The following is a 144,179-nucleotide window of genomic DNA, read 5'->3' as shown; positions in this document are numbered from 1 at the left end:
CACATTGCCTTCGTGAAGTCCCATCAGTGAGAGTAGTTCTTTAGTTTTTGCAATGCATTGTACAGAGACTTGCTGTGGCCTCAAATTCCAAGCATAAACTAGATGGAGATAGAGTAACTTGTCAAGTATACGTAGTTCAGTGTGCAAAGTACACACATGTACTTGCTTCAATGGAATTGATAGACTTAGGTCCCACTTAGGATCCTTTTTGTGACAATTAGGGGCTACACTTTGGTTGTAAGAAAGGATGTCATTTTCCCATCATAGGCTTCCCTTTTGCATCTTTTGAGAGTGGGTGCAATACAAGCATGTCCATTTTGCATCTACACTTGTACCACAACCATACAAGCACTTGAGGGTCTTCAAATCATGAGCTAGATGCCATTCAACTTGAAACGTTCCATGCCCATCCACTATCAATGTTTTCCTCGCCTCTTGTCTTTGAATAATTGATGGGATGCCGGTTCTCTCCAAAACCCACTTCAATATCTCGTGGCACTCCTTTGAGGTCTCAAATGTTACAAATGCTCACCCTCTCTAGCTTGTTCTCTTTTACCAAATGAGCTTCATACATTTTTATAACAAATACTAGCTTGCCATTTGTACAATGAAAGAGAAATACAATAAGGATATAGAAATGAGAAAAAGTAAAGCTGAATGCGAAGAGGAAATTTCTCTTATCTTCTTCTCTCACCCCATAGAATTTGGCCATGGCTCTCTGCAAATTCTCTACATCCATGTAAACATTATTGAAAGCATTCATCTCAAACGTTTGGATGCCATATTTCTTTTTACTCTTCCAAGTCATTGTGCCACTTACACAATGGTATCCTCCAAGCTTTTCTCTAGCACATTGGTTTGTTTCTTGATGTGCAAGCCTTACAAACCAGGGTGTTGGCAATGGCATTGTAGATATCTTATACTTTTCCTCCATAGCAGACTTGAAAATTTTAAAAATAGAGTTGTAAGCTTCATGACTTACACCAGTAGCATCACAAGCTCCAAGCACCTCCTTTTCTTGCATGAGGCCCTTGAAGTCCTTCATCACCTCTCTAGCAAACTGTTCATGCAGCCCTTTTTGTCTAGGGTCCTTCAACACTTCAATGAAATCACTTGGCTTTATTAAACTTCTTAGAACATATGAAGGATCACTATCATCCATTTCCATTGTTCCCATCACATCCTCCATGAAATTCCTAAAGTAGTACAAATGAGTCTGTGGAAACAATGCAACACCACGAATATTTTCAAGTAAGAAATTCATTGAAACATTGGGAAACTAACCTTGCAGCCCGTACTCTCCTCTTTTGCGCATCACTATTGGCCGACAATGCATCCATTATTGCAATTGTCTTTTCCTCTCCTTTAGTCCCAAAGGTGTTCCCTTCAACTTTTGTACTCGTTCTATCAACTTCTCTCATTCCTTCTCCACAACACATTGAACTTATACCTTTCCAAATCTTGTTTGCTTTCAATGAGCTTATGGATTGATTATTCCAATTCTTGTCGCTCCAAGTCCAGTGCATGGGCTTTGTCTCATTGAGTTCCTTGTTTTGGAATTGGAGATCTTGCATACTACTACGCATTGCCACAATAGTAATATTTCCCAAATGTGCTAGTTCTTCTACTTGGGCTCTCTGCACCTTGCTTGCTTGCATAGCCAATATCTGAGAATGGTTCAATCGATTGCAATAACTGAGCAATCCAATATGTCTATTGCCAACACATCGAACAACATCATGCATTGTATGAAAAGGAGGACTCTTTTGGGTGGCAGGGTCTAAAGGATACAAGGTTCCATCCTTCCAAAGGTCAAGATGCTTCTTCCCTTACAATCAAAGACTATGGAGCACACTTTGAAGAAATCTACTAAATTCCAAATGGTATGTGCTTGCATATTCAGCCTCCTCAAATGGTGCCATGAGTACTCAAGGAGACGTATCAGTGCTGTAGGCTGAAATGTAGGGGAGAGTAGGTAGAGGAAAAGCTGGCAAAAAGGGAGCAATGAGAAGGATGGATTAGCAAGGAAGAGGGAGGAGAAGAAGCAGATCATGGCAAGAGGAAGAGGTTGAGGAGAGTAGGGCGACTGGTGTAGAAGGGAGGGAAGGAGGGAGGAGGAGGGCAGAGTTGCTACAGGAGGGAGGAGGAGAGGAGAGGGAGTAGGGCAATTAGAGAAGGAGGGGAGAGGAATGAGGGAGGAGGAGGAGCCAGAAGGAGCAGGAGGAGGGGAGAGAGAGGAGGGAGGAGGAGGAGCAAGAAGGAGGAGGGGAGAGGAGGAGGGAGGGAGAGGGAAGGGGAGGGAGGGAGATTCAAAATTTGAAAAAGTGGGCCCCTTCCCTTATTGATGGGGGAGAGGTAGGCACCTAGGTTGGGCTGGTTAGGCCTCCTTGGGACCCTCCAACCCCCTTGCATTAGCCCACTAAGCATTCCTTAATTCATTCCTTAGGAGGCCCTTTTTGAGACCTCAATTCTCCCCTAATGCAAGTTCCTTTCCAAGAACATTATCTATGATTATGGATGTATGATAGGCGAGTGCATTTGGATAAATAGATTTTGCAGAAGTCTTCTAGATTGCTGCCCATAGGGTCATCAAAGCATACCCTTGTGTTGAGTTTGGGCCAAGGTTTTTGAAGCAAAGACCTTCCGTCAATCACATAGCTATTTAATTGTAAAGCTCTCAACACAAAGATGCAACCTTTCTTTTGATTTGTCACAGATTATATCGGCCTGAACAAAATTCTCTACTATATTCCAAGAACATATGAAGCAAAACCTCTCTTAGCATATAAAGACAAGGTGTAGTTCAAAGTCTTTAGGAAGAACTTTGATTTGTAGATCAAGCATGTATTCTTGAGGAACTAGGCCAATTACAAGCTCAATTTGAATCTCTACATGATGCATACTGCTGTTAGGAGTGGTAGCGTGGCTAGAGATAGCTTGATTAGAAGGGACACACTTTTTGGGTGAGATTTTTGAGGAAAGCTTTTTGGCATTAATGTGAGATTTTTAATTTCTCATAGATTTTCTACCATCGAGATGAGCTTTTTTTGCTAAAGCATAGATTTGACAATAATATTAGTTTCTTTAATTTATTTTTTAAATTCCAATATTCTAATATACAATTCTTCTACCTTTTAAGAGTTCAAAAGCACACCATTTCAATCAAAACTTCCATGAATGTTAAATGGTCTTTACTAGAAAAATTCTTCAAACGTATTATAAAAAGTACTTGAAAACGGTACTTAGGAAGATTGGCAAATTACAAAATATTTCGACATCCCAATGGAAAACTTTTTTTTCTAGAGAAGACCAACATTGCCACAAATATAATAGATTGGATCCATCTCCAAGTTAGTGGGATATTACATTGATAGCCGCATTCAAGAGTTTTTTGAAGCTTAGAAAATCTCTTACTCATAAACCATAGCATATATGAACCTTCAAAATAATATTTGTAGTTGACTAAGAGCTGATATAGGGGTCTTGTAATTATGGCATACCTCAATATGAACCTGCTTTAGTATCTAACATGGCCCATGAAGACTTGGACTCCCTTGGCATTTAGTGGGGGGGAAAGCTCTATGATAATCTTTATTTTGTCCATGTCATTTGCAATCCCATGTCGAGAGACTATGTGTCCTAAGACTACTCCATGTGTGGCCAGGAATTGGCATTTTAGAGGATTCAAAGAGATTCCATACTCCCTACATTTTTTTAGCACTTCTTCAAGGCATTTCTAGTGATCCTTTTTTCCTGAGTGTACGCACAAGTCATCGAGAAAGACTTGTAGGAACTTATTGAGAAATTCCTTGAAGGCGGTGTACATTACCCTTTGAAAAGTAGATGGGGCATTGCATAAGCCGAATGGCATGACTCTGTATGCAAAAATGCCCCATTCTATCGCAAACGCTATCTTTGCCTGATCTTGCAGTGCAATTTATACTTGGTTGTACCCATTGAACCCATCCAAGAAGCTATATACTTCAGATCCTACTACCCTTTCTAAAATTGTTTCAATCAATGGTAGGGGATAATGATCTCTGATTGTTGCTGCATTGATGTTCTTGAGATTCACACATATTCTGAGCTTCTTATTTTTCTTAGGAACAATCACAATTTGTGACACCCAATTGGTATGCTTGATCTCATAACTGAAATCAGCATCCAGTAATTTTTCTAGTTCTTCATAGACATGGGTGCCATAGTTGGGATTTGTCTTGTAAGGTCTGCATACCTTTGGTTTGGATCCTTCCCTTATTGGCATGGTATGTACTGCAACTTTTGGGGAAATCCCTTTCATTTCTTTGTAGGACCAAGCCATGCAATCTCTATATTCCATGAGCAATGCTTTCAATTCTTTTTCTTCTTCTAGAGTGAGCTGTTTGCCCAATGTTCTTTTTCTTCTTCTAGAGTGAGTTGTTCGTCGATGTATATAGGCTTTTCTTCTTCTCCATCCAAGGTAAGATTCAATTTCCTTGTCTTGGCTAGTCCTTCATAAACTGGGGTATCCTCAATATTGAACCTCCAAACCCCCCCCTCCTCCACCCCCCTTTTCCCCCCACCCTCATCCCCCCCCCACCCCCTTTCCCCCCACCTCCAACCCCCCCCCACCCCCCCTCTCTCCTCCACCTGCCCCCCTCTCCTCCACCCCCCCTCCACCTCCTCCCTCCCCCCCTCCCCCTCTCTCCTCCAACCCCCCTCCACCTCCACCCCCTCCCCCCCAACCCACCCACCCCCCTCAACCCCTTCCCCCTCTCTCCTCCAACTCCCTTCCACCTCCGCCTCCTTTCCCTTTCCCCCTAGCCCCCCTCCCTCCACCCCTCCCGCCCCCCAAACCCCCCCCTCCTCCCTCTACCCCCCCTCTCCTAACTAAAGTCTCTAAGGGAGGCAGTCAATAGGCGGTGCTTCATTTGGACAGACAAATGCGAACAAGCATTCGAAAACCTCAAGTGGAGATTGATCTCAACCCCTATGACATAGAATTTCATGTACATATTGGCGGTTCCAATTATGCAGTAGGGGTAGTGTGTTATGTTAACCTGGCAAGCACAACAAAGACTACCTTGTATACTTTGCAAGCAGACATCTAAATGATGCGGAGGTGAATTACACCATAATAGAAAAATAAGCCTTGTCAATGATCTACAACATGAAGAAATTTTGACACTATCGATTGGCTACTGACTTTATCTTCTACACAGATCATCAAGCCTTATTATATCTTATGATCGCCCATGCACCACAAGCCGGATGGCTTCTATTGCTACAAGAATTCAATTTCAAAATCATGGTGAGAAAAGGAGCCCAACATTTCATTGCCGATCACATGTCATGATTGAGGACAGCCAGAGGGAATAGAAGACATGACCTACTAGATGTCGCATTATTTCAACTAGATGCTATGCTTGATTGGGGTGCAGACATCATTGGGTACTTAATGGCAGGAAGACCACCTCCTGAAATGAAAGTAGTGGATGCTAGGAAACTAATTCTAAAAGCTCCACCCTATCAACTCATTGCAGGACAACTATACAAGATGGGAAAGGACCTAGTTTAAGGAGATGTGTGATGCCACATGAGATCATGCCAATCCTCAGTGAAGCCCATGAAGGCATTGCAAGAGGGCATTTCCAAGGGGAAGCAACAACAAGAAAAGTCCTTCTCGTAGGATATTAGTAGCCAACACTTTGGTCAGATGCCTATGAATATGTCAAAAGTTGTGATGTATGCCAACAAACTACTAAATCACAACACAAAGACTTCAATCCTCTAATAACAGTCATTGCACAAAAACCCTTTGAAAAATGGGAGATTGATTTTTTGGGTCCCATCCATCTAGAGGCAAAGGGAACACAGGCATGCTACATCATTATGGCCACTGATTACTTTACAAATGGGCTAAAGCTAAAGCAATCAGAAAGGCAGATGCCAGAAGAACAGCAAGGTTCTTATACGAGAATGTGATTACCCGATTTGGATGTCCCATTGAAATTGTCAGGTAGAGATACACATTTTGTCAATGAGGTCATCCAAGAACTCTTGTCTGGCTTTATGGTGATCCATAGAAAGAGCACACCTTACTACCCCCAAGGGAATGGATAAGCCGAATCCACCAACAAAATATTATGCATTGTCCTCACCAAGGTAGTAGAACCAAAGCATTTTGATTGGGTAGAGAAACTAAATGCAGCCTTATGGGCATATCGAACTACACTCAAGATCTGTATAGGAAATACAACTTTCAATTGGTGTACGGCCTTGAAGTTGTGGTTCCACTAGAATTTATAATACCCAATCTACGCATAGTAGTAGAAGAATGTATGGGAGATCATGCATGGTTGAAAGAAAGGCTCTACCAATTAGAGAAGCATACAGATACCAGATTAGTTGCCTACCATGCCATGACAATAACGAAAAAACAAAGAAGAAAGGCATGGTTTGATAGAAACCTCAAAGACAAAGACATCAAGGAAGGTGACCTGGTTTTGCTATACAATACTAAAGTCCATAAGGGTAAGCTCAAATTTCTAGGTCAAGGTGTTGAGAGATCACGCTCAACATCATGTGATCATACGTGCATAGCACCATTATGTGATCATATGTGCATAGCACTAACACTTTTTAGATTCTCTAACCCTAACCCTAAATGGGTTTGTATATATTCTACATTTTCAACTAAATCTAGTGTACAGTTAGTCATTTGTGGTGTGCCCTCTCTCCTCATCTCCACTCTTCTCCTCTCCCCTCTTCATATTTTGTGATGGTATCAGAGCATGGTTTTGCCTTTCGCTGAGGTGCCATCCTTGTGAGAGAGATTGAGTGATTGTGAGTTCTCTTGAGTGTTCTTTGTGAGAGTTCACTTCCGGTTGGAGACTCCCATCTATTGAGAGAAATTCTGTTTATTGAAGAATTTATGTTCAGTTCATTGTGAGCTTGAGTGATCTCTTCTGTTGAGAGAACTTCATCCATTGCATGTCTGAGAATTCCGTTCATTCTTATTGTGAGAGAGAAATGTTCTTCTTTTGAGAGAGAAATGTTCTTCTTTCTAAGTGAGAGAGGATTTTCATTAAGAGTTTCTTGAGAGACTTTGAATTCTGTTAGGAGAGAAAGTGAGAGTATTCACTAGTCTGAGAGAGAGAGAGAGACGATCCATTAGAGAGGTCTCAATGAATTAGAGAGTGAGACCCTCATCTAAGCTTCTGTCTACCTCTACGCAGCCTCTACAACAGCAACAGCCTTCTACCACGACCTAAGGCGAGCCTTCACCAATGAGCTGCCTCTCCAAATGCCTCTACAAGATTAGCTTACGAGCAATGGTAGCTTAGGCTTCATGGGCTAACGAGCAGCCTAACGAAGGCTTCACGGGATTGCTACCTACGCAAAAGGTCTCGCTATTGCTCAGCAACCATCCTTCCAGACATTGACTCATGCTCAGCACACACTTAGCATCGACTCACGCACGGCTGCAGCCTTCGAGCGACTAAGTCTCCAGACTAATTGCTCTCTATTTTTTGTCGGTTTTCTCTTGTGGTGATCGAAGCTGTGCCCAACGATCACCTCGGCAAGAAGGTCCACATCAAATGCAATGAGGATGACACCATCGGTGACCTCAAGAAACTCTGTAGCCCCAAAACACCATAGCTCTCGTCGCCAGCCTTCTGCCTTGTGATCAGCGATGGGCGACCTCTCGGCATCACACCAACACCTCCAGCCCATTATCTACACCTTCAGTGGCTTCTCTCTCGTATCTCCAAATCTCGACCAGCCAACAGAAAGGAGAAGTTCCATAACTCTCCTGTGGGTGACTATAGCCGGCCGTCCCTATGGAAACGTAATGCCTAGCACTCCAATAGCACTAGCCAGATCTCGCAACATTGCCTTCCACACCGACTCTTAAGAGAGTCCCGTGAGCAGCCCTTCAGCACACTGGAGCGTAGAAGGGCAACTCTCCTCTCAACACTGGAGAGTAGAAGAGCCCGTTGGCCTCAGAGCTGAGTGAAGAGCGTAAGTAGATGGGCCACACATGAAGCTTCACAGCACAGCTGACCACAGCAGCTCCAACGAACGTCAACAATGGAAGCTTCAATAGACTCCCATGGGATGACAGAATCTAATATATTTTGTCGGAATTTTATAAATTTTGACATGTGGCAACTTGGCCACGCTTAGTCAAGTTCGAATAGGGTCTGCTCAAGAGATTGACACATGGCACCTTATCGTGCCACATCAGCATCTGGCACCCTGCATGCCACATCATCACTTGGCCATGTCATGTGCCACGGTGATAGTTAGCTACATTATCTCAATGCTGCCATGTCAGCACACTGACCCAATTGCCACCCACATAGTGCCATGTCAGTAATGCTAGGTCAGCAGTCCACATCATCAATGCCATGTCACCATGCCACATCACCAACATGTCCAGTCAGCACTACCACATCAGCATCCTAGTCAACAGTGACACATCATCAGCCACATGGCACTCTGACCCCCTGCTTGGCACACTTGGCATTTTGCATGTGATCACTCCTGCCACCTTAGCACAGGGCACCACAGGCAGAGTCCCTGCTAGGCACAATCATTGTATATGACCCCCACTGACTGCCACATCATCATTGAGCACATCTGCACTCCTTTTGCCCCTCCACCTAAATCAAGTCGTTAACCAGCCAGCGGCTTGATATCGACAATGCATACATGAAGATGTGCATAATAGCAGCCAATTCCTTTTGCCCCTCCACCTAAATCAAGTCATTAACCAGCCAGCGGCTTGATATCGACAATGCATACATGAAGATGTGCATAATAGCAGCCAATTATTCTCATCAGGCGCATGATGCACAAGCCACCTTGCAACATATCGAAGAAGGGGACAGTCTCAGAAATCAGTCGTGATTTTGTTGGCCTTGCCATACGTAAACCATCTAGGATACCTACTGCTGGCTCTTTCCCACAGCTTTCATAGTAGGAAGAGCAGGGTATTCTCAGTATTATGCAGGGTTCCGAGGCTTTTTTTCACCTACAGATATATTAGGGTTGTCGTTTGTAGTATATGTGTAGCTTAGGACCTCGAGTCATATTTCATGAGAGACGTAGGCTTAAGTGTGATAAGCAAACATAGTGCATGCATGTGTAAAAAGAACGTGTATCATCATACAGGGTTTAGAAGGAGGTTCCAAGGTTTAGAAGAAGTTCGAGGGTTAGAAGGAGGATCCAAGATTCATGGTAGAGTACATGATGGAGAACTTGTCTCCCTCGTGGATTATGGAGGTTAAGGGTTGAAGAACTAAGGGTTTAGGGGGTGCAGAGGAGTGGGAGAGGCATGGGGGGAAACAAGAGATAGGAGGGGGGAGGAGGAGGAGAAGGGAGGAGGAGCATGGGGGGAAAGAAGAGATAGGAGGGGGGAGGAGGAGGAGGAGGAGAAGGGAGGAGGAGGGAGAGGAGGAGGAGGGAGGAGGAGAGGGAGAGGATGGTTGCGAGGTTGGAGGAGAGGGGAGGAGGAGTTGCAAGGTTAGGACATGCTTTTGGATGTGGAGTGCAAGGAAGCATGGACACTTAAGACAATTGCTTCGAATACCAAAGTAGAACTCAAAACAATGCCCCAAAGAGTGTGGGCTTCATTCCATTATGGGGTATTTATACAAGTTGGAGAGCATCTCTCTTTGCATGTAGGAATTGTAAGACATTCTCTCTCTGCATGTAGAACTTGCATATAGAAGTTGCATGTAGAAGTTGCAAGTTACATGTAGGAGTTGCATGTTGCATGTAGGAGATACATGTAGAGCTCACATGTAGGAGTTGCATGTAGAACTCGCATGTAGAACTTGCATGTAGGAGTTGCATGTAGGACTTGCATGTAAAACATGCATGTAGGAGTTGCATGTAGAACATGCATGTAGGAGTTGCATGTAGAACTCGCATGTAGGAATTTCATGTAGGAGTTGCATGAAGAACTCGCATGTAGGAGTTGCATGTAGAACTCGCGTGTTGCATGTAGGAATCGTATGTAGAACTTGTATGTAGAACATGCAAGTTGGATTTCTAAGAGGGATTATTCCTAGCCTTATGCAAGTACAAGCGGAGCTTTGCCGCTACTCTACACACATTCTATACTACCTAAGTCCATCTTGGCACAGAGACAACATACTCCCGAATCCATTTGATTACCCGTCCATGGGTTATGGCATATTTTGATTTTGGAGTTGGGATGCCATGTGCATAACCCAGTGGTTGTTGAGCTTGTGGCATGCGAGTCATTCCTACTATAATGCTTTTGTACATGCTTTTGTACCATACAATTTATGGTATGTAGTCAGGAAGCTTATCTCCTCTTGAGGAGGGGTAGACGGTTGTGAATTTCAGAGGGGATCTCATTGCTAAGGCTGTGGACTTTGCCATCGAATCTTCTTGGGAAGAGATTTGGCAGGGGTCTCGTTGTTAAGGCTGGCATTTCCTTCTATCTTGCATACATGTTGGATGCGATTGCATCTGTATGATTGAGCTTATAGTATAGATAAGTTTATATGCAAGTATGATACTTTTACATTTAGGAGACATCTGTGATGTTTGGTGGGGGTCTCTCGTTATTGAGGCTGCAGACTCTTTTGCCAATTCATCTTGAGTTTTTGCATAGCTTCTTGTCTTGCTTGTGAATTCATTGCATGCTTTGAGAGTATGGAATGAAAGTGTGTGATACTATTATTGATGCAATCTATTATGTGCCTATGCAAAATCATGTGAGTGCACATGGTGTGTTGATTAGGTAGGGACTAACTATATGCTTATTTGTGGTATTTATTAGGGAAACTAAGACTCAATAATCCCTAATACAAAATTGATTAGGTCTTCCTAAATGTGCAAAAACGTGCATATGCTAGTGAGTGTGCATGTAACAATCTAGTGCAAACTATATGTGCAAAAAACGTGCATATGCTAGTGAGTGCGCATGTAACAATCTAATCCTAACTAAGGAAGACTTGGGTTTCCCCGATCTTCGTTTTTGTCAGGGATGGCTTGCGTGATGATGTAGTAGCGCTTCAGTCGGCTCCCATTTGTGGTTGTGTTGAATTGGACTCTATCTAATGTTTCTAGTAGCACAAGTTGAACTTCAGATTCTTTTAGTGGTCTTGGCATTGCTATGGGGATATTGCCACTTGTGTAATTCTTGAAGTACTCCGGCACTTCTTTAAGATCAGCCTTTGATGGTGTTGAACTAGCCTGACATGTGCCACGTGTACGGGGTGGCATAGTATTATAACCAATTTGTTTAGCTCTTGGAGACCTTTTTTTTTTTTTTGATGAATTCTCTTAATCGATCTTCATACGCACATGTGGCTTATACTTTCTAAACTTCTTACACTGGGAACTATGGGGTAACTTTTCCACTAGTAAGGTGTTCCCATGTAAGGGTTTATTTGTTGTGCACACTCCTTCAAGTCCCTCAGGGGACCATTCAAGACGTGGTGGTTCTGATTTTGAGGGAGCTGGCTTTGCAAGATACAATTCGATGATCCTTGTTTGGACTCGTTCGAATTCATTGAAGTGTGTAGCCTTGGCTTTTCTGCGATTTCCTCCTCTAGCTTTCTTGCGGGATCTTTTGCTCTATTATTCAACTTTGGAGGTTTAATTTTTGGAAGCTCAGCTGCCATTAGGGCATGTAGAATGGCTAAGTCATTGTCATAGACTTGATCTTCAATTTCAACATTCTTAGCCTCAGTTTCAAGGTCATCATTGGTATGGGTACCTTCTTCAGGTTCATTATCCCACTCAAAATCAGCCATAAATAATGGCACCTCTAGATCGATTGGTTCTTCATGTGTGAGTGGAGAATCTACCTGTAGCACCTTAGCATCTATCTGTGAGAAGATGGGGTCTAATGAATGGCATTGTCGATGGTTGCCAATATTTGTATCCAATTATTAACATTGCTTTGTGAATTGCCCGCTATGGCATGCTATTGCAGGGGAAATGGTTTGCTTGAGATTGTCATTGAAGATGTGTCATCCAACGCTCTAGACACAATTGCTTTTATAGCTCATGTCCCCACATTCACCCTGAGTGCAGTGTTGCAATTCTGGATTGTCACTCTATCAGTTCTCCAGTCATGGGGACTGATGCTTCCCATAACCAAGGACGTCCCAGTAAGATTTGATAGAATTTTTTTGGGAGATCCAAGATTGTGAATTGAAGGGAAAAGCGAACTCCTGTGACCTTTGTGGACACGCCATTCACTATTCCCAAGGGTTTGGCCCGTGAATCATTGGCAAGGCGTATGTTGCTCGTATGTTGAAATTAGCCTTTTGCATTGGTGGAAGACCCCATTCATCACAGAGCTCTTTTGATAGGACATTTATACCTACTCCACCATCCACAATGGCTTGGACTTCATTATATGCCTTGTGGATCAAAGGCACAGTAATGTTGCATATGTCATCTCTCTCACCCATCTACACAGGGATATATTTGATGTCCTTCATAGGTATGAGGTCTTCAAAGTCTCGTCTCGGGCTCCCAAGTAGGTGCCTAGGACATCTATGCTCTTATCAATTACGGGAAATAACTCCTCTCTATCTAACTAATGAAGTACGGGAGATGCAATCGTGGAAGACTAACCTAGTAGAATCCATGGTAGTTCGGTAGCTAGGAGAACTATGGGTATGAAAGTGAAATTTTAAAGCTAAAGTAACTTTATAACCTATATATACCCAAAAGTTCTAAATATAAATAATAAAATGAATTATAATTTTTTTGGGCAAAATTTGACATTGACACGACACAAAACCATTCAAAACATCAAAATTAATTGCACCACTATGAATTGAAAAATGTCAAAATCCACAGTTCCACCCCACATTGTTTACAATCTTCAATATTGCAAGAGGGATAAAAGTGGCACTATGCATGCGCTTCTTTGCACGCTTTCCTACCTTTTTACCATTTAAGGTAAAGTGAAAGGACTTAGACATGCCATCTGCCATGACCAATAGGTGTTCCCGCACATCCTTGAGAGTCCACTATGACATGACTGTCACATTCTTGACATCTCCTAAATGAGAATCAATGCATAAACTTATCCCTATATTATCATCATCGTTAGAGTCAAGGGGGAGCCAATTGCCACCTGTTTTCTTACAGCACCTATATTCGAAAGCAAAATATAACATTTGGCAGGAGATGTGGTACTTGACAACCACATTGTCCTTACATACATGGCATTGAAACAGATCACCCTTTTGTTCACCTGACCTACTTCCCCAATTCACCCCAAGCAATTCCTCAAGGGCATTCTCATGTAGGCACTTGCATGACCACATGTTTTTTGTTTTGTGCATCTGAATATTTTGAAAATAAGAAGCAAAAATGCGCAGAGGCATAAACCAAGACAACCTTTCCCATTTAGAGCCAAATGTAAACTTCATGGCCATGCCCACATCCTTTGCAATCTTTTCCTTGTATGATTGCACTATTCTTGCATCCACCATGCTGCAATCCATGTCTTCAAGTTGTGGTGTTGCAATGCATTGAAGATGGTCATAGCTTGATGCATCCTTGGAGTAATGTACTTGGCATTGTACCAATAGATATTTCTCTATTTCAAAGTAGAGGACTTCTCTCTAGCATGCATTTGTCTTCCTAAATCCTCATGAATGACAATAAACTTACCTAAGAAGCACTCGACTGGTTCCCACTCCTCAAATTATGAAGGAAATACATCTGCTATGCACAAGTGCTATTTCAAAATACAATTTCAAACTAACTCATTACACTGGTGCTATTTCAAAATAAAATTTCAAACTGACTCATTACACGTAGAAATCTTATACAAAATGCAACTTACAATGCGATGGTATTGTCGATTGATTGCTTGACATAGGAAGGCACATGTCCTTCCCCATGTAGATGTGTTGCACCTTTGCAAGGCATCCTTTCTTCCCAAGCTTGAACTTCATGATGTGGTCCTTCCATTCATGCAAAAGATCACCTCTTTTGCTCTTGGGAAGCTTATGTGGACCCTACAAAGAGAGTGGGATAGAAGGAAGGCATCTCACTTGCAGCTTTCTTACATACACAATGGGGGAATATACACAAAGGTGGAGGCTGAAAATAGTTTTCCTCTTCTTAGTTGTGAAAGCCAAAAGAACTCTCTCTTAGTACAAAAGAATAGGTGAACCCTATATGTGGGTCTCAAACCAAACTCATCTTTAAACCTAGGTGGCATACTAGCTGAGCCACTAACCAGAGTACATAAAGATAGCTGTCATCTAGCTATTATTTATGGGCGGTGTACCAACCGCATCTGCAGCTAACAAGTTAGTAACATAAATGCACAACGGTCACCCTGGCATATCACGAGTGGAGCTCGATATCTCAACACTCCCCCTCGAGCTCAATCCCAATTCCTGCACACCAAGTAGGTCTCTGAACTTGCATAGCTTCTCTGTACCCAATGCCTTCATGAATATGTCAGCTACCTAATCCTCTGTGCTGACATAAACTAGATCAATAAAACCTACTAGAACCTTCTCTCACACATAGTGATAATGCACCTCAATGTGCTTTGTTCTAGCATGATAAACTGGGTTATTTGCCAAGTGTATATTGCTTATATTATCACAATAAATGACAATTGGCCCGATGCATATCATAAAGTAGCTTATGCAACTAAGCTGCCTCACATGCAACCATTGCTGCACCCCTATACTCAGCCTCTATGCTCGACAAGGCAACTGTAGGCTATTTCTTGCTGCTCCGAGTGACTGCAACACTCCCAAAAGAGAACACATATCCACTAGTAGATAGTCTATTAGAAATACTACCAGCCCAATCAGCATTAGTGTATCCATGCAATTGTATCTGAACCCCAGTCTCATAAAATAGTCCATATTGCAATGTGGACTTCACATAACTCAGTATGCATCTAGCCGCATCCAAATGCGGTTTCCTTGGAGCCTGCATAAACTGACTTACCAACCCAATAGCATAGCTCAAATCTGGCCCGATAATAGTCATATAAATCAAACTTCCTACTATGCGTCTGTACATAGTAGGGTCTTCTAGAAGCTCACCTGCATTTCTGCTCAACTTCACATTTTGCTCCAAAGGAACTAAAATAGGCTTACAGCCTGTCATCCCATATTTGGACAGCATGTCCAATCCATACTGCCTCTGCAAGAGCCATATCCCACTTGTGGATCTAATCACCTCAATGCCCAAGAAGTAATGCAGCTCTCCCAAATCCTTCATCTCAAACTTCTACTTCAATAGCATTTTCACATGAAGGATATCTTCATCACTATCACCTGTGATGATCAAATCATCAACATCAATGACAAGCAGCATAATAGCTTTCTCTGTTTTTCTCACATAAAGTGAGAAATCTACCTTAGAAATCTGAAAGCCAATAGTGACAAGATACTATCCTATCTTGTCAGACCATGCTCTAGGTACTTGCTTCAAACCATATAAGGCTTTCTTCAACTTGCAAACAAACTCAGGATGAACAACATGAAATAACCTAGTGGCTGCTCCATATAGACCTCTTCTTGCAAATCACCATGCAAGAAAGCATTCTTTACATTCATCTGATGTAAAGACCATCCCTTTGATGCAGCCATAGCAATGACTACTCTTACGGCTACCATCCTTACAACTAGACTGAATGTTTCTTCATAATCAATGCCATATGTCTGTGCATACCCCTTGACAACTAATCTTGCCTTGTATCTGTTCACAAAACCATCTGCATTGTGCTTCACCTTATAAACCCACTTGCAGCCAATTGCATTCTTGTCTTTAGGCAAAGGCACCAATTCCTATGTAGCATTTACTTCCAAGGCATCCATTTCTTCATCCATGGCTTTCTCCAATTTTTCTTTTCCCATGGCTTGCTCAAAAGAAGTGGGTTCTGGTTCATGTATCATTTTGACCATATAGGCATAGTGAATGGCTATAAATCCATCATATTTCAGCCTATGCACAGCATACCTAGGTCTGGTAGACTTGTGCAAAATAGTCTCGCTACCAAGTGCTCTCAAAACATCCCTTGTCTTTCTTACTCCATGTGTAACAATAGAAGGAATACCCAACTCATCATCAAGGCTCTGTTCTGAGCCACTGGATTCACCATCCACATAAGAGTGACTTGCATTCACATCAACCATGGGCTGATCTACTTTCTCTTTTCCCTTTCGTTATACTTGCATACCCCTATCTGTGTTGCTTTGAGGAGATCCTCCTCATCTCAATCTGCCTATCCATGGTGAAGTATGCGAACCACTGCTAGAGGACACTACAGGTCCACTAATATTTTGTGATTGCTGCTGTGAATTCTGTGCAGCATTACCATTTTGTGCATCTACATCATCAATCACATTTACTAGTTTATACTAGCTGCTCATTTCATCAAAAACAACATCTCTACTTACTGTAAACTTATGAGTAGAAGGGTTATAGCATCTATACCCTTTCTGCTGCAGACAATAACCAATAAAGATGCACTTCTCAGCTTTTGGATCCAACTTTCTCAACTCATCTGGCACATGAACATAGGCAATGCAACCAAAGACTTTCAAATGAGAAATATCTGGTTTCCTACCAGTATACATTTCCTCTGGCATCATGCCATGTATTGCTATAGTGGGAGTCCTGTTCATTATGTAGACTACTGTAGCAACTACTTCAGGCCAATAATAATATGGCAAGTCTTTTTCATTAAGCATGGCACGAGATACATCTCCAATATGCCTATTTTTCCTTTCTGCAAGTCCATTTTGCTGTGGGGTACGACTGCATGACTATTGTTGCTTTATGCCATGCTCCTGCAGAAACCTTGTAAACTCATTTGAGAGGTACTCTCCCCCTCCATCTGACCTTAGGCATTTTATTTGCAAGTCTGTTTCTTTTTCAACCATAGCTTTAAAAGCTTTTAAATGACCAAACACTTCACTTTTCTTTTTCATAAAATACACCCAAACTTTTTTGCTATAGTCATTAATAAAAGTGACAAAATAATGACAACCTCCAATAGATGCAACTTTAGTAGTTCACACATCAAAGTGGATTAATTCCAATGGCCTGTTACTCTCTTGAACATGTCTAGGAAATGGTTTCCTTGCCTGTTGTCCAAATTGACAAGCTTCACATACCTTATGCATTTCTGAATCTTGAACTTAGGCAATCCTGCAATAATATTTCGAGCCTGCATTAATTTCAGTCACTGTACATTAACATGACTAATGTGTTTATGCCAGATATCAATATCTACAACTACACCGGTCCCATGTGCAAACATTGCTACACTTAATTCAGGCATGTCCGCATCCAATGCAAACATCCTGTCCTTCTTTTTCCCTTTTGCTATCAAGCGACCTTTATTTTTCATATCCTCAACAAACCATCCATTGAAAATCCTCAACAAACCATCCATGAGGATTAAATTTGACCTACAATTCCTGCTCAACTAACTGACCAATAGAAACCAGGTTCTTGGTGATATTTAGGACATGAAATGCATCAGACAGGTATTTATTTTTTCCATCCTACATGGACAATGGAATTTTACCGATCTACACAATAGGATGCGCAGTATCATCACTAATCTCCACAAATGCTGGTCTTTCCATTTTTCTTGCATCCTGCATCCATTCTTCATGACCTGTCATAAGCTCTTTCCATTATTTCTCTTTCTATCAAGAGGTTTATCATTCCTGACATTCGGTCATGCACATAGTCACAAGAAACGTTTCGTCCGTTTCGTCATTTCGTCAATTTGATAAGTTTCATTTCGTTTTGTTTCAACTTTTTAGACGAAACGGATAGGTTTCAAATTGATACTTAATATATACCCTTACAAGGGCGAATAAGATATGTTATAATTAAGTTAGGTGAACAAAGAGAAATACAAGTCAAGATACTAAAAGGATGCATGCTCTTTCAATGTCAATGAGACACTAAGAACTTGGTATTTTGATAGTGGTGCTTCCAAGCACATCACTTGAAAGAAGAGTCTTTTTGCATTTCTGCATGCACTACCTGCTAAAAAGAAGGTGAGATGTACAGACAATTCTTCTTATTCGGTGTGTGGAGAGGGTAACATCATACTCACCTCCACATATGGCACAGATTTCAAAATTACTGATGTTCTTTATGTGCCAAGTATAAAGAAGAATTTACTTTCAGTATCCTCTCTCAATCGAGGAGGATTTCACGTCATATTTGATGATGCTAAGTGTGCAGTCCCAGACAAAGAGAATGATTATGCTTGGATGTTGTCTGGCACTTTGTATTGGGGTCTTTTTCAGCTTGACATTTATGAGAAAAGATCCGATCTTGCACTTTCAGTGAGCACCCCCACTTCTGCCATGCAGAATGCAGAGTTATGGCATGCCAGATATGGGCACATGAGCTATGGCATCTTGATGACACTTCATAAGCATGCTATAGTTGATGCATTGCCTCCTTTGGAGTTACCTCCTCCTCATGCCTGTGAGGGATGCATCCTTGGTAAGATGCATAGATTTCTCTTTAAAAAGGATGGTGTAGTCAGAGCTACTCGCAAATTACAGCTCATACATAGTGATGTCTGTGGTCCCATGAGAACACCTACTTTTGGTAGTTATCTCTATTATGTTACATTCATAGATGACCACCAATTATACTTGGGTCTATGACCTGAAGGAAAAATCAGATGTATTTATGCATTTCAAACACTTTGTGGCCATGGTTAAAAATGAGACAGGGCTCAAGGTGTAGACACTTCGCACTGACAAAGTGGGGCAATATATGTCTCATGAGTTTGAGGCATTTTGGAAGGAGAAAGGCATCACATATCAGCTTACAGTAGTGAGGCTTACACCTCAGCAAAATGGCAAAGTTGAGCGAAAAAATCACACTCTCATGGAGATGGATAGATGCATGCTCAATAATAAGAAGTTGCCTCATCGATTTTGGCTCTAAGGACTCATGTGTGCCAATTATGTTTTGAATCGGACTCCCACAAAGGCTTTGAAGACAATCACTCCCTATGAGGCCGGGCATGGGAAAAAGCCTTCAGTGGATCACTTTAGAGTTTTTGGTTGTGTTACATATGCCCACGTGCTTGTGGTAAATTGTCAGATAAGGCACTTAAGTGTATCTTTGTTGGGTATAGTGCACAAAGCAAAGGCTATCGTCTCTATAATCCTACCACTCGCAAGATTTTTATGAGTAGAGATGTTATTTCTTCAGAGAATTCAGCACACACATGCTGAATTTACTATTCCAACTTCTTCAGATGATGTTTCTGAGGGGATGCTTCTTATAGCTTTTGAAAATCAGAATTTACAGCAACATCCTCCTGGTCCACATGCCCCGATTCAACCACATCAACCACATCTGATTTTGTTCCTCCATAGGGTGATGAAGTTGTCATGCAAGAGATTCAAGAGATACATGTAGCCGAAATAGTTTCGAATTGGTTGCTAGAGACTCTCAAGGAGAGTAGACTTGAGGCACCTTTGCCTAGCAGGACTCGTAGTGCAATAAGGCACACAGGGGAGGGCTCTTTCTGTTGAGATAGCTTATGTAGGTACTCTTCTTGATGAAGAAGAACCTGACGCTTTTGAAGAAGCCAAGGATAATGTGCATTAGATGAATGCCATGCACAATGAATCGCAATCCATTGAGAAAAATCAGACTTGGAATGTTGTAGATTTGCCTCGAGGGAAACATGCCATTGGTACCAAATGGGTTTTTAAAGTGAAAAGTAAGCCAGATGGGTCCATTGAAAGGTACAAGGCACGGTTGGTTGCCAAAGGCTATGCTTAGAAAAAGGGCATAGATTATGAGGAGACTTTTGCTCCTACATCCCGGAACTAGTGCTCCCTAACTAGTACTGGGAATAGGCCCTAATATAACTAAGAAGCTGCTTACGATCAGCTCATCTCCACCAGCCATCCAAGTTGAACATTCGAACAAGCATGCAACCTGTGGTCCTATGATTGCAAAACTTGGACTGCTTCAAGAGTTAAATTGAAAACCTAAACATAAAAGGAAAGAGAGTTTGGCATGGCATCCGGTCCAGGTGCTCAAGCTTAATGATGCTGCACAAGGAGCACATGTCTATGTGCCATAGTAGAAATTTCTGGCTGTTGATTGAGGTGAGCACGCTCTGTTCTTGCGGGCTAGGGGCCTGCCGAGGTGATCAAGAGAGGTGAGTTGTTGCCCCTTTTTCATAAGCAGAGAGGGTTGAGCAGTAACAACACATCGAAATTGAGGGAGGGTAATATTCCCCTGATATGTCCTTTACGGCTGATTTGTAAAGGCTGTTCTGAGTGCACTTGTAGCATACTATATAAGAATAACGCAACTCAGTTTTTTGGGGGCACTGTCCAAGTCCATTTTATTTGAAATTAAGCAGTGATTAAAGAAAACACATAAGCTGTGTTTGTGCATTGCATTTGAAAGGATAGGCATGATATTGGGTACAATCTGGACCTGCTCTGAAGGGAACTTTCTGGGCTTTTCTTAGGTTTCTCTCTTTTTTATGTTTGTTTATGGTGCTAGTTTTCTTTACATTACTTTCATAGTTACAAGGCAGGCCTCTTGAATGATGGATATCATTCACCTTGTTCTCTTTTGGAGCCAAACGATTACTAAGGTCTACCCATTGGGTGCAAACGATTACTAAGGTCTTCCCATTGGGTGGAGGCCAAGAGTTTAAAGTTGCTTGTTGAACTCCTTACTGTAGAGGATATGGAGCTGCAGATGCAGTAGCTATGGAGCTGCGGATACAGTGGTTACGCGGAAGAAGGAACGGTCGTATTCGTGAGGATTAGCGTGCTGGAACGACTTGGCGCAAGCGCTGAAGATCACGAAGTTGAGGAAGGTGAGCCCTGCCAAAAGCCAGAAGAAGTAGTCGAGGTGGCCTTCGTTGAGGTCTCGAGGAATCCAGCCAGGGCTACGGCCAGACCTTGTGGTGATACTCGTGACCACGATGACCAGAACAGAGCTCAGATAGTTTCCCAAAGCTATGGCGGTACCGTAGAACGAGCTTCCGAGCGTGCGCAGAGACTCCGGAGCCTCTACGTAGAAGAATTCCAGCTGCCCAATCGCTCCCAGAAACTGCGCACAACCCAATAGCAGGTACTGTGGAATCTGCCAAAAAATGCTCATCTCCACACCCCCCTCTGTCGCCAGACGTAGCCTCGTCGTCTCTACCCCTGCTGCCACCGTCATGGACGCAACGCTTAGCAGATAGCCTCCCCCCATGCGCTGCAGCGGTGTGAGGCCTCTCGAGAAGCCAGTCAATCTCTTCAGAATCGGCACGAACAGCCAATCATAGATAGGAGGACCTAACACCACCGCAAGAAGGTTGAATATATTCATCGTCGCCGATCGCATGTGGAAGCTCCCGGCAACCCTCGTGTTCATTACGAACCCTTGCTCGATGAAGAATGTCCCTCCCTGCGAGTAAATCGTGTAGAAGAAGATATTGCATGCCCAGACGGGAAGTAGCCTCAGCACTTGCTTCACCTCTTCCACCTCTGTCACGGTGCACAGCTCCCATGGATTCCTGGGTTTTTGCTGCCAGATCGCAGTCTCTGTTACGGTGGCTGCCTTGTCCAAGAACCTGCGCCACGCCACTAGCCTATTTCAGTCGCTTGCAACAGCGCTGAAGTGACTTACCATTTAGAACATCTTTGAGAGCAAATCCAAAAATTATAGCACACGAACATTCCAAGGGTTCAAGAGCGATACTGCTCGCAATCTGGAGCTATGCCGGCAATCTCCCAGCTTCCTGACGTTATGTCCAAACCAATACTGTGTGCCAATGTTGGCATGAAGTAACGGAAGAAGGGAGTAATTTACCTCCAGCTTAGGCTGTGTGCTAATTTTCCGCGTGTAGGTCCAGCAGGATCATCGTCATCGGTACTCTCGTAGAGCAAGTCACTCTCGAGGGGCGCTTGAACCCTCCATTTCCTCGTGGCTGAGACCAGTACCTGTAAAGCTCGGTGATATGGATTGCCAGCGCTGGATTTGAGCTGTCTATACAGGGGCAAACCAAGGATGAATAATAGAAACGTTGCCCCCGCTATGACCGTGCATAACACAAATCCAAACACCCATCCCTTGCTAGTCATTATATACACAAGGAGTGTGTCAGCCAAAGCTAATCCCACGTTGTCGAAAACAAGATACCAGGTGAAGAAGTTGGATTTGTCGGCAACTTTATCAAATTGGTCTGCCCCGAGTGACTGCAGAGCGGGCTGGAATGCCCCAGCTCCCAGAGCAACGAGGTAAAGCGAAATGTAAAAGAAAACAAGAGATCCTGAAGATCGGCTGTCATGGGACACGATGAAGATTGTTGAGAATGTAGCAAGAATCATGCCCTGGTAGTGACAAGGATACGGTTAGATTCATGGTGTTGCAAAGGGAATCCAATAGGAGCCATTGCCTAGAATATGCAAGTATTGGTTACCCACCATCACATACAGCGAAAGAAACAACGCGCAGGTCCTGAGGCGCCCTATAGAACGGGCCTCAGCGACGAACGCTCCGAAAATAGCAAAGAGGAACAAAGTTCCCAACCAATAATTCGTATTGTTTGCCGCTGATGAGTTGCTTTCATCGAGCACGTCTCTGAAGAACAGAACGAGGTTGAAAAAGATGCCGAAATAAGCAACGTATGCTAAACAGATGGTGCCTGAAAGGTCCCAAAAACAAGCCAAGGCATGCGCAGGTTAGAGCTGAAACGAGCGGAAAGGAGATCATGGACAGAAACAAGCAGGTGGAAGGGAATGGTTACCGAGAATGAAAGGCAACGTTCTACTGCCGCCGAGATTGGCTCCAAGAGGAGCTGGTTTTCCGAGCCAGGTGAGGGTCTCAGCGGAGGAGCTGGTGGGCAAGATATTGTCGAGGTGATCTTCACCCTGAGGAAGGTGGAGGAGGGGACTATCAATGGAATCAGCTGCATGATCGCCCATCGGGCAGGGGCAAGATCACGGAAAAATGCAGAGGATGGGACCAAATTGCTCAAACGAGAGAGATGAGGTATGAGTTTTTTTTACTTAGTAGCAACAATGCCAAGGAGCCGAATAGACTCATCCGAAGCACGGGAATCGAACACACACACCACAACACGAACCAGAGCCTCAACCACCAAGACCCACGCGGGTTTTACAAAACTTGATAGGGAAACACATACATCACGTGTATTAAAAGGTGACGGCTGACATTGTACTGTCATCACAGCGTTTACGCAACACAGCGTGGCAAAATGTACACAGTACGTTTACGTTCCATGAACTTTTTGGTTGCTGCCGCCTGGTCCTTCGACTCCTTCCCCATCCCATGCCTATTTTGCATCTATGATGCTTCTTAAATGACCGCCTCCCCGATTTTTCCCCGCCTTTAAAGTTTAGAGCCTCTTCACGGGATAACCGTGGTTTGAAATTGGGAGAGAATAGCAGCTTTTTTTGCAACGATGATGCAAAACGAGCGGTCGAGAAAACTTGCAATAATAAATGCTAGGGGGAGTTCTCTTGCTACCATGTCAAATTTTCAAGCTACAAAGTCTAAACGTTTGACTGTAAACAAAGGAAAACTGCTTGGAACTTACCTAGTATGGGTGAACCCACAAAAATTTGCAACGTAATTTTCTCTCCAAACCTCTAAATTGAAACTAGTCTTCACGCAGGAACAAGCTCTTAGAATCTGATGGGAGTGCTTCTCTCTCACTACGGGTGCATTTGTCTCATGTTTCTCTCTCGAATGGGATGAATTGTCCATTGTGATAGGTGTGTGTACACGTGTGTTAACCCCTGGTTAACAGGGGACTTGGGACACATCACCATACCTTTGGTTGCGCTAGCTTAGATCGAGACCATGCAAGTGAAATTCGACTAAGAATGAATTTAGAAGGCAGCATAGCTTAACAATCTTAGTCCAAGTCTAAAGTCACTAGGTATATAGGGATTGAATACAAGTTGCAACGGGCTCTTCCCCATATTTACATTATGTGTGCTACTCGTATTCTTAAGTGTTATTCACACGTCCTCATACATTTTGCCCAGACAGCACAAACCCCTACTATTAGTACATTATTGTTGACATATGTTTCTACTCTTGAGCAAGTACAAAGCCTAGCAAAACAAACTTAGGATTGCAACGGAGAGCATCTTCCTACTTAGCCGAGCACTTACCTATACCGGCTTGGGCATATGATTATAGTCAACCTTGGGTGAAACGAAAAGACCATCAACATTTGGCGATCCTATTGGGGATAGACATGTTGGAAGGTTGAGTGGAAAACTAAGTAGATTGAGTATAGGAGTCTGTAGAACTGTGTGCATAGATTCTCAAACATTAGTACCTACTAACCCGAGTAGAGCTACAGCAATTACTCAGTTCAGCAATTGATGTTGTAGTCCAAGGATTTTAGAGTCTCGCAAACATGTTTGACGACTAGTGTCTAGATTGGGGATTGTTCTCAAGTGGCCCTTCATGTATCATCCAAGTACAAAACAATGTATGAAACATGCTTGGGGAGGCAAGAATGATATGTGGCTAGGAGAGAAGGCTAAGGTAGGAGAGGTTGGCAGAGTTTGGATGACCATGAGATTGTAATGAATTTCGAGCTAGTAAGGGATAAGCGTGAGGACCAAAAGGGGGTAATAAAGAGAACCTACAACGTAGAGTGAGAGAGAGAAGAAAACCTGGCCATGTGCGCAGAGAGACGGCTTTTGGCTATCAAACCAATATCAAGAGTGAACTGGATCCATTTCTACATTCAAGATGACTTAAGGCCTTCAACAGAGGAGCAACTTCTAGATTTCGGTAGGAATATTCAGAGTAGTCATCTACAAAAAGTCTAGATTTTGAGGAAGCCAACAAATATGCTGATGGACCAAGCTGATGGACCAAGCTGCAAGCATGGACCCCCACATAGAAGATACGAATCTGGCATAGAGGCAGGACATGTCTCAAGCCAAAGAGCAAAGAAGATATATCCATGAGTCAAAGGCAGAGCAGGAAACAGTCATTGTCTTGGCCAAGCTTTGGACCAAGAATCAAGTCATGGACACGGTCGAGATAGTAGAAGCTCACAATGCAATAAATATCAAGTAAGAGTGGTGAGAGTGGTGTAAATTGCACTACCTAAATAGAGTTCATGGAACAAACATTAACCCTATCCCTGACTCTCAGGGATCCATGTATATATTTCCTAGTTTCTTTGGAATACTACTTAGTATACATTTAGCTATCTCTTGTGCACTCCTCTCTCTTCCGTTTTATCATGGTATCAGAGCCTATGGTACTCATAATCCCTTGCACCTTGTCAAGACAATAAGCCCTCCTTTGAACATTCTCCACCTTCATCATCTTAGTGTCCGAGAGATCTTGAGAGAGCAGTTGAGAGCTCTTCTTGTTGGAGAAAATTTTCTTTTAGCGAGAGTCCATTTTAGTGTTAGACTTATGAAAGCATGCATGTGTGTGTGTGTGTGTGTGTATGTGTGTGTGTGTGTGTGTGTGTGTGTGTGTGTGTGTGAGAGAGAGAGAGAGAGAGAGAGAGAGAGAGGGATCCTTTGTCTGCTATTGAAAGTGAGAGGTATCTTTATTGTTGTTCTTCATGAGAGAGTGAGAAAGAGACGTACTTGGAAAATTATGGTTTTCAGTTGTACAGTATGTCCAAGCTAGCCTTCAATGGCTCATCCTGATGCTTCGTCGTATCTCAGGAGTAATTGTGGATCCCCGTGTAGGTCATCCTCATAGCACTCAAATTAACGTGAGGCGAGGTGAAACAGCGGTTCCAGAGAGGTGCTCCTTGTGGGCGTATTGTATAATCTCAACCTAGGTGCCGTGAGCTAGATCTTAATGAGGCAACCACTACACCCCTTGGAGGAAAAAGAGTTGTTGATAAAGGCCTTCAAAGTCCATTGCCATGGTCAAATATCCTCACAATGATCCATTATCGTCCTTTCTTGCCACTGTTTCTCCCAAGTGTAGGTTCTGAGGGTGTTGGTCACCTACAGTCGTGTCGTTGCTTGTTGTAGCATAAGTGCTCACAACTATAGCCTAGGTCCTCGGGTCATATTCCGGTGAGAGATGTAGGCTAAAGCGTGGAAATAAAATCTCATGCATGCATGGGTGAGAAAGAGGGCTTGATCATAACGATTGATGGAGCCTCTCGCCTCCACAGGAACTCAAGGATTTAGGATTTTAGGGTTCGAAAAGGGGAGAGGGTTGAGAGAGCTATCTAGGAGTTCTAGGGTTTAGAGGGGGTTGTAGGGTTTAGGAGGAGTCCAAGGCTAAGGAGTGGAGAGCTAGTCTCCTTCATGAATTCGAGGGGTAAGGGTTGAGGAGGAGGGACAAGGAAGGAGGAGGAAGAGGGAGGAGAGTGAAGGAGGAGAGAGGAGGGAGGAGGAGGAGAAGGAGGAGGAGGAGGAGGAGGAGGGAGGAGGAGGGAGGAGGAAGGAGGAGGAGGGGGGTGGAGGAAGGAGGAGATGGAGGAGGAGGGAGTAGGAGGAGGGAGTACAAGGGGAGGGAGTGCAAGGGAAAGGGCATGCTAGAACACGATAGTGTAAGAGAGTATGGACGCAATGGAGATCAATCACATGAACACAATTGTGAGCTTAAACACTAAACCCCAAAGAGTGGGACCTTCATTCCATTGAGAGATATTTATACATGTTCGTCTCTACACAATCCGTGAGTACCTCCGAGGTGGGATCTCTTTTGTAGGAGACCTTTTGGACAAGAGTCCCTCCACTTCTGGGGGGGACCTTTTGGGTCTCTACACAAAGTGGGGGGACCTCAAAAAATGTAGGCCTTTAGTCTTTCTCTCTCTATATTTAGTATTTCTCTCTCTAGATCATGATTTTGCAAGTATGATTGGATCTTTTCTAGAGAGGATTTTGGCTATCCTCATCCTTTAAGATTCATCATACCATCTTTCAAGCTCAAGATATTATAAGAGAAGCTTTGCGACTACTCTCTACACACACTCTCTACACACACAATGCTCTCATTGTTGTTGTCCTAGACTGCACTTATGACCCTTGTTGCCACAGGGTTAATAACTCCCCTAGACCGATTTGCATTAGTGGAGAAATGGGGTCTTAAAAGGGCCTCCAATTAGTGTTTTCTCATTTCAAGGGATTAGAGAGTGATTTGAGGTGTACCAATGAGAGTGCTAAAAGGTGTGGGGCAATGGTATGTTGAGGTGGAGGGTGGGCAAGCCTACATAGAGCCCCTATTGGTTGCTCCCTTTACACTAGGGACCACCCAAACCATCCCCCCCCTCTTAACCCATGTGTGACCCTCCTACCAGGTGCACCTCCCCCACATGAGTCCAAAACTACCTTCTATGGGATGGTAGGGCCCTTCTGGCGAATTCTCCTTCTCCCCTCCCTCTTTCTAGGGCCTCTACCCCCCACTATTTTGGTCCAACTTGCCAAATCACTCCATTTGAACCAAATCCCATGCATTTTTCCTCTTTTTCCTCTTTCTTTGCTCCCTTTCCTCTTTCTTTGCTCCCTCCTGCTGGCCTGCTTTTGCAGCAGCTCCTCTCTCTCTCTCTCTCTCTCTCTCTCTCTCTCTCTCCCCTCTCCCTCTCCTGTGCCTCTGTTGGAGCTACTTCGTCCCTCTCCTTCTCCGTCTCTTGTGCCTTTGTTGCTGCTACTCTGTCCCTCTCCTTCTCCCTCTTTTGTGCCTCTATTGGAGCTGCATTGTCCCTCTCCTTCTCCCTCTCGTGTGCCTCTATTGTTGCTGCTTTGTCCCTCTCCTTCTCCCTCTTTTGTGCCTCTATTGGAGCTGCATTGCCCTATGTAGGAGTCCCATTCTTGCTGTTGCAACCTCTGCAAGCATGGTGAGGAGAAAGGCTATAAGACCACGCAATGTTGTGATCTGTTGTGTCTTCCACAACACCAGAAATGCATTGGATGAGTGGATATCTTGCACCTAAGCTTAAACAACTGAATAGTGATGAAAGGATCAGCCAAAGGTCCACATAAGCTTTCCAAGAGCAAGAGAGGTGACATCTTGCATAAGTGGAAGGGGCGCATCTTGAAGTTCAAGTTTGGGAAGAAAGGATGGCTTGCAAAAGTGTAACATGTTTACATGGGAAAAGATATGTGGTTTCCTCCATCATTCAATCAATCTAGGATACTATCACACTGTGAGCCTTTCTATCTATGTACCTTTTTCACCTATAAGTGTAATGAGTCTATTTGGAAATTTTGTGTTTGGTTTTTAAGAGCTCATATTCATGGTGGCAGATGTTTTTCTTTCAGACTTCGAGGAGTGGGAACTAGTTGAATCATTCATAGGCAAGTTCACTACGATTCATGAGGATTTAGGTAAGCAAATGCATGCTGGGGAGAAGTTGGCCTCCTTGCAAATGAAGAATGTGTATTGGTATAATGCAACATACATCACTCCAATGACATCATCAAGCTATGGCCGTCTACAAACCATTGCACCACCACAAGTTCAAGATATGGATTGCAGCAATGTGGACTTGAGGACATTGCAATCATACAAGGACAAGATTGCAAAGGATGTGGGCATGGCCATGAAGTTTACAATTGGATCCAAATGGGCAAGGTTATCTTGGTTTATGCCTCTGGACATTTTTGCTTCTTTATTTCAGAATATACATATGCGAAGAACAAAAACTATGTGGTCCTGCAAGCGTGTAGATGAAAATGCTCTTGAAGGTTTACTTGGGATGAATTGGGAAACCAGGTCAGGCAACCAAAAGGGTGATGTGTTTCAATGTCACGCATGTAAAGACAATGTGGTTATTAGATACCATTTGTCATGCCAAATGTTGTATTTAGCTTTTCAGTACAGGCGCTAGAAGAAAACAAATGGCCAGTGGCTTCCCCTAGACTCTAATGATGAAGACAATACATGTGAAAGTTTGCCTATTGATGTTGAAGAGGGAGATGACAAAAATGTGAATGTCACATCGCAATGGACTCTAAGGGATGTGCAAGAACACCTATTGGTCATGGAGGACAGCATGTCAGAGTCCTTCTACTTTACCTTCAGTGGTGGTAAGATCAGCCGCCACATGGAGAAGTGCATGCATAGTGTCAATTTCACTCCTCCAACTTTAAAGATTGCTAACAATGTGTTTGACTAGTGCAGTATTTAATTTTTTGTCTGTCAAATCCTAGTTATTGCTTCAAAAGATGATGGACAATTAAATTAAAATGTTATTTCTTTTAATGTTTTCTCCTTTCAGTTCATGGTAAATGTTTTTCAAAAATTTTGGGGATTTTATGATTAATTTTATTTTTTTGGGTTTTATATATATTACGGTGTGAGAGCCCTTTTTACATCACATTCTCACTTTCACATTTAGAGAACCATAGAAACTCCCATCCTCAAAAGTTACTCCCTCCATCAGCTGCTATTTGCCATGGGTTCAGCTAGAACTACGTTCCATGACTTCATCTCACGAACTGCATTTGTAGATCGTGAGAAAGAGCTATTTTTAGTGTTTGATAGGACTTTAGATGTTCTCAGCAAATATATGCGAGCCAAGGATGACTTCTCAAATCTCATCCTTCACATGCAAGATAATTCCTCAAATTTTGTTTATACACTTGACCACTCTTCAAAGAGATGGGTTCCCATAGATTACATAAAGTATCTATTTGTAGAGGAACCCAAGTTTGTAAAGTGCTTGGCCTGCTTTTGTGACAACCTTATAGAGGAAGGGTTTAGGACAATCGAACTTCAAGACATCCTAGACACGGGGATCATAGGAAATACAGGCACCAAATTCCTTTCATGGGAGATGGCATTTATCTTCCTTCCCCAAGAAGGAAATTTAGAGGAAGAAGCCTCATCATCTAGCACCCCCTCTAGTAGAACTGCTGATCTGGTCGTCCCTAGACTAGACTCGAACATGTACATGGAAGAGAGTCTTGACGATGCAACAGAGGAAATGGAAGCAACTCAAGCATTGAGCCTACTTCAAGAGCCTCCAGTAGAGCAAGAATTTGCATTGGAGACCGCTGACCTAGAATCAGAATTATGGTGCTTGTCCCCCCTCATCATCGATGGAGAAGAGTACAAATTCCTCCATGACATAGAGGTTCTTTTTGGACTACGAGAGGATGAGGCACTCGAAGTCCTATTGGGGTTCGATGTTGACACAAGTGTCAAAGATCTCGGTACTAGTGGACTCTATGACCATAGAGCAACTGCTCTCCAAAGACCTACTAATCGCGCATGGCTCTACATCTCATGGCTTCGACAAAGAGGAGTAGAAGAAGGATCACCACCTCTTGATATAAGGCTCTGGCCATAGCACCGCCACCCTACTTGTCTAGAATCATCACAATCACTGAATCTGCACCACCTACCACCACATGCACAAGGTAGCCAATCATCTATGTCCTCAAGCATGGACCAATAGAAAAATGTCAATGAGCTACAGTAACCAAATCACCAGAGCCACATGTCCATGCATTCTCCTATGAGGGCATACCAAACATACCCTCCTTCGACCAAAATAGGGAGAAATAAACTAGAGTCTTATCAGCACCTAAAATAGGATCAACAATGATCATCTAATATAACTACATTGGAGCAGTTCTTCAACGTACCAAAAAACTCTTTTAGAAAGCCCCCAGTCTTGATCTAGAAGATCAAATTCGACAAGTCCTGCAACTTCATTTTGAGTAGAAGATTTCTCAACAATAGTATTCACCTTTCCCTATCATGCCATCTCATCTTTCTATTTTTTAATGCAAAATCTCTCAATATGCCCCCGCTTCCCACAGTAGAAACAAGTACGTGAATCTGATTTCGCATTACTAGACAACCTTTTCTTCTCTTTGGCCATATGTGCAACATCACCAGGAAAGAGACCCTCCTCTTGCTTATCTTCCACTAGCAATAATCCAAGTTACTATGTCTTCATTATCATCCATATGTAAGTCGTAAAGCTGTTGCTTCAGATTGGCCTTCGAATGACAAATTTTCACACCAAACAATGCTTCTAGGATTGTCCAATTCGCTGTAGCACCTTTTGTCACGTCCAAGTGGTGAAAATAGTCTTCACTCAGAGATCTTCCCATCATGCCTAAAGCTTTATCATTCTCCTTCTTCCATACACACTTCTTGGTTTCACCAGATGTCGGTTCTTTCTCAACACCAGAAACAATGCCCCAGAGACCTTTTTGCATGAACCACAGCTTTGTTCGACAGTTGCCAGCTTACAAAATTTCACCCAATTCACGATGGATGCATGCCTCAACCTTGGTCTTCTTCAAATCGTTTCTTTGTGGTAGAACACTGAGATACTCTTGAAAGCAAGCTTCGGCCAACACATCCAAACCCGATCATCTTCTTTGATTGCACCTACGTCTAGGTCTTCTCAATTGCTTTGGAAACACTAGGAAGAGACCTCGAGGAAATCCTTTTGACATGCATAACTGCAAACTTCAACAATAGATTCCTCACAAACTTTCAGAGATTAACCAATAAACACACAATCTATGCTCTCAAAAATCTCATAACGGAATTCTAAAAACTCTCTCAATCCCTCAGATCACCCACTCTAATACCACTGATAGAATAATTGATGATTGCATATGAAGTGGGCACAAATTGACTCGACTCCTTTTATTATTCTTTGACAAGTATGCCTCAACCATATGAGGTTTGTTGGTAGTTTTACAACTATCTATAAACACAAAAGAAGACACAATTGAATCCTACGACCGTCTGCGCAAGCTTACAAGCTTTGTTACAAACTTAGAAAATAGACATGCTACTATTGGACTCTACGACCACAGAGCAGCAACTCTCCAAAGACCTACTAATCATGCATGGCTCTATAGCTCATGGCTTCGATACAAAGGGGTAGAAGAAGGATCGCCACCTCTTAATATACAGACTGGCCACAACACTGCCACCCTGCTCATCTAGAATCATCACTTGATCACTAAATCTGCACCATGTACCACCATATACACAAGGTAGCCAATCATCTATGCCCTCAAGCATGGACCAATAGAAAACTATCAACCAGCTATAGTAATCGAATCACCAATAGCCACATGTCTTCATGCATTCTCCTATGAGGGCATACCCAATAGCACTTAAATGAAAGATTACTACTTAAAGATGATCAACTCCATGCCACATTAGACACAAACAATGAGTTGCAGAATAGCCTTAAAGAAGGTAAACATTAAATTCAAGCACTAGAGAAGGAATGCATGGCATCAAGAGAGATACTTGTGAACACTAAAGCAGAATTGGATGCTTAAGAGCAAGAGATACTCCAACTCTGCATGCTTAATGATTAATTTCCAGGGCATCCAAAAGCACCTCAACAATTCAATAGTCTAAAGCTTGCATACACCTCCACACTAGGTAAGTATAAAGACAAGTGCATGGAGTGGCAAAATCAAAAGGAAATAATTTCCAAGTTGGAAATTCAACTACTAGGTCAAGCCGATGATGATGCGGATGTGAAGAGAGTGGGAGAGAAGTAAGGAGTCTCACTTGCGGCATTCTCACATACACAATGGAGGAATACACACAAAGATGGAGGCTGAAAATAGTTTTCCTCTTCTTAGTTGTGAAAGCCAAAAGGACTCTCTAAGTATAAAAGGAATAGGTGAACCCACTCCCAATATCTCGGCGCACAGGCATATGATGCAATTTCTACGATAACTTTTCACCGACCTGTAGAACAGTGGTCGCACAGCAAAAACATGGCACTTTTCTAAGTGCCTGCGAAATTCTTCTGCCACTAAAATGGGTAGCATATGTTTCCCTCTCGCCGCACCGCGAAGGGTGTCCCAATCTGAGACAGTGCACTCTTGCACTTTTTGGCTGTGCTACCTGCAGAGATTTGCTCCCAAACTCTAAAAAGGAAAGCAACACTGATCCTCTTAAGAAGACACCATGAACTTGGTTTTCTTTCTTGAGCTCCTTACCATGAACTTGGCTCTGATACCATGTGAAGAGTGTGGGAGAGAAGTAAGGAGTCTATTTGTGGCTTTCTCACATACACAATGGGGGAATACACACAAAGGTGGAGGCTGAAAACAATTTTCCTCTTCTTAGTTGTGAAAGACAAAAGAACTCTCTAAGTACAAAAGGAATAGGTGAACCCTATATGTGGGTCTCAAACCAAACTTAGCTAACTAAGGTGGCATACTAACTGAGCCACTAACTAGAGTACATAAAGGTAGTTGTCATCCAACTATTATTCATGGGCGGTGTACCAACCGCATCTGCAGCTACTAATAAGTCGGTGACATAAATGCACAATGGTCACCCAAGCATATCACGAGTGGAGCTCGATATCTCAACAGTGGAGGGGTCAGCACAAGATCTTTTGCTACAGGGAATCACTACATTATACCAAGAGCTTGTTGCAGTCTTCCAGCAAGAGGATCACCTTGAAGGAAGAATACTCATACTGTGGAAACACTTGCAAATCAAAATGTTACATGCAGTATCTGGCCTTGATTGGACCAGACCAGTAAGCACAAGGCTCTTCGAGATCTATGCCAACACATGGATGAAGACAAGAAGAATGTGTTTTGTCTCTCAGTGCATGCAAATCTCATACGGTTAAAGGCTGATGCAATACTACTATATGAATGCTTGATGGGAAGCCCCCCTCTTCGAGTAGTAACCGGCCTCCTACCCTTACTGCAATAATCACCAGCAACTTCCATGGGATATAACTCCCAAAAAAGTCCAACATTAAAGCTATCAATGCCTACAAGAAGAGACAAAGATCTGCCAGAGGAATATGTGGTCTACCTTCAATCTAATCTCCCCTATCTTGCCACTCTCAGCCCCATTAATAGAAACTCTAAAATCAAATGAGAACACTCATCAGAGCCTTGGACAAACATGCATCAATTATGCAAGGCAGTTATGAAGAAACACTCAAGGAAAGTGCAAAATACAGTGAAGCCTTAGCAGTAATACTAGAGGTTTCCCTCACCATAGCTGGATGACAGCTATCATGACCATTTGCCCAACCTCAGCTTTTATCCAAATCAACAGATAGATGCTCAAACAACAAGTTGCCTCTTTCAAAGACCCATAGCTCTTCAAGGGCTTTATGTGTTTTTGTTTGAAGAAATTGTTGACAGTGGCTTCTTAAAAACTAAGCAAGAAATCTATGGTGTTCGTAGATTACAAGGAAAAGATCGACAACAAGCTCGCTCCATCTATCACCACTGCCATCTTTACCATACTCATTAGGTGAAGACAACCGCAGCACAACATTTTCTGCAGACTCAACCATAACTTGATGACGGGTAAGCAAATCACTCCAGGGGAGTTGTTAACCCTATGGCAACAGGCCAAAAGTGCAATCTAGGACAACAACTATGAGAGCATTGTGTGTAGAGTAGCGGCAAAGCTCTGCTTGTAATATCTCGAGCTTGAAATATGGTATGATGAATCTTAAAGGATGAGGATAGCCAAAATCCTCTCTAGAAAATATCCAATCTTACTTGCAAACTCAGGATTTAGAGAGAGAATGACTAAAAGCCTACAAGTTTTAAGGTCCCCCCACTTTGTGAAGAGACTAAAAGGTCCCCCCACTTTGTGTAGAGACCCAAAAGGTCCCCCCCAAAAGTGGAGGGACTCCTATCCAAAAGGTCTCCTACAAAAGAGGCCCCAGCACAGAGGTACCTATGGATTGTGTAGAGACCAACATGTATAAATATCTCTCAATGGAATGAATCTCCCACTCTTTGGGGTTCATTGTTCAAGCTCGCTATTGTGTTCATGAGATTGATCTCCATGGCATCCATGCTCTCTTACACTATCGTGTTCTAGCGTGCCCTTAACCTTTGCACTCTCTGCCCTTGTACTCCCTCCTCCTCCTCCTTCCTCCTCCTCCCTCCCTCCTCCTTCTGCTCCCTCCTCCTCCTCCTCCTCCTCCTTCTCCCTCCTCCTCCTCCTCCTCCTCCTCCTACTCCCTCCTCCCCCTCCTCCCCCTCCTCCTCCTCCCTCCTCCTCCTCCTCCTCCTCCTCCTCCTCCCTCCTCCTCCTCCTCCTCCCTCCCTCCTCCTCCACTCTCCTCCCTCTTCCTCGTCCTTCCTTGTCCCTCCTCCTCAAACCTTACCCCTTGAATCTGCGAAGGAGACTAGCTCTCCCCTCCTCAACCTTGGACTCCTCCTAAACCCTGCAACCCCCTTTGAACCCTAGAACTCCTAGTTAGCTCTCTCAACCCTGTCCCCCTTTCTGAACCTGAAATCCCCTTCTAAACCCTTGAATTCTCATAGAGGCAAGAGCCTCCATCAATCGTTATGATTGAGCCCTCTTTCTCACCCATGCACGCATGAGATCTGATTTCCACAATTTAGCTTACACCTCTCATCAAACACAACCCGAGCACCTATGCTACACTTGTGAACACCTACACTAAAATGAGCAACGACATGATTGTAGGTGACCAACACCTTTGGAACTTGCACATGGGAGAAACAAAGACAATAATTTCCTTGTGCAACCAAGCAAAATGCAATTGGCGATATGGCCTTATAGGGGTCCCCTTTAGGGGCAAGGGCCATATCGACATGCCATTTCTATCCAGTGGCATCCTGGATATTGTATAATGCATGTCGATATGGCCCGTGCTCCTAGAGGGGACCCCTCAAGGGCCATAATGTTAATTGCATTTTTTGAAAGTTTAATTGCATTTTTCTAGATGTCTCTCAATGCAGCCACAATGATGGGTCGTAGGAGCTATTTTAGCACTATTTTGGTCATAAAATAAGGAAATTGTAGTCTTGCTTCACTGGTATTTTATTCATTGTTGTAGTAAATATAAATGAGGCAAAAGTACAATTCAACGAGTGAAAATTGAGCAAAAGAGATTACAGATAATAATGACACTAGTGTGATTCTCCCATTACCATGTCAAAAGCATCCAATAACAGGTTATATAAAAAATAACAACTTTTACCGAGCAAAAATTGAACAAAGGATCTTACAGATAATAATGACACTAGTGTGATTCTCCCATTACCATGTCAAAAGCATGACTTGGTAACTAGAAGAATGGCACTAGTGCCATTCTCACATCAGGGAATTGACACTACTATCATTTCTTTTACAAAGCCATAAACATTCTTGAAATAAAAAATGCATACAAAACAAAGTTTATTACTCACATCCCAACTTTGTCGATCTGTATGCCCTTTGACAAGGCCTTGGGCTGGTTTCTTTGGTCATTCGAATGCAATCCACTGTGCTCTTAGGTGTTGTAAGATATCGATATATAATTGATTTTTCAAAACGGTCTGTGCCTCCATGTTGGCCATTGATGATATCTTACAACTTGCTTCAACTGGTGCATTGACAACAATTCTCGCCTTCCTCCGTGTATAGAAACCTTTTCCTTGATTGAAGGCTTCTCCACGTGCTTTAGTTATAAACATCCTTGTAGCATAAATCGAATGCTGCCCTGCAAGAATCCAATAATTATACTCCTTTAACTTTTCCACCTTTATCTCTTCCTTGCACATCGGAGTATTTGTGCCTGTGTGGTAAGGCATAAGATATGCACATGTTGCAGGAGGTCGTGCATTCATTGCAAAACTCTTGACCAAGTCACGGACATAGCTGAGGGTCAATGTCCTGTACACATATTAGCTTGGTGCTCCAAAGCAATTCATCACTAGGATCAACACCTCAAACTCCAAACCAAATGGGAAGTACTCTACGTACTCCATCAAGCCTGCCATACTTGTGTCCTTCCTTTCCAATTTCTTTTGTAGTGCCTTAAAGTCAACATCTGGCTAGATTTTCTTATATAGGATGATAGTTGCTTCAGATGACTTCTCACCATGTCCTGTTATATATGTCTCACCACTCCCCGTTGCATCACCTCCACTTCCAGTTCCATCAGTGACTATTCCCGTACCTCCCTATTTTCCTCCTAAAGTTGTCTCTTTATCTTTAGCTTCTTCATCCAGTTTATCCCCAATGCTTGTTTTTCCATCTGACCTTATTTCCTTCTCACCTGTTGTTTCCTCCTCATCAGTCTCTCTAGCCTTCTCTTTCAATGTGTTCTGAGACACTTGAGAGCTTGATCCCTCAACATCACTTTTCTTGGTTCTTTTCAAAACTTTTCTACTCTTTTTTATATCTTGCTTTATCCCTTTTGTTACCAAATCAAAGCTTTCTAATACCTGTTGGTTGGTATAATTTTTTGGCTCATTAGTCCAACCCCTAGATATCATCGTGTCCTCCCCAGTAGCATTCATCCTCACATGATCAAAACAAGCAAGATCCAATTGATACACATTGCCACCCAATGTATGAATTTTGAGACAAGGAACGTTGTCTTTCTCGGTATCCTCCATCTCTTTAACTTGTCCAACATCTTCAAAAGTTGTTCCTTGGATGTTCACAAAACAATGCACTTTATGGAGTTTTTGGAGTTCGTTATTGTATATATCCAAAAACCATCCTCTTCCAATACTAACTCCATCATAAACTCACACCTCTCGAACCTTTCTCTTTCCCTTGCTAGCCATTCTTGCAATGTTCTGTTAACAAAAGAATTAAGGACACAATGAAATGTATAATAGAAAATCATAAGTGTAGTAGGAAATATTATAACCACAATGCAACTTCTATTAACAAAATAACCAAGGCGAAGCAACTTATATGTGCATTATGAAAAACTACACCCACATAGAAGAAAATATACACAATATCAAAGTTAAGATGGTTATAATAAAGAATGGTATTCGTGCCATTTTCTAACATAATACGATGTTATGAAGAGTGTCACAAATGCCATTGAACACATGGATTGTGAGTTTGTTCAAGATGGCACAAGTGCCATCCTCCGTAAGAGTTTGAGGATAATGCCATTGGTGCCATCCTCCATGATGTTAAGGAGAATGGCAAAAGCTCGATTCATCACATGGGAGTCACATGGATTGCAGAGAATTAGAGAATAGCACTAGTGCCATTCTCCTTATGTGAAGGTTATCACATGGAGTTTTCTCACTTGACCTTCTAGAGAAGGGCACTGATGCTAATAAGAATGCACATGTGAGTTTAGGCTTCTCAATGCCATTTTCTAGGGCCTAACTGGCACCACTACCATTCTCCACTTGTACAAATGTTTACCCTACTATTCTAGGATGGGTATTCTAGGAGAGTGGTGTCCAATTCCAATCCACATGTGAGTTTGATGATCTCAATGTGATTATGTAGTTGCCAGCATGAGATTGGCATCACTGCCATTCTCCACTAGTGGTAGTCTAAACATTCCACTAATTTTATTGGCTATAGTAGGATAATGGCAAAAGTGCCAATGCACATGTGAGTTTAGAATTCCTTGTGCATGTTTTCAGGTCATGGTATGAGATTGGCACCACTGCCATTCTCCACAGAGTTTGACACAAATCCATGTGATCTCTACATAGCGGAGAAGGTGATCACTACATAGAAGAATGCACATGTGAGTTTAGGCTTCTCAATGCCATTTCTTAGGGCCTAATAAGAGATTGGCACCACTGCCATTTTCCACTTGTACAAATGTTTACCCTACTATTCTAGGAGGGGTATTCCAGTAATCATAGGAGAGTGGTGTCTGATTCCATTTCACATGTGAGTTTGATGATCTCAGTGTCATTATGTAGTTGCCAGCATGAGATTGGCATCACTGCCATTCTCAACTAGTGGTAGTCTAGGCAAACTAAACCTATAGATTGACATTCCACTAATTTTATTGGCTGCAGTAGGATAATGGCAAAAGTGCCAATGCACATGTGAGTTTAGGATTCCTTGTGCATGTTTTCAGGTCATGGTATGAGATTGGCACCACTGCCATTCTCCATTGCTGGCATTCTCCATAGAGATTGACACAATTCCATATGATCTCTACACAGTGGAGACTGTGATCACTACATAGAAGAATGCACATGTGAGTTTAGGGTTCTCAATGTGATTTCTCAGGGCCTAATAAGAGATTGGCACCACTGCCATTCTCCACTTTACAAATGTTTACCCTACTATTGTAGGAGGGGTATTCCAGTGATCATAGGAGAGTGGTGTCCGATTTCATTCCACATGAGAGTTTGATGATCTTAGTGTCATTATGTAGTTGCCAACATGAGATTGGCATCACTGCCATTCTTCGCTAGTGGTAATCTAGTCAAACTAAACCTATAGATTGACATTCCACTAATTTTATTGGATGCAGTAGGATAATGGCAAAAGTGCCAATGCACATGTGAGTTTAGGATTCCTTGTGCACGCTTTCAGGTCATGCTATGAGATTGGCACCACTACCATTCTCCACTGGTGGCATTCTCCATAGAGATTAACACAATTCCATATGATCTCTACATAGCGGAGACAATGATCACTACATAGAAGAATGCACATGTGAGTTTAGGTTTCTCAATGCCATTTCTTAGGGCCTAATAAGAGATTGGAACCATTGCCATTCTCCACTTGTACAAATGTTTACCCTACTATTCTAGGAGGGGTATTCTAGGAGAGTGGTGTCTGATCCCAATCCACATGTGAGTTTGATGATCTCAGTGTGATTATGTAGTTGCCAGCATGAGATTTGCATCACTGCCAATCTCCACTAGTGGTAGTCTAGACAAAGTAAATCTATAGATTGACATTCCACTAATTTTATTGGTTGCAGTAGGATAATGGCAAAACTGCCAATGCGCATGTGAGTTTAGAATTCCTTGTGCATGTTTTTAGGTCATGGTATGAGATTGGCACCACTCACATTCTCCACAGAGATTGACACAAATCCATATGAACTCTACACAGCGGAGACTTAGGCTTCTCAAAGCCATTTTCTAGGTCCTAATAAGAGATTGGCACCATTGCCATTCTCCAGTTGTACAAATGTTTACCCTACTATTCTAGGAGGGGTATTCTAGTGATCATAGGAGAGTGGTGTCCGATTCCAATCGACATGTGAGTTTGATGATCTCAGTGTCATTATGTAGGTGTCAGCATGAGTTTGGCATCACTGCCATTCTCCACTAGTGGTAATCTAGACAAACTAAACCTATAGATTGACATTCCACTAATTTTATTGGCTGCAGTAGGATGATGGCAAAAGTGCCAATGCACATGTGAGTTTACCTCACTATTCTTGGAGGGGTATTCTAGGAGAGTGGTGTCCAATTCCAATCCACATGTGAGTTTTATGATCTCAGTGTGATTATGTAGTTGCCAGCATGACATTGGCATCACTGCCATTCTCCACTAGTGGTAGTCTAGACATTCCACTAATTTTATTAGCTACAATAGGATAATGGCAAAAGTGCCAATGCACATGTGAGTTTAGGATTCCTTGTGCATGTTTTCAGGTCATGGTATGAGATTGGCACCACTGCCATTCTCCATTGGTGGCATTCTCCATAGAGATTGACACAAATCCATATGATCTCTGCACATGTGAGTTTAGGCCTCTCAATGCCATTTCTTGGGGCCTAATAGGAAATTGGCATCATTACCATTCTCCACTTGTACAAATGTTTACCCTACTATTCTAGGAGGGGTATTCCATTGATCATAGGAGAATGGTGTCCAATTCCAATCCACATGTGAGTTTCATGATCTTAGTATCATTATGCAGTTGCCAGCATGAGATTGGCATCACTGCCATTCTCCAGTAGTGGTAGTCTAGACAAACTAAACCTATAGATTGACATTCCAATAACTTTATTGGCTGCAATAGGATAATGGCAAAAGTGCCAATGTAGATGTGAGTTTAGGATTCCTTGTGCATGCTTTCAGGTCATGGTATGAGATTGGCACCACTACCATTCTCCACACAAATTGACACAATTCCATATGATCTCTACACAGCGGAGACTTTGATCACTACATAGAAGAATGCACATGTGAGTTTAGGCTTCTCAATGCCATTTCTTAGGGCCTAATAAGAGATTGGCACCACTGCCATTCTCCACTTGTACAAATGTTTAACCTACTATTCTAAGAGGGGTATTCCAGTGATCATAGGAGAGTGGTGTCCGATTCCATTCCACATGTGAGTTTGATGATCTCAGTGTCATTGTGTAGTTGCTAGCATGAGATTGGCATCACTGCCATTCTCCACTAGTGGTAGTCTAGACAAACTAAACCTATAGATTGACATGCCACTAATTTTATTTGTTGTAGTAGGATAATGGCAAAAGTGCCAATGCGCATGTGAGTTTAGGATTCCTTGTGCATGTTTTCAGGTCATGGTATGAGATTGGCACCACTGCCATTCTCCACAGAAATTGACACAATTCCATATGATCTCTACACAATGGAGACTGTGATCACTACATAGAATAATGCACATGTGAGTTTAGGCTTCTCATTGCCATTTCTTAGGGCCTAATAAGAGATTGGCACCACTTCCATTCTCCACTTGTACAAATGTTTACCCTACTATTCTAGGAGGGGTATTCGAGTGATCATAGGAGAGTGGTGTCCGATTCCATTCCACATGTAAGTTTGATGATCTCAGTGTCATTATGTAGTTGCCAGCATGAGATTGGCATCACTGCCATTCTCCACTAGTGGTAATCTAGACAAACTAAACCTATAGATTGACATTCCACTAATTTTATTGGCTGTAGTAGGATAATGGCAAAAGTGCCAATGCACATGTAAGCTTAGGATTCCTTGTGCATGTTTTCAGGTCATGGTATGAGATTGGCACCACTGCCATTCTCCACTGGTGGCATTCTCCATAGAGATTGACACAATTCCATATGATCTCTACACATCGAAGACTGTGATCACTACATAGAAGAATGCACATGTGAGTTTAGGCTTCTCAAAGCCATTTTCTAGGTCCTAATAAGAGATTGGCACCACTGCCATTCTCCACTTATACAAATGTTTACCCTACGTTTCTAGGAGGGGTATTCCAATGATCATAGGAGAGTGGTGTCCGATTCCAATCCATATGTGAGTTTGATGATCTCTGTGTCATTGTGTAGGTGCCAACATGAGTTTGGCATCACTGCCATTCTCCACTAGTGGTAATCTAGACAAACTAAACCTGTAAATTGACATTCCACTATTTTTATTGGCTGCAGTAGGATAATGGCAAAAGTGCCAATGCACATGTGAGTTTGATGATCTCAGTGTCATTATGTAGGTGCCAGTATGAGTTTGGCATCAATGCCATTCCCCATTAGTGGTAGTCTAGACAAACTAAACCTCTATATTGACATTCCACTAATTTTATTGGCTGCAGTAGGATCATGGCAAAAGTGCCAATGCACATGTGAGTTTAGGATTCCTTGTGAATGTTTTTAGGTCATGGTATGAGATTGGCACCACTGACATTCTCCACTGGTGGCATTCTCCATAGAGATGGACACAATTCCATATGATCTCTACACAGCGGATACAATGATCACTATATAGAAGAATGCACATGTGAGTTTAGGCTTCTTAATTCCATTTCTTAGGGCCTAATAAGAGATTGGCACCACTGCCATTCTCCACTTGTACAAATGTTTACCCTACTATTCTAGGAGAAGTATTCCAGTGATCATAGGAGAGTGGTGTCCGATTCCATTCCACATGTGAGTTTGATGATCTTAATGACATTATGTAGTTGCCAGCATGAGTTTGGCATCACTGCCATTCTTTGATAGTGGTAATCTAGACAAGCTAACCCTGTAGATTGACATTCCACTAATTTTATTGGCTGTAGTAGGATAATGGAAAAAGTGCCAATGCACATGTGAGTTTAGGATTCCTTGTGCATGTTTTCAGGTCATGGTATGAGATTGGCACCACTACCGTTCTCCACTGGTGGCATTCTCCACAGAGATTAACACAATTCCATATGATCTCTACCCAGCGGATACTATGATCACTACATAGAAGAATGCACATGTGAGTTTAGGCTTCTTAATGCCATTTTCTAGGGGCTAATAAGAGATTGGCACCACTGCCATTGTCCACTTGTACAACTGTTTACCCTATTATTCTGGGAGAGGTATTCCAGTGATCATAGGAGAGTGGTGTTTGATTCCAATCCACATGTGAGTTTGTTGATCTTACTGTGATTATGTAGGTGCCAGCATGAGTTTGCCATCACTGCCATTCTCCACTAGTGGTAATCCAGACAAACTAAACCTGTAGATTGACATTCCACTAATTTTATTGAGTGCAGTAGGATAATGGAAAAAGTTCCAATGCACATGTGAGTTTAGGATTCCTTGTGCATGTTTTCAGGTCATGGTATGAGATTGGCACCACTACCATTCTCCACTGGTGGGATTCTCCACAGAGATTGACACAATTCCATATGATCTCTACATAGCGGAGACAGTGATCACTACATAGAAGAATGCACATGTGAGTTTAGGCTTCTCAATGCCATTTCTTAGGGCCTAATAAGAGATTGGCACCACTGCCATTCTCCACTTATACAAATGTTTACCCTACTATTCTAGGAGGGGTATTCTAGTAATCATGGGAGAATGGTGTCTGATTCCAATCCAAATGTGAGTTTGATGATCTCAGTGTCATTATCTAGTTGGCAACATGAGATTGGCATCACTGCCATTCTCCACTAGTGGTAGTCTAGACAAACTAAACATATAGATTGACACTCTAGGGCCTAGTAATAAGAGATTTTCCTAATATGATTTTGATGATCTCAGTGTCATTATATAGTTGCCAGCATGAGATTGGCATCACTACCATTCTCCACTAGTGGTAGTGCCAATGCACATGTGAGTTAAGAATTCCTTGTGCATGTTTTCAGGTCATGGTATGAGATTGGCACCACTGCCATTCTCCACTAGTGGCATTCGCCATAGAGATCGACACAATTCCATATGATCTCTACACAGCAGAGAAAATGATCACTACATAGAAGAATGCACATGTGAGTTTAGGCTTCTCCATTAGTGGTAATCTAGACAAACTAAACCTATAGATGGACATTCCACTAATTTTATTGGCTGCACATGTGAGTTTAGGCTTCAAAGTGCCATTTTCTAGGGCCTAATAAGAGATTGGCACCACTGCCATTCTCGACTTGTACAAATGTCCAATCCACATGTGAGTTTGATGATCTTAGTGTCATTATGTAGGTGCCTGCATGAGATTGGCATCACTGCCATTCTCCACTAGTGGTAATCTAGACAAACTAAACCTATAGCTTTACATTCCACTAATTTTATTGGATGTAGTAGGATAATGGCAAAAGTGCCAATGCACATGTGAGTTTAGGATTCCTTGTGCATGTTTTCAGGCCAAGACTCCTTGTGCCATTTTTTAGGTCTTGGTATGAGATTGGCACCACTGCCATTCTCCACTGGTGGCATTTTCCATAGAGATTGACACAATTCCATATGATCTCTACACAGCAGAGATAGTGATCACTACATAGAAGAATGCACATGTGAGTTTAGGCTTCTCAATGCCATTTTCTAGGGCCTAATAAGAGATTGGCACCACTACCATTCTCCACTTGTACAAATTTCAGCCTACTATTCTAGGAGAGGTATTCTAGTGATCATAGGAGAGTGGTGTCTGATTCCAATCCACGTGAGTTTGATGATCTCAGTGTCATTATGTAGGTGCCAGCATGAGTTTGGCTATATTTTGCCATATGTATTGATCAAGATATCACTGAGAGAATGGAATTTCAAAGATGAATTTCGAGATATCACTGAGAGAGTCTTATAGGAAATCCAAGGCCACAACCTACATAAGCTCACATGGACATTAACACAATGTTGAAGAATGGCATACTCAAAGTTGCACTTCTTCACATGATCTATCCTATACATTGATCAGATGGGACTAGAAGAATGATGTTTTAGAGAATGGCACCACTGCCATTCTCCACCGGTGGAACATAGAAGAATGCACATTTTAGTTTAGGCTTCTTAGTGCCATTTTCTAGGGCCCAATAAGGGATTGGCACCACTGCCATTCTCCACTCGTAGAAATGTTTGCTCTAATATTCTAGGAGGGGTATTCCAGTCATCAGAGGAGAATGGTGTCAAATTCCAATCCATATGTATTGATCAAGATATCTTGCAAGTCCACCAATGTGCAGTGTCAACATAACAATAGGGTAGTGGCATTCCAGTGGTCATATTGGCACTAGGAGAATGGCATAGGTGCTAATCAACATGTAAGTTTAGGGTTTATAGTACTACTTTCCAGATTCTAGTTTGAGATTGGCACCACTGCCATTCTCCACTAGTGGCCATCTCCACATACTCACATGTAGATTGGCACTTGTGCCATATGGCCACTACATAGGAGAGTCTTATAAGAAGTCCAAGGCCACAATCTCCATAAACTCACATGGACAGTGACACAATGTTGGAGAATGTGATACTCAAAGTTGCACTTCTTCACATGATCTATCCTATACATTGATTAGATGGGACTAGAAGAATGATGTTTTAGAGAATGGCACCACTTCCATTCTCCACCAGTGGAACATAGAAGAATGCACATGTGAGTTTAGGCTTCTCAGTGCCATTTTCTAGGGCCCAATAAGAGATTGGCACCACTGCCATTCTCCCTTGGTACAGTTGTTTACCCTAATATTCTAGGAGGGGTGTTCCAGTGATCATAGGAGAATGGTGCCAGGTTCCAATACGCATGTGAGTTTGGGGATCTCAGTTCCATTATGTAGATCCCAGTAGAAATATGCACAAACTCAACATGTAGATTGGCATTCCATTAATTTTATTGGTAGTATATCATTGATATTTTTTATTTTGGTACCAAATCTTACACATAAATCTTGACCAGTGTTCCAAGTCTTTCACTTTATAACTAGAAATTTTTAATTTTAAAATTTTATTTATCTCAGGGGATATTGGCACTAGTGCCACTCTTAAGGACTTCTTATGAGGACTTGGAGAATGGCACTGGAGCCATTCTCCATTTAAAATTAGAATTTCAATCTCTAAATTTGCCATTCAATCATGAAAATCAAAATTGAGATTGAAGTTTAACTTGAAATCAAAGTTTGAAAACTAGAATTTAGGTTTTGAAATACAATTTCAAACAGAATAAATACAAATTGAAATTCAAAATATCAACATGAATTTGAATTTAAATTTAATATTGGAGAGAATGGCATAAGTGCCACTCTATATGTCCAAAATTCAAAAGGGAACAATGGCGAGAAGAGCGATATTTCAAAATTTTATTTATCTCAAGGGATATTGGCACTAGTGCCACTCCCAAGGACTTCTTATGAGGTCTTGGAGAATGGCACTGGTGCCATTCTCCATTTAAAATTAGAATTTCAATCTCTAAATTTGCCATTCAATCATGAAAATCAAAATTGACATTGAAGTTTAACTTGAAATCAAAATTTGAAAACTAGAATTTAGGCTTTGAAATACAATTTCAAACAGAATAATTTCAATTTGAAATACAAATTGAAATTAAAAATATCAATATGAATTTGAATTTAAATTTAATATTGGAGAGAATGGCATAAATGCCACTCTATATATCCAAAATTCAAAAGGGAACAATGGCGAGAAGAGCTATATTTCAAAATTTAAATTATTTAGTAGTTTCAAACTATCACTTTTAACTTTCAAAATCTACATTTTAGACAAATCAAAACCTTTCCTCTCATTTCAATTGATGCCTTTTCCCTCATTCACTTTCTATTCATTCCAAACAAATCAAGCCTTTAAATTCGAATGTTGTAGGCCTAACCTTTGTAGCCTGCAGGGTTCTGTGCTCTTCCCTCTGCATCCATGAACTTCAATTTGGCACTCTCACCAATGGGCACACTGCAAGATTGAAGGTTCACGCACCCTCGATAGTCACAATACCAAGATGCATAAAACGTAGAATTGAAGAGGAGTCTCAGAGTCCAGAGAGTTTTACTCACTATAGAATTGAGGGGCTCGAGATGGTCGTAGTGTCGCATGGAGAGTCTTGAGGTAGGGGCAAAATCGAGGAGGTCACACGAAGCTTGATGGTCAGCTGAGTGGCTCATACGGAGCATGGGCAAAGCTTACATTTGTGCATCCATAAATTCACAACTTTGGTCGAAACTGTGCCACATTAGGAAGGAGTACATTTATCCAGCCGATGCATGTCAGAAATGACGAAATTCTAGACGGCAACCAATGGCTCGACAGCCTGAATTCCACTGGAGCTGCGAGCTAATCACGCTAAAAAGTTGTAAAGTTAATGGAGCTGGAAGGAAACACAACAACTGATGCTCAATCAGTTCGATAGTCTGAGAAATGTGCCGATTTTGGCTTTCTTTTCTTGCAATTTGGCTTCCTCCTCCACCACCGACACAACAAGATAAGAGGGTTGCGTAGATAGAGATGGAAAACAAAGAGGAACACTCTTGGAAGCCATCAGAAGATTATTATTGTTGACAGAAAGAGAGAAGAGATATACCCCGATTTTGGGTGACAGACTCAGACGAAGAATGGGCAGCTGTGCATGTTGGAGATGCTTTTTTCCACAAAATCTCGCTATGAATGCAGCACTGCAGTGAGGGAAGGCTGGCTGCTGAGGGCTCCGACGCCGACCACTCCCTGAGTCTTTGCTCAAACTCTGTGAGAGCCTTAAGGAGTTGCTATGCATGAGGAGATTGTGAGAGCCTTGAGGAGTCTACGCACATGAGGAGATACACAACACAGCATACGAGGCGATCAACATAGGGCAACGAGAGAAACGAAAGAGAAGGTACTAGGGTTCTTCAATTTTTTACCCTTCATTAGTTTAACATTTTGCATTTCGTTAAAAAACAAATTTAACAAGTTTTAATATATTTAACCTATCCTACCTATGCACTTTGTTTTAATGTAACCTATTTAATCTATGAAGCTCCTTTTCTTCCCTTCATCTGCTCCTTTTCTATACATTATCTTAGCATATTGTGCATCTAGATGTCTAGACCGTGGGTAGTAGTAGTTCATCTACACCAAGTTTGTCTTTTGGATCTATTTCTAATGCTACTAATGTTTTATAATATCTGAATCGATTTTGAATGCAATTTTAAAAGTATAATTAAAAGCATCAAGGGACATTTTGGGGTCACAAAAGGTCCCCCTGAAGCTTTTCTTCCATCTATTTAATCTATGCCGCTCTTTTTCTTCCACCTATTTAATCTATGCCGCTCCTTTTCTTCCACCTTTGCACTCCTTTTATTTTAACCTACGCTTGTGATCTAATGCTTCCAAAGTCGATATTTTTTGTTAAATGTAGAGAAAAATCAGACGGTCGTCAACTAATTCAGTCTGCAACTTAAAATTTTACTTTTATTGGACCTTTATTTCGGAAGCTTCCAAAGTATAACTAAGCTAACATGAATAAACTCACACAACTGAAGTAATATCGATCAAGTATTTAGCTTATGCTTGTCTTTTATTTAACATATTTTTTTTATTTAGCCTAGCATATATTTTGTTTAACATACTTAACCTATGGATTTCTTTTATTTAACATATCTCTTTTATTTAGCCTATGCATATATTTTGTTCAACATACTTAACCTAACATATCTAAACTATGCATTTCTTTTATTTAACATATATTTTATTTCCTTCCATTGCAATTTAGCCTATATTGTGGCTGTGGTGGCACAATTTGTGGTCAATGTTTGTTTCAATTGGAGGAACTTAGTTTCCTGTCATGGAAGCAAATATATCTTTGACAAGGAAGCTACAGGTGTTGAGATATCAAGCTCTACCCCCGATATATCTCCTGGATGACTATCATTTATGTCACCGCCTATGTTAGTTGTACTCGTGGTGTAGTTAGACTACCACGTATGTTTTTGGTTTGGGTTCACATATGAACCACGTATTCTAGGTTTAGACATATAGGGTATTTCCCTCTTCTATTGTATTGTTGTTGTGTGTTGTGAAGAAAGCTGAACTTGAGTCTCCTATCTCTCTCCCTTATTCTTTACATGGTATCAGAGCCTTGTTCGTGGTAAGGAGGTCAAGAAAGCAAGCCAAGTTTGTGGTGTCCTGGTAAGAGGACCAGTGTTGCTTTCCTATTTCGAGTTTGGGAGCAAATCTCTGCAGGTAGCACAGCCAGAAGTGCAGGAGTGCACTGTTTCAGATTGAGAGGCCCTTCGCGGTGTGGCGAGAGCGCAGTATATGCTGCGGGCATGGGCGAAGCCCTCGGTGACTTTATTTTTTTGATTTGAGGCCGTTTCGGGGCCCGTTTTGAAGGCGGAAGTTCTTCGCAGGCACTCAGAAAAAGGCCCTGTTTTTCGCTGTGCGACCACTGCTGCGCGGCTAGTCGGTGGAAAGGTGCCATAGAAATTGCATCGTATGCTTGTGTGCAGAGATATTGGGAGTTGCAGATTCATGCCTGTTGCCTGTTGATGCAAAATCGTCACTAGGAAGTGACTGTGTGGTGAACTACCACTTTCGTCAGTGTTGAAGATCTGCCCCTGTGAGGCTTTTTGCAGAAGTTTTGCTATTTGCCCTTGTGAGGCATTTGCTGTGTTTACAAGTTGGTGTTGCAATTCGTGATTTGTAAAATGTCTGAGAATCTGTCTACCATTGTCAGTGAGAAGCTTGACAAGAACAACTTCCAAGCATGGAAGTTCAGGATGACAAACTTCCTTATGGGAAAGGGAGTTTGGGATTACATCAGTGGTGAAACTGCAGAACCAGTTTTGGGTACTGCTCCCACTCCTGCTGAATTGAAGGCCTTTAAAGAATGGCATGAAAAAGCCAAAAAATGCTTATATTGACTGTCTGTTAGCATTTCAGATTCTATGATTGTGCATATACAGGATGTAGAGATGCCTAAGGAGGCATGGGATACATTGGTGAAGCTGTATAGCACAAATACCAAAGCACGAAAGATGCAGCTAAAGCAGGAGTTGCACAATGTGCAAAGGAAAAATATGAATATAAATGAGTATTCCTTGAAGGTGAAAGGCCTTGCAGATTCTCTTGCCTCCATTGGAGCACCTGTTGATGATGAGGACTTAGTGTCTGTGACCTTGAATGGTCTTGGGAAAGATTATGCACAGTTTCGGACATCCATTGGAGTGCGTGAAACATTTCCTGATTTTCAGGAACTTATTGCTCTCTTGCTGAGTGAAGAGCAAAGGAATGGTGGTTCAGCCACCTCAACTTCTCAAGAGACTGCTTTTGACTCGAATACAGGTAGAGGCAGGGGTAGAGGAAGAGGCCATTTTCGTGGCCGTGCAGGAAATCAGAACCAACAGCAACAACAGGAAAACCAGTCCTATGGAGGAGGACGTGGTAGTTCTAGAGGCAGGGGGAGCCAAAGAGGCCGTGGTTCATGGCAAAGGAACCAGCAAGTAAATAGTAGCACAGAATGCTATTATTGTGGAAATCCTGGACACAAGGAGAATACATGCTATAAAAAGCAGAATGACATCAAAAGTGGGAAGTTGCAGCAAAGCAACTATGCATCATCAAGTGGGCATGGTGACGACAGAAATGAGCACCTTTTTGTGATGCAGCATATGGTTAACTCCATGTCAGGAGATGTTGCAGCTTGCAATGATGTTTGGTATGTTGATTCAGGTGCCTCTAACCACATGACCAGTCATGGTGAGTGGTTTCATGATGTTAGAAATTTGGATAAGCTAGGTTATGTTGAAACAGGTGATGATAGTTGGAGCAGCAAGAAGCAGCCAACAGTTGCCTTGTCGAGCATAGAGGCTAAGTGCAGGGGTGCAGCAATGGCTGCATGTGAGGTAGCTTGGTTACGGAAGCTACTTGCAGATATGGGACAGTCAGTTCATGCAGCAGTTGTCATTCATTGTGACAACATTAGCAGCATCATGCTTGCTAATAACCCAGTTTATCATGCTAGAACGAAGCACATTGAGGTGCATTATCACTTTGTGAGAGAGAAGGTTCTAGCTGGTGAGATTGATCTTGTCTATGTCAGCACTGAGGAGCAAGTGGCTGATATTTTTACGAAGGCATTGGGTACCGAGAAGCTTCGCAGATTTAGGAGCTTGCTTGGTGTACGTGAGATGGATTTGAGCTTGAGGGGGAGTGTTGAGATATCAAGCTCTACCCCCGATATATCTCCTGGATGACTATCATTTATGTCACCACCTATGTTAGTTGTACTTGTGGTGTAGTTAGACTACCACGTATGTTTTTGGTTTGGGTTCACATATGAACCACGTATTCTAGGTTTAGACATATAGGGTATTTCCCTCTTCTATTGTATTGTTGTTGTGTGTTGTGAAGAAAGCTGAACTTGAGTCTCCTATCTCTCTCCCTTATTCTTTACAACAGGAACATGTCATTTCTGGTGGGTGAACTGTAAGAAAATAGTATGCAGCGGAAGATAACAACAAAACGCAAGTACACGATGGAAAGCTGGAGAGAATACAAAAATTCTGATATACCAAACTGCTGATACAACTGATGGTTGGCTGTCCACCCGTGCGCTCTACAGACAGAGCTTCGATGGTGATCTAGACAGATGCTGGACGGAGGACTGTGAGCGTGAAGAACTGGTGATCTGATGATAGGGGGTGGCCACTTATATAGTGTAAGTGGTTGACGGTCGGCCCTGTAATAGGCAGTCGGCCTAATAGACAGTCGGCCTGGAAGACCACCGACCCTTCAGAAAACATGCCGGCGGGCAGATGAAGGATCGCGCGTAGGTCATACCGTTGGGCCTGGGGCTACCGACAGCCCCCGGACCCTGCCGCTGGGGGCTTTGCCCCCAGACCCCCACCGGGGGCCTACGCCCCCTGGACCCCCTGCTATCGGGGGGGCTATCGCCCCCCCGAACCCCCCTTTTTGCAGACGGGTATCTACTCTTGGCTCCTAAGCCGTCTCATAACCATCTGGTCTACTCTAAGACCCCTTCCAGTGTCTAAACTGGGGATCCCTCCCAATATCCGATACCCATCATGGCTTCTCCTCATATGGGGGCCTTACAACATTGGGTACACAGAATATTGGTGGGTTACATGAGAGGTGGACATTTGAGCTAACTCTAACATGAACTTGTGAGCACTCAAAGTGAACTATGGATGCACTTGGATGCCGAGCAGATTGCCATTGATGCTATGAAGTATGGACATTAGCTGTGGATAGGCTGATTTGAGGCTGTTGCTTGGACACTTTGCAGGACTGGTCATATGCCATTTTGCAGTCTTGCACAAGGAGCTTTCGATCTGTACATCACTTTGGTAGTGGCAGTGACACATGCTTTGACAGTGGCATATGCCTGGTTGAGATGCATTGACAGTTCGTTGGATGCATGGTTATTTGCCTATGTTAAATACATACGGTGGTACGGTGATGTATTGAGATCCTGTCAGATTAGCATTGTTTGGAGCTGTTTTAGGGCTGGTTTGCCAACATTTTGGGGCTGATTTGTTACCATATTCGGGGCTGATTTTATGGCATTGTGTTTGCCATTGGTCAGGACATTACAATTGCTGCTGTTGCTATTTTTTATGACAAAACAATCATTTTCAGGACTGAATATCTCTTTCCTGGTGTAGAATTGCACTTTGTGCCGAACTTGAAAGTTGTAGTTCACAGAACATACTACAACTTTGCTTCCGGAAGCAAGTTGATCCGATATAAGTTGCAGGAGTTACAGCCTTTGCAAAACCACAAAAAGTTGCAGTCTACTGTCTATTTGTGACCAATGTGCAGGAAGCTGTTTTTCAGGTGACAATATCTGAGAATCCACAAGGATTTGGCTCTTGAGGTCAACTGATAAGTTGTAGATCCTTTTACAAGCTACAACTTTGCTGTTTAGACCTTTGGCATCCGGTCTTTCAGTGAAAAGATATCACTGTTCAAAAACAGGGACAGCGTGCTATTTTGCCCAAAGTGGCTATGAGGTATTGTTGTAGGAATTTCTCTTGCACAACAGTGAATTGGGAACTCATAGTAAATTACAAAAAGTGATCGGGATCTCACTTCAGTCCAAGGGCATTATTGGCATTTTGGCAAGTCACTTTGGCACATTTGGCAAGTGGTGAATGCTTGATTTTGTTGCCAAAGGATTGCACACTTGAGGTGATGCATTGGTGATGCAGTAAATGCCACTTCGATACATTATGGATTTGCAAGTGTGGATGCTGCACTGATGTTTATGGATAGTTGAGCTGGGCTCCTATTGCCATTGGTTGAGCAGGCATTGCTCATTTGGTTCAGTGCATCTCTTGGATTGCCAGGCATTGGCAGGTTATTGGGCTGCATATATTCTTGTTTATGCCTCTTTATGGCTGAGTGCTTTTGAGCATTGGATCAGCCAGTTTATTTGGAGACCTGATTGGTCTAGACAACACTATATTTTTGGTCATTTGGGTTGCCTATTATGCTATACTGCTCTTTGGTTGTGAGCTATTGTGCCACAGATATGGCATCTACAGCTGGTAGTGCCCTCTTTGATATTGAGAGGTTGGATGGATCAAACTTTTAGTATTGGAAAGAGCAGATTTATGATGTGTTAGTGCAGAAAAGGTAGCATAAGCCCATTCAATGCAAAGTTTTCAAGCCTAATAGCATTAAACAAAGTGATTGGGATGACATGGATGAGCAAGCATGCTCTATCATTCAGTCATCACTCTCGAAGTCAGTCTACTTGCAGGTACAGGATGGTGTACAGGGTGTAGACTGCCATGCATATGAGTTCTATACTCGTATATGCAGGATGTATGACCATGATAGTGTTATGTTACAGCATGATGGGCTGAAATGTCTTGATGGGCTGAAATATAGCCTTGATATGCACTCCAAAGGTAGATCAATTGGTAGAAATAGGTCATGTTCAAGGGGTAATTCCAAGAGCAAGTCTAGCTCTCGGACTTGTGTTAGATGTTTCTATTGTGGAAAGTCACATGAAAAAGTTTTTCTGGAAATGGCTAAGAAAATGCAAGAAGAAGAGCAAGGTTAAGAATGACAGGAAGAAGGAGAAGAAGCATGTTGAGCTTCAAGGCGTGGATGCCAGGGTTTCCACTAACAGTAGCAGTGCATTCTTTTGTCTATGTCTGACACCTCCTTCTTGGCCACTGATGTACCCATTCTCGGTGATTGGATGTAAGATCCATGTGCTTCATGTCATATGACCCCTCATAGGTCATGGTTCAGTGCATATTAGGAATGCATTGTGGAGAGTGGTTTGATGGGCATTGATCATTCTATGGATGTCTATGGTTATGGGGATATCCACCTTGTTATGCCTAGTGGCTCTATTCTTGTTCTACAGAGGGTTAGACATATACCAAGACTTGCTACAAGCAAGATCAGTACTAAACAGTTGGTTGAGGCAGGTTATCATGCCTCTTTGGGTGATCATGCATGGAAGATTGCTAGAGGCAATTTGGTTATGGCTAGGGGATCACGGGTTGGACTCTCTTATGCATTGCATGTATCAAGTGTCCAAGATAAGATGCTTATGATTAGTAAGCAGCCATCAGTTAGTTTATGGTATGCCAGACTTGGACATATGTCTACTGCAGGTATGGAAGCCCTTACAACATTGAGATACATTCCTGTTATGGATGTCTATTGGATTCTATTGGACAGGATTGGTAGCATGCTACACTATGCAGGTCTTACCGAATGCTATTGGGTTGAGGCATGTAAGACAGCTGCATACTTGCTTAACAAGTCACCCAGGAGATCTCTGCTATGGATGCAGTGGGATTTGGTAGCATGATTATGGCAGATTTTGGCAGTAGGGAAGCCGTTGTGGACATCAGGTCCTTATGCTTCCAGAAGCAGTATACAGGTGATGTAGGTTGGGTAGATCAACAGAGGTCTATTATAGGTTATGTGCTTATGGTCACAAGTGGTACAGAGACATTTTCTCTGCACAGTGATAGTTCGGGTGCTATGGACTTAGCATAGGAGCATGTGGTGGTGAGAGTTCACTCTCCCAGTGAGATTTGGCATGAGATCTTGGTTGACAGGCATCTACAGCTTGTCATTTTCTATCCTGCAAACCTGATGTCTACTACAGCTTATCCTCTATGCACTTTGCACATTGTTAAGTGCCGATGGGCATAGGATGACAGTATGGTCTTCTTTTTTTTTAGCCTATGGCTGATTGTATTATATGTGTACTATACTCCCTTAAAGGCACACTGCCTTTAAGTGGAAGGTTGTTGGGGTAAAGGGCAGTGTGCCCACCCACTTGTATAGTGCCCATGTATACTCATATATATATGATAGAGGAATAAGCTAGAGTAGCTTTTGCCCCACCATTTTTGGTGTCTCCTCTTATCCCTTCCTGAGTGCTCCCTCTTCCCCCACAAAATGCCCATCTTCCTAGGCTTATTTGCATCACCATTAGCCTTATAGAGGGTTGTCCTAAATTAGCTTTATGCTGGTGTGCAAGCTGATTGGCATGTTGCTTTTGCTGCCCTTTTCCCTTGTGCTTAAACTTAGAAAGCATGGCATGCTCTCCAACTTGTGTTGCCATATTTCTTCATGTCTACTCTTCCTCCAACAAAAGTACTACCAACTCGTGAAAAGAGAGAGGATTGCTACCCCCCCTCAATGACAAATTCAGTGAGGTGTGGAAACCAAGATAGGCCTTAGGAATAGAATTCAGAGTGGTGGTAATCATCTTTGAATCTGGAATGACATCATCAATATTCAGCAATTTCTCCCTCCAATCCTGAAGTTTTGGGAGGTGAGTATTCATGGAATCTCCCTCATCTATATATGTGTGAGAAAGTTCTCTCTTCAGAAAGGAAACTCTGGCATCATTTCTTGCTTCTGCAAACATACTCTCTAATATCTCCCAAGTTGCCTTTGAGGTCTTGCATGACCAAATGTGAGGTAAAATGAACCTCTTGACTGAGAGAGAAATCACTGATAGAGCTTGTGCATCCCTAGAATCCCATAATTTTTGCTTTGCTGTGGGAGCAACTGGAGCAACAGCTCTAATTACTTGTGCTACATTTTGTTCTCTACCCCTCCTACCTCCAGCTGTAGGAGTGACAGGGGTAGCCACACATTCTGGCCTTGCTTCATCTCCATTGACATAATCCCAAAGATGTCTGCCAACCAAGATGTTGTGAACCATAAAACTCCACAAGGAGTAGTTGGTGCCATCTAACTTATCCTCCTGTTTGAGGACTCCAAACACCTCATTAGGGTTGTTCTGAGCCATTTTTGCTAGATAAACTCAGAAATATAGCAAACTGAACAAGTAAAATTCCTTCTTGGGATTCAAAATGCACAAGTAAAATCTGCCCACAGTGACAAATACTATCACAGCCTATCAAAGGCTCGAAATGCACCACAATGCTATGCTAATTGCCCAAAAATTTGTAAACAAAATCTACAAAAAGTGGCAAAAGTCTGCAAATCGACTCACTGAGTCCAAAACTACTTGCAAACCTCCAAAATGCTCTTTCAACTGCAAAATTGCAACCCAAATGCAAAAGCCCCAATTTCTTGTGGGAAATTGCATAAAAAAGAAGGCAAATAGATTGAAAGCCCCAAATGTTGCAAAAATTGCACTCTTCCTACAAAAGCACCAATTCCTATGCAAAAATTGCAATCAAAACCATAAAGCTCCAAATTCTAGAGTGGATCTTGCAAACTGATTGCAATGTCTACCAAATCTCCAAATGTGCTTCCAAAAACTAAGCCAAACAATGGCTATATGCACAAAAGCCTGACAAGACTCCTTGCAATGTCCACCTACAAAGAAAACCCTACAAACAAGCACCCAACTGGAGTAACCTTTGGAAGTACCTTGCTCTGAAGATTTGCAATAGTACGGATGACTTGTATGGATTGTACAGTCAACTGTGCGAAAGCCGTATGAATGTACGATTATAAGGTATAGAAAGTAGTACAACTGATAGTACGATGTTGCAAGTTGATAGTACGGAATGCAGTATGGGAGTCTACAAGGAGCTGTACGGCAATTCTAGTATGGAATGCAGTACGAAACTTACACGGGTGTACGGCACTTTCAAGTACAAAATCCATACTTTGTATGGATGGTGGCACTGTAAGGTATGCTTGTGAGAGCTGCAAGTCTAGAATGATGCCGAAGCTGTACGAAATGGAGGTATGGACAATGCTAGATCTGAGCAGAACCATACATCGATACGAAATCCATACAGTCATACGGACTGTATGAAATGAAGGTCACGAGCTAGAGTGGGCTGAAGTATGGGAGATGGAGGTAGTTATGAAGTAGGAGCAAGCAGGGTAAACCTACTCTGATACCAAATGTGAGAAAGAAGGAGAGCAAGAGTGAGCTAGAGTGAGAGCTAAATGTAGGTCTACTCAATATTGGACTGAACTAAAGTGAGTACAAAAGAGAGATGAGGGGTTTTGTTTAAGTGAAAAAACCCTATCTAATCACTAACCGTAGTTAGGGATTAGACTATGGTTAGGGGGAAAAACCAGTAAGAGGGAAAAGTGCCCCTAACCCACTTATTACATTACATTGGCCACTACCTAAAATATAATAATAATTCTAACATGGTGGTGGGGAAGGAGACGATGGCAGGTGGAGACTGAGGTGGGGGAAATGGATGGGGGAGCTTGAAAGAAAAAGGGTGGTGGTGGTGGTTGAGATGGTGAGTGGGATGTGGAGGTGGTGGTGGGGAGGGAGATGATGGGAGATGGATATGGAGGTGGTGGAACTGGAGGTGGAAGCTTGACGAGAAAAGGGTAGTGGTGGTGGTGGTGCATTAGGGGAGAATTGGGGTCTCCAAAGGGCCCCCAATTAGTGTTTCCTAATTTCAAGGTTTTAGTGAGGTATTTGAGGTGTACCAATGGGAGTGCTCCTTTTTGTGGGACAATGCCATGTTGAGGTGGAGGGTGAGAAGACCTACAAACAACCCCTATTGGTGGCTACTCCTCTTACACCGGGGACCACTCAAACCATCCCCCCCTTCCCCCCCTCAACCCATGCTTGACCCTCCTCCCATATGCACCTCCCCCAAACAATCCTATATAAGTCATTCAAGAGGCGATGGGCCCTTTTGGGCAAAGTTTTCCCCCCTCTTAGCTTTTTATAGGCTTGCCCCCTCCTTTTCTTTGGTCGAGCTCCATTCTCCCTCCATTTTTCAGATGTGGGAACTCATTTGTCATGTTCTCTGCCCCCTCCTTCTCTATTCCACTGTCTTTCTCCCTCTCTAGCACCTCCTATAGTAACTGCTCATTCTTTCTCCATTCCTAGCTACAACACCTCCTACTACAACAGCAATTGCTCATCCCTCTCTGCTCTTTCTCCCTCCGTTCCTGGCTACAGTACCTCATGTAGTGGCTGCTCATCCCCCTCTGCTCTTTCTCCCTTCATTCCTAGCTACAACACCTCCTAGAGCAGTTGCTGATCCCCCTCTGCTCTTTCTCCCTCCATTCCTTGCTACAACACCTCTTAGAGCTTCTCTTAACCTTCAGTTGCACCCTTTATACCTTCTCCCTCTCTCTCCCTCTATCAGAGCTGCTCTCTCCCTCCAAGCTACACTTTCTAGTCCACTATTGCTATTGTGGCCTCTGTACAAGCATGGTGAGGAGACCATACATGTACTATGTGTCCCCCAGGAGAAAAAATGCACTAGGTGAATGGGTGCCTTGCACCTACAGCTTGAATGATTGGATAGTCTCATGAGAGGATTTGCCAAGGGTCTGTTGAGATATCGAGCTCCACTCGTGATATGCCAGGGTGACCATTGTGCATTTATGTCACCGACTTGTTAGGTGCAGATGCGGTTGGTACACCGCCCATGAATAATAGCTAGATGATAGCTATCTTTATGTACTCTAGTTAGTGGCTCAGTAGTATGCCATCTAGGTTAGTTGAGTTTGGTTTGAGACCCACATATAGGGTTCACTTAATCGACTAGGTTTAGAGCTAGGAGTGTATTTGGGAATTCAAAGCTCGATGTTCTCAATGTTTTAGAAAAGAGAGAAAGGCTCTGAAGCCTTATTGTTGTTGTAGGGAATACCTTCCCTCAACAGAAATTACAAAGACAATAGATTTTCATTACATGCCTGAGTACGGAATTGAGAGAGATATATCCATATTGCTGCTACTCTGTATTACTCCATGCTCCATACGCGAGAGAATACAATGCCAGCCCCAAGAAACACATAACTGCCCCCCTGAGAACAACCAACCGTCATCCACATATGTAAATATACCCTAAGTGCCTACCCCCTTAATCCTAAGGTGTATGTGCACACATGCCTTAACACTTGGCACACCCGGTGGGTCGAATTTAGAATTCGCCTACACGAACCCACACAAGCACCAAATGTCAAACTGAATACAGTGCCATAAATAGAAACTACCCTATAGTGCATAGAATCATGTGAGTGTAAATAATACAGTGCCACCACTTTATGGCAACATGCCAGGGCTGGGAACCCATATAATATAATATCATCCACTCATGATCATACAAAATAAAAATATAGAACCATGAAGTAATCAATAGGTCCCCACTCCACCGGCACGGAGTGTGGACATCATAGGCACGTCCATGCCAATACGAAAAATATGTCGATGACGCTCCAGCAACTGCTACATGTGCTCGCACGAACACACCACCTCGACCTCGTATCGATGATAAACATGATGAAATACCATCACCATAGTACCATGAAAAATAACTCCGTAACATATGCATAAAGAACTCATGGATAGTCGAATCATCCATCAAGGAAGAATCAAGATCCGCAACCTGAACAACCTGCTCCACATGCAAATCAAGATTGTCCTCCAGCAAGGTATCAAACCATGCCGCATTCACCTCACCAAGAATATCATCCTGGGTCGGCATACCGTCATCCTCCAGCAATCCATCGAACCAAGCTGAATCCACAAACTGTCCGAATACTGGAATAACCCCGCTCATCCAAGCGGCATCCTGCTCATCCATCCGAGCATCTAGCATGTAATCCCCCTGCCCACTCATCCGAGTATCCCGCAGGTCACACACAACAGGCTCACCTTCCGTTGCACTTGTCCTCCTTCCGGCCGTTACAAATTCAACCATCGAATTTCCATTTCCAGTTTCCGCAGCATCCGCTGCTCTAGCAATCCGTTGCATCCGCAGCTCCTCATGTTCCTCACGCTGCAAATTCAGCGGCTTCTTTTCTTTCAGCTGCACATCCAGCAGCTCCCTGCTATCCAGCAGATCCTCCCAACCTTCCGGTTCCGGATCCCAAATGGGTAATCCAACCCATCCACGTTCATATCCATGAACATGAGCTTCATCTTGCAAATCTTCGCTCTTACGGTACTCCTCCGAATCTGGAGGCTCACCCTTGCAATCTTGCATCCTGTGAACATAAATAGCTTCATCTTCTTTCATCTTCCCCCCCTTGGAGCCTCTCATATCCACCATTTCAATGGTGGATACATATTCATCTTCCAGATCGTCAAACAGATCCGCCCATTTCCGCTCTCACGAGCTGAAATCTGTTGCTCGTCTTCAGCGTAGTGGTCTTTGACAACAACCTCTCCCATCGTAGAATCAACACATTGAATTATCCTTGAAGCATGTCGACATTCTGTATAATTGAAACCCAATCCCTCTTTATTGCTTGGGTGTCTGTACTCCGGAGAGACAAAGCTAGCTGCTGGAAACACTTGGGCAAATTCCTTCATTTCTGCTACTGTCCATGCCGGAGAGAATGTGTACCAACTGTATTTCTCTTTATCAAAATTCATCCCGTCAACACAATCTGATTCATCCGAATCATTTTGATCAATCTCACCTGCCCCAATTTGTTGCTCGTATTGCTTATGAGCTTGCCCATTATCGACGATTAGAGTGTAGCCAAACTGATGTTGTACATCATGAAACTCTCGAACATAGTCAACAAGTGCATCAGAATCGGCCTTTTGATCATCAGCATCATCCTCCTTCCCCTCCAAGGCACGGATATCCCTCCGTAATCCTACCAACAGATCCGTAGATGCCATGGCTACCCATTTACAATCCTCCACTGCTCGTGGACAAGGAGAATAAGACACATGCCACTGTTTTGCCCCTTCAACATTGTGGATCAGCTTCCGTAGCTCCTTCTTACTCTTCTTGAGACGATGCACATCTTCCGATTCGCGTCGTTTGAGCAATCGATGTTGAATTAAATCAAAACGAACTAGAAAATCATCTGGACATACCTCCAAATAATGGCCACGACTGTTGCAGCCATTACAAATGTGAAGCCACCATTCTGAACTGTGATGATCAGATTCGCTACAATATTTGCAAGGTACACTGTTCGTAGGGCGATGCTTAGAACTGCCGTAAGTTTTGATTCGTCCCATCCCATTCGAAAAGGAGTGGCACCCCCAAATTGAGGAATGCACAATTGCTGATGATTCTGAACACAATGAAAAACAACATACAAACTTTGGTTGTGAATGGCTTCCGCTGGCTGTCGCTTGTCGCTGATGGTACTCCCGCTAACGGAACTATCGCTGACGGTGCTTCCGCGGATGGATATGGAGTTTCGTATTCTCGATTAGTTCCGTGACGGTGGTCTCCGTGATGGAGGTTATCCGTGACGGTGGTCTCCGTGATGGTTTCCGCCACCATAGCTTTCAAAAAAATTGATCTCCACGACCTTTACCTTGACCTCCGGAACGGTGGCTACTCCGCGAATAAGTCATTTGCTTCCATAGATGACATCACCGTGAATACGGTTCAGCGAAACTACGAGACGACTCCAGATCCCCTCCCGTCATTTAATTGCCTGGTCTTCCTTGTTTTGGTTTTGGTCAGTGGATTGGCTCTTACGGTGGCTCTGTCTGCTGCTTGTATCCCCATAGCTTGCAGCACGTCCCCCTCTGTCATGGATTTCCTTTGTCACGGCTTTTGCTTGATGGACGACGACTTCGTCCAGTTATGGTTACGACTTGATTGACGACTCTTCCGCCCTCATGACCAATGAATGATAGAAGCACCCGCAATCCGTGTCACAAGATTGGTAGCAATACCAGAGCCAATTTATCAATTGCTCCCTTATACGTCAATAGGTCTTCCGTCCGAAAACACGCCAGGCAAACTGACCATCCACAGCATCGCCGTCAATGTTGGCTGCACCCACGATCACCAGACCCAACGTCGAGTCCAACATGCATTCCCGTCGATAGTCAATTGTCAAACTCCGCCTGCGCCTGTTCATATCTCCTCAAAGATGTACTTCAAAGATGGACTACTCCCTCATACTGCCATAGGTCTCGAGCACCCAAAAATCAACCGCTTCCAAAGTCACCATTGTGGAAGCTTCACTGGGACTGCAGCAACGGATCCTTCATCACCAAAGGGATTCGAGTCTCGTGGTCGCCAAAGTGTTGTAGGGAATACCTTCCCTCAACAGAAATTACAAAGACAATAGATTTTCATTACATGCCTGAGTACGGAATTGAGAGAGATATATCCATATTGCTGCTACTCTGTATTACTCCATGCTCCATACGCGAGAGAATACAATGCCAGCCCCAAGAAACACATAACTGCCCCCCTGAGAACAACCAACCGTCATCCACATATGTAAATATACCCTAAGTGCCTACCCCCTTAATCCTAAGGTGTATGTGCACACATGCCTTAACAATTGTATAGAAATTTCATTTTATATGAATACAGATATACTTTTTATACAGTGCCCCATTTTGTGTTCTTTTACAAAATTTATTTTATACTGTCATTATATTTTATAACTTTAAGTGTTGTTGGCATTAATATTTTCATTCACTATTCTATTCAAAAGCATACTATCAGATAAATATTTGCACTATAATGGTCATTTCTGAGCAATCCAATAAGAATCTCACTGCGCGGTAGAAGGCAAATGTGTTCGGCATCGCGCGAGGAGCCCAAAAATGCTAAAACTTGCTATGGTGTGTATGGGCTTGTTTGACTTGGGGGGCCTGTTTTACCAAGTCAAACAGGCCCCATACGCGTCATAGCGGATTTTATCATTTTTAGACTCCCCACATGATGCCGAATAATTTGCCTTTTGCACCATGGTGAAAAAACATCATTTGACCACTCAAATTCACATTGAACTTGCATAAACTGATGGAAAGCATCACGTAACATGTATAATAACATGGGAATAGTAAAAGAATATAAAAATATCTTTTTTTCATTAGCCTCAAAGGGCAGAGATTTACAAAATGATTCAGGTTACACGAGATGAACCTAAACAACATCTAGGGCCTAAGGGAGGGATCAGGGTGGGTGCACTTGGCAAGTGTAAGGTCCTTGTCCATCATTGTTACTCTTTTGGCATGGATAGCACATAAGTTCGCGTCTTCAAAAAGACCTAATGTCATCTGCTCAATTGCCTCCTGAATTGCTCCCATAGCACCTAAAGTGAAACACACAACACTCTTGTAATGTTGTGCTATTTCACGTACAACATGCTGGAAGGGTGCACGGGGAATGAGATTGTCCACAGTGGTTTAGAACTTACGGATCTCCTGAAGTGCCTTCACGCCTGATTTTTTGCACGTCTTAATCTTTGGGGGACCCTGCACTGGCCTTTGGACATGGCTCCATGGCCGCTTGTCCGCTTTGAACTTCTTTTGCCTCTCCTCCCTTGCAACCACCTCTTGAGACTCCTCTTCCTATGTCTGGTGGGTCCTTCAAGGTGGCTTGTTGCACCTAGGGGTCTGCTTTGTCCTTGGTCTCTTCATTTTTCATGAGGCTGTGAGATAGCATGCTAAGGCTGTTGCTCAGCTCGTACTAGAGGCTCCTCATATCTGATAATATCAAGGCACAAAGGGTTGATGGTGCTCTTCCGTGTGGTCTGGTTGGTTGGAGGATTGGGGCCAAGGTTCATTATATCTACGAGCCTACTAGATACTTCCTCTTGTTGTGGCCCCTGTAATCTCTCCATCTCCTCTCTTTGCCTTTCTTGCTCCCCTTGTTGGTCTAGATGCTCCATGCTAGGAACCCACGAAGGAGGGAGGGGCAGCTGATCAAGATTGACAGGATTATTTTGCCCCTCTTAGGAGACCTCTCTACTTCCATGGTTAGTTGTGTGGAAGGACCCCTGATTGTGCTTGGACATTGCTTTGCGCAATACCACCCCCATGCCTTGTATTCTTGAAGTATGATGCCTTTGCTCTGTAGTGTGATTTCTCCATTCCTTACGTATTCCAAATGGACAGAGGGCCCCATTGCTCCACAAACCATGGTGCATGTGCGTAAAGAATATGCTGTAAAGAAAAACATTGTATTAGAAACATAAACTAACTCAAGTTTAAAGCACAAAATTTCAACCTAAGGAGGATTACCATGTAATTTGTAATATGTGACTCCCCCCCTGCTTCTACCATCAATGATATGAATTCTCCCAATGCTGTCCTGAATCTTTCATAATAAAGCTCATCTGTTTGACCTTGTCTAAGTAACTTTATAAATGCATCAAGATTTGTCCACAGTTTTGCTCTCAAAGTAGCAATTCACGGATGTGTGGTGCACTCACACAAATCTTTCCAGTACTCATAACCTAGGGTGATTTGAGCTAATGTATGTTTTTCTTTATCAGCATTGTGGTTGGACAAGAACCTTCTTTCCTTTCCTCCACCCATGTACACTTTAGTAGGAAGATTTTGTGTCTTTCTTGATTGTTTCTTATCCTGCTTAAGCTTCACATTGCCTCCGTGAAGTCCCATTAGTGAGAGTAGTTCTTTAGCTTTTGCAATGCATTGTGCAGATACTTGCTATGGCCTCAAATTCCAAGCTAAACTAGATGGAGATAGAGTAACTTATTAAGTATACGCAATCCAACATGCAAAGTACACACGTGTACCCGCTCCAATGGAATTGGTAGAATGGGGTCCCACTTACGATCCTTTTTGTGATGATCAGGGGCTACACTTTGGTTGTAAGAAAGGATGCCATTTTCCCACTATAGGCTTCCCTTTTGCATCTTCTGAGAGTGGGTGCAATACAAGCATGCCCATTTTGCATCTGCACCTGTATCACAACCATACAAGCACTTGAGGGTCTTCAAATCACCAGCTAGATGCCATTCAACTTGAAACGTTCCATGCCCATCCACAATTAATGTTTGCCCTGCCTTTTGTCTTCGAATAATCGACGGGATGCCGGTTCTCTCCAAAACCCACTTCAATGTCTTGTGGCACTCCTTTGGGGTCTCAAAGGCTGCAAGCCACCCTATGTCCTTGGACTGAGAAACCCTGCTCAACTTCCTCATCCCCTTAAGCAAAATGCAAGGCATCATTCATAATACAAATGCTCATCCTCTCTAGCTTGTGCTCTTTTACCAACGGGGGTTTCCATTTTCCGAGAAAAAACCCCCGAGCGACGAGCAGACAAAAGGTGGGAGGGTACAAATATATAGGCTCAAGTCGTTTCTGGGGAGCAAAAAAATCCAAATTATTTCAAGGAATATGTAAGTAAATATGAAATATTGATAAATAGATATAGATGTAAATATACCTTTATATAATATACATATATAATGTCTAAGTGGTGACTTATTTATGACTTTTAAAAATTCTTTCTTTTCCTTTCACCATTGGTTGAATCATGAAATTTTGAGCAAATATCCTCTTTACAGTTCCTCAGGATGACCTAAGAAAAATATATAATACCTTTTTAATAGACCCTCTAAGTGTAATTTTCTAGAGGAATATGGTTTGAAGAGCTTGCCCCAACCCTATTTCGCCGGCGGAATACCCTTGGAGAGCCTACCTAGAAGGGGTCATAACTTTTGCTCCTTAGCTCAGATTGAGGAGCTGTAAAAGGAAAAAATGTTTAGAATCTCATGATCTATGCAATGGTGGCTTAAAATTACACTTTTTATAGTTATAAAAGAGAAAAATTAAAAATTTTCAGATGTATATGGGAGTTACAACTTCTCCCTAATTCATATTATGGTAAGAAGGAGTTCAATAGAGACCACATTTCCTTAAAAGTACTTAGGTTTGGAGAATTGGGAATAATTTAAAAATCCCTCCCTTGCCTTCCCATATTTGATAATGTATAAGAGATTAATTTATGATCAATTATAATGGCTTCAAGTATGAGGTTTCCAATATCTTTTTCGTACTCATCCAAGGAATATGGTATACATTGTTATATGAGAGCTTCAAATATGGGATTGCTAAAGATTAGGGAAACTCTTTTAAATTGATTGAATTACCATAATCCTCAAAAGAGAGTATGGTAGGGAGGTATTTATAGGAGTTTCTAAAGTGTTCACTGTTTGTTCATATATAGATGATGTTCTCTAAAATGAGGGTTATAATGAAAAATAAGTAAGTATATGGTTCCATAAATGAGAAATTAAGAAAGAATTGTATATTCCTTTGAGAAATATACAAGCATGGTTGGTGTCAAAAATCATCGCTCGGACTTTTTTGCTCGTAGGTTTTTGCTCAGAAACTATGCACATCACCAACCAACTGAGCTTCATCCATTTTTATAACAAATACTAGCTTGTTATCTGTACAATGAAAGAGAAATTCAGTAAGAATATAGAAATCAAAAGAAATAAAGTTGAATGTGAAGAGGGAATTTCTCTTACCTTCTTCTCTCATCCCATAGAATTTGACCATGGCTCTCTACCAATTCTTGACATCCACGTAGCATTCATCTCAAATGTTTGGATGCCAGATTTCTTTTTACTCTTCCAAGTCATTGTGCCACTTACACAATGGTATCCTCCAAGCTTTTCTCTAGCACATTGGTTTGTTTCTTAACGTGCAAGACTTACAGACCACGGTGTTAGCAATGGCATTGTAGATATCTTATACTTTTCCTCCATAGCAGACTTGAAAATTTTAAAAACAGAGTTGTAAGCTTCACAACTTACACCAGCAGCATCACAAGCTCTAAGTACCTCCTTTTCTTGGACGAGGCCCTTGAAATCCTTCATTACCTCTCTAGCAACTTGTTTATGTAGCCCTTTTTGTCTAGGGTCCTTCAACACTTCCATGACATCACTTGACTTTATTAAAGTTCTTAGAACATATGAAGGATCACGATCATCCATTTCCATTGTTCCCATCACATCCTCCATGAAATTCCTAAAGTAGAGTACAAATGAGTCTTAGTGGAAAGAATGCAACACCACAAATATGTTGGAGTAAGAAATTTCATTGAAAATTTGGGGAACTAACCTTGCAGCTCGTATTCTCCTCTTTTGGGCACCAGTATTGGTTCATAATGCATCCATAGATTGCAATTGTCTTTTCGTCTCCTTCAGTCCCAAAGGTGTTCCCTTCAACTTTTGTACTCGTTCTGTTAACTTCTCTCGTTCCTTCTCCACAGCACATTAAACTTGGCCATAGATAGACCTTTCCAAATCTTGTTTGCTTGTAGCAAGCTTCTAGATTGATTCTTCCAATTCATGTCGCTCCAAGTCCCATGCATGTGCTTTGTCACTGAGTTCTTTGTTTTGCAATTGGAGATCCTGCATACTATTATGCATTGCCATAATAGTGATATTTTCCAAATGTGCAAGTTCTTCTGCTTGGGCTCTCTGCACCTCGCTTGCATAGCCAATGTCTGAGAATGGTTCAATCGATTGCAATAACCAAGCAATCCAGCATGTCCCTTGCCAACAAACCGAATAACATCATGCACTGTATGAAAAGGAGGACCCTTTTGGGTGGCAGGGTCTAAAGGATTCAAGGTCAAGATGCTTCTTCCCTTGCAATCGAAGACTATGGAGCACACTTTGAGGAGTTCCACTATATCCCAAAGAGCATGTGCTTGCATATTCTACCTCTAGTTGTATGTTCATATGGTACTTGTTGGATATTTCCTTGAATGGTGCCATGAGTACTCAAAGAGAGGTATCAGTGATGCATGCTAAAATGTAGGGGAGGGCTAGCAAAGATGGAGTAGTGAGAGGGAGGGAGTAGTAAGGGTGAGGGAGGAGGAGAAGCAGATGAGGGCAAGAGGAAGAGGAGGAGGAGAGTAGGGCAACAGGTGTAGAAGGGAGGGAAGGAGCTGCTATAGAAGGGAGGAGGAGGGGAGAGATGCTATAGGAGGGAGGAGGAGGGGAGAGATTCTGCAAGAGGGAGGAGCAGAGGAGAGGGGTCCTGGGCAGCTGGAGAAGGAGGGGAGAGGAAGGAGGGAGGAGGATCCAAAAGGAGGAGGAGGAGGGTAGAGGGAGGAGGGAGGAGGAGCAAGATGGAGGAGGGGAGAGGTGTTGAGATATTGAGCTCCACTCGTGATATGCCAGGGTGACCATTGTGCATTTATGTCACCGACTTATTAGCTGCAGATGCGGTTGGTACACTGCCCATGAATAATAGCTGGATGATAGCTATCCTTACATACTCTAGTTCATGGCTCACTTAGTATGGCACCTTAGTTAGCTCAGTTTGGTTTGAGACCCACATATAGGGTTCTTCTATTTCTTTGTACTAGAGTTCTTTTGGCTTTCACAACTAAGAAGAGGAAAACTATTTTCAGCCTCCACTCTCCCACTATCTTCACATGGTATCAGAGCCTGGTTCATGGTAAGGAGCTCAAGAAAGCAAACCAAGTTTGCGGTGTCCTGGTAAGAGGACCAGTGTTGCTTTCCTTTTTCGAGTTTGGGAGCAAATCTCTGCAGGTAGCACAGCCGAAAAGTGCAAGAGTGCATTGTCTCAGATTGAGACGCCCTTCGTGGTGTGGCGAGAGGGCAATATATATGCTGCAAGTAAGGGCAAAGCCCTTGGTGACTTTATTTTTCTGATTCAAGGCCATTTCAGGGCCCATTTTGGAGGCGGAAGTTCTCCGCCAGCACTGAGAAAAATCCCCTGTTTTTGCTGTGCGACTACTGCTCTGCAGGTCGGTGAAGAGTTGTTGCAAAAATTGCATCATATGTTTGTGTGCAGAGATATTGAAAACTACAGTATCATCATTATTGCCTATTGATGCAAAATCGTCACTAGGAAGTGACCAGTATATCACTCCAGGACAAAGCACATTGATGTCAGAGAGCACTTCATCAGAGAAAGAGTGTTACTTGGTGACATCACACTGCAGCATTGTGATAGCAAAGAGGATGTTGTAGACATCTTTACCAAACCACTCGATAAAGAGCTATTCGAGAAACACCGACTAGCTCTTGGTTTGACACAGAGGAAGGACATTCCCATTAAAGGGGTGTGATGGAATGCAATGCTCAGTCCTTCTTCGATTCCCCAGAATCATCATCTTGAGGGAAGGCCTACTTCATGATGTTGATCTTGAGGGAAGGTGTTGAGAGTTCACGCTCAACATCATGTGATCATGTGTGCATAGCACCATCATGTGATCATATGTGCATAGCACTAACCTTATAGAGTGCTATAAAGGAAAGGGTTAGATCCCCTAACCCTAACCCTAAAAGGGTTTGTATATATTCTATTTTTTCAACTAATTCTAGTGTACAGTTAGTCATCATTTGTGGTGTGCTCTCTAGCTGTGCCCTCTCTTCTCATCTCCACTCTTCTCCTCTCCCCTCTTCATATTTTGTCATAAAGATAGCTGCAGCTTCCACATATTTGGCATTCATAAACCATGTCCTTTGACCCCAGATATATCACACATCATCATCTGTAACTGCTTCATTAAGACGCAGATTAAGATTTTTGATTGATGTGAGTTCATCCTGATCATCTTCAACCTCAGGTTCTGAGTCTTCTTCATCTTTCTCTTCTTTTAACTGTTTTTCATCCATATTATCTCTCTCCACAGTGGGACGATGCCTTTTTTTACTGCTTGGAACCATGGCTCTTGCAGTACTAGCCTTTTGCATTTCACGTCGTGGTTTGCTAGCAAGAGCTTCTAGCATAACTGTAGTGGATCGACCTTGATCTTCTTCAATTTTTTTAAATTCCCCTGCACTCAAGGCTTGTGTTTCATCATCCTTAGTTACATCTACCATTTCTTGCTCTAGAAGTTTGCGCTCATGTTCTACACGTTTGTGACAGTGTACCTGTTCTTCTTGTCCCTGCATCGAAGTCTGAGCTTTCTAATCTCCTTCATGTGAAGATCCTTGAATATGAGGAGCATATTGTGCATCCTGAAAGTACTCAAACATCATCTTTGCATGCATCCTTTTTGCTACCACACTAGGAAATTGCTCCCAAGTATATGCAAGAGCCTCCAATGCACTTTGCAGCTCTGGAAACTTTGATGGTTGAGGAGGAGGCATCACAAAGGTCTTTGAGTCTCTCCTTGACACAACAAAATGAAGACCGCCAACTTCAGGATCTGAACTCTTTGTAAAAATATCCATAAAAGTCTCTTTTGGCTCTATCATTATGTCTACTACAAGGCTTGAAGTCATATCTTTTTTGAAGAAAGTAGCATCCCATGGATCTTTAACATCATTGAACTCCCTTTTTGACATAAGTAGAAAGAGTCTCTTTTCCTTTTGATGAAGAAACCAGCCTCTTTTGCCCATGTGATATCGAGTCCACCTACTAAAGCCATTGGGGCTATATTCCTTTCCTTTCAAATTCAAAGTAACATGAGAGACCCATGCTCTGATCTCAGAGTCATTTAGGATAGCCCCCACATTAGTTGATTGCTCCATAATCCTACAAGAAAAGATAATGAAGAATTTAGATACATACAAGTAAAGTACAATATACAACGCTTGATACAATAAATGTGGGAAATAGCCCAAAAGGCTTTACAAGGCTTCATATGGCAATCAATGTGGGAAATAGCCTAGAAGGCTTTACAAGGCTTAAATATTTGTACAAATGTAAAAAAACTAGCCAATAAAGTTTTACAATGAAATAAAATGTCCTCTAGTGATAAAGCTTCAATCTTCGTGAAGACATGTAATCTGTCCATCCATTGATTTGCCTTCTAGTCATAAAGGTCCAATCTTCGTGATGACATGTAATCTGTCCATCCATTGATATCTGTGCACTGATACCCAACTGATGCAATCTACCCACTAAAAACTGTTCCACTGATATCCACTTATGCAGCCCACATGATATCCACTTATGCAGCCCACTGATACTCATTAAATAGTGAATGGTCGGGATGGTCGGGTTTATTACAAGGCATTTCATATGACAATAAATGTAAAAAATAGCATAGAAGGCTTTACAAGGTTTTTTATGACAATAAATGAGCTTAAATATTTATACAAATGCAATAAAAATAACCAATAATCATCAAGCTCCAATATGTCCCATGACATGTAATCTGTCCACTGATATATGTAATTTGTCCACTGATATCTGCTCATGCAATCTGCCCACTGATAAACTTCTTGGTAAATGGTAAAAGGTCTTATTTAATAGCATGTTATGAGTGTTAAACTGCATCTGAGCGAAGGGACTGACAACGATTAGGAACTAGTTAGAAAAATTTGAGCATGGCTTCGATTAGCAACTTGGAGAATTGCCTCTCCTCTAAGGCAATCTAATCTATGCTAAACTATGCTAAACCAATCGTCGAAGCAAAGAAAAGAAATAAATAATTTCTTTTTCTGTGTTCATTTTAATGTGCTGGGGTTTAAGAGGCTTAAATATGCAAAAGAAGGGGTTTTGATGTAGAGGCTAAACTTGCATGTGAGAGAAATGAAGGACAAGTATCTAAAGAAAAGTTAACATTTTTCAATTTAAAAGATGAATATATATAAAAATATTATCTCACCTTTGAAACAAACCATAAATTCACTCTGTTATAATTTTTTAAAAGTATAATATAAAACATGTAAATATATAAAACTCTCTCTTTACTTTCTCTCTCTCCCTCTCAACTCCTAATTCTCTCTGTAGCCATAGTCAAGACACCTCATTCTCTCTCTTAATCTCTCTCTCTCTCTGACAACTCTTACGTGTTTCCCTCTCTGTCCTCATCCCACTCATTCTCTCTCTTAGTTTATCTCAAGTCTCTCTTTCTCTCCCTCCCATGGCGGCTAAGATTTATCATTCTCTCTCTTTATCTCTCTCTCTCTCCCTAGGATTTGTAATTATTTCTCTCTCTCTCTCTCTCCATCTCTCTCCTCTCTCTCTCTCCTCTTCTCTCTCTCTCCCTCTCTCTCTCTCTCTCTCTCTCTCTCTCTCTCTCTCTCTCTCTCTTAGCCTCTCTACCTCCCTACCTCTATCCTCTTGGCCGCTAGGATTTGTCATTCTTTCCCTCTCTATGTCTCTCTATCTCTCTCTCTCTCTCTGAATTCTCTCTCAACCTTCCTCCCTCCCTCCCTCCCTCCCTCTCTCCCTTTCTCTCTCTCGTCTGTCCCTCTTCTCACTCTTAATCTCTCTTTCTCTCCCTCCCCTCTTCCCTCTCATTTCTCATTCTCTCTCTCTCTCCCTCCCTCCCTCCCTTGGTGGCCACAGCCGCGAGAAGTCTCTCTCTCTCTCTCTCTCTCTCTCTCTCTCTACCTCCCTCTCTTGGTGGCCATGGCTGCTAGAAGTTTCATTCTCTCTCCCTCTCTCTTTATCTCTCTCTCCCTAAGTCTCCCTCCTCTCTTCTCTCTCATCTCTCTCTCTCTCTCTCTCTTTCTCTCTCTCTCTCTCTCTCTCTCTCTCTCTCTCTCTCTCTCTCCCTCTCTCTCCCTCTCTCTCTTTCCCTCTCCCTTGTAAAGAATAAGGGAGAGAGATAGGAGACTCAAGTTCAGCTTTCTTCACAACACACAAAAGAGAGAGGACACAAGGTTGGAGGGTGAAGCCTTTCTTCACTTTTGCACACAACAACAATACAATAGAAGAGGGAAATACCCTATATGTCAAAACCTAGAATACGTGGTTCATATGTGAACCCAAACCAAAAACATACGTGGTAGTCTAACTACACCACGAGTACAACTAACATAGGTGGTGACATAAATGATAGTCATCCAGGAGATATATCGGGGGTAGAGCTTGATATCTTAACACTCCCCCTCAAGCTCAAATCCATCTCACGTACACCAAGCAAGCTCCTAAATCTGCGAAGCTTCTCGGTACCCAATGCCTTCGTAAAAATATTAGCCACCTACTCCTCAGTGCTGACATAGACAAGATCAATCTCACCAGCTAGAACCTTCTCTCTCACAAAGTGATAATGCACCTCAATGTGCTTCGTTCTAGCATGATAAACTGGGTTATTAGCAAGCATGATGCTGCTAATGTTGTCACAATGAATGACAACTGCTGCATGAACTGACTGTCCCATATCTGCAAGTAGCTTCCGTAACCAAGCTACCTCACATGCAGCCATTGCTGCACCCTTGTACTCAGCCTCTGTGCTCGACAAGGCAACTGTTGGCTGCTTCTTGCTGCTCCAACTGATGGCACCACTCCCAAGGGAAAACATAAAACCACTAGTAGATCTCCTGTCTGAGACACTACCAGCCCAGTCAGCATCTGTGTATCCATGTACCAGTAATGCACACCCAGCTTCATAAAACAGTCCATAATGCAATGTGGACTTCACATACCGCAGTATGCGCCTAGCCGCATCCAAATGTGGCTTCCTCGGTGCCTGCATAAACTGACTCACCAGCCCCACAGCATAGCTCAAATCTGGTCTGGTTATAGTCATGTAAATCAAGCTACCTACTATGTGCCTGTACATAGTAATATCTTCAAGAAGCTCACCTGTCTCTGCATTGAGCTTCACATTCTGCTCCAATGGAACAGAGATAGGCTTACAGCCTGTCATCCCATATTTGGACAGCATGTCCAAACCGTATTGCCTTTGCAACAGCCATATCCCACTCGGGGATCTAATAACCTCAATGCCCAAGAAGTAACGCAGCTCTCCTAAATCCTTCATCTCAAATTTTTGCTTCAACAGCAGCTTCACTTCATTAATGTCTGCATCACTATCACCTGTAATAATCAAGTCATCAACATAGATGACTACAAGCACAATCCCTCTGTTTGTCCTTTTCACATAAAGTGAAAAATCTGAATTGGAAATCTGAAATCCAATAGTGACAAGATATTGCCCTATCTTGTCTGACCATGCCCTTGGCGCCTGTTTTAAGCCATACAAGGCTTTGTGCAACCTGCATACAAAATCGGGGTGTGAATTATCCTCATAACCTTCTGGCTGCATCATATAAACCTCTTCCTGCAAATCACCATGCAAGAAGGCATTTTTCACATCCATCTGATGCAAAGACCATCCCTTTGCAGCAGCCATAACAAAAACTGCTCTCACGGTTGCCATCCTTGCAACTGGGCTGAAAGTTTCCTCATAGTCAATTCCATATGTTTGTGCAAAACCTTTGGCAACCAATCTTGCCTTGTACCTGCTAACAGACCCATCAGCATTGTGCTTTACTTTGTAAACCCACTTGTAGCCAATAGCCTTCTTATCATGAGGCAAAGGCATCAAATCCCAAGTGTGGTTTGCATCCAAGGCAGCCATCTCTTCATCCATAGCTGCTTCCCAATTTTTATGCCCTGCTGCATCCTCAAAACATGTGGGCTCTGGCTCCTCTAGAACCTTGACCATATAAGCATAGTGATGTGTTGTATACCCATCATATCTCAGCCTGTCAACTGGATACTTAATACGAGTGGACCTCCGTACAACTAGATCAGTTGCAGGAGTCTTTAAATCATGCCTGCTTTTCCTTGCACTAGGTGTAACAACAGAAGGAATCCCAAGTTCCTCATCAAGGCTCATTTCAGAGCCGCTTGACTCTCCATCAACATGAGAGCTACCAGCAGACACATCAAACACTGGAGCATGGTCTACTTTTTCTTTTCCCTTATGTGATACCTGCACAACACTATCAGGGCTGCCATGTGACGATTCACTAGATCTCAATCTCCCTGTCCATGCATTAGATCCACTAGTAGAGGACTCTCTGGGTCCACTCAAGGCTTGAGATTGCTGCTCTGCATTTATTGCAGCATTCCCATTTCCTGCATCTGCATCTCATCGAATGAGGTTGAACCCTACATTTGTTTGGCCACCTAATTCTTGGAACCCTCCAAGGGTTATAACAGCGATACCCTTTCTGGTGTAGAGCATATCCAATAAAGATGCATTTTTCTGCCTTTGGATCCAGCTTTGTTCTCTTCTCATCAGGAACATGAACATAAGCTATGCAACCAAATACCTTCAAGTGAGAAATATCTGGTTTTTGGCCTGTATACATTTCTTCAGGCGTCATGCCATGGACAGCTGCAGTGGGAGTTCTATTCATAATATAAACAGTAGTTGCTACTGCTTCAGCCCAAAAATAATCAGGCATGTTTTTCTCATTTAGGATCGCTCGTCCTACTTCTGCAATATGCCTGTTCTTCCTTTCTGCAACCCCATTCTGCTGAGGGGTAGACCTGCATGAGTACTTCCTTTGAATTCCCTGTTCTTTCAGATATTCACAAAATTCTTCTGAAAAGTACTCTCCCCCTCCATCAGATCTTAGCACTTTAATATGCACACCTTTCTCTTTTTCAACCATGTCCTTAAAAGCCTTGAAATGGCTGAACACTTCACTTTTGTGCTTCATAAAATAAATCCACACCTTCCTAGTGTAGTCATCAATAAACGTCACATAATAATGGCATCCACCAATAGAAGTAGCTTTGGTTGTCCAAACATCTGAATGGATCACTTCCAAAGGTCTTCTACTCACCTTAGCATTTTTGGGAAATGCATGTCTGGCCTGCTTACCCATTTGGCATGCTTCACATACCTTTTGCATTCCCTCAACTCTGAATTTAGGCAAACCTGCAACAATGTTTTTCGTTTGCATAGATTTCAGCCTTTGTATATTCACGTGCCCAATGCACTTGTGCCATATCTCAATATCTGCAATGACACCTCTCCCATGCGCAAACATAGCAGCTTTCACCTCAGGCATATCAACATCCAAGGTGAACATTATGCCATTTTTGTTGCCTTTCGCAACCAAGCGGCACTTGTTTTTCAAGTCCTCAACAAAGCATCCATCAGGATTAAATCTAACCTGCAGACCTTGCTCAACCATCTGGCCAACTGAAACCAGGTTCTTAGTGATTTTTGGAACATGAAGTACATCTGCCAAGTACTTCGTTTTGCCATCCTGCATAGCCAATGGCACTTTACCAACCTGCGTAATTGGGTGCGCAGTATCATCACCTGTTTCAACATAACCTGGCTTATCCAAATTTCTAACATCATGAAACCACTCACCATGACTGGTCATGTGGTTAGAGGCACCTGAATCAACATACCAAACATCATTGCAAGCTGCAGCATCTCCTGACATGGAGTTAACCATATGCTGCATCACAAAAAGGTGCTCATTTCTGTCGTCACCATGCCCACTTGATGATGCATAGTTGCTTTGCTGCAACTTCCCACTTTTGATGTCATTCTGTTTTTTATAGCATGTATTCTCCTTGTGTCCAGGCTTTCCACAATAATAGCATTCTGTGCTGCTATTTACTTGCTGGTTCCTTTGCCATGAACCACGGCCTGTTTGGCTCCCCCTACCTCTAGAACTACCACGTCCTCCTCCATAGAACTGGTTTTCCTGTTGTTGCTGTTGGTTCTGATTTCCTGCACGGCCACCAAAAAGGCCTCTTCCTCTACCCCTGCCTCTACCTGTATTCGAGTAGAAAGCAGTCTCTTGAGAAGTTGAGGTGGCTGAACCACCATTCCTTTGCTCTTCACTTAGCAAGAGAGCAATAAGTTCCTGAAAATCAGGAAATGTTTCACGGACTCCAATGGATGTCCGAAACTGTGCATAATCTTTCCCAAGACCATTCAAGGTCACAGACACTAAGTCCTCATCATCAACAGGTGCTCCAATGGAGGCAAGAGAATCTGCAAGGCCTTTCACCTTCAAGGAATACTCATTTATATTCATATTTTTCCTTTGCACATTGTGCAACTCCTGCTTTAGCTGCATCTTTCGTGCTTTGGTATTTGTGCTATACAGCTTCACCAATGTATCCCATGCCTCCTTAGGTGTCTCTACATCCTGTATATGCACAATCATAGAATCTGAAATGCTAACAGACAGCAATACAAGCATTTTCTGGCTTTTTCATGCCATTCTTTAAAGGCCTTCAATTCAGCAGGAGTGGGAGCAGCACCCAACACTGGTTCTGCAGTTTCACCACTGATGTACTCCCAAACTCCCTTTCCCATAAGGAAGTTTGTCATCCTGAACTTCCATGCTTGGAAGTTGTTCTTGTCAAGCTTCTCACTGACAATGGTAGACAGATTCTCAGACATTTTACAAATCACGAATTGCAACAGCAACCTGTAAACACAACAAATGCCTCACAAGGGCAAATAGCAAAACTTCTGCAAACAGCCTCACAAGGGCAAATCCGCAACACTAACGAAAGTGGTATTTCACCACACAGTCACTTCCTAGTGACGATTTTGCATCAACAGGCAACAGGCATGAATCTGCAACTCCCAATATCTCTGCACACAGGCATACGATGCAATTTCTGTGGCACCTTTCCACCGACTAGCCGCGCAGTGGTCACACACAAAACAGGGCCTTTTTCTGAGTGCCTGCGAAGAACTTCCGCCTTCAAAACGGGGCCCGAAACGGCCTAAAATCAAAAAAATAAAGTCACCCTCTCCCGCAGCATATACTGTGCTCTCGCCACACCGCGAAGGGCCTCTCAATCTGAAACAGTGCACTCCTGCACTTCTGGCTGTGCTACCTGCAGAGATTTGCTCCCAAACTCGAAATAGGAAAGCAACACTGGTCCTCTTACCAGGACACCACAAACTTGGCTTGCTTTCTTGAGCTCCTTACCACGAACAAGGCTCTGATACCATGTAAACAATAAGGGAGAGAGATAGGAGACTCAAGTTCAGCTTTCTTCACAACACACAAAAGAGAGAGGACACAAGGTTGGAGGGTGAAGCCTTTCTTCACTTTTGCACACAACAACAATACAATAGAAGAGGGAAATACCCTATATGTCAAAACCTAGAATACGTGGTTCATATGTGAACCCAAACCAAAAACATACGTGGTAGTCTAACTACACCACGAGTACAACTAACATAGGCGGTGACATAAATGATAGTCATCCAGGAGATATATCGGGGGTAGAGCTTGATATCTCAACATCCCTAAGTCTCCCTCCTCTCTTCTCTCTCTCTCTCTCTCTCCCTCTCCCTCCCTACTCTCTCCCTCCCTCTAGCACAGAAGTTTCATTCCCTCTCTCTCCCTCTCTCTCTCTCTCTCTCTCTCTCTCTCTCTCTCCCTTTCTCTCTTTCTCTCTTCCTAAGTCTCCCTCCTCTCTTCTCTCTCTCTCTCTCCCTCTCCCTCCCTATTCTCTCCCTCCCTCTAGCAGCCACGGCCGCCAGGAGACTCTCTTCTCTCTCTTAATCTCTCTCTCCCTCTCTCAGCTCTCTCTTTCTTTCCCTCCTTACTCTTCTCTCTCATTGTTGCTAGGAGACTCTCTTCTCTCCCTCTCTCAGCTCTCTCTTTCTTTCCCTCCCTACTCTTCTCTCTCATTTAAGGAGCCCCTCTTCTCTCTTAATCTCTTGTCTCTCTCCCTCTCTCTCTTTCTCTCCCTCCCTACTCTTCTCTCTCATTTCTCATTCTCTCTCTCCCTTTGGCGGCCACGGCCACGAAGAGCCCCTCTTCTCTCTCTTAATTTCTCTCTTTCCCTCTCTCCTCTCGCCACGTTTCATTCTCTTAAACTTCTCTCTCTCTCCCTCTCTCTCCCTCTCTCTCTTTCTCTCTCTCTCCCTCTCTCTCTTTCTCTCTCTCTCTCCCTCTCTCTCTTTCTCTCTCTCTCCCTCTCTCTCCCTACTCTCTCCCTCCTCTAGTAGCCACGGCTGCCAGGAGACCCTCTTCTCTCTCTTAATCTCTCTCCCCCTCTCTCCTCTCTCTTTCTTTCCCTCCCTACTCTTCTCTCTCATTTAAGGAGCCCCTCTTCTCTCTCTGAATCTCTCTCTCTCTCTCTCTCTCTCTCTCCCTCTCTCCTCTCTCTCTTTCTCTCCCTCCCTACTCCTCTCTCATTTCTCATTCTCTCTCTCATTTCTATTCTCTCTCTCCCTTTGGTGGCCACAGCCGCCAAGAGCCCCTCTTCTCTCTCTTAATTTCTCTCTTTCCCTCTCTCCTCTCTCTTTCTCTCCCTCCCTATTCTCTCTCATTTCTCAAATTTACAAACTCAAATATAAACAAGAAACTAATTAAAATAGAACTCAAAAACTCAAATAAGAAACTAATTTAAAAAGAATTGTAATGCCTTCTAAAAAACGCCCCTCCTCTTGCTACCACGACCACCAAGAGTTTTCTCTCTCTCCCTCCGCCCCTCTTCTCTCTCTTAATCTCTCTCTCTCTTTCTCTCTTTCTCTCTCTCTCTCTCTCTCTCTCTCTCTCTCTCTCTCTCTCTCTCTTTGTCTCTCTCTCTCTCCTACTTTCTCTCCCTCCTTTCTTTTCTCTCTTAATCTAGTGCTATCTCTCACACTCTCTCTCTTTCTCCTCTCTCTCTCTAGCTCTCTTTCTCTCTATCTCTCTTTTCAAATTTAGAACACAAATTTCAATAAGAAATTAATTCAAATAGAACTCAAAAACTTTAACAATAAACTAATTGAAAAAGAATTGTAAGTAAAGAAAAAGAATTACAAGATGAATTTTAAGAAATAGAACTCAAAAACTTTAACAAGAAACTAATTGAAAAAGAATTGTAAGTAAAGAAAAAGAATTACAAGACGAATGAAAAAGAATGCAAGTACCTGGAAAAAGTGAAAAAAGTAAGGCTCCACTTATCCTTTCTCTTCCGCTCTTGGTTGCTTCAATGAAATGAGGAGAGAATGAGAATGAATGAATGGAAAGAAGAGTATATATAAGAAAAACTAGCCCACTCCTCCCACGCATAAATTTGAATTTTCAAAAAAGAGAGGGAAATTTGAACTCATTATAAATTTGAATTCAAATTTGTGTTCAACATTCTTCTTATACTTTCTTCTCATACGTTCCTTTTGAATTCAAATTTGTGTTCAACATTCTTCTTGATACTTTCTTCTCGTAAGTCCCTTTCGTTCTTCTTGTAAGTCAAATCTTATTTTTCGCTCTTGCTCGTGATAGTAAGTCAAATCTTATTTGTCACTCTTGCTCTTGCTTGTGATAGTAAGTCAAATCTTATTTGTCGCTCTTGCTCATGATAGTAAGTCAAATCTTATTTGAGCAAGAATCTTATTTGTTGCTCTTGCTCGTGATAGTTCTACTTTTAGTTATAAGAATTCAAATTTGTGTTGAAGAGCTTGTGATAGTTCTACTCTTAGTTGTAAGAATTCAAGTTTGTGTTCAACATTCTTCTTGATACTTTCTTCTCGTAAGTCCCTTTCATTCTTTTCCTAAGTCAAATCTTATTTGTCGCTCTTGTAAGAATTCGACCTCTCTCCCTCTACTCGCTCTACGCCCTCGCTTTCTCTCTCCCTCACTCTCTCTCTTGCTTCCATACCTTCCCCCCCTCACTCTCTCTCTCACTTTCTCTCTCCCTCCCCTCACTCTCTCTCTCTCCCTCCCCTCCCTCCTCTCCCGTCTCTCTCCTTCCGCTCCCTCCTCTCCCCTCCCTCTCTCTCTCTCTCTCTCTCTCCCTCCCCTCCCTCCTCTCCCCTCTCTCTCCTTTTGCTCCCTCCTCTCCCCTCCCTCCTCTCCCTTTCTCTCTCCCTCCCCTCCCCTCTCTCTCTCCCTCGCCTCCCCTCCCTCACCCCCCCCTCCATCCCCTCCCTCCCTCCATCCCCCCCCTCCATCCCCTCCCTCCCTTGACCCCCCCCCCCCGCCCCTCCCTCCCTCCATCCCCCCCTCCATCCCCCCCCCTCCATCCCCTCCCTCCCTCGACCCCCCCTGCCCCTCCCTCCCTCCATCCCCCCCCCTCCATCCCCTCCCTCCCCTCCCTTCTGTCCTGGCGGCCGCGGCCACCAGAACCCCCCCCATCCCCTCCCTCCCTCTACCCCCCCCTTCCCTCATCCCCTCGCTCCCCTCCCTAGGGTGCTGGCGGCCGGTCCTGGTGGCCGCGACTGCCAGAACACCCCCTCCCTCCCTGGACCCCGCCCCCCACCCCTCCCCCCCCCGTCCATCTCCTCCTTCACCTCCTTGGGGTCTTGGCGGCTGTGGCTGCTAGAACCCCCCCTCCCTCCCTCGACCCCCCCCGCCCCTCCCCTCCCTAGGGTCCTGGTAGCTGCAACTACCAGAACCCCCCCTCCCTCCCTCGACCCCGCCCCTTGCCCCTCCCTCCCCTCCCCACCCCTCCATCCCCTCCTTCCCCTCCTTGGGGTCCTGGTGACCGCGGTTGCCAGAACCCCCCCTCCCTCCCTCGACGCCGCCCCCCGCCCCTCCCTCCCCTCCCCCCCCTCCATCCCCTCCTTCCCCGCCTCCCCCCTCCATCCCCTCCCTCCCTCGACCCCCCTGCCTCCCCCTGCCCCTGCCTCCCCTCCCCCCCCCTCCATCCCCTCCTTCCCCTCCCTGGGGTACTGGCGGCCGTGGCCGCTAGAACCCCCCTCCCTCGACCCTGCCCCCTGCCCCTCCCTCCCCTCCCCCCCTCCCTCCCCTCCACCCCCTCCCTCCCTCCCTCCCTCGACCCCCCCCCCTCCCTCCCCTCCCTGGGGTCCTGGCGGCTGCCAGAACCCCCCCTCTCCCTCCCTCCCTCGACCTCGCGCTTGCCCCTCCCTCCCCTCCCCACCCCTCCATCCCCTCCTGCCCCTCCCTGGGGTCCTGTCGACCGTGGCTGCTAGAACCCCCCCTCCCTCCCTCAACCCTGCCCCCCGCCCCTCCCTCCCCTCCCCCCCTCCATCCCCTCCTTCCCCGCCCCCCCTCTCCATCCCCTCCCTCCCTCGACCCCCCCCCTCCCTCCTGTCTTGGTGGCCGCGGCCGCCAGGAACCACCCCTCTCCATCCCCTCCCTCCCTCGACCCCCCCCGCCCCTCCATCCCCTCCTTCCCTTGCCCCCCCCCCCCCCAGGCTCCTCCCTCCCTCCTTAGCTCCTCCCTCTCATCCCCCTCCACTTCCCTCTTCCTCCTGGAGGCCAAGGCTTCTCTCCTTCTCTGTAAAGTTTCTCTCTCTCTTTCTTTCTTTCTCTCTCTTCAAAATTTAAAAAAAAAATCTAGATAAAGAATTAATCAAAATTGCAAGTACCTGGAAAAAGTTTGTAAGTTTGCTCTTTCTTGCTTTCTTGCTCTTCCTTCCTTGCTTTCTTGCTCATCCTTGCTTTCTTGCTTCAATGAATGAAATGAGGGGAGAATGAATGAAGAAGGAAGACTATATATAAGAAAAATTAGGTTTTCCTCCTCCTCTCCTATTGGCTTTCCATTCCTCCCCTCTCTCCTATTGGCTTTTCATTTCTCCCCTCTCCCATTGGCTCCCATTACTCCCCCTCTCCCATTGGACCCCCATCCCTCATCCTAATCTTCCATTGGCCCTCCCCCCATCCATTTCTTCTTCCTCCCCCATTGCCACCACTCCCATCCCACATTTCCACCACATCCCATACTCCTCCCATTTCCCAAAATCCCATATTTCCCCATCTCACCCTCCTCTTTTTCATCCCCTATTAACTCCCCTCACTCATTTCACTCCCTTATTATCCTACTCCCCTATTACCTCCCCCTCTCCCATTCCATTCTTCCCTCCCCACTCTCACTTCCACTTCCCATTACTCACTTGCCATTTGAAAACTATTAATATATTATTATACTATTTTTTATACTTATTATCATACACCCCTATTACTTCCCTCTCCCATTCCACTCCTTCCTCCTCACTCCCACTTCCACTTCCCATTACTCACTTGCTATACACATTTGCAAACTATTAATATATTATTATATGATTTTTTATACTATTTGCAAACTTAAATGTGGGCAAAATCACAGGTGTCAAAGCGATCCTATTGTGGTCATACAACAACTGTGCTTTTATTAAAGGGTGTATTTATCCTCATCAACAAGCTTATTTCAGCTTTTATTTTGACACAATACTCAAGGTATGAAGTGCATAATTTGTGCACTAGGTGTTTACTTTGTTGTATCAAAATTGTTTGCCACACACACACACATATACACATACCGAGAATTTTCTAATATTATCGCATCTACATTTCTCCGATGGGCACAAAACTTTGTACACGCCTCAACCTTGACTTGCATACAAAGTGGTGCATCCATCCCATAAGTACTTGTTTGGATAACACACCTCCAAACGTATTTTATGACGATTGTGCATAACACTAGGAACAAAATGGTGTATAATGTGCGATCGACTATGCAAAGCATATCCAATGGACACAAGACTTTGCACATTCCTCAACCTAGGTAGTATTGACTTGTGTGCAAAGTGACATCCCCATCCGATAAGTACTTGTTTGAAAAATACACCTAGGATCGTGTTTTTTGATGGTTGTACATGACACCAAGGCAAAAAAGGTATTTAATACTCAATCTACCATGTAAAGCATATCCGATGGGCACAATACTTTGCACATGCCTCAAAAGCAGTGGTATGGTATTCCATGCAAAGTGGAATGCCCATTCAATAAGTACTTGGTATGATAATACACCTAAGAGCGTGTTCTTTGACGGATGTGCATAACACTAGGGGGAAAACGGTGTATAATGTGTGATCCCCCATGCAAAGCATAACCGATAGACACAATACTGTGCATGCACATCAACCTAGTTGAAATTGACTTTCTTGCAAAGTGGCTCCCCCATATGACGAGTACTTTTTAGAATATCACACCTAGGACCATGTTTTTTATTGGTTGTTGTCCATGACACTAAGGCAAAAACGTTGTTTTATGCTTAATCGACAATGCAACGCATATCCGATCATCACAATACTTTGAACACATCTCAACCTAGGTATTATTGACTTACATGCAAAGTGGCATGCCCATCCCATAAGTACTTAGTCGAATAACACATCTAGGACCGCGTTTTTTGACAGTTGTGCATGACACTAAGGCCAAAACAGTGTTTAATGCTTGTTCGACAATGCAAAGCATATCCAATGGGCACAATACTTTGCATAAGTCTCAACAATTGCAGTATTGCATTGCATGCAAAGTGGTACACCCATCTGATAAGCAGTTGGTCGGATAACACACCTAAAAGCGTGTTCTTTTATGGTTGTGCATGACATTGAGGCACAAACGGAGTTTAATATGTGATATACCATGCAAAGTACATACGATGGGCACAATACTTTGCACCCACCTCAAAATAGGTGTTATTGAGTTGCATGAAAAGTGGCGTGTCGGTTAGATAAGTACTTGATCCGATAACACACCTAGGACTGTGTTTTTTTACAAATGTGCTTGACACTAAGGCAAAAACGGAGTTTTATGCTTGATCAACAATGCAAAGCATATCCGATGGGCACAATACTTTGCACACACCTTCAACTAGGTGGAATTGACTTACATGCAAAGTGGCACGCCCATCCCATAAGTGCTTGATTGGATAACATACCTAGCAGCGTGTTTTTTAACGGATGTGCATGACACTAGAGCAAAAATAGTATTTAATGCTCGAACGACCATGCAAAGGATATCTGATGGGCATAACACTTTTACTACATTGCAACCTAGGTGGTATTGAAATTTTCTCAAAGAGGCACACCCATCCGATAAGTACTTGGTTAGATAACACACCTAAGGGCGTGTTTTTTTGCGGATGTGCATATCACTAGGAAAAAACAGTGTATAATGCATGATCGACCATGTAAAGCATATCCGATGGTGACAATACTTTGCATGCACCTCAACGTAGTTGAAAAGGACTTGCGTGCAAAGTGGAGCCCCCATCCGATAAGTACTTGTTTGATTAACACACCTAGGACCGTGTTTTTTCATGGTTGTGCATGACACTAAGGCAGAAACGGTGTTTTATGCTTGATCGACAATGCAAAGCATATACGATGGGCACAATACTTTGCACACACCTTCAACTAGGTGGAATTGACTTACATGCAAAGTGGCACTCCCATCCCATAAGTTCTTGATCGGATAACATACCTAGCAGTGTGTTTTTTTACGGATGTGCATGACACGAGCAAAAATAGTATTTAATGCATGATCGACCATGCAAAGGATATCCGATGGGCACAACACTTTTTGTATGCCTCAACCTAGGTGGTATTGAAATGTTCTCAAAGAGGCACACCCATCCGATAAGTACTTGGTCAGATAACATACCTAAGGGCGTGTTTTTTTGCGGATGTGCATATCACTAGGGAAAAATTGGTGTATAATGCGTGATCGACCATGCAAAGCATATCTGATGGTGACAATACTTTGCACACACCTCAACATAGTTGAAAAAGACTTGCGTGCAAAGTGGATCCCCCATCCGATAAGTACTTGTTTGAATAACAAACCTACGGCCGTGTTATATGGTTGTGCATGACACTAAAGCAAAAATGGTGTTTTATGATTGATCGACAATGCAAAGCATATCCGATGGGCAAAATACTTTGCACACACCTTAAACTAGGTGTAATTGACTTACATGCAAAGTGGCATTCCCATCGCATAAGTACTTGATCGGATAACACACCTAGTAGCGTGTTTTTTTACGGATGTGCATGACACTAAGGCAAAAATGGTATTTAATGCTCGATCGACCATGCAAAGCATATCCGATGGGCACAATACTTTTCCTATGCCTTAACCTAGGTGGTATTGAAATGTTCTCAAAGAGGCACACCCATCCGATAAGGATTTGGTCAGATAACATACCTAAGGGCGTGTTTTTTTGTGGATGTGCATATCACTACGGGAAAAACATTGTATAATGCATAATCGACCATGCAAAGCATATCCGATGGTGACAATACCTTGCACGCATCTCAATCTAGTTGAAACAGACTTGTGTGCAAACTGGAGCCCCCAGCCGATAACTACTTGTTTGATTAACACACTTAGGACCGTGTTTTTTCATGGTTGTGCATGACACTAAGCCAAAAACGGTGTTTTATGCTTGATCCACAATGCAAAGCATATCTGATGGGCACAATACTTTGCACACTCCTTCAACTAGGTGGAATTGACTTACATGCAAAGTGGCACACCCATCCCATAAGTGCTTGATTGGATAACATAACCTAGCAGCATGTTTTTTTACAGATGTGCATGACACTAGAGCAAAAATAGTATTTAATGCTCGATCGACCATGCAAAGGATATCCGATGGGCACAACACTTTTCCTACACCTCAACCTGGGTGGTATTGAAATGTTCTCAAAGAGGCACACCCACCCGATAAGTGCTTGGTCAGATAACATACCTAAGGGCGGATGTGCATATCACTAGGGAAAAAACGGTGTATAATGCATGATCGACCATGCAAAGCATATCCGATGGTAACAATACTTTGCACGCACCTCAAAGTAGTTGAAACAGACTTTCTTGCAAAGTGGAGCACTCATCCGATAAGTACTTGTTTGAATAACACACCTAGGGCTGTGTTTTTATATGGTTGTGCATGACACTAAGGCAAAAACGGTGTTTTATGCTTGATCCACAATGCAAAGCATATCTGATCGGCACAATACTTTGAACACACCTTCAACTAGGTGGAATTGACTTACATGCAAAGTGGCACGCCCATCCGATAAGTGCTTGATCAGATAATATACCTAGCAGCATGATTTTTTACGAATGTGCATGACACTAGAGCAAAAATAGTATTTCATGCTCGATCGACCATGCAAAGGATATCCGATGGGCACAACACTTTTCCTAGGCCTCAAGCTAGGTGGTATTGATATGTTTTGAAAAAGACATACCCATCGGATAAGTACTTGGTCAGATAACACACCTAAGGGCGTGTTTTTTTGCGGATGTGGATATCACTAGGGGAAAAATGATGTATGATGCATGATCGGCCATGTAAAGCATATCCGATGGTCACAATACTTTGCACGCACCTCAACCTAGTTGAAAGATACTTATGTGCAAAGTGGAGCCCCCATCTGATAAGTACTTGTTTGAATAACACACCTAGGACCATGTTTTTTTATGGTTGTGCATTATACTAAGGCAAAAACGGTGTTTATGCTTGATCGACAATGCAAAGCATATCCAATGGGCACAATACTTTGCACACACCTTCAACTAGATGGAATTGAATTACATGAAAAGTGGCATTCCCATCGCATAAGTACTTGATCAGATAACACACCTAGCAGCGTGTTTTTTTATGGATGTGCATGACCCTAAGGCAAAAATGGTATTTAATGCTCGATCGACCATGCAAAGCATATCCCATGGGCACAATAATTTTCCTACCCTTCAACTAGGTGGTATTGAAATTTTCTCAAAACCACACACCCATCCGATAAGTACTTGGTCAGATAACATACCTAAGGGCGTGTTTTTTTACCGATGTGCATATCACTATCGGAAAAACGTTGTATAATGTGTAATCGACCATGCAGAGCATATCCGATGGTGACAATACTTTGCACACATCTCAGATTAGTTGAAATGGACTCTCGTGCAAAGTGGAGCCCCCATCCGATAAGTACTTGTTTGATTGACACACCTAGGACCGTGTTTTTTCATGGTTGTGCATGACACTAAGGCAAAAACGGTGTTTTATGCTTGATTGACAATGCAAAGCATATCCGATGGGCACAACACTTTGCACACACCTTCAACTCGGTGGAATTGACTTACATGCAAAGTGGTACTCCCATCCCATAAGTGCTTGATCGGATAACATACCTAGCAGCGTGTTTTTTTACGGATGTGCATGACACTAGAGCAAAAATAGTATTTAATGCTCGATTGACCATGCAAAGAATATCCGATGGGCACAACACTTTTTGTATGCGTCAACCTAGGTGGTATTGAAAGTTCTCAAAGAGGCACACCCATCCGATAAGTACTTGGCCAGATAACACACCTAAGGGCGTGTTTTTTTGCGGATGTGCATATCACTAGGGAAAAATTGGAGTATAATGCGTGATCGACCATGCAAAGCATATCTGATGGTGACAATACTTTGCACACACCTCAACATAGTTGAAACGGACTTGCTTGCAAAGTGGAGCCCCCATCCAATAAGTACTTGTTTGAATAACACAACTACGGCTGTGTTTTTATATGGTTGTGCATGTCACTAAGGCAAAAGCGGTGTTTTATGCTTGATTGACAACGCAAAGCATATCGGATGGGCACAATAATTTGCACACACCTTCAAATAGGTGGAATTGACTTACATGCAAAGTGGCATTCCCATTGCATAAGTACTTGGTCGGATAACACACCTAGTAGCGTGTTTTTTTACGGATGTGCATGACACTAAGGTAAAAATGGTATTTAATGCTCGATCGACCATGCAAAGCATATCCGATGGTGACAATACTTTGCACCCATCTCAACCTAGTTGAAAGGAACTTGCATGCAAAGTGTAGCCCCCATCCGATAAGTACTTGTTTGAATAACACACCTAGGACCGTGTTCTTTTATGATTGTGCATGACACTAGGGCAAAAACGGTGTTTTATGCTTGATCGACAATGCAAAGCATATCCGATGGGAATAATACTTTGCACACACCTTCAAATAGGTGGAATTGACTTACATGCAAAGTGGCATTCCCATCGCATAAGTACTTGATCGGATAACACACCTAGCAGCGTGTTTTTTTACGGATGTGTGGCAAAAATGGTATTTAACGCTCGATCGACCATGCAAAGCACCTTTAACTAGGTGGAATTGACTTACATGCAAAGTGGCGTGCTCATTTCATAAGTACTTGATTGGATAACATACCTAGCATCGTGTTTTTTTATGGATGTGCATGACACTAGAGCAAAAATAGTATTTAATGCTCGATCGACCATGCAAAGGATAACTTGGCATGTCCATCTGATGAGTACTTGATCGGATAACTTCTCCCACCAATAAATTAATTACTAATCAAAAATTATAATAAATGAGTAGATTATTAAAAAGAGACTAATATTTATGTAATTGTTGCTACTGCAGCTTGCTTGCGAAGGACTCTCACAAAGGAGATGGCTATAGATTTTGTTCCAGGGATGGATGTGATTTTATGTAGCAAAAGAGAAGTAGTTGCATTTGCTACAATCCATGATAGTGATCCCAATTCAGTTTGCCACTTTCGAAGACTTGGCGAAGATAAGGTGGCAGTTACTGTATCAAAGATTCTTAGCCCACATGTTGAGCTAAAGTATAAATGTGGAGATATGGAAACACTTGGAGATGTTATGCCCTACAATACATCCAACAAATCATTTATAGCATGAGACAAAGATGAGACTTATGCAACAGACATTATCAAGAATACAAAGTGCACCACCTTGGATTTTACTATAGGGGACATTTTACAAATGAGATCATTTCCAAATAAGACTGTAGCAGAAGGTGAAGTATTGGGATTTGAACAAGTGGAGCAATGGTCATTTGCACAGATGAGGATTCTAAAAGTTACTGAAGATGGTATGGTTGATAACATAACATCCTTATGTTATCCCTACTATGAGGTAGGAAAGAATATGAGATGGAGCATGCAATTTTTAAACATGAGAAAGAGGCATGTGGTTTTCAATGATAAAGACAAGGTGTACTACAATATCAAAGGACCTAAAAAGCATGCCCATGTGCCAGGCTCTATCACTTCAAATGTGGATGATTTCAAGGTACTCAATTATAGAAGTGGCATCTTATCTTGAGTGGATGAGTTCATTGGTTCTGAGAAACAAAATGATTTTAGAAGCGAAGACTTATCTGGGGTGGATGAATTCTTGCACAGTGAGAAGGGCAAAGGTTTCAATAGCGATGTCTTGTCAAGTGTGGATGAGTTCATGCATATTAACAAACCTGATGTCAATCAAGCTTGTGGATTTGTGAAAGCCATGCAAGATGTCCCAATGAGTGATGTTCTCTCAATAGTGGAAGAGTTTCAAGGTTCTCAATACTCTCGTAGAATATTGAATTCATTGAATGGTCCTAAGAGTATGTTAAAAATGAGGATGAGATCAATAGAGGATTATTCAATATTTAACTTTGATTGTGATATGGCCAAGGATGCAATGACCAATCATGGATGCTTGGTTACAAACAAATGTGAGGAGAAGAAGTGCATAAATACAGATAACAATGTGCATGAGGAACAAAAACGGTCATACATATGAAAATGCTTTACCTCAACCCCATATATCTACCAAACTCCCTAACGGAGATGCAATCACTAAAATGCACCTTCCAATGGGCTTGGCAAAGCTCAAAGTATTTGACTCTATTGTAGAAAAGCAAAGGCAAAGAGGGGATGCCATAGCTTCTTCTCATACTTTGTATACTCTTTGGAAGAAGAACTTTGGATATGTTAAAATCCCAAGGAGGCAAAAAATGTCAAAGTGTAATGTCTGTGATGATTTAAAGCGAGCGATTGAGAGTGCAACATGTCCAAATCAAAGGGAATTATACAAAAAAAACCAAAAATCTCATCATGAACTTATTCGACATTCTAGACAAAAATATGCATTTTGGAAGGAGCAAGATATTTCGCATCCCGATGACTACATGTGCCTTATTGTAGATGGTATGGATCAGAATACAACAACATTGCCTCGTTTCGTTGCCACTCCACCTAAATTACAAGGAAAGCACTCTAAAGACACATCTATGTGGAGTGTTAGTGCATGGAATTAAGTTCTTTGCAGATATATGGATTGATTCCTTGCATCTACATGATAGCAATCAAGTTGTAACATCTATTATGAAGGCAATTCGCAATGTACATGCAGAAAAAGGTCGCCTACCAAGAATACAAGTTGATAATTGCTGGCGAGAAAATAAGAATGTACTCATGTTTGCATTCTGCTCCATGCTAGTTGCTCATCGAATCTTCAATGAGGTCGAATGTGGATTTTTGTATGTTGGGCATACACATGAGGATATCGATCATGTTTTTAGCACAGTCTCAAGGGAGCTTAAATGCAAGGATGTGGAGACAATAGATGACTTGGTAAGAAGATGTGGCACGCAAGTTGGTGGTCGTAAGGAAAGTACAGTATGTGAGAGGCTCGAAAGAATGAATGATTGGAAGAGCTTCATTCTACCTTTCATACAAACAGGTGGTGATGCATTGACAGGTCATACCAATCCACACTACTTTCATTTTTTTTAAAAAGATGAAAAACCCATAATGCAATGGCAACAGTATTCTCATGATACAAAATGGGAACCTGAAGAACCTTACAGTTTCGTAGCTTCAATTCCCAACAAGGAAAGGTATCCAACATGGGCTCCTATACAAGAATTCAATGAGAGGTCTAACTGTGAAATAGAAGGATTAAAAGCATTTATTACATACAAAGAGGAAATGCTCCGGAGACATCTTGATTCGAAGCCTACTTGGAGAGAACACACTACCACTGTAATTAACAAGACACGAAATTTAATAAAGGACCTTGAGAGAATGCGAGGCTCAAAGGATGTCAAGGAAGAATGCAATATGTTTTGGCCAAATGTTCATAACGATTTGCGCCCAACTCCAGTCTTTGAAAATGAATTTGTATCATTACTCCCACATCCATATTGTGGACTGAAGAAGAGAGATTTTATGCCACAAGTAGATATAGAGGTCGATTGTTTTGTTATGATTCGGCCATCGGATGATGAATATGAGAATGTGAAGTTTTGGGTTGCAAAAGTAGTTGATGTGCAAAGAGATGACCAAGGGAGAGCTACAACATTTATAGCAGTATGGTATGAACCAAAGGGCAGGAAGGAGAATATGGATAACAACACATTGTATACTAATTGTATAATGAAGGAGTGGGTCCCAAATGATGAAGCGGTCTCTCAAGTTTCGACGGAGACAATCATAGTGTCTTGGCATTCAGGGCAAAGAAATCAAAGATGTGCATGGGATATGAGGTAGAAGGAAAAATAAAAATACCACAGCAAAGTATTTTGCATATACACAAATTTTTAAGGATGCTCGCCATGGAGGAAGTAGAAGGAGACAGCGCAAATGAAGAATGTCCATGATTAAAGATTTGTATTGAAGTCCATTGAAGGATTTTATTTGGGTACTAGGCAAGAAGCCAATTCAAGACAATTATAATCAAAGTCATCACCTCCTTTGTTAAATGAGAGTCAAAATATGCACTGGATGTCACCCAAGGGTCAAGGCTTGGCAAGACAATAGGGAGTTAATGCAGATGGCACCTGGCAAGGGACTATCACATTGAGCAATAAGACAATGGGGAGTCAATGCACCCAAGGGGCAAGGCTTGGCAAGACAAGTGGGAGTTAATGCAGATGGCACCTGTATTTTGCACTGGATGTCACCCAAGGGTCAAGGCTTGGCAAGACAATAGGGAGTTAATGCAGATGGCACCTGGCAAGGGACTATCACATTGAGCAATAAGACAATGGGGAGTCAATGCACCCAAGGGGCAAGGCTTGGCAAGACAAGTGGGAGTTAATGCAGATGGCACCTGGCAAGGGACTATCATGACATTGAGCAATAAGACAATGGGGAGTCAAATTATGCAGATGGCACGAATTGAGGCTCTTTAAGAGCAACAATTTAAATTGTAAACATATGTTCAATCTATATCATTTTGGATATAAAGACTCTAGCTGAGAGCAACGTCTCTCAATGTAATCATATAATAATAGCTATAATTGCTATTATACCTCTTTGGTTCAATACAAAACTTGGGTCTTATGGCATCATGTCTTTTTTCTATTTATTAAAAGATTTAAAAATTTTGTGCATATTGCGAGTGACAATGTTATTTTCATGAAATATTTAAGTCTCCTTTCATGGATTTATAAATTTATCATGTCAAGGAAAAATATTAAAAATAATTAAATTAACAAATAACTTAGATATAGCTAGAATTTCTAATATAGGATTATTTCAAATTCTTGCATGTTGGTGCAAAAGTATAGATTGAAAAAACAATATTTTTATGTGAATATGATAGTGCCACAAAGTGAACTTTTGATTTGGGAAGAATATTTTCAGAAAGTAAAATTTTGATTTGGGAAGGATATTTTCACAAAGTAAACTTTTCATTTGCGAAGGATTTTTGGGCTTCGTCCAAAAACAACAGAAAAAGTCCAAAATTAATGAAATAGGTGTTGATCACGGATCGGGACCTCAAAGTTCAATTCGATAAGAACGGTGCACAGATTCTGGATCTTCAAGGGAAGGTCGTTGGTAAAGGTACACAGTGCAACAACATTTACAAACTCTCAGCTTTCAGTGCTCGAGCGGATGTGAAGAGAACACTAAGCTATGGCATGAGAGGTTTGGTCATCTAAACCTTAATTCTTTGAAGGAGCTGCATAAAAGTGAAATGATTGCAAACCTACCAGAAATTTCAGATCTGCCCAATGTATGTGAATCTTGCATGATGGGCAAGCAGCATCAACATCCCTTTCCTAAAGAGGCTAGTAGGGCAAAGGCTCCTCTAGAGCTCGTTCACACGGACTCTGCAGAAATATGGAGAAAGAAGCTTTGGGTGGTTCCTACTACTTCATGACACTGATCGACGACTATCATAGAAGGATATGGATATACTTCCTGAAGACTAAAGACGAGGCTTTTAGTAGGTTCAAGGAATGGCATGTAATGGTCGAGAAAGAAACGGGGAGGAAGATGAAGAAGTTGAGATCAGACAAAGGTGGAGAGTTCACATCAACTAAATTCGAAAGTTACTACAAAAGTCACGGAATCAAGAGGCAAAAACCCTTGCCACATACATCATAGCAAAATGGAGTAGTAGAACGCAAGATGCATGTCATCTACGAAATGGGCTAGAGTATGATAAAAGGGAAAGATTTGCCAAAGGCTTTCTAGGCTGAAGCATGTAACACTGCAGTTTACATCGTGAATCATAGCTACACAAAGGCTGTGAATGGGATGACTCCACTGCAAGCCTTATCTGGTAGGAAACCTTCAGCTACACATTTCAGAGTTTTTGGATGTGACTGTTTTGTGCATGTCCCTGATGCTACTAGGACCAAATGGGAACTGAAGAGCCAGAAGTGTATTTTCCTGGGCTACAGTGAAGAGGCGAAGGGTTACCGTCTCTATAACCCTGTTACCAAGAAGGTAATTGTAAGTCGTGATGTGGTCTTCTCAAAACAGCTGCATCAATTGGAGGAGGATGCTTCCTTCCTAGACAACCAGGACCAGGATATCCATCCAGTACCGCCACCAATAGTAGACCAAACTCCCCCAACGGTGCTTGGGAGGATTCAAGACAAGGAAGATGAAGAAGAGCCTACAGAACCACAATGGCAATGGCCATTCTCGACGTGGGTAAATAAGCTTTTGGACAATAGAGAACCTCCAACCATTGAGGAGGAACCATCCGAACACCGCCGCTCCAAGAGATTAGAGGAGCAAAGAAGGGTGCAGGAACACTTGTTCAACTATGCTTTGATGATAGAAGTGATCCGTGCTTATGAACCCAAGTGTCTTGAAGAGGCATAGGGCGATGATAGGTGGATGGAGGCTATGCAGTCGGAGTATGGCTCCATAATGAATAACAACACTTGGGACCTTGTGGATCGACCACCAAAACACAAGGTAATCGGAACCAAGTGGGTGTACAAGACCAAGTACAACTCCGATGGCACGTTGGATAAGTACAAGGCTCAGCTCATGGCAAAAGGATTTGCACAGGTACATGCTTTTGATTATCAAGATACTTTTGCTCCCACAACTCGACTAACCACAATTCACAATGTTTTGGATTTATCTGCCCAAGGAAGTTGGCCCGTGTTTCAGATGGATGTGAAATCTACCATTCTGAATGGAGATCTCAAGGAGGAGGTATACGTGGAACAACCACCAGGTTTTGAGATCCCGGGTTCAGAAGGTAAAGTCTACAAACTAAAGAAGGCACTTTACGGGCTGAAACAGGCCCCACAAGTGTGGTACTAGCTAATTGATGCCTACTTTCTACAAAATGGGTTCAGAAGGAGCCCATCTGATGCAAATTTGTATATCTTTAGAGAACAAGGCAGGTGTATGAACGTGGTCCTTTATGTGGACGACCTTGTCATAACAGAGAACCATGAAGAGAAGATCTCACAGACGAAGCATTTGCTAGGAAGAGAGTTTAAAATGACAGACCTCATCATGTTCTTATTCGGACACAAGTCTCACAACTACTTAGGAATCCGAATCCACGACCATCACCACTCTCGAGTTACGAGGCCCGTTTGGAGCCTCAGATGATCCCAGATGGCTCTGGGCCATGAATGGAGACTGTAGCCTAGTTGCTCTGTTTTGCGCACCAGTTCTATCATATGGTCAGTGGCCTATTTTGGGACCGACCCCTAGTCGACCATTTTGGGTGGACTGGGTCGGTCACCCAATTGAGCCTAATCAATTTTAAGAAAATAATACGTCTATGCTCAACAGATAACAAGATCTCGTACGCAAGAGAGAAAACAAGATAGTATGGAGAATAAAAAATTTGATTACTATAGAACTGATACAATAGATGGCGCTGCCTCCCAACCATGCGCTCCTGTGAAAGAAGCTTTGATGGCATGCTGGAAATAGTAGAAGACGGAGGCTGGATGCTTTGTGACAACAATGCATGCAATCATTGATTGTCACTTGCTAGCCGCTTGTTCTCTTACAACACCCATCGATGCTCACTAGCTACATCTCACAACGTTGTGGCAAGGAAGGTAAAATCATTTGCAGAACATGCTCCCTCATTCCCTTCTACTCCAGTGTCCTCTTCAATGCCCATGTAGAAGGAAACATATTAGTTAACAAGAAGATTATTGAATTTTGTATGATTACTTGATATGGGATTGCTGACATTTGCAAGTGAATCTACTACTATCGACATAGCACTTGGCACAAGTTGTGCATACTCAATAATATGAGGCAAAGTCCATGTCATGGCTTAGCACAAACTTTGCATATAACATCTAGGAAAAGTACAAGGTAATACACCCACTATGAACTTTCTTTGCATTGATGAACTCCTAGATGATGGATGCATTTTCCAATTGCGACAACTCACAATGGGCCATTGTCAGTGGCTAAGGATGCCTCCCTCCCAAATAGTAATGACATACTCATTCATGAACATCTTCTTTATTTGTGGGTACTTCAAGCCATGAGGGTTATGGAATGGGTAGCATGCATGTGCTTGATACTTGGTTTGTGTAGTTGGTCAAGAGGGCATTTGTAATGATGATGCCATTGCTATGAGAATGAAAACCTCAAACCTAATAGCAAAGATACAAACTAGTGATCAAAATTTCATTGATTATATGCACAAGATGAAACATTCAATTACGTTTGGCCAACATCAATTCGAAAACATTGCTTGAAAGATTTAACAATATTTGAAACATATACAACTTGGAAAGAATAAGTTTACAAAACCAACATTCCTTTTTAAATATAAAACTCTCCAATTTGAAAATGTGCACATGATGATATGTCAAAATAAATGAATTTATACATAGGTTTTCATTTCATCTATTGGTCGCATTGTGATAGTTTCATCGACATTGTGTGCATGCAATTTGGTCAAAGGGAGATCCATTTTCATCATTTCCCTAGCTTCATTCTCTTGCACACAATCGCACAATAGCTTCACTACACAATGGGTACAATTGGTTATCCGACAAAGCAGATCTACAACCCCTAAGAAAGTTTTCTATTTTGTCGAATAACCAACTAACAACATAGCAATTCAAATTGTCTAACTAGGTGCTATTTGGTTGGAGGTTTGCACCATTCCTTTCATATATCTCTAGTGCAAACTAGGGAAATCTTGCTTAGGGTGCATGTGCCTCAACTTGCTCATACTTGCTCTTGGTCCTTTTGCAGACATCTTCCCCCCCCCCCCGTTCCCCAGCAGTTGATAATGCCCTACCTAAATTGATTTTCCATTTAGTGTGAAATCCAACATGTACTTACATGCATTCAAATCGGTGTTTCCAAACCTTTGCTCATGCATGGCTTTCATTGCACTGGCAATTGGATCACAAATTTCCAAAGCGTTCTCACAGAATAAGCATCAGGGGTGTTTTTATCGAAGCTATACTTATATATTAATATTAAATCTTGGTGAAAGTTTATCTAGATATTTTTTTTCGTTTCATAATATTGATATAACATATTATGATTTTGTATATTTTATTTTGAAATTTGAGGAAAAAGTTATAAATCTTGGCAAAACTTTAATTTTTTCTCATATAAGTTTCAAATCTTGGCGAATATTTGAAACCTTTATTTTTATTACGGCATACAATCTTTCGACTCCAATATAAAAGTTTTGCTTCTTAACAAAACTTTGAGGAAAAAATCATCCATGATAAGTGTTGGCTTTGCACATCATGCCAGTCACTGCGAGGTTGTCCATGGGGGTTTCCTCGTCATTTTATTATTATCCCCTTATTCTTGCTTTTTAATCTATTAAAATTTTTCCTTTTCTAGCATTATATTTCCTCTTCTTTAAAACCTACTATATAATTGATAGAAATACTTATATTTTTGTCTCCCCCTATATGTCTTCTCTATTTTGTACTTATGCTAGTTTTTTTAGTCTCATAGTTACGTGTCTATACTTTTTATATAGTTACAGGACTTTACTTTTTAATCATGCATTCTATTTTTAAGAGTTCACATATGTTCCCTAGTTATATATATATATAGATAGATAGATAGATAGATAATCATGATACATGGAAGGTAGTATCATGAACATGTGGGGTTGTCCATGGGGGTTTCCTCGACATGCCAAATCGGATAATCATGATACATGGAAGGTAGGCTCATGAACATGCCATGAATACTACCTCCATTGAAGAAAGGGTTGATAATCTAGAGGTCATTGACATTCATGAATATAACTAATGGCTCAACATACAAGCCTATGCATAACATTCATAGCAACGAGCATAGCAAGCTCTTTCTTCAAGAATACATGGGCACATGCAATATCGTGTCTCAATTTCTTACCAGCATAAAATAGGCTTGGCACACTTCTATCTTAACCCTTCCTTCCACTCCCCCCCAAGTCCTTTAAGAGACCTATCAATGCAATTGGTGGAAAGTGTATGGTGATAGAGCACATGTCAGCAAACTACCTACATAGATTTATTTGTGCCTAAGGCTATTTGGGTTGGCCTTTTCAGAAGACCCATGGCAATCTGATTATAATTTTGCAATCTGAGTAATAGATGCTCTGCTTGCTACTCCTCTCTCATTTTCATTTTTTCTATGAATAGTGGCATGGGATTCTTTCCATTCCATGAGCCATCTCCCCAACTTCACTTTTGCATTGTCTGTCAGGGAAGTAACTTCTTTACTATTTCCCACTGTAAAATTATATCACTAAACATGCTACACAAGAAGGACAATATAACTACTTTCAACTTGGATTGCTCCATTTCTCCATACCTTGGCTACACGCATTGAAACTAGGAAAATATTCATTCATTCATTTTGTTTAACAAAACTTTGCTCTGTGGGATTTCTTTAATTTGCTCCTCACTCAATCCAACAATATGTCGGACTGAGTGTCGGACTACACCCTATGGACAAAGTTTGGCAAGTCATTGTTCAAGCTCTCTTGCACTCTCTCTCTCTCTCTCTCTCTCTCTCTCTCTCTCTCTCTCTCTCTCTCCCTCCCTCCCTCTCCCTCGCTCTCTCTCTCTCTCTCTCTCTCTAAAATGGAGAGAGAGAGACACGAGAAGTGGAAGTAATGACCTAAATCATTACTTAAGCACTCAAATGACTATAATATGATGACATGAGAACTAACTATTCATACAAAAACATAAAAGGAAGAAACTATCTAATTCACACAAGTCACAACAATCATTACATAAGCACTGACATTGCTATATTATGGCACCAACAAGAACTAAATTGTACGTTCAAACCTATGCAGTACAATTTTTTTAAGAAACATAATTGAATTCTCTGCACACACTTTTAGATATGAAAATCCTAATAGATACTTATAATCTAACACTAAAATGATAGTGTGGACTCTACAAACAATAATCGAGGCTGAATCAAAGCATGCAAAACATACCAACTGGTCAAAAGGACCCTATTGGACAGAGATAAGCTATAAAAGATGAAACACAACAACACAAAGCAACTATAGACACGCTTGATAGACGTGCAAAATAGTGGGTGCATCTATAGGCATTGCTTGAATAGAGAAATTACGAGCACATCTAACAGTGCATCTATTTGTGTGTGTATTAATGCATCTATTAGTGCATCTACACTAAGAAAATATGGGCGCATCTAACACTGCGTCTAACAACGCATCTATTTGTGCATCTATTAGTGCGTCTACATTGAGAATTAGATGCGTATTTAGATGCAAAACAGAGAATACAAAAAGTGAGATTTTGGTGTAGCCTGGTAAATGTACATCACTACTTTCCAAACATTGCCCATGATTACCAAAGCACATAATTTTAACAAAAACATCAATGCTTTTTTGCAAACCCACATATACAAAAATTAAGTGAGGTGAGGAGAATGAGACAATATGTAAAATAGTTTTGCCGATATCAATGCTGGCAATCTCATCCTCAATGAGATCAACCCTTGCCAAACTATCTACTTCAAAATCCAAATAAGTGTTTACATCTACAAATACATTCAACCCACTACTACTTGTGCTACTCATGTGCTCATCGAAATCAGCATCACCAATGGTAGGCTCGTCCTCACGGGTAATGGCCTCAATATCTATATCTCCTATCTCACGATCATCCTCCTCTCTCATATCATGGTCATCATCACCTCCATGGCCATGATCATCCTCCATACGCTCCATATTAGTAAATGTACTATACATCTCTTTAGAACATGGCATAATAGGTATGACATGCCACCATCTATTATTATCCACCTTTGGTTGATAGACAACCTAATTCAAACACAAATACAATCATGTTATTTTCCTTGCATCGAAGGTATCAAATATTTAAATGTGAGTATTTTTATGTGTGTACAGTACCTATTCAGATTGTTGCGGTAGTATTAGTGTGTCCTCTTACTTTGCCAAAACTTTGTGGAGTTAATAGTTACAAAGCCAGTTGCATGGCGTTTGATTGTTACATTAGGGCCTCTTTCCACCACGTTGTTAGACCACTTTACATCCACAACATACACAAAGTAGCGTCGAAAGTCAAGCTTAATAATATCTTGGATTATGCCACAATAATCATCCATGGCTCCATTGGCTCCCTCAAAGCTAGCAATAACACTGCAATCTTGTGTGTTTCTCTTATCATTAATCCGTTGTGTTTGAAAATGCTTGCCCTCACACCATATAGCATTGAATATAGTGCACTACACCAAGACAAAATCAAATAAATTAGCAATATAAATTATTGAAAGCTCCTAACTTATGCATAACATTCTATATACCGACCTTGCTCATGCATCCCCTAGCATACTCCCATTCTTCCATTGTGATATGCATCCCCTCGTCTTTCTCTGCTTTCTCCATTTTGTCAAGTAGCCAATCCACATGAATATCCTTTGGAAGTGCTCTTAGATACTGAGGGTATGGCACACGAGATCCATGGTGTGTATGAAAGAGGGCCCTTTCTTCTTGTCTTCTTGCCTTTGCACCCTCATATCTTGTCACCCATCTTTTCATCACATCACTATTAAGCATTCAATAGAGGTTGATATTATTAAGCAACTCTGTGTCTATTACTTTGTTGCATCCTTTCCCTTGAGGCACAATAGAGGTCATCCTTAGGTCTACATCATCTCTCCATAGTCGTGGGAGAGAGCTATCCGCATCAACAAGAAACTCAGAAATATATACAAGTTACTCTTGTACCAACCAACCCTCGGCCATGCTACCTTTGGGTCTTGCATTTTGTCTCACGAAACCCTTCAAGGTCTTCATGAAGTGCTCGAGGAAGAACAACCATCGTGCATCTATAGTACCGCATATAGCAATCTCATCCACCAAATACACTATGAGATGTAGTTGGCTTGTGAGAATAGAATGTGGAAATGTCTCCTCCACTAAACAAACCACCTCCACTAACATAACTTGAGCATTCTCAAGCATGGTGGGATCTATTTCCTGTGAGCTCACATATCTAGAAATGAAAAAGTACACCATATTAGCAATATGAACACCTTGCATGGGGCATTAGTACGCATCACATTTTGTATCATGTAAAGTACCTCACAAGCTCGCCCATCTTGTAAATACAATTCTTCACGTCCTTCGATGCACTATGAGAAATGCTAGTAGGTAGTATGAACAGAACACACGAGGAATGGTTGATTAGTTGCTTCTAATTCACTCACAAATTTGAAAGGAAAAAGATATTATGCACATTAAATACTTACTTGGAGCATCTTGTTCCAATCATGAGATTTCAAGCCATATAATTACTCTACATCTCTTTTCTTGCTCTTTGTAAAGGCCCCCTTCAAATAGCTCATGCATCTAGTGGGAGTACGAATTGTAGTAATAGCGCACTTCACGACCACCATCTCTAGCTTTGATAACCTCCACGGTGCATGAGGTAAAAAAACACGCCCATTTGGTCTCTCTTGTGGCCAAGTTCATGCATCCTCGCTGTGGTATGTGGATCCGCCCTCATGCCTGCGGAATCTTGTGTCCCATTCAAATGTTCCCAAATGGTAGATGCCACATTCTTGAAGATATGCATGGGACCAAGCAGGTGATTGATCTTGAGGTGGGACCAATATGGTAAATGATAAAAGATGGAGTATCTAAACAAAAGCTGGTATTAGTAGGCAATCTTTATTTCCAGCCAATATAGCACACAATAGTTACAAACCCTTACCGGCTCATGCCAAGTGGTGGAGGAGTCGTGGAACCATCCCAAATTCTCATCCAATCTCCCACAGTGAGTGATTGTGGGAGTACTTCATTCCAAGGGGCAACATATCTAGGATGATCAGGTGGAAGAAATCGATGGTGATTCTCATAGATGACCTTATTCAATGCATCTGCCCATGAGGCAACAAGCGAAGGACCACAAACAAGACATGCATGGTAACCTGATGTAGTGAGACTTGAAAAATAGATGCAATTAAGAGTTGAAGGTGGGTTTAGGGTGCCACTCCATGCATCCATAACGGTCCCTCCTGAAGATCCCACCTCATATCGCCTACGCTTTGCCTCCTCATGATGAGCATAGGGCAACATATGCGGGTGTGGCACTGCATCCTGTATCAAATTAAAAAGGGATCATAACTCAAACATATGAACACCCATAGGTATCTCTATCAACCTTAACTCTTTAACACATACCATGTTTACAGTTGCTTCCCATTCTCCATATTTTGAGATGTGATTGAGTGTAATCCTGCATGCATGATGCATGTTTCCTCGACATCGATCACACATACATTTGATTTTTTGCTCCAACCACATTTTGCAATGGTGGATACAGAGGGATTCATCCTCACTGGAGCTACTTATTGAAGATGAAGACATCCTACAAATTGTATCAAATATTTAATCTTAAAACTCTATGGCACGTCTAATACCACATCTAAAACCAGTCTGTTTTGTGGTACATGTCTATAGGCACGTCTAAACCATGTTGCAGATGTGCAATTAGATGCGCATTTAGAGACATATATAGATGCAAAATTAGACGCGCTTATAGACACGATTTTCAGACCTACTTTTAGTGTGCTTGCTTTTCTTCACATACTCTTAGCATCGCGTGGCTTGCTTTGCTATTAATAGACATAGATCCGAGCATCCACACTTATCTCCAAGCACCCACACTTATCTCCAGGCTTACACAATCATCTCCAAGCACACAAGAGAAGAGGGTGAACAAGGAAGAGAAGAAAGAGAAGCAAAGGGTGAACAAGGAAGAGAAGAAAGAGAAGCAGCTTTGAAGAAGGACAAGAAGCTTCCATACCTCTATCCAAGGTAAGTCTCCCTATGGTTGATCTTCTTTGAAAGTTGCTCTCTTTGGATTCGTCCTTTGTCGTATCCAAGAAACGAATGTCTTTGGTACTACTGTTGTGCTTTTGTGACGGGCGCATGTCCTTTTCGAGTTTTTAGAATAGTCCGTCTGTCAGAGCGCATCTAAGAGTGCATCTCAGAGCATGTCTATAGACGTGTCTACTCTATTTTTGAAAACAAATAGCTACGTCTATAGACACGTTGTTATACGTGAAGATAGATGCGCTTTGTTATTTTTCCTGGCCTGGCCTTCCCTTCCCTTCCCTTTCCTTTCCTTTCTCTTTCCTCTTCCCTTTCCCTTTCGATTTCCACTTCCACTTCCAAGAAAAGGATTGCATATTGAATGATGGAAATAAGCGATTGCATGAATGAAGAAAGGGATTGCATGAATGATGGAAAGGGATTGCAGGATTGAAGAAGGGGATTGCATGAATGATGGAAAGGGAAAGCATGATTGAAAAAAAGGATTGCACTCTATATTTTTGTCTCTTTTTCCCTTCTTTTATCCTCTCTTTCCTTCTCTTTTCATCTCTCTTTTTCTCTCTTATCTCCTCTCTTTTTCTCTCTTTTTTTCTCCTCTCTTTTCCTCTATTTTCCTCTTTCCTTCTTCCTTTTATCCTCTCTTTCCTTCTCTTTTTGTGGCAATTTTTCTCTCCTATCTCCTCTCTTTTTCTCTCTTTTTTTCTCCTCTTTTCTCCTCTCTTTTCCTCTCCTTTCTCCTCTCTTTTATCCCCACTTTTTCTCTCTTTTTCTTCTCTCTTTTCCTCTCCTTTCTCCTCTCTTTTATCCCTACTTTTTCTCTCTTTTTCTCCTCTCTTTTCCTCTCCTTTCTCCTCTCTTTTATCCCCACTTTTCCTCTCTTTTCTACTCTCTTTCCTTCTCTCTTTTTCTCTCTTTTTCTCTTATTTTTCTCTTCTTTTTTTCTTTTTTCCAGTTCATCATGTGGCTCACCTGATCTTCGGGAGACCATCTTTCAGGAGTTATATAACCTTTTGGGCCACCCTCCTAGTCTTGGGGAGTTATACGGCTACATGATGGGTACTCTAAACACCCCCCAAGAGTCGGCACTACAGACTCCAAACCACCCCAACCCCACACCAGGTGAGATTACCCTAGCGGAGTCAACATAGCCCAACTGGCTACACAGCCGATCCCCTTCCCCCATGCCATCCTATGTCCCTTTTCCCATGTCATCAGGAGGCCCTTCTACCTCATAGAGCCATCGGCATACTCCCATGCAGTCGAGACTCGGTTCTCTAGCTACGAGTGGTCCATGTAATCCCGTCCAGTCGAGATTCGCTTCTCCAGCTACGAGTTGCCAGTACTACCTCGACATGACATAGTAGCAGGGAGAGTGATGGGGGATGCATGGCACAGTGCTTTGGGAGGGGTGGTGGTGAGGACGAGGATGATTCAGATGATTTAGACATGCCTCTGAGTGATGGTACAATCTACTATGACATCACTCAGACAGGAGGCATCTTGATGGATGCACGAGGGAAGGACATCATGGCCTTCATGCACTCTGTAATTGCTAACAATTACAGAGATTGCTTTATTCACTACAAAGATCATCCAAAGAGGTTGGCTACTGAGATCCTTGCTGCTGTTCACTCTAGGTATCCTAACCCCCCCAATGTTTAGTTCACAGATAAATGGGCCGTCAAAGATTGTTATGATACTTAGCAATAAAAGATCTTTGCTTAAGAGGTAGGCTCTAGCGGAGCTTGCCAAGCTCGAGGGAGGTCAACCACCAAGGGGCCCACCCCACAATGCTCATAAGTGTGAGTGGAAGAAAGCAATGAAGTTAGCGAAGGAGGAACCCAGTCTGCAGCACGTGGAGGCACGAAGGATCCAAATGGAGCAATATGGAAGCGTGCATTTTGGAGCAGGGGGTATTGAATCATGGGAGGCCCAATTCGTAAGTATTGATCTCAAATTATATTGTTTATGTAGTTTATTAGGAGGTTGTTTCTTTGTACTAACCCCTCTGCAAATTGTGTCATCTTGCAGCTTGATATCGTGGGGCAGGTATCACTACTACACACGGATAACACCTATTTCATTAATTTTGGATTGGTGCACTGTCCAAATTTGTTTTGTGAGATAATTTTGGATAAAGAATTAAAAAAAAGAGGCTCTTATAAAACAAAACTTTGAGTCAAAAAGTAAGATTTTAAAAAATCAAATTAGAAAAAATGACGTGACATGTTATTAAAACTAGAGTACATTAAAAAAAGAGGACATCACATTGTTAAAAGAGACAAAAAGTAAGATTTTAAAAAATCAAATTAGAAAAAATGGCGTGACATGTTATTAAAACTAGAGTACATTTAAAAAAAAGCATGACACATTTGTACAAGAAGTAGATCATATAACTCAAAGCCATATGGTGTTAAAAAAGACCTTCCATTAGCTCAGCTTAGAAGATCTCATCTTTGTCTCTCTTGTCTATTACAACTTTACATTAGAGAACTAAAAAGTCTTTGTGAAACTGTAGTTTCATTTCTTGTCTATTACAGTTACTTTAGAAAACACATAAGTCTCTATGGAATTAAATTTCTATGGAATTAAATTTCCATCACTTGACTATTAAGTCATTAGAGAGAGCATTTGTCCTCAAAAGTGCCTACTATGGCATTGGCTTCATAAAAACAAGCAGACTTTAAACTTGCAGGCCATGCGTAACCAAGGCTGGCATCACAAATCTCCTCAGAGACTCTCCTCACAACTTGTTTCGAATCTTCCGTCGACTTGTAAGCATTCAATAACTCTTCTTTTCTCTCTTGGCTTTCCTCATCTTCACCATTTTTTTCAATACAGCTTCTAGCCACGGCCATATCCTGTACGAAAATCTAACTCATTAGCATAAGAAGTACGTGATTAAAAGAAGCGAAAAAGAAAGCTAGGGATATTCACCTGTTCTGCTGATCAAGCAGCCATGTGCATAACATATCCTCCTCGAATGATTTCCCCTTCATTGGTCCATACAAAAGAGATCTAAGATAGAATTTGAGTTTAGTAAGTGAAGTCGGATAGTAACTAGTCATTGTCTTAGAGGGAAAGTGGGAGAAGGAGGGTGAGGGAGCCATAGCGAGGGATGCACAATGAGCTGCCCCTCCTTCAAGAGTGATAGAAAGTGAGGGAAGATGTAAAGTGAAAGATGAATACAAGTTAATCAGAAGGACTAGGATGTAAGAAATAAGAGAGTGGTTGTGGAAGGACTACGATGGAAGAATACAAGTGCACTAAGGCACAATGTGTTCGCTATGATAAGGATAAGGGTTGGAATAAAGTGAGAGAAGCATTGGAAATGCTCTACTTTAAGTAAGTGGAGACTATCCAACTGAATAAAATTTTGCAGAGCATTGGGAATGCTGTACTTTAAGTGAGTGGAGCATTGGGAATTGATACTTTGGAGTGAAATATATTACAAATATTACATCATCACATATTCATATCAAAATTCTCATCACACAAGTTTATATTTCCAAATAATCACATCATCACACATTCATATCATAAAATTGTGTGCATGAAATAAATATATAAATATCATGACTAAATGCCACTTAAGTAATAAGTCACAAATTGGTGTATAATCAACAAAAACTACATCATGATTCATACATTGCAACAGATAAATGTTAATTATAATATTCATGGAATAAACAACATCATGAGAATATGCTCCTCATGCATATATACAAAGACAACATCATACATGCATCACAACTCTTTTGATGCTTCTATTGGAGACTATGGCAACTCTTCAGATGCTTCCAATGGAGAATGTGGTGCTCTAGATGTACACTCAGTCTCTACTTCTTCTGTAGTACGTAGTGCTTTCGGAGTAGACTCAGTATCCTCTTCCTTAAATGCAAGCGAAGGTTGTGGCAACTCTTCTGATGCTTCCAGTGGAGGCTCTGGTGCTATAGGTGTACATTGAGTCTCTACTTATTCTGTAGTGTGCAGTGCTTTCATAGTAGACTCAATCTCCTCTTCCTTAAATGCAAGCTCTGATATTGCTTCAGTTGCATGTTGTATTCTAATGGCAACAATTAGGTCTCGAATGATTTCAGCCCTAAACAATTGTATATTTTCCTCTGAATATTTGAGCTCCAAAGAGTCTTCTAATGAGACCTGTGGCTTAAGTGAAAAAATTTCTTTGAAAATCAACATGCAGTTATAGGCAACTCTCCACCTACAACCATGCCCATCTTCCTGCTCTACTACTAAACACTTTTGGAAGTCTAGCGAGTCTTTGTACTATCCTGTTTCTCTGATAGTAGATACCAACTTCTCAACCGACCTGCTCATCATGACATATTAAAAAAACTTAGTGTGTCTATTACATAAGGTACATAATATAGAAGCAACAACAGATTAATAAAATACTTATGTTTGCACTCAGCCATGAAAGCCTACAATCGAGTTTACAAACCAATAATAGTTGTCTTCAAGGTCCCAAACCACCAGACTCCAATGTTCCCTACACGAATAATTAAGAACCATTATTATTTAACACAATGTTGCCAGTATAAGATGAAAATAAAGGTTGCCATGATACTTACATCTCGTGATATGCCATAAATAGGACTCACACGCCATGTAAATGTAAAGGCTGTAACCATTTACAAACATCGGCTATCGTCTTTCTGCTATCACTAAGTATAGGAGAAAGGAGGGAATCCAACATATACACACGGTTTTATACGGCTCTACAAAATCATGAGATAACTATACTACACCAACAAATAAATGAATATTAGCTTATTAGACTTAATCAAAATATTGAATTATCAAGCAGAGAAAAATTTGAATCAAACCTGAGAATGGCCATCATAACATTGTTATTGACCTCATTTGAAGCTCTAGAGAGAATTGAAATCTCCTCTTACCCAAATTCAAGATATTGAGGTCTATGTTGAATCATAACCCTAACATTAAAGAGCTTCCCAATTCTTCCAATGAAGCCATTTTTGTAGAGTTGAGGTCTTCTATCCCCTTTGAGTCTTTGATGGCATTCTCCCTGCCTACTCTCTCCCTCCCTCTAGCAGCCATGGCTGCTAGGAGACTCTCTTCTCTCTCTTAATCTCTCTCTCCCTCTCTCAACTCTCTCTTTCTTTCCCTCCCTACTCTTCTCTCTCATTGCCACTAGGAGACTCTCTTCTCTCTCTTAATCTCTCTCTCCCTCTCTCAGCTCTCTCTTTCTTTCCCTCCCTACTCTTCTCTCTCATTTAAGGAGCCCCTCTTCTCTCTCTGTATCTCTTGTCTCTCTCCCTCTCTCTCTTTCTCTCCCTCCCTACTCTTCTCTCTCATTTCTCATTCTCTCTTTCTCCCTTTGGCGGCCACGGCTGCGAAGAGCCCCTCTTCTCTCTCTTAATTTCCATCTTTCCCTCTCTCCTCTCTACCACGTTTCATTCTCTTAAACTTCTCTCTCTCTCCCTCGCTCTCCCTCTCTCTCTTTCTCTCTCTCTCCCTCTCTCTCCCTCTCTCTCTTTCTCTCTCTCTCCCTCTCTCTCCCTACTCTCTCCCTCCCTGTAGCAGCCACGGCTGCCAGGAGACCCTCTTCTCTCTCTTAATCTCTCTCTCCCTCTCTCCTCTCTCTCTTTCTTTCCCTCCCTACTCTCATTAGGAAAAAAGGGAGCTCATTTTGGGGCCTTTTACGGTTTGGAAAAATAAGCTCTCAACCAATCAATAGAGGGCCAACGTAACGTTGGAAATTCACGAAAATAGAAAAAAGAAACAATACTTTATGTAGGTACAAGCGTGCTACATTAATGTGGAGATTGGTTTTTTATTCTCACAAGATCTTTGGACAAGAAGATAGAATCTAAACTGACATTTTATCTGATAAGGGCCTTCCCACTTCCACCTTCCTTTGAACTTTGAAATGTTGTGTCGCCTTTCCTTCGAAAGGTCTACCATTCTACACCACTGCCTCATTGTGCAGCAGCCTCTTCTTTTCCAAAACTGCTCCCTTGATCCTGTTTGGCGTAGAGTAAGATGTTTCTTGTCAACTATCTGTCTGCCCACTTTCTCTTTCTTGAAACTTCAACTTGTTATCTTATTTACATTACTTTGCTATTGTTACAGATTCAGAAAATCTCCATGGTGAATAAAAACCATGGCCGTTCTTGTGGAAGATGCTCTGTGGATGATAATGCTATGAAGGTAGAATTATACCACACATCCTTACCCCATCGACCTGCTTCTTCTATTTCTTCGGTAGAGAATTCAAGTACAGTCAAAACGGAAGGAACTTGGGAAAGGTTTATTGTTTTGAAAGGAGCATGGGTGCTCATGCAACCTAGCAAACGAAAAAGACCCCAGACAAAAAACATTTTCTTGGCATCATGGAAGGGAAGAGTACGAGATTTTAAAATCACCAGAGGGAAGATATCGATGAAAGAAGTTTTGATTCAGCATGTGTACATGCATAAAGAAATTGTCTTGCGAGACTATCCAAAAGATCTTCCGCAACACAGGCCTAATTGTATATTTTTCTATTGTGGTTTTTTTCTTTACGAGGTGTATGGATTTTTAAGATGAATCTTTCTTTCTTTGCTTATTGACCTCTTCACAGCCCTCCTCTGACCCTCAAACATTTCCGGATGGTCCCTATTCTGCTTCTTGAAGAACTTCCAGTCAGCTTTGTCTGCCTAGCTGGGTTTAGCCAACCCCTTTGTGATGGAAGTACGCAAGGTTTATCTACCATGCTTCAAGACCAAACCCATGCGCTCTCACATATAATTCTCATTAAACTCCCAATTTGGCGGGTTAGGGTATTTTTGTTTTAATTCATCGATGACCGCCTACTTCTTTTGGTCATCTTGATACTGCCAATCGGTAGCAATGCCGCTCTTGAAGTGATCGCTCATCAACCACCTCATGGTGGCCATCACTGCTTTGCCCTTTCTATCTTCTATTATCTCTCCGACAGCCATGATTTGATAGGAGAGTTCCTCTGATGAGTAAGGAGGACTAATGGTAGTAGAGTTAGAAGGAGTGGAAGCTGTGCGAGTGCTTCCAGAGCGAGGAGTAGCATTGGGAGTAGGAGAGGGCAAGGGACCTGACTGATACTATGTCTCTGGACCAAGTGGAGACCTGTAGGGATGTGAGTGTGCTGAATCATCTACATCTCCCGAATCAGCACAACATAATGACTCGTCTACATCTCCCGAATCAGCACAACATAAGTGGCCCCTCCTACTCTTCCTTCTCTTATGACAGGCACGCGTAGGTGATGAACCCTTGGTCGAAGGGGCACGAGGGGATGGTTGGGCAGTAGGTCTAGCCATCGGTGTAGGGGAGGGAATTGTTGAGGTCCTTTGAGATAGCAGAGAGAAGAATCTCGCTGCCTCCTCATCGCTCATCTGCGCTGCAAACTTGTCGGGACTCCCGACAAAGCCAAGCACGACTAGCAAAGGAGTTCCTCAAGGGATAGTCGCAATGCTACGTCCGAGAGGAGTCGGACCAGGGATAGTCGCAGTGCTAGGTCTGAGAGGAGTCAGAGTCCCCTCAGGTGTCGCCTAAGAGGAATCAAAGTCCTATGGATCATATAGATCATGATGTCTCCTCCTGTGAGGCTATCCGTACTCATCGCATGTGCGATGTGATCGCATGTCTAACATAGACACAAACATAAAAACAAAAACCAAAAAACAAACATAAGCATAGGCATAGGCAAAGGAATAGGCAAAGGAAAAGAGGAAGAAGAGGGAAAGGAAAAGGGATTGGAAGAGGGGAAAGAGAGAAGAAGAGGGAAAGGAAAGAAGGAAAGAAGAGAGAAGAAGAGGGAAAGAAGAGAAGAGAAGAGGGAAAAGAGAAAGAAGAGGAGAAGAGGAAGAAGAGGGAAAGGAAAGAGGGAAAGAAGAGGGAAAGAAGAGGAAGAAGAGGGCAAGAAGAGGAAGAAGAAAAGAGGAAGAAGAGAAAAAGAGGAGGGAAAAGAGGACAACAGGAGGGAAAAGAGGAGGGAATTAAAAGAGGAGAAGAGGAGGAAAAGAGGAGGGAAAAGAGGAGGGAAAAGAGGGGGGAAAAGAGGAGGAGAGAAGAAGAGGGAAAGGAAAGAGAGATTGGAAAAGGGGAAAGAGGGAAAGAAAGAGAGAAGAAGAGGGAAAGAGAGAAGAAGAGGGGGAAAGAGATTGAAAGAGGGAGGGAGAAGGAAAGGAGGAAAAGAAGAGGGGAAAGAGAGAAGAAGATGGGAAAGAGGGGGGAAAAGGGGGGAAAAGGGGAAAGAGAGGGGAAAAGAGAGGGAAAGAGGGGGAAAGAAGGAAAGATGGAAAGAGAGGGAAAGAGGGGGAAAGAGGAGGGAAAAGAGGAGGGAAAAGAGGGGGGGAAAGAGGAGAAGAGAAGAAGAGGGAAAGGAAAGAGATATTGGAAAAGGGGAAAGAGGGAAAGAAAGAGAGAAGAAGAGGGAAAGGAAAGAGGGAAAAAGAGACATAAGCTTATGCATGAGCATATGTCTCCTCTTATGCTCATGCATAAGCATAAGCATGAGCATATGTCTCCTTCTCTTATGCTCATGCATAAGCATGAACATATGTCTCCTTCTCTTATGTTCATGCATAAGCATAAGCATAAGAGAAGGAGACATATGCTCATGCTTATGCTTATGCATGAGCATAAGAGCATGAGCATTAAAGAGGGAAAAGAGGGGGGGGAAGAGGAGAAGAGAGAAGAAGAGGGAAAGGAAAGAGAGAAAGGAAAAGGAGAAAGAGGGTTTAGGGTTCATATGCTCATGCTTATGCTTATGCATGAGCATAAGAGAAGGGGGAAAGAGAGAAGAAGAGGGAAAGGAAAGAGAGATTGGAAAAGGGGAAAGAGGGAAAGAAAGATAGAAGAAGATGGAAAGTAAAGAGGGAGAAAGAGGCATATGCTCATGCTTATGCATGAGCATATGTCTCCTTCTCTTATGCTCATGCATAAGCATAAGCATGAGCATATGTCTCCTTCTCTTATGCTCATGCTTATGCTTATGCATAAGACTCCTCTTATGCATAAGCATAAGCATGAGCATAAGAGAAGGAGACATATGCTCATGCTTATGCTTATGCATGAGCATAAGAACATGAGCATGAAAGAGGGAAAGAGGGGGGAAAAGAGGAGAAGAGAGAAGAAAAGGGAAAGGAAAGAGAGATTGGAAAAGGGGAAAGAGAAAAAGAAAGAGAGAAGAAAAGGGAAAGTAAAGAGGGAAAAAGAGACATATGCTCATGCTTATACATGAGCATATGTCTCCTTGTCTTATGCTCATGCATAAGCATAAGCATGAGCATATGTCTCCTTCTCTTATGCTCATGCTTATGCTTATGCATAAGACTCCTTCTCTTATGCTCATGCTTAAGCATAAGCATGAGCATAAGAGAAGGAGACATATGCTCATGCTTATGCTTATGCATGAGCATAAGAACATGAGCATGAAAGAGGGAAAAGAGGGGGGAAAAGAGGAGAAGAGAGAAGAAGAGGGAAAGGAAAGAGAGATTGGAAAATGGGAAAGAGGGAAAGAAAGAGAGAAGAAGAGGGAAAGTAAAGAGGGAAAAGAGACATATGCTCATGCATAAGCATCAGCACATGTCTCTTTTTCCCTCTTAACTTTCCCTCTTCTTCTCTCTTTCTTTTATGCATGAGCATATGTCTACTTCTCTTATGCTCATGCATAAGCATAAGCATGAGCATATGTCTCCGTCTCTTATGCTCATGCTTATGCTTATGCATAAGACTCCTCTTATGTATAAGCATAAGCATGAGCATAAGAGACGGAGACATATGCTCATGCTTATGCTTATGCATGAGCACAAGAACATGAGCATGAAAGAGGGAAAAGAGGGGGGAAAAAGAGATCGAAGAGGAGGGAAAGGAAAGAGAGTGGAAAAGGGGAAAGAGGGAAAGAAAGAGAGAAGAAGAGGGAAAGTAAAGAGGGAAAAAGAGACATATGCTCATGCTTATGCATGAGCATATGTCTACTTCTCTTATGCTCATGCATAAGCATAAGCATTAGCATATGTCTCCTTATCTTATGCTCATGCATAAGCATAAGCATGAGCATATGTCTCCTTCTCTTGCATAAGCATAAGAGAAGGAGACATATGCTCATGCTTATGCTTATGCATGAGCATAAGAGAAGGGGGAAAGAGAGAAGAAGAGGGACATGAAAGAGGGAAAAAGAGGGAAAGAGAGAAGAAGAGGGAAAGGAAAGAGGGAAAAAGAGGGGGAAAGAGATTGAAAGATTGAAGGAGAAGAAGAAGAAAAGGAAGGATCAAAGAGGAGAGAAGAGGGAAAGAAGAGGAAAGAGAGGGGAAGAGAGGGTTCCTATGCCCATCATTGCTTAAGGCGCTAGCTACAGGCTAATGCAAATAACAAAAATAACAAATGGAAAAAAGAGGAAGCACTTACCCAGAATAGTATGTCCCGCTCGGTGTTATGTGGACTGGCCTTACAAAAGAGAGGAAACATACCATTTTTCAAATAAGATCTTAGAGGAAGGAGGAGATTACAAAAGCAACTTCTCAAAAAGATTGGATTGAGGAGACAAGGAGAAAGAGAAGGAAGAGAAAATACAAAAAAGACTAGAACAGGTGAGTCTTCTTTCTTTCTTGAAATCTTGTTTTTTGTTTCAATCCTTTGAAATCAAGCATGAAAACTAGTACGCAGGTTAGCAATACAAGGAGAAGCACTCACAAAACGAAATCTCACAAAAAACCTACCTACATTGTTGAAAGAGACTCACCTCTTGAAAAGCTTCCTTTCAAGAAACCAAAGAGGGAGAAGGGTGGAGAGGGAGCATAAGAGCTAGGAGAGGGGTGAGTAGTGGTGAGGAGTGGAGAATAGAGTGGGAGGTCATCGGAAATAGGTGGGAGGAGAGATTTCCTTGCTTTTAATAGAGATTAGAGACTGCTAAAGAAAGCACCGCGCGTCGCGTCGGGCTTCAGTTTTAATCCACAGCATCGCTGTATAGCGATGCTTTTCCAACACTGTATAGCGATGTTTTTAATTAAAAGCGTCGCTATATAGCGATGCTTTAAGACACTTTATGTTCTAAGTTAAAAAAGAAGCTCATAGATGCTATTTTATAACTATTAATATATTTTCTTGCAACTTATGTTGTGATTTTATAAGTGTAGATGGAAGGGATGAGTGGAAGCTCGTCCGATGATGTGCCAATGCCCGAGAGCATAAAGTGGCTTACGGAGAGGTTATACTATCATTACACTCATTGCAAGCGAGAAGTATGACATCAACGTCATATTATCATGCGCCACTTGCAGATGTATGGGGAGGAGCCTGAACCAATACCCACCGTTGGTGTTGCATGTGTTAATTGATTATCGATATGTCAAAGCTATTTAAGTTCGCAGTTAATATCGGATGCCAGGAAATACAAGATCTTATATTTACATGAAATCTTAAAATAGGATGAGGAGGCTGACAAGGGTACACATATAGCTTCACACTTTGAGCAAGACTATAGTATCCCAGATGATGACAAGGGTATGGTTGGCATGATGGATTCTATTTTTAGGGGCACTACATCCCATGTACACGTGATGTCAGAGTCTAAGGTAAAAATGTGAGAGTTGCAATTAGCACAATTGTACGAGGGTGCTAGGATGTCTAAACTACTTGCTTGTCTCTCAATCTTGAATTTGCAAGTAAAGTATGGGTGGTCGGATACAAGTGTCTCGGCCTTAATGAGGTTAGCTCTTGCATTAATTTGACTCATTATTTGGATATTGTTTGTTTTGAGAATCATCATGTATGGATTAGTGTACGGAATCATCATTGTTCGAAGCCTATGTATGTTTGAATTGTGATAGGTTGCTCTAGAAGATGTTGCCTACACCAAATACCATGCCCGCATCAAGAGATGAAGTGAAAAAGATGCTAACAATGGTGGGTATGGATTATGATACCATCCATGCTTGCCATAATGATTGTATTCTCTTTCATCGTGAGCATGGAGATTTGGCTAGTTGTCCAAAGTGTGGGAAACAACAATATAAAGATGACTTGCAGGGTGAGCGGATACCGGTAAAGGTCTTGAGACACTTTCCCATCATTGCAAGAATACAGCACATGTTTCAATGCAAATCCATAGCAGAGTTGATGACATGGCATAGTCATGGTGAATTACAATATCCCACCATGGCTAACAATAAAAAAGGGACACCTCATGCTTGCACTACTTGTGCCAGGAAAGTACAAGGCAAAAAATATGGATGTGTACATGGCACCTTTGATAGAGGAGTTACAGATATTATGGAGAGGAGTGCAGGTCTTTGATATTTCTAGAGCTCCTAGACATACCAATGATATTTTGGTTAGGGGTATCTTAATGTGGACCATGCATGACTACCCAAGATATGGAGAGTGCACAAGATCTGGTTGTGTCTCTACATGTATAATATAGGATTATGCTTTTACGACTCTCTTTTACATGCATATCTTATACCAACTCATTCATGCACGTGTGCAAGACTTGTTACAAGTGGGTACCATGCTTGTCCTATTTGTGGATTGGGTTTGAAATCACTTGCACGCTACTCCAAACATATGAGGAAAAATGTTTAGGAAGGTCATGCTCGATACCTTCCGGTCGACCATCTCACACGTGGAGGTCAGCTTGATCCACCACCATCATATTTGAAGGCAAGTGACTTGATTCAAGCTTGGAGGGCAAATGGAGAGGAGCCTCCTCCTAGTATGAAGAGGCTATCGATCTTTGACGAGCTTCCTTATTGGGATTAGTTACAAATCAATCATCTCTTCCCATGCATATCTTCAAGAATGTGGGGGCTACTATTTGGGCACACTTGGTTGGTTCCAAAGACTTGAGAGGAGTGTGAGAAGACTTGCGTGCTATGAATAGGATGTCTCGTTTGTCGCCCCAAGTGCATGCTTCAGGAAAAGTTGTCCTCCCAAAAGCAACGTGGACCCTCTCTACGAGGGAGGGGGCAGCGGTCAAGGCGGACATTGCCTCTTTTCAAACACTGACAGGGTACATGCATTGCTTGAAAGGAGCATTTTCAAAGGACAATAATCTTAGTGGGCTCGAGTCCCATGATTGGCACAAGGTCTTACATGTATTCTAAGCTGTAGAATTAGTGTACTGATAATCGTGATGCGTTAGCGTAATTATGATTATGTTATATTGTTGACATGACTTCTTTGTTGCTTTGATAGTTCATCCTCCCAATTGCAATAAAAGGGTGCTTATAAGAAGATGTTAGAAATGCTATATTCAAGATCTGTGGTATTGTGAGGTATGCTTACTATCAAATCGCATTGATTGCATTTTCTTCAATTTAAGCTGATTAATCTGTAGACTGATTATGAAAATATCTTACATGGACATTTAAAATAGGTGGATATCTCAAAAAGAGATCTCCATATCAAGCATCGAGAAGGCTAGGGTGGAATCCATCGAAGCCGTATGCTTGCTTGAGAAGCACTTTCCCTCGAGCATTATGACAACTCAAGTCCACTTGCTTGTGCACATAGTTGATGAGGTGGCTATTGCAGGTACCGTTCATAGTTGATGGATGTTTTTTCTCGAGCGGTTTATGAAAACTTTGAAGGGATTTGTAAGACAAAGAGCAAGACCAAAAGCAAGCATGACAGAGGGATGGCTTCTGCAAGAGTCATTAGTATATATCACGGAGTTTCTTGCATCCATGGATCCCGATATGCCACAAGCTTGGCATAACAAGAATGATGATCGCATCAATGGTGAGGTTCCCCAAGGAAAACGGATTGAAAGAAAGATGAGCGAAGAGCAAATGGAGAAATTCAATAAGTTTTGTATCCTCAATAGCCCTGAGATGCATAACTAGATTGAGAGATATGAAGTGGCCAAAGCAGAAAGAATAAATGCAAGGACAAGATTCAGAGTAATGTACAAGAGATCGCAACCATATCCATGGGATCTCGCTCTTCTCCCCACTCACATGTCACTTGATTGGCTACAACTTGCTCTACGTAAAGCCAAACGCAATGGAGAGACAATAAACAAGCACAAGCGAGAGTTATCATCTAGATGTATGATGCATGTAATTTTCTTACCTCTTGATGTAATTAAGTAATTATTTGTGGCAATATACGCTATAAAATAGATGCATCTTCATTGTTTTAATGATGCTCTTCTACAGTACCAAAAGTACAGTGCATTATGGTCATATGGATGACATTTTTGCGTGGAACGCATCGATTCAAAGAGAGTCATGTATGATTGTGGAGTCATGGCTAACTTCACACAAGATAGCTAAGCAAGTGCTTCAGATACCAATCCTCTCTCCTCACAGTTGGATTATTGTGGAACCATATGCGAAATCTATGAAGTTGATTTCAAATGATTTAGTATTTTCATTTTTGATGTAAAATGGTTTAGAACTATTTACAACGGTCCCCATGTGACAATGAGAAAAGATAGTAGCGGTTTCTTTGCAATAGACTCCACCAAACATTGGACCGATGATACTTTTGTTCTTCCCGAGCACTGTGAGCAGGTGCATACTAATGATTTATTTAATCCAAGCTTTCGTTTTTAAAGATCCATTGATACATGTACTTGAGCATAACTTCATATATATAATTGACGGCATCTGGCACCCATCTTCAATATAGGTGTTTTTTCATCCGGATCGTTTTGATTCAAGATGGTGGTACGTGATCCAAGTTGCACCATGAAGTAAGAAAATTTTTTAAGATAGAGATGTGGATATGGAGATGGCACTACCAATTGTGGATCCAATTGATCCTGATGAATCTAGAGAGGAAGATGAAGATCACAATATGAGCCAAGAGGAAGATGCCCATAATGACATCGCACGAGAGAAAGATGGAGATCACGATATTGAGGAAGAAGACAACGATCATCAAGAATCACCACACTTTATTGAAGAAGATGATCAAGTACTTTTAGGTGAACATACGATGCCAGAGTATATAGGAGATCAACTCAGTATAGAGTTGGAGAAAGACTTGTTTGGCGCCTTAGACTTGGCTCAAGATGAAATAGTTGATGTAAATGCTCTTCATTAATTTTTTTCATCTCAAACTTGGACATGAATATATGAGCTTATAAGGCTTGATGTACTTGCTCTCATATTTTTTTTCTCTTAAAAGATCAAACATGTATGAAAATTTAAAAAAATTTGGTAAAAAACCTCTCTAGAAAATGTCGCTATAAAATAGTATCCTAGTGTCGCTATATAGCGATGCTTAAAAGTCGCTATATAGTGACTTTAAATGTAATCGTCGTTGTATAGCGATGTTTGCCTAAAGTTGCTATATAGCGACGTTTTACGGAACACACTTTTCATACTGACGATTAGCACCTCGTGCACGCTAAATGTCAGTATGTAAACATCACAATAGGATCCAACACCTATTTCATTAATTTTGGACTTATTCTGTTGTTTTTGGACGAAGCCCAAAAATCCTTCCCAAATGAAAAGTTTACTTTGTGCAAATATCCTTCCCAAATCAAAATTTTACTTTCTGAAAATATTCTTCCCAAATCAAAAGTTCACTTTGTGGCACTATCATATTCACATAAAAATATTGTTTTTTCAATCTATACTTTTGCACCAACATGCAAGAATTTGAAATAATCCTATATTAGAAATTCTAGCTATACCTAAGTTATTTGTTAATTTAATTATTTTTAATATTTTTCCTTGACGTGATAAATTTATAAATTCATGAAAGGAGACTTAAATATTTCATGAAAATAACATTGTCACTCGCAATATGCACAAAATTTTTAAAACTTTTAATAAATAGAAAAAAGACATGATGCCATAAGACCCAAGTTTTGTATTGAACCAAAGAATTATAATAGCAATTATAGCTATCATTATAAGTTTACATTGAGAGACGTTGCTCTCAGCTGGAGTCTTTGTATCCAAAATGATATAGATTAAACATATGTTTACAATTTACATTGTTGCTCTTAAAGAGCCTCAATTCGTACCATCTGCATAATTTGACTCCCCATTGTCTTATTGCTCAATGTCACGACAGTCCCTTGCCAGGTGCCATCTGCATTAACTCCCACTTGTCTTGCCAAGCCTTGCCCCTTGGGTGCATTGACTCCCCATTGTCTTATTGCTCAATGTGACAGTCCCTTGCTAGGTGCCATCTGCATTAACTCCCTATTGTCTTGCCAAACCTTGACCCTTGGGTGACATCCAGTGCAAAATACAGGTGCCATCTGCATTAACTCCCACTTGTCTTGCCAAGCCTTGCCCCTTGGGTGCATTGACTCCCCATTGTCTTATTGCTCAATGTGATAGTCCCTTGCCAGGTGCCATCTGCATTAACTCCCCATTGTCTTGCCAAGCCTTGACCCTTGGGTGACATCCAGTGCATATTTTGACTCTCATTTGACATAGGAGATGATGACTCTGATTATAATTGTATTGAATTGGCTTCTTGCCTAGTACCCAAATAAAATCCTTCAATGGACTTCAATACAAAGCTTTAATCATGGACATTCTTCATTTGCGCCGTCTCCTTCTACTTCCTCCATGGCGAGCATCCTTAAAAATTCGTGTATATGTAAAATACTTTGCTGTGGTATTTTTATTTTTCCTTCTACCTCATATCCCATGCACTTCTTTGATTTCTTTGCCCTTGAATGCCAAGACACTATGATTGTCTCCGTCGAAACTTGAGAAACCGCTTCATCATTTGGGACCCACTCCTTCATTATACAATTAGTATACAATGTGTTGTTATCCATATTCTCCTTCCTGCCCTTTGGCTCATACCATACTGTTGTAAATGTTGTAGCTCTCCCTTGGTCATCTCTTTGCACATCAACTACTTTTGCAACCCAAAACTTCATATTCTCATATTCATCATTCGATGGCCAAACCACAACAAAACAATCGACCTCTATATCTACTTGTGGCATAAAATCTCTCTTCTTCGGTCCACAATATGGATGTGGGAGTAATGATACAAATTCATTTTCAAAGACTGGAGCTGGGCACAAATCATTATGAACATTTGGCCAAAACATATTGCATTCTTCCTTGACATCCTTTGAGCCTCACATTCTCTCAAGGTCCTTTATTAAATTTAGTGTCTTGTTAATTACAATGGTAGTGTGTTCTCTCCAAGTAGGCTTCGAATCAGGATATCTTCGGAGCATTTCCTCTTTGTATGTAATAAATGCTTTTAATCCTTCTATTTCATAGTTAGACCTCTCATTGAATTCTTGTATAGGAGCCCATGTTGGATACCTTTCCTTGCTGGGAATTGAAGTTAAGAGACTGTAAGGTTCTTTAGGTTCCCATTTTGTATCATGAGAATACTGTTGCCATTGCATTACAGGTTTTTCTTCTTTAAAAAAAAAACGAAAGTAGTGTGGATTGGTATGACCTGTCAATGCATCACCACCCATTTGTATGAAAGGTAGAATGAAGCTCTTTCAATCATACATTCTTTCGAGCCTCTCACATACTGTACTTTCCTTACGACCACCAACTTGCCTACCACATCTTCTTACCAAGTCATCTATTGTCTCCACATCCTTGCATTTAAGCTCCCTTGAGATTGTGCTAAAAACCTGATCGATATCCTCATGTGTATGCCCAACATACAAAAATCCACATTCGACCTCATTGAAGATTCAATGAGCAACTAGCATGGAGCAGAATGCTAGCATGAGTACATTCTTATTTTATCACCAGCAATTATCAGCTTGTATTCTCAAATTCGGTGGTAGGCGATCTTTTTTTGCATGTACATTGTCAATTGCCTTCATAATAGATGTTAGAACTTGATTGCTATCATGTAGATGCAAGGAATCAATCCATATATCTGCAAAGAACTTAATTCCATGCACTAACACTCCACATAGATGTGTCCTTAGAAAATGCTTTCCTTGTAATTTAGGTGGAGTGGCAACAAAACGAGGCAATGTTGTTGTATTCTGATCCATGCCATCTACAATAAGGCACATGTAGTCATCGGGATGCAAAATAGCTTGCTCCTTCCAAAATGCATATTTTTGTCTGGAATGTCGAATAAGGTCATGATGAGATTTTCAGTTTTTTTTGTATAATTCCCTTTGATTTGGATATGTTGCACTCTCAATCGCTCGCTTTAAATCATCACAGACATTGCACTTTGACATTTTTTGCCTCCTTGGGATTTTAACATATCCAAAGTTCTTCTTCCAAAGAGTATACAAAGTATGAGAAGAAGCTATGGCATCCCCTCTTTGCCTTTGCTTTTCTGCAATAGAGTCAAATACTTCGAGCTTTGTCAAGCCCATTGGAAGGTGCATTTCAGTGATCGCATCACCGTTAGGGAGTTTGGTAGATATATGGGGTTGAGGTAAAGCATTTTCATGTATGAAGTCTTGCAAAATTGTTGTTGCCCTGACAGTTGAGATTCTTGATTTGGACCTTCCTCTATTATCGTGAATGCTAAATTTGTTGCCGCCCTTTGCCTTGGTGACTAAATCCCAATATGTACCATGGGATAATCCAGTAATATTGCGATATGCCTTATTGCAAATCTTTTTTCCATTTACGAGAGAAGGTATTCATTTCTTTCGCTTCCTCTTCTTTGCCACACGTGTCCTCTACATTCCTTGATGTCTGCAAGATCAATGAAGCGCATACATCTTTGCTTGCAAGATAGATATCCCAATGCATTTAACATGTTCTCCTCCTTCATTACTCTCTTCCTCTTTGGTTGCTTTTGTGGATCTGCCTGGATTGGCTTTCTCTTCATGCATATGTATGACCGTTTTTGTTCCTCTGCATGTTGTTATCTGTATTTATGCACATCTTCTCCTCACATTTGTTTGTAACCAAGCATCCATGATTGGTTGTTATATAGCGACACTGACAAACGTTGCTATATAGCGACACTGTTAATCGTCGCTATATAGTGACACTGGTAAACGTCGCTATATAGCGACGATTAACAGAAGTAAAAAAAAGGGTTAGTGGGGCTAAACAGGGCTTCCTTTTGGCCTTGTTTAGCCCCACTAATCCTTTTTTTTTTTGTAATTACAAAACAAAGTTTTTTTATAACAAAATTTGTGTTGCGAAAAGGGTGATACAAAATTGTTCTTGTGAAATGATGAGAAACAAAAGCATATACATGTCGAAAATATACAACATTGTTTGTAACAAAATTACCCTTTCGAAAGGGCGATACAAAATTGCTCAAACGAGCGGATATACAAAATGCTACTACCACTACTACTCATCCGAATCCGAATCACCCTCATCTTGTTGGCCTGTTCCTTGGTCCTCGACACTTGCGTCTTCTCCCTCTTCCTCGCCACCTACATCTGATCCTTGGCCCTGTTGATCGCGCGCCTCCGATGATGGGACGCTTGAGCTTTGACCCTAAGAGTGAACCATATAAATCGAAAATTAGATTGGAACTTAAATTAAAAAGTGAGATTACAAGTAGGAGTAAACTTATACCATGCGAGCAGCCACCTCAGCCCAATCGACCATCGCTCCCATTTCCTCTTGCTCAATGAACCACGGATTTTCCTATCCAAAATGCACGTCGCGTCTCTGCATTTGTAGGAAGACGACCCATCGCAGCTTGTTGTGGATCCAATTTACGAGAGTTAGAGTTAGCTAAAGTGCATGTAATATGTAGTAAAACAAATAGAACAATACATTAAATAAGAAGAAGTAGACTTACCTCGGTTGCCTCGAATGCATACTGTCCGCCTGCACCAAAGTGCGAAGTACCTATGATGTCCAGCTGTCTCTTCGCAGCCCTCCTCTGACCCTCGAACATTTCAGGATGGTCCCTATATTGCTTCTTGAAGTACTTCCAATCAGCTTTGTCTGCCCAGCTGGGTTTAGCCAACCCCTTTGTGATGGAAGTATGCAAGATTGATCTACAATGCTTCAAGACCAAACCCATGCACTCTCGCATATAATCATCATTAAACTCCACATTTGGCGGATTAGGGTATCTTTGTTTTAACTCATCGATGACCGCCTACTTCTTTTGGGTATCTTGATACTGCCAATCGGTATTTATGCTGCTCTTGAAGTGATGACTCATCAACCTCCTCATGGCGGCCATCACTGCTTTGTCGTCTTTATCTTCTATTATCTCTCCGATAGATGTGATTTGATAGGAGAGATCCCCTTGTGCATAAGGAGGACTAACGATAGCAGAGTCAGAAGTAGTGCAAGCTGCACGAGCGCTACCAAAGCGAGGAGTAGTAGTGGGAGTAGGAGAGGGAAAGGGACCTGACTGATACTATGTCTCCGGACCAAGTGGAGACCTAAAGGAGCGTGTGTGTGCTAACTCGTCTACATCTCCCGAGTCAGCACAACATGAGCCGCCCATCCTACTCTTCCTTCCCTTGCGAGAGGCATGCGCAGGTGATGATCCCGCGGTCGAAGGGGCACGAGGGGACGGCTGGGCAGTATGTCCACCCATCGGTGTAGGGGAGGGAATTTCTGAGGTCCTCTAAGATAGCAGAGAGAAGAATCTCGCTGCCTCCTCATCGCTCATCTGCGCTACAAACTCGTCGGGACTCCCGACAAAGCCATGCGTGGCTAGCAAAGGAGTTCCTCGAGGGGTAGTCGCAGTGCTACATGGAAGAGGAGTCGGACCAAGGGTAGTTGTAGTGCTAGGTCCGAGAGGAGTTGGACCAGGGGTAGTCCTCGGGGTAGTCGCCTGAGAGGAATCAAAGTCTTGTGGAGCATAAAGATCATGAGCTCTTCTCCTGCGAGGCTGTCCGTACTCATCGGATGAGCGACATGATCCCATGTCTAACATAGACACAAACACAAAAACAAAAAACAAAAAACAAACAAAGGCATAGGCATAGGCAAGAAGAAAGAAGAGGAAAAGGAAAGAAGAGGGAAAGGAAAGAGGGAAAGAAGAGGGAAAGGAAAGAAGAGGGAAAGGAAAGAGAAGAGGAAGAAGAGGGAAATAGAGAATAAGAGTTAGAGAGAATAAGCTCATGCTTATGCTTATGCGGAAATAGAGAATAGAGAAGGAGGAAATAGAGAAGGGGGAAAGAGAAGCATAAGCACAAGAATGAGAGAAGCATGACGAGGAAAGAGATAAGGGGGAATGAGAGAAGCATAAGCATGAGCTTATGCAGAAATAGAGAAGGGGGAAATAGAGAAGGGGGAATGAGAGAAGCATAAGCATAAGCTTATGCGGAAATAGAGAATGAGCTTAAGCATAAGCATATGCATAAGCTCATGCTTATGCTCATGCATAAGCATATGCATAAGCTCATGCTTATGCTCATGCATGAGCATGAGATTATGCGAATGAGAGAAGGGGGAAAGAGATGAGGGGGAATGAGACAAGCATAAGCATAAGCTTATGCGGAAATAGAGAATGAGCTTATGCGAAAATAGAGAATGAGAGAAGCATGAGCTTATGCTTCTCTCATTCTCTATTTCCGCATAAGCTCATGCATAAGCATAAGCTTATGTGGAAATAGAGAATGAGAGAAGGGGGAAATAGAGCAGGGGGAAAGAGAGAAGCATAAGCATGAGCTTATGCAGAAATAGAGAAGGGGAAATGAGAGAAGCATAAGCATGAGCTTATGCGAAAATAGAGAATGAGCTTATGCGGAAATAGAGAATGAGAGAAGCATAAGCATGAAATAGAGAAGGGGGAATGAGAGAAGCATAAGCATGAGCTTATGCGGAAATAGAGAATGAGCTTATGCGGAAATAGAGAATGAGAGAAGCATAAGCATGAGCTTATGCTTCTCTCATTCTCTATTTCTGCATAAGCTCATGCATAAGCATAAGCTTATGCGGAAATAGAGAAAGGGGAAACTTAAGCATAAGCTCATGCTCATGCATGAGCATAAGCATGAGCTTATGCTTATGCTTATGCTTAAGCATAAGCATAAGCATAAGCTCATGCTTATGCTCATGCATGAGCATGAGATTATGCAAATGAGAGAAGGGGGAAATAGAGAAGGGGGAAAGAGCTGAGGGGGAATGAGAGAAGCATAAGCATAAGCTTATGTGGAAATAGAGAATGAGCTTATGCAGAAATAGAGAAGCATAAGCATGAGCTTATGCTTCTCTCATTCTCTATTTCCGCATAAGCTCATGCATAAGCATAAGCATAAGCTTATGTGGAAATAGAGAATGAGCTTATGCGGAAATAGAGAAGCATAAGCATGAGCTTATGCTTCTCTCATTCTCTATTTCTGCATAAGCTCATGCATAAGCATAAGCTTATGCAAAAATAGAGAATGAGAGAAGGGGGAAATAGAGAAGGGGGAAAGAGAGAAGCATAAGCATGAGCTTATGCAGAAATAGAGAAGGGGGAAAGAGAGAAGCATAAGCATAAGCTTATGCGGAAATAGAGAATGAGCTTATGCAGAAATAGAGAAGGAGAGAAGCATAAGCATGAGCTTATGCTTCTCTCATTCTCTATTTCCACATAAGCTCATGCATAAGCATAAGCTTATGCGGAAATAGAGAATGAGAGAAGGGGGAAATAGAGAAGGGGGAAAGAGAGAAGCATAAGCATGAGCTTATGCGGAAATAGAGAAGGGGCAAAGAGAGAAGCATAAGCATAAGCTTATGCGGAAATTATAGAGAATGAGCTTATGCAGAAATAGAGAAGGAGAGAAGCATAAGCATGAGCTTATGCTTCTCTCATTCTCTATTTCTGCATAAGCTCATGCATAAGCATGAGCTTATGCGGAAATAGAGAATGAGAGAAGCATAAGCATGAGCTTATGCTTCTCTAATTCTCTATTTCCGCATAACCTCATGCATAAGCATAAACTTATGCAGATATAGAGAATGAGAGAAGGGGGAAATAGAGAAGGGGGAAAGAGAGAAGCACGAGCTTATGCGGAAATAGAGAATGAGAGAAGCATAAGCATGAGCTTATGCTTCTCTCATCCTCTATTTTCGCATAAGCTCATGCATAAGCATAAGCTTATGCGGAAATAGAGAATGAGAGAAGGGGGAAATGTGGGGGTTAAAGGCCACTGTGCCTTAACCCCAGTTATGTACAATACTCAAACACATATATAAATGAATGAAAAAGAAGATTAGGGTGGTTCTGCACCCACCAAAACTTGTGTGGCTCTCTGTCTCTCTCTCTCGCTCTCTCTCCTTCTTCCATTCTTGCTTCCGTTGAGAGCACTCTCAACTGGTATCAGAGCCCGGGTGATCTAGCTGAGCGTGCGTGAATGCTTGAAGCTCAGCAGGTCTGTGGGAGGAAGGAGAAGCTCTGTGGGAAGCTTTGTGGGTGACTTTACTTGCATCCAAGTGTGCAGAGACCTTGGAGGAACCTTTGGAAAAGTCACTTTGGCTTTGCGAAGTGGTTTTGAGAGCCTGTTAAGAGCTTTCAAAGAAAAAGTCGTTTTTTGAGCTTTTCCCTGTTCCGTTCGATGACAGAGACTCCGTATTGACTTGTAGAGGCAACTATTGCTTGCTTTTGGTGTCCACATTACTTCAGGAGCCTGGAAATACCTTTATTCTTGAATCCGGGATCATTTCATTGGATTTCTGACTCACTGTGTCAGTTCCTGCGTTTTTTGCCCGGGTGTTGGAACTCAAGTTTGGAGCAACCATTTGCAGATCTGTCAGTTCCGGTGGACTCAGGAGGTCCTAAAACTTCTATGTTGCTCATCATTCGCACTCCGGTGGAGTTTACAGATAGCTCTGTTTCCAAAAACGTTTTTCAGTCCGTGTGTTGGACCCAGTGATTGAGGCCACGGTTTCCAAAACCGTCTGTCCCATTGCGTTCCGGACGCCCAAAAACCCCTACCTATCAGTTCTTGCATGATTCGGTGGAGGATTTTCAGAGTTATAAATCTCTGTGTATTCGATTTCGTCTCTCTGTTATGCATTTTTCATGCTAAGGTTTTGAAACCTTAGATTTATGCCACATGGAAGTGGATAAGTGTTGACTCCCATTTCTCATTCATCGGTTGGGATTTTGGAGTTCTGGCAGAAGAGAGATATTTGCAGATTTTCTTGCTGAGTCCAATTATGCGATGGCGCCCATGTTTTGAAGCATCTCAGGTCCTATTTTCAGTAGCGCTCATTACCGTGGGACTATGATTTCTTGAGCATACCTTATGCAGATCACTCTGGTTGCAGTGTGCGCTCATTCGTGGTATGCATTGGGTTGCAGTGGATGATTTATAGGCCATTTGGATGCATTGCGGTCCTTGTTGGATGCGTTGATAGGCCCAAATTGCCTTGTGGGATGCTATTTTTTATGGACGCTTTGCACATGGATGCTATTTTATGCTGAGGGACAGCTTTGACACATTGCAGGTGATGCACTGATAGTGCTATGCTCTCTTGGATGAGATATTATTGATGCATATGCCAGTGGACGGTGTTTATGCTTGAGTCATTTGGCACTTATTGGCATTTTCTTTTGGGCTAGATTTGCTCATATGGATGCATAGTATATGCACATGAGTCAGATGCATCTTTTGATGCTTTGAGCTTTGAGCTTTGGTGATATTTCAGTCTATTGTGGCATACACATTTGGGTGCACCTAGTATTTGGTGTGATTCTCTCTTGCAGGCACTAGCATTTGGGATTTTGTTTCATTTGCATCATGGCATCCTCTTCCACGTCTGAAAAGGAGTTTTTCAGCATTAAAAAGTTTGATGGGACAAACTTTTCTTTGTGGAAAGAACAAATAAGGGATGTGCTTATTCAAAAGAAGCAGATTAAATCCTTGGCAGGGATTGAAGCTAAGCCTGCAAATATGTCTGAGGATGATTGGAATGAGTTGGATGCATTAGCAAAGTCTACTATTAGACTTCATCTTGCAGAGTCAGTTTATTTCACAGTAGTAAATGAGCAGACTATGGAAGATTTGTGGAAGAAACTGTGTGCCACTTATGAGAAGGAAACTGCCTCTAATAAAGTTTACCTCATGAAGAGGTTGTTTGAGCTGCAGATGAAGGAAGGGGTCTCCATTGCTTCTCACTTGAATGAATTCAATATTATTTTCAGCCAGCTTCAAGCTCAGAAAATGAATTTTGATGCGGAGACTAAGGCAATATTTCTTTTATGTTCATTGCCATCCTCATGGGATACCTTCCGTACAGCTGTCAGTAACTCTGCACCTGGTGGAGTACTGAAATTTGATGATGTTGTGGGTAGCTTGTTGGCCGAGGAGATTAGACGGAAGTCTGTGGATGGCAACAAGCAGGATGCAGCCTTAAATGTGCAAAGGGGCAGATCACAGTTCAGGGGGAAGTCCCAAGAAAGAGGGAAGTCTCGTAGCAAATCCAGGGCACGGAACATTGAGTGTTACCATTGTGGCAAGAAGGGCCATATGAAAAAGGATTGCTACAAGCTGAAAAGAGAGCAAAAGGATAAGAAAAAGAATGCAAATTGGGGTGCAAATCAAAAGGAAGAGAGTCCAAGGGAGGACAAAGGAAAAGTGAAGATCGAGGAGATCAATGCAGTCACACATGATAGTGACAATGATGTTCTCTTCATGTCTACTTTATCTGCAGAGTTGCTTACCACTTCAGATGATGCATATTCCCAGGATTGGATTTTGGATTCTGGTGCTTCATTCCATGTTACTCCCCATAGGGAATGGTTCTCCACTTATGACAGTGGAAAGACAGGTTGTGTGCATCTTGGAAATGACTATGCATGTGACATAGTGGGAGCAGGTGACATAAAGTTTTCTTTTGCAAATGGGTCTGCATTTGTTTTGAAACATGTGAGACATGTGCCTAAGCTGACCAAGAGTCTTATTTCAGTGGGTCAGCTAGATGATGCTGGTTTTCACACCACTTTTGGCTTTCAAAGTTGGAAAATTCAAAAGGGCTCTATGCTTTTGGCCAGGGGTGCCAAGTGTGGGACTTTGTATCCCTTACATGTATCAGGGGTATTTGATCATGTTGTTGCAATAACCGAGCAGCCAAGCACTTCTTTGTGGCATTGCAGGTTGGGGCACATGAGCCAGAATGGAATGAAACTCTTATGCCGTTTGGGTTATGTACCGCATTTGAGTTTCTCTGATTTTGAATTTTGTGAGCATTGTCTCTATGGGAAGCAGACTAAATCAGCCCATAAAAGAAGGGGAAAGAAAGAGTTTGAAATGCTTGATTTGGTGCATTCAGACGTATGTGGTCCCATGCCTACACGGTCATTAGGCGGGGCTGAATACTATGTGGCATTCATTGATGATGCAACTAGGAAAGTGTGGGCTTATGCTATAGCTCGGAAGAGTGATGTGTTCCAGGTATTTCAGAAATGGATGGCCTTGGTTGAGAATCAGTCAGGTAGAACGCTTAAATGCCTATGGATTGACAATGGTGGAGAGTATCTCTCTCATGACTTTTAGCATTTCTGTGATACTCGTGGGATTAAGAGGGAGCTTACATCCCCTCGTACTCCAGAGCAAAAAATCCAGTTGCAGAAAAGATGAACCGTACCATTCAAGAAAGGTTGCAATGCATGCTTTCCAATGCAAGTCTTTCTGGTGGTTTTTGGGCTGAGGCAATGAAGACTGCAGTGCATGTGATCAATAGATCACCTAGTAAGAGTTTGGATGGTGGTATTCCTGAAGAGGCATGGAGTGGCAAGAAGCCCTCTTACTCTCATTTGCGTATATTTGGGTGTGAGGCATATGCACATGTGCCAAAAGAGCTTCGAAAGAAGCTAGATCCTAAGTCTAGGAAATGCATCTTTCTAGGTTATGGTGAAAGTGGAGAGATGGGCTATCGTCTCTAGGATCCAGAAGCAAAGAAGATCATACGCAGCCATGATGTGGTCTTCAATGAGAAGAAGATGCATAAGGCACCCATGAGGGATGTGGAAATGAGGAGAATCACTTTCCAAGATGTGAATCCACCTGCATATGTTGATAGGCAGCAAGCTGTCCATGCACCAAATGTGCAAGAAATAGTACAACCAAGTACTCCCACAGGTATACAATCAAGGGTAGATGATGGATCATCTATTGGTGGAAATGATGAGCCAAATGTGGCTGATATGCAAGTGGGATAGCAAGCTGAAATGCCCTTGAGAAGATCATCTAGAGTGTCTAGACCGCCTGATAGGTTTGTTCCAGGGGTAGACTATGTGATGCTTACTGATTGCGGGGAGCCTTCTTGCTACAGAGAGGCTATGATGCGTGAGGATCAACGCAAGTGGGAGTATGCTATGCAATCAGAGATGAGTTCACTTATGAAGAATAAGACTTGGGACTTGGTTTCTTTGCCACATGGAAAGAAAGCATTGCCATGTAAATGGGTCTACAAAATGAAGGTCACAGGTGATGATGTGCCTAGGTACAAGGCCCGATTGGTTGCTAAAGGGTTCAAGCAAGAGAAGGGTGTGGACTTTGATGAGATATTCTCTCCGGTTGTGAAGATGACCACACTTAGATGCATGCTTGGACTAGTGGCAGTAGAAGATATGGAGCTTATGCAAATGGATGTCAAGACAGTTTTCTTGCATGGGAATTTGCATGAGGAAATTTACATGGTGCAGCCGGAAGGCTTTGAAGAAAAGGGCAAAGAGCATTTAGTTTGCAAGCTGAAAAAGAGTCTCTATGGTCTTAAGCAAGCACCTAGAGAATGGTATCAGAAGTTTGATGCTTTCATTCGGTCCCAAGGTTTTAGAAGGAGTGAAATTGATCACTGCTTCTACACTAAAAGGGCTAAGGATAATAGCCTGATAATCTTGGCACTATATGTGGATGATATGCTATTGGCTAGCAAGAATACTTATGAGCTAGATGCATTAAAGGCCAAGTTGCATGAGGCCTTTGATATGAAGGATTTGGGATTTGCAGGTCATATTCTTGGTATGCGCATCACGCGTGATCGGAGTAGGAAACTCCTTTGGCTTTCACAAAAAGAGTATGTCACAAAAGTATTGCAGCGTTTCAATATGGAGGGGGGGAAGGCAGTGAGTACTCCATTGCCTCCATATGTGAAACTGAGTCATACAGATAGTCCCAAATCAGATGAGGAGAGGGCCATGATGGCCAAGGTTCCTTATGCATCAGCAGTTGGGAGTCTTATGTATGCTATGATAGCTACTAGACCAGACATTGCATTTGCAGTGGGAGTTGTTAGCCGGTATATGGCTAATCCAGGAAAGAGGCATTGGGAGGCAGTTAAGTGCATCATGAGGTACATGAAGGGTACCAAGGAGATGTGCATCTGCTTTGGTAAAGGAGACATGTGTGTACTTGGGTACACAGATTCAGACTATGCAGGGCATGTGGATAGTAGGAGATCCACTTCCGGTTATGTGTTCACCTTTGCAGGTGGTGCAGTGTCGTGGATGTCTCGTGCACAGAAGTGCATTGCTTTGTCTACCACAGAGGCTGAGTATGTTGCAGCCACAGAGGGTTGCAAGGAGGCTATATGGCTTGATCGGCTAGTGGGAGATTTGGGGATTCATACAGGTGTACCGACATTGCATAGTGATTCCATGAGTGCTATTCAGCTAGCACGGAATCCGGTCTTTCATGCAAAGACCAAACACATTGAGGTCAGGTACCATTTCATCAGGGAGGTACTTGAGGACAAGCGCATAGAGCTTGTCAAGGTTCATACAGATGATAACCCTGCAGATATGCTGACGAAGAGTCTACCTAGTCAGCGGTTTGAGTATTGTCATGTATTGATGGGCATTGGATAGTATGCTCACTAGTTGTTCTCCCTTAAAGGCACATTGTCCTTTAAGTGGGAGGTTGTGGGGGTTAAAGGCCACTGTGCTTTAACCCCAGTTATGTACAATACTCAAACACATATATAAATGAATGAAAAAGAAGATTAGGGTGGTTCTGCACCCACCAAAACTTGTGAGGCTCTCTGTCTCTCTCTCTCGCTCTCTCTCCTTCTTCCATTCTTGCTTCCGTTGAGAGCACTCTCAGGAAATAGAGAAGGGGGAAAGAGAGAAGCGTAAGCATAAGCTTATGCAGAAATAGAGAATGAGCTTATGCGGAAATAGAGAAGGAGAGAAGCATCTCTATTTCCGCATAAGCTCATGCATAAGCATAAGCTTATGCAGAAATAGAGAATGAGAGAAGGGGGAAAGAGAGAAGCATGAGCTTATGCGGAAATAGAGAATGAGCTTATGCGGAAATAGAGAATGAGAGAAGCATAAGCATGAGCTTATGCTTCTCTCATTCTCTATTTCCGCATAAGCTCATGCATAAGCATAAGCTTATGTGAAGCTCATGCATAAGCATAAGCTTATGCAGAAATAGAGAAATAGAGAAGGGGGAAACTTAAGCATAAGCTCATGCTCATGCATGAGCATAAGCATGAGCTTATGCTTATGCTTATGCTTAAGCATTAGCATAAGCATAAGCTCATGCTTATGCTCATGCATGAGCATGAGCTTATGCGAATGAGAGAAGGGGGAAATAGAGAAGGGGGAAAGAGAGAAGGGGGAATGAGAGAAGCATAAGCATAAGCTTATGCGGAAATAGAGAATGAGAGAAGCATATGCTTCTCTCATTCTATATTTCCACATAAGCTCATGCATAAGCATAAGCTTATGTAGAAATAGAGAATGAGAGAAGGGGGAAATAGAGAAGGGAAAGAGAGAAGCATAAGAGGAAAGAGAGAAGCTCATGCTCTCATGCTATGCGGAAATAGAGAATAAGATGGAAAGGAAAGAGAGAAGGGAAAAGAGAGAAGGGGGAAAGAGAGAATAAGAGAAGAGGGAAAAAAGAGAAGGGGGAAAGAAGAGAATAAGAGAAGGGGGAAGAAGGAAAGAGTTTGAGGGGAAGAGAGGGTTCCTATGCCCATCACTGCAGCTAGCGCTTAAGGCACTAGCTACAGGCCAATGCAAATAACAAAAATAATAAATGGAAAAAAGAGGAAGCACTTACCTGAAATAGTATGTCCCGCTTGGTGTAGTGGACTCGCCCTACAAAAGAGAGAAAACAACCCATTTTTTCAAATAAGATGTTAGTGGAAGGAGGAGATTACAAAAGCAACTTCTTGAAGGGAGGCGATTGAGGAGACAAGGAAAGGAGGAGATTGAGGAGACAAGGAGAAAGAGAAGGAAGAGAAATACAGAAAAAAGACGTGAGTTTTCTTTCTTTCTTGAAATCTTGTTTTTTGTTTCAATCCTTTCAAAACAAGCATGAAAACTAGTTTACAAGTTTGGCAATACAAGAAGAAACACTCACAAATCTAAAGCTAACAAATAAACAACCTACATTGTTGAAACAAATTCACCTCTTCAAGAACTTCCTTTCAAGAAACCAAAAAGGGAAAAGGATAGAGAGGGAGTACAAGAGGTAGGAGAAGGGTGAGGAGTGGAAAATAGAGTGGGAGGTTGCTTGAAATAGGTGGGAGGTCGTCGAAAATAGGTGCGAGGAAATATTGGCTTGCTTACTTGAGAGATTAGGGAATAGGATGAAGAAAACGCTGTGCGATTAGAGTTTGGGGTTTTAACCCACAGCGTCGCTATATGCGATTAGAGTTTGGGGTTTTAACCCACAGCGTCGCTATATAGCGACGCTTATTCGTCGCCATATAGCGACGCTTATTCATTACTATATATATAAAAACGTCGCTATATAGCGACGGAACAGAGGAAAAGGTCGCTATATAGCGACGCTTACAGTCACTTTTTTGATGTGGCATCAAAAGAAGCTCAAACATGCTATTTTATAGTTGTTAATATCTCTTCTTCATGCTTATGTTGTGATTTTATAAGTGTAGATAGAAGGGATGATCGTCCGATGATGCGCCAATGCCCGAGAGCACGAAGTGGCTTACGGAGAGGTTATACTATCATTGCACTCATTGCAAGTGAGAAGTACAACATCAACGTCGTATTATCATGCGCCACTTGTGGATGTATGGGGAGGAGCCGGAACTAGTACCCCCCATTGGTGTTGCACATGTTGATGGACCATCAGTAAGTCAAATCTATTTAAGTTTGCAATCTTATTGTATACCAGGAAATATAAGATCTTATATTTACACAAAATCTTAAAACAGGGTGAGGAGGGTGACGAGGGTACACATATACCTTCTCACTTTCAGCATGACTATAGTCTTTCGAATGACGACGAGGGCATGGTCAACATGATGGATTCCATTTTTAGGGGCACTACATCCCACGTACACGTGATGTCAGAGTCTGAGGTCAAAATGCGAGAGTTGCAATCAACACAATTGTACGAGGGTACTAGGATGTCTAAACTACGTGCTTGTCTCTCAATCTTGAATCTACAAGTACAGTATGGGTGGTCGGATACAAGTGTCTCGGCCTTAATGAGGTTAGCCCTTGCATTAATTTGACTCATTATTTGGATATTGTTTGTTTTGAGAATCATCATTTGGATAGTGTCTTTGTCATAGGTTGCTCCAGAAGATGTTGCCTGCACCAAATACCATGCCCGCATCAAGACATGAAGCGAAAAAGATGCTAACAACGGTGGGTATGGATTATGATACCATCCATGCTTGCCGTAATGATTGTATTCTCTTTCGTCATGAGCATGGAGATTTGGCTAGTTGTCCAAAGTGTGGGGAACAACAATATAGAGATGACTTGTAGGTTGAGTGGATATCGGTAAAGGTCTTGAGACACTTTCCCATCATTGCAAGAATACAACACATGTTCCGATGCAAATCCATAGCGGAGTTGATGACATGGCATGCATCTCATCTGTCCACTGATCACACATTGAGGATTCCCGTAGATTGTGCAGCTTGGAAGCACATAGATAATCAGTGGCTGAACTTTGCGAGGGAGCCACGCAACTTACATCTTGGGCTAGCCATGGATGGCGTGAATCCTTTCGGGTTCCGCTCGACATCTTGGTCGACATGGCCCATAGTCATGGTGAATTAAAATATTCCACCATGGCTAACAATAAAAAAGGGACACCTCATGCTTGCACTACTTGTGCCAGGAAAGTACAAGGCAAAAAACATGGACGTGTACATGGCACCTTTGATAGAGGAGTCACAAATATTATGGAGAGGAGTGCAGGTCTTTGATATTTCCAAAGCTCCTAGACATATCAATGATATTTTGGTCAGGGATATCTTGATGTGGACCATGCATGACTACCCAGGATATGGAGAGTGCGCAGGTACGTGGTTGTGTCTTTACATGTACAATGAGGGATTATGCTTTTTTTACTCTCTTTTGCATGCATGTCTTGTACTAACACATTCATGCACGCGTGCAAGGCTTGTTACAAGTGGGTACCATGCTTGTCCTATTTGTGGACCGGCTCTGAAATTGCTTGCACGCTACTCCAACCATATGAGTAAAAATGTTTATGAAGGTCATGCTCGATACCTTCCACTCAACCATCTCGCACGTGGAGGTCAGCTTGATCCACCACCATCATATTTGAAGGCAAGTGATTGGATTCAAGCTTGGAGGGCGAATGGAGAGGAACCTCCTCCTGGTATGAAGAGGCTATCGATCTTTCACGAGCTTCCTTATTGGGGTCAATTACAAATCAATCATCTCTTGGATCCCATGCATATCTTCAAGAATGTGGGGGCTACTATTTGGGCACACTTGGTTGGTTCCAAGGACTCGAGAGGAGTGCGAGAAGACTTGCGTGCTATGAATAGGATGTCTCGTTTGTGGCCCCCAACAAGTGCATGCTTCGGGAAAAGTTGTCCTCTCAAAAGCAACGTGGATCCTCTCTACGAAGGGCAACGGTCAAGGCAGACATTGCCTCTTTTCAAACACTGACAGGGTACATGCATTGCTTGAAAGGAGCATTTTCAAAGGACAATAAGCTTAGTGGCCTCAAGTCCCATGATTGGCACAAGGTCTTATAGGTATTCTAAGTACAATTAGTGTACCGATAATCGTGATGCGTTAGCGTAATTATGATTATGTTATATTGTTGACATGACTTCATTGTTGCTTTGATAGTTCATCCTCCCACTTACAATAAAAGGGTGCTTACAAGAAGATGTTATAAATGCTATATTCAAGATCTATGGTATTGTGAGGTATGCCTACTATCAAATCGCATTATGTATTTTCTTCATGGACATGTGAAATAGGTGGATATCTCAAATATCTTACATATGCATGGACATGTGAAATAGGTGGATATCTCAAAAAGAGATCTCTATATCGAGCATCGAGAAGGCTAGGGTGGAATCCATCGAAGCCGTATGCTTTCTTGAGAAGCACTTTCCCTCGAGCATTATGACAAATCAAGTCCACTTGCTTGTGCACATAGTTGATGAGGTGGCTATAGCAGGTCCGTTCATAGTCGATGGATGTTTTTTCTCGAGCGGTTTATAAAAACTTAAAAGGGGTTTGTAAGACAAAGAGCAAGACTGGAAGCAAGCATGGCAGAGGGATGGCTTGTGCAAAAGTCATTAGTATATATCACAGAGTTTCTTGCATCCATGGATCCTGATATGCCGCAAGCTTGGCACAACAAGGATGATGATCGCATCGTTGGCGAGGTTCCCTAAGGAAAAGGGATTGAAAGAAAGATGAGCGAAGAGCAAATGGAGAAATTCAATAAGTTTTGTATCCTCAATAGCCCTGAGATGCAGAAGTGGATTGAGAGATATGAAGTGGCCAAAGCAGAAAGAATAAATGCAAGGACGAGATTCAGAGTAATGTACAGGCGATCACAACCATATCCACAACATCTGGCTCTTCTCCCTACTTACATGTCACTTGATTGGCTACAACAAACTCTACGTAAAGCTGAATGTGATGGAGAGACAATAAACGAGCGCGAGTGAGAGTTATCATCTGGATGTATGGTGCATGTAAGTTTCTTACCTCTTGATGTAATTAAGTAATTATTTGTGGCAATATATGCTATAAAATAGATGCATCTTCATTGTTTTAATGATGCTCTTTTTTACAGTACAAAAAGTACAGTGCATTATGGTCATATGGACGACATTTTCACGTGGAATGCATCGATTCAAAGAGAGTCACGTATGATTGTGGAGTCATGGCTAACTTCACACAAGATAGCCGAGCAAGTGCTTCAGATACCAATCTTCTCTCCTCACAGTTGGATTATTGTGGAACCATACGCGACATCTATGAAATTGATTTCAGACGATTTACTATTTTCATTCTTGATGTAAAATGGTTTAGAACTACTTACAATGGTCCCCATGCAATAGTGAGAAAAGATAGTAGCGGTCTCTTTGCAATAGACTCCACCAAACATTGGACCGATGAAAGTGATACTTTTGTTCTTCCTGATCACTGTAAGTAGGTGCATACTAATGATTTAATTAGTCGAAGCTTTCGTTTTTAAAGTCCATTGATACATGTACCTGAGCATAATTTCATATATATAATTGACAACATTTGGCACCCATCTTCAATATAGGTGGTTTTTCATCCGGATCGTTCTGATCCAAGATGGTGGTACGTGATCCAAGTTGCACCACGAAGTAAGCAAATTTTTGAAGATCGAGATGTGGATATGGAGATGCCACTACCAATGCCGGATCCAATTGATGAATCTAGCGAAGAAGATGTAGATCACCATATGAGCCAAGAGGAAGATGCGCATAATGACATTGCACGGGAGGAGGATGGAGATCATGATATTGACGAAGAAGACAACAATCATCACGATCAATCACCACACTTAAGCTTTATTGAAGAAGATGATCAAATACTTTTAGGTGAACGTACGATGCTAGAGTACGATGATGATATAGGAGATCAACTCGGTATAGAGTTAGAGATAGACTTGCTTGGTGCCTTAGACTTGGCTCAAGATGAAACAATTGATGTAAATGCTCTTATTTGATTTTTCTCATCTCAAACTTGGACATGAATATATGAGCTTCAAAGGCTTGATGTACATGCTCTCATTTTTTTATTCTCTATGAGCTCAAACATGTATGAAAATTTAAAAAAGTTTGTCACTGGAAAAAACTAACTTTTAAGGCCTATAAACAAAAAAAACCTCTCTGTAAAAATGTCGCTATAAATTTGTATATCAGTGTCGCTATATAGCAACTTTTAATAACAGTCGCTATATAACGACAATTTAGGAAACCCGCTTTTCATACCGACGATTAATGCTAAGCGGGCACTAAACGTCGGTACATAAACGTCGCAATAGGATCCATGTGCAGTAGTGTAGCATATGTATATGTATGTCTGATGGGTATGCTACTTTACAAAGTAATTAATGTGAGTAAAATCCATGTGATATCATTGTATTATGTACATCCTATATAATTTCCATGAGTAGGCATTTATATTTTCTTATTATTCACCATGAATCATGAATCATTATTTAAAAATATGGCAACCATGGCCTTTTAGCATATATTTTTATGTTTGATGGGCATGATATTCTCTATAGAGGTCTCAATAGGAGCAATTTTACTCAAGATTTTAGAAATGTATGGGATATGTTTGCATGATTAGGCATGGATATTTCCTCTTTTTAACCATGCTTCTTGCATAAATTTTAAAACATATGCATCTAGAGGCTTCTACCTCACTTCTACCATATTTGTATGTGCTTGATGGGTATGAAACTTTGTATAGATCTTAATTTGAGTAAGATATATGTATGAGTTTCATGGTTAGCCATGCATATTTCCTTGTCTTCACTAGGAATCATGTATAAGTCTTCAAAAATATGCATTGGACCAATAGAATTTCTTGGGTTTTGAGTTTGGTAATAGTTTCATTATCACCTAGTCCTTGGAGATTTTTATAGTCAATTTTTGTCCACTAAATGAAAAGATAATTGTTTAAATCTTCTTCATTTATAGCTTGGATGGTTTTAAATCTTAACTCGCTAATATAAGTACTTAACTAAATCATGCAACAATTCCATGTATGTAGACCTCGGGGGGTTCACTCATCATATGTAACCCTATCACGTGAGTTCAACAAAAGGATATTTTTTATTTCTAAAATTTACAGAAATAAATATACATAAGGGACTATTTAAAATAGTTTTGGGAAAAATTTACAGATTTGTATAGAAAAGGGGTACATTTTATTAACAAAATCTTTTATAGATAAGGGATTTTAAATATAGGCCTTGAACGCACGTGATATAGAGGGTTTATACATAGTGACCCCCCCGAGATGTAGACAAATATTAATACATGTTTTGAGAAATTTTGAGTCGCTTAGCATTACTCTAGGGATAAAATATGGACATGTACTCACTATTGTCCAAATAAAACTTCGATAGGGGATAAAATCTTGCAAACATTAGGAACAAGTTGGGCTCATTTGGGGCCATGCAAGAAATCCATGATTTTCTTATTTGCTTGGATCAAAATTAAAAAGTTTTAGAGTGAGAATATACATCAAGCATTGAATCGATGGTTCCTTGTACAACATTTACATTAAAGCGTTTTGTGTGATGATATTACAAAAGTACATTTTATGAAACTTGTGACATGAATAATTTTTTCCCGACGTAAAAGGTGCACACACAATCACATGACACCTTTTCAAAAAAGTACATTTTACTCTTGCTTTTCATCTATTTGTGCATGTATTAACACATCTATTTGTGCATCTACACTTAGAAAATACGGGCGCGTCTAACATTGTGTTTATCAGCGTGTCTATTTGCGCGTGTATTAGCATGTTTATTAGCGCGTATACACTAGAAATCAGATGCATATTTAGATGCGTATTTAGACGCAAAATAGAGAATACAGAAAGTGAGATTTTGGTGTACATCATTGCTTTCCAAACATTGCCCATGATTACCAAAGCACATAATTTTAACAAAAACATCAATGCTTTTTTGCAAGCCCACATATACAAGAATCAAGTGAGGTGAGGAGAATGAGACAATATGTAAAAAAATTTTGCCAATATCAATGATGGGCTACCGTTTAATATCATCCTCAATGAGATCAACCCTTGCCAAACTATCTACTTCAAAATCCAAACAAGTGTTTAGATCTACAAATACATTCAACCCACTACTACTTGTGCTACTCATGTGCTCATCGAAATCAGCATCACCAATGGTAGGCTCGTCCTCACGGGTAATGGCCTCAATATCTGTATCTCCTATCTCATGATCATCCTTCTCTCTCATATCACGGTCATCATCACATCCATGGCCATGATCATCCTCCATACGCTCCATATTAGTAAATGTACTATACATCACTTTGGAACGTGGCATAATAGGTATGACATGCCACCATCTATTATTATCCACCATTGGTTGATAGACTACCTAATTCAAATACAAATACAATCATGTTATTTTCCTTGCATCGAAGGTATCAAATATTTAAAAGCGAGTATTTTTATATGTGTGCACAGTACCTGTTCACATTGTTGCGGTAGTACTAGTGTGTCCTTCCTACTTTGCCAAAACTTTGTGGAGTCAATAGTTACAAAGCCACTTGCATGGCATTTGATTGTTACATTAGGGCCTCTTTCCACCACGTCCTTAAACCACTTCACATTCAAAACATACACAAAGAAGCATCGAAAGTCAAGCTTAATAATATCTTGGATTATGCCACAATAATCATCCATGGCTCCATTGGCTCCCTCAAAGCTAGCAATGACGCCGCAATCTTGTGTGTTTCTCTTATCATCAATCCGTTGTGTTCGCAAATGCTTGCCCTCACACCATATAGCATTGAACATAGTGCACTACACCAAGAAAAAGTCAATTAAATAAGCAATCTAAATTATTGAAAGCTCCTAACTTATGCATAACATTCTATATACCGACCTTGCTCATGCATCCCCTAGCATACTCCCATTCTTCCGTTGTGATATGCATCCCCTCATCTTTCTCTGCTTTCTCCATTTCATCAAGTAGCCAATCCACATGAATATCCTTTGGAAGTGCTCTTAGATACTGAGGGTATGGCACACGAGATCTGCGCTGTGTACGAAAGAGAGCCCTTTCTTCTTGTCTTCTTGCCTTTGCGTATTTGTCACCCATCTTTTCATCACATCACTATTAAGCATGCAATAGAGGTTGATACTATTATCCAACTCCGTGTCTATTACTTTGTTGCATCCTTTCCCTTGAGGCACAATAGAGGTCATCCTTAGGTCTTCATCATCTCTCCATAGTCGTGGGAGAGAGATATCCACATTAACAAGAAACTCAGAAATATATACAAGTGACTCTTGTACCAACCAACCCTCAGCCATGCTACCTTCGGGTCTTGCATTTTGTCTCACGGAGCCCTTCAAGGTCTTCATGCAGCGCTCGAGAAAGAACAATCATCGTGCATGTATAGTACCGCATATAGCAATCTCATCCACCAAATGCACTATAAGATGTAGTTGGCTTGTGAGAATAGAACATGGAAATGTCTCCTCCACTAAACAAACCACCTCCACTGACATAACTCGAGCATTCTCAAGCGTGGTGGGATCTATTTCCTTTGAGCTCACATACCTAGAAATGAAAAAGTACACCATATTAGCAATATAAACACCTTGCATGGAGCATTGATACGCATCATATTTTGTATCATGTAAAGTACCTCACAAGCTCGCCCATCTTATAAATACAATCTTTCACATCCTTCGATGCATTACGTGAAATGCTAGTAGGTAGTATGAACAGAACCCACAAGCAGTTGGTTGATTAGTTGCTTATAATTATTCGCTCACAAATTTGAAAGGAAAAAGATATTATGCACATAAAATACTTACTTGGGACATCTTATGCCAATCATGAGATTTCAAGCCATATAATTGCTCTACACCTCTTTTCTTGCTCTTTGTAAAGGCTCCCTTCAAACACCTCATGCATCCAGTGGGAGTACGAATTGTAGTAATAGCGCACTTCACCACCGCCATCTCTAGCTTTGATAACCTCCACAGTGCACGAGGTAAAAAAACACGCCCATTTGGTCTCTCTTGTGGCCAAGCTTCATGCATCCTCCCTGTGGTGTGTAGATCCTCCCTTACGCCTATGGAATCTCCTGTCCCATTGAAATGCTCCCAAACAGTAGATGCCACATTCTTGAATATATGCATGGGATTAAGCAGGTGATTGATCTTGAGGTGGGACCAATATGGTAAACGATAAAAGATGGAGTATCTAAACAAAATAAAGTGTTAGCGGGCAATCTTTAATTCCAGCCAATATAGCACACAATAGTTACAAACCCTTACTAGCTCATGCCAAGTGGTGGAGGAGTCGTGGAACCGTCCCAAATTCTCATCCAATCTCCCACGGTGAGTGATTGTGGGAGGACTTCATTCCAAGGGGCAACATATCTAGGATGATCAGGTGGGAGAAACCGATGGTGATTCTCATAGATGACCTTATTCAATGCGTCTACCCGTGAGGCAACTAGCGAAGGACCACAAACAGGACATGCATGGTAACTCAATGTAGTGAGACCTGAACAATAGACACAATTAAGAGTTGAAGGTGGGTTTAGGGTGCCACATCCTTTTCCTATTCATAATTAGAAGTGCAATGCTTACCTGAACACTCGCCATAGCCTGGGAAGTCATGCATCGTCCACATCAAGACTACTTTGCAATTGAAGTCTTGTGATGAGGGAGGCCTACTCACATCATGCACCTCGATACCTCTCCAAAGTATCTCTAGCTCGTCAATCAAATGCTCCAAATAAACATCAGGATTTTTGACTTTGTGTTTCCCTGGAATTAGAAGGGACAACATAACATGTCCTTTCTTAATAGCCATAGAGGGTGGAAGATTATAATTCACCAATATCACTAGCCATACACTATAAGAGGTGCTTTTGAGACCAAATGGGTTCACACCATCCATACCCAATCCAAGTCTCAAGCTCCTAGGTTCTTCCTTGAAGTTGGCCATGTGTCTTCAATATGCTTCCATGCAGGAGAGTCTACGGGAGTTCTCCACTTGCCATCGGTTGGTCGATGGGAGGAATGCCATGACATGAGCTCTGCAATGGATTTGCACTTGAACATATGTTTGATGCAAGGGATTATGGGAAAATGTCGCAGAACCTTATGAGGCACGTCCAAAGTTTTGAGATCTGCTCTATATCTTGCCTCTCCACAAGTAGGGCACTCTCTTGCATCCTTATGTAGTCCACGAAAGAAAACGCAATCATTGACGCATGCATGGATGTGCTTGTAATCTAATCCTCCAAGAGAGGTCACATGTTGCCTTGCCATATCTCTTGAGGTCGGTAATTTATTCTCCCTTGGAAGCATTTTACACAATAGCTTGCACGTGAAGACCATAAATGAGGAAAAGCATTCGAGTAATTGACCCACTAGCATAAATCACCATGTTTGCAAAATAGACTTTAAAGCTTACTTGAGTAATGCATTCAAACTTGCATTGCTCCATCCATAGATGGTTTGCAAGTTTAGTAACTCAAGGGAGGCATGTAGAATAGAGAATGTGCACCCCTCAAACAGTGGAGTCGATGCTGCGGTAAAAAGATCATCTTGCTCCATGCTATCATCCCTCCCTTGATGGATATATAAATCCCGCACCATATCATCAAACACCTCCTCCTCCATGGCTTCATGAGGTAATGGCGGAGGGCTACTATCACCATCACTCCATGCATCCGTAACGGTCCCTCCTGAAGATCCCACCTCATATCGCCGACGCTTCGCGTCCTCACAGCGAGCATAGGGCAACATATGTGGGTGTGGCATTGCATCCTGTATCAAATTAAAACGGGATCATAACTGAAACATATGAACACCCATAGGTATCTCAATCAACCTTAACTCTTGAACACTTACCATGTTTATGGTCACATCCCATTCTCCATACTTTCAGATGTGATTGAGTGTAATCCTGTGTGCACGATACATGTTTCCTCAACATTGATCACATATACATTTGATTTTTTGCTCCAACCACATTTCGCGATGGTGGATATGGAGGGATTCATCCTCACTGGAGCTACTTGTTGAAGATGAAGACATCCTACAAACAAACAACCCAAAAAATTTTCTTTTTCTTCAAATATTTAATTTTAAAACTCTGTGGCATGTCTAAAGGCACGTCTAAAACCGTGTCTGTATGTTCTGTGGTGCGCGTCTACAAGCACATCTAAAACCATGTCTAATCTGTGTATCTAGATGCGCAATTACACACATATTTAGACGCGTGTATAGACGTGCTATTAGACGTGCTTATAGATGCGGTTTTTAAATCTTCTTTTAGGTGCTCGCTTTGCTTTTCTTCACATTACTTATACTTTGCTTTTCTTCACATTACTTATAGATGTGCTATTATACGCAAAAATAGACGCGCTTCTCAGACACATCTATAGATGTGCTCCGACAGTATTCTTTTCCAACAGTAATCTTTTCTTCCATTCCCCTTTCTTCTCAGCTCATTAGTAATCGTCTTTTTTTCTTTTTTCTAGATCCTCATGTGGCCAGGAAGCTCTTCGGGCTCACCTGATCTCCGG

General features: G+C 42.0%; 2 protein-coding genes across 2 annotated transcripts; both read right to left on the bottom strand.

Moving 5' to 3' along the window:
• Positions 1-20,226: 20,226 nt before the first annotated feature.
• On the bottom strand, positions 20,227-23,129 carry LOC147899874 (protein NRT1/ PTR FAMILY 8.1-like). The gene is made up of 4 exons (XM_087377562.1): positions 22,784-23,129; positions 22,461-22,681; positions 21,847-22,367; positions 20,227-21,607 (listed from the first exon to the last, which is right to left on the bottom strand). Exons 1-4 carry the CDS (start codon positions 22,959-22,961, stop codon positions 20,752-20,754), a joined length of 1,776 nt encoding a protein of 591 aa, XP_087233688.1. The 5' UTR covers positions 22,962-23,129; the 3' UTR covers positions 20,227-20,751.
• A 37,956-nt stretch (positions 23,130-61,085) lies between these two features.
• LOC147899873 (uncharacterized) lies at positions 61,086-141,774 on the bottom strand. Its single transcript, XM_087377124.1, has 4 exons — positions 141,449-141,774; positions 141,276-141,356; positions 141,121-141,187; positions 61,086-61,310 (listed from the first exon to the last, which is right to left on the bottom strand). The coding sequence occupies exons 1-4, from the start codon at positions 141,772-141,774 to the stop codon at positions 61,086-61,088; spliced, it is 699 nt and encodes a 232-aa protein (XP_087233250.1).
• Between the last annotated feature and the right edge of the window lie 2,405 nt (positions 141,775-144,179).

The sequence above is a fragment of the Dipteris shenzhenensis genome, chromosome 7 (genome assembly GCF_047967505.1).
Source record: "Dipteris shenzhenensis isolate YYH24624 ecotype China chromosome 7, Dip_SZ_1.0, whole genome shotgun sequence".
Taxonomy (NCBI): domain Eukaryota; kingdom Viridiplantae; phylum Streptophyta; class Polypodiopsida; order Gleicheniales; family Dipteridaceae; genus Dipteris; species Dipteris shenzhenensis.
This window is presented reverse-complemented; position numbering and strand designations above follow the sequence as displayed.

Excerpts from the sequence above, each read along its gene's own strand:
- LOC147899874 (XM_087377562.1), bottom strand. The coding sequence starts at position 22,961 with ATGGGCGATCATGCAGCTGATTCCATTGATAGTCCCCTCCTCCACCTT. Across the intron at positions 22,682-22,783 it reads AACGTTGCCTTTCATTCTCG|GCACCATCTGTTTAGCATAC; the intron begins GTAACCATTCCC and ends GGGACCTTTCAG. Across the intron at positions 21,608-21,846 it reads GCACACAGCCTAAGCTGGAG|GTTCTTGGACAAGGCAGCCA; the intron begins GTAAATTACTCC and ends GGCGTGGCGCAG.
- LOC147899873 (XM_087377124.1), bottom strand. The coding sequence starts at position 141,774 with ATGCATATATTCAAGAATGTGGCATCTACTGTTTGGGAGCATTTCAAT. Across the intron at positions 141,357-141,448 it reads GATTGGCATAAGATGTCCCA|GTTCATACTACCTACTAGCA; the intron begins AGTAAGTATTTT and ends CTTGTGGGTTCT. Across the intron at positions 61,311-141,120 it reads GAGTTATGTCAGTGGAGGTG|AATCATCAGCAATTGTGCAT; the intron begins GTTTGTTTAGTG and ends CATTGTGTTCAG.